This window comes from Bubalus bubalis, chromosome 17 (assembly GCF_019923935.1).
Source record: "Bubalus bubalis isolate 160015118507 breed Murrah chromosome 17, NDDB_SH_1, whole genome shotgun sequence".
Classification (NCBI taxonomy): Eukaryota; Metazoa; Chordata; class Mammalia; order Artiodactyla; family Bovidae; genus Bubalus; species Bubalus bubalis.
The window spans coordinates 63,056,683-63,200,861 of NC_059173.1; the positions used below are offsets into that span (position 1 = coordinate 63,056,683).

Below are 144,179 nucleotides of genomic sequence, written 5' to 3' on the forward strand. Positions count from 1 at the left end.
ACAGGCAGACTTCTTCCAAGTGTGTGTGATATAGCAATGACAGAGATGGTTAATTTTCTTCCAATATCTACTTCTGCATTTCTCCCATTATAATAAGATTGTTTTAGCTAGATACATGACTTTCTAGGGCTTCCCTGGTGGCTCAGATGGTAAAGAATCTGCCAGTAATACGGGAGACTGGGCTTTGATCCCTGGGTGGGAAGATTCCCTGGACAAGGGAATGGCTATCCACTCCAGTATTCTTGCCTGGAGAATTCCACGGACAGAGGAGCGTGGTGGGGTCACAGTCAGACATGACTGAGTGACTAACACTTTCACTTACATTTTCCTAGAATAATAGAATATACTGGCCAGCTTCCTTTGTAGGAAGCATGACATATAACTATGTTCTGGTCGAAGGGGTGTAAAAGGAAATACCTGTGATGGCTTCCGGGACCCTTCCATATGAGACAATTGGCATGGACCCAATGAGCCTTCTTATCTCTTTTCCCGTATGTGCTGCCTGTACTTTATATGGTGGCTGTAATTCCATCTCAGTCCATGAGTGAAGACCATGCCCAAAGGATGACAGAGTGGAAAGGCAGAAGGAATCTGGGTCCCTCTGGGCTTTGTGGAATAAGGCTGCCTCACCATCCCCCTGAATTGTTTACCTCTTTTTCCCTGAGAGACAAATTAACTTCTAGTGTATTTAAACCATTATTACTTTAGGTTTCTGTTATTCACATCTGAACACTATCCAAACTAATCTAGTGAGTAACCATTTAATAAGAGAAATGATGTAGTCAGGGATTTGTTTATAAATATCTGGGATCCATGACATAACATCTAGTCACACTAATTAATGGCTTTTGTCAATCCTTAGAGGTGGGATTGGATAGTAAATAGCATAACCTAAATATATGATATCTGTTTTATGTGGTGTGCTGCAAATCATGGGGTCGCAAAGAGTCAGACACAACTGAGCAACTGAACTGAACTTCATAGCTTTCAATATGTTTCGAGTTCCATTTTTCTATAATGGCTATACCAGGGCTTAGAATTGGTAGGTTTTTCAACTCATTGGAAGATAGACTGAATGGCAAAATTCCTCTTGATTCCAGAAAAAGATAACCTCCAAATGATTCACTTATGGAAACAGAAGCAAAAGAAGTAAGTAAAATAAAAGCAAACTGAAGCAGTCACCATACATCATAACCAAGGTGGTTTATTTCCAGGTTTGCCACTATTTTTCAACATTAGGAAACTTACCAGTGTGATTTATCCTATCAGTAAATTAAAAGTGTGTGTATGAAGGAAATCAATCAGAAGATACTGAAAAATTGTTCCTACTGGTAAAATCTCTTAGCAATATAGAAACAAAATCTTTTAACCATAAATAGTGTATTTCTAGAAGACGTAAAGCATCAGATCAGATCAGATCAGTTGCTCAGTCATGTCCAACTCTTTGCGACCTTGACTAGATGAACCTTTGTTGGTAATGTCTCTGCTTTTGAACATGCTATCTAGGTTGGTCGTAACTTTCCTTCCAAGGAGTAAGCGTCTTTTAATTTCATGGCTGCAGTCACCATCTGCAGTGATTTTGGAGCCCAGAAAAACAAAGTCTGACACTGTTTCCACTGTTTCCCCATCTATTTCCCATGAAGTGGTGGGACTGGATGCCATGATCTTCGTTTTCTGAACGTTGAGCTGACGTAAAGCATAGGCTTTACTTAATGGTAAAATACTCACATCAGAGCCAAGCGTGAGGTAAAATATTCACTAAAACTGGTAGCACTCCACATTAGATGAGAAATCCTGTTCAATTCAATTAATTAAAAATTTTATATTATGTAGAAATCATATACATTTATCTTTTATCATACTATTTATAGTATACAATGGATATATTATTTCATAGTACTTATATAATACATGATTATATAAATAATACACAAATATTTCTCTCTCTATAATATCATATATATATAATAAATATAAATGTAATACTCTTGATGCAAAAGAAATTACTAGACCATGGGGACTCTAATAGAATCTCCAAATAATGCATATAAACATAAGAATTTAATATATATAATAAAGGTGAGTTTGAGGAATGCCTCCTAAATAAGGCAGAAAATCTAGAATCTAAAAAGGAAAAATAGCAGAGATTTGATTTTTATAAGCCCAAAGAAACTGACAAAAAAAAACCTGAGTATGTTAAAGGGTAAACAAATTTAAAAGGCAAGAAGTAGATTAGAATAAAAAATGTATGTAAATGCATATAATAAAAATATTGATTTAGCAAAAACCTGTATATATGTATATATAAAAAAATTTTTAAAAAGCCAATAAAAATTTAAATTGCCCAATAAAAAGACAGGCAAAGCCTATGAAATAAAAATAAGTGAATGAACTTTTGAAATAACACTAACTCTGCTATAAAAATCAAGGAAATGAAATTAGAACTATTGTGATATACATATATTGTCCCTAAATAAGAGAAGAGTAAAAAAAGGCTTGGTGAATTAGTCAGGAAATGCTGACTGAAAACACTCTTTGTGGGGAAATAAATTGGTTAAGCCTCTTTGAAAGTCCTTTGAACATTTTTATCAAAATTAAAAAATAAATTTAACATGAGCCAAATTTTAACCTTTATACATATAGGGACAGACTTATCTACTTAGATAATCACCTAAGCAAAGTTTGTAATTAAGAATAATTGAGATTTTCCTAAATGTAATTTAATAGTGGAATGGTTAATATCCCAGAAAGTCAAAGTTTTCACCTGAGAAACAACACAAACTTAAATTGGGAATTACTAAAATTCAGTGTGACACTGTTGAGACCTTTCTAATTCATGGTGAAAGAGAAGTGAAGAACTTTAAAAAAGGAAAAATTTTTTAGGTTATTTGATCTTAGAGGAAGGCAAAACATTTCTTCTTTTATGAAGAAATAAATTTATTGATGTCCTTTGGGAAGGACATATGATCTATGAGAGGCAGTGAGAGAAGAGCCTAGGGAAAGTGAAAGGGGATATTTACTTGGTAACCTACATATTTTTGTATTATTTGAATTTCCTTAAAAAACTATACCCTTGTGGCAGAAAGTGACGGGAGCTAAAAAGCCTCTTGATGAAAGTGAAAGTGGAGAATGCTCAACATTCAGAAAACGAAGATCATTGCGTCTGGTTTCATCACTTCATGGGAAATAGATGGGGAAACAGTGTCAGACTTTATTTTTTGGGGTTCCAAAATCACTGCAGATGGTGACTGTAGCCAGGAAATTAAAAGACGCTTATTCCTTGGAAGGAAAGTTATGGCCAACCTAGATAGCATATTCAAAAGCAGAGACATTACTTTGCCAACAAAGGTTCATTTAGTCAAGGCTATGGTTTTTCCAGTGCTCATGTATGGATGTGAGAGTTGGACTGTGAAGAAAGCTGAGCACCAAAGAATTGATGCTTTTGAACTGTGGTGTTAGAGAAGACTCTTGAGAGTCCCTTGGACTGCAAGGAGATCCAACCAGTCCATTCTAAAGGAGATCAGTCCTGGGTGTTCATTGGAAGGACTGATGCTAAAGCTGAAACTCCAATACTTTGGCCATCTCATGCAAAGAGTTGACTCATTGGAAAAGACTCTGATGCTGGGAGGGACTGGGGGCCGGAGGAAAAGGTTGGGGGCGGGAGGAGAAGGGGACGACAGAGGATGAGATGGCTGGATGGCATCACCGACTTAATAGACATGAGTTTGAGTGAACTCTGGGAGTTGGTGATGGACAGGGAGGCCTGGCGTGCTGCTATTCATGGGGTCGCAAAGAGTCGGACACGACTAAGTGACTGAACTGAACTGAATGGATTTTAAAACAATTACAAAGACCCAAGATTCTTCTTTCTAGTTGGGGTTACTCCTGTATGAAATGCTCCATTTGCACGTCCTATAACATTCCACGTAGCCATTTTAAGGAAACCCCGATTGATCATTAGGAATTAAGTATACATACAAAATAGTTCTGCAGGAATAAAAATGGTATAAAATTTTAGCTATTGTTACAATACATGTATATTGTATAATAAATGTATATGTGGACAGTGGTTTCACATACGGTAGGTATATATGTTCTAACAATGCCATTTGTTTGGAAGTAAATACAATTTTTAGATAGTGAAGACTTGGGCATAGAGAGTGCATTTCTATTTCTTTTGAGATAATCTTAAAGAGCTTGAAAATTAGAGAAGAAAAAATTCAGTGAAAATTGGGACCAGAGTTGTTTCTAGAGCATTTCATGTTCTGCTAGCTCTAAAAATCCCCCTTCACCTATTACCTGTTCCATGTGTTTTCATGGGTTAGGAAGAGGTGACTTCATCGAGTCCTTCTCAAGGAATCCTGTATCTTACTTGTAGCCGCTGGAATGCCTATCATGCTTTCACTACTTAGTAGAAGCACATATTTGTCACATGAATAGGAATGATGGCAATTTTTTAATTTTGACATCATCAATATCCTAGAAAGTCAAGTTTTTCACTTGAGAAATAATGCAGAATTAAATTGGGAATTGATAATACCCAGTGTGATACTGTTGAGACCTCTCTAATTTATGATGAAAGAGAGGTGAAGAACTTTAAAATAAGGGAAAATGTTCTAGGTTATTTGATGTTAAGTAAATGTGAAAGCGTTAGTCACTCAGTTGTGTTTGACTCTTCACAACCCCAAGGACTACAGCCCACCAGGCTCTTCTGTCCATGGGATTCGCCAGGCAGGAATACTGGAGTGAGTAGCCATTCCCTTCTCCAGGGTATCATCTCAACCCAGGGATCGAACCCTGGTCTCCCTCAATGCAGCCAGATTCTTTATCATCTGAGTCACCAGTGAAGTCCTTCCTATTTGATATCAGAGGAAGGCAAAACGTTTCTCCTTTTATGGTTGGAGAAAACGAATGAAACAAGTGTACCAATTATATTTTCATTAGTTATTGCTGACAGATTCAACTTCATATTGATTCTATTTACGAAACCTGATTTTCTCTTTTGTGACTCAATTAAAAGCTCTGCCAGTGGACCGTGGGTCAAGCAACAGAGTGAGAGACAAGTTAGTGTGCAGAGTGCTTATCAACTGCAGAAGACCTAAATTTTCAAACTACTGTTGAAATGCCAAGATCTATGGAAACTGCAGCCAAAGAGGCCGCACTAAAATGTACTGTAAGGTCCCAAGGTAGGAAGAGGTTCACTGAGGAAAGGCCTCAATAAAGTGGAGGAAACTGAAAGCTTAGCAAGCAAAAATGCACATCTGGGTAATATCACTAATCTGGGATTTCAGAGGACGAGTGTGTGAAAGAATGAAATGGAGCCTTAGAGAAGAAACCAAGAGCAAGGGACATGATGAAGCAAAAGTTCTGCTCTTACTTTGTGTCTTGTTTCATATCTTGGTACATCAAGAGCAACCTTCTGTTCTGGTTCTATCTACAGCTCTTTCTACTACATCCAGTTCCTATTTTTTTCTTGGGAAGAGGAAGCCTTTTCTCGAAAACAGCACTAAAGCAAGTCAACAATATAATCTCTAAGGATGGAAACATGAGGGGTAGTAAGGAGCTTGATAATTAAACATGTTGATCAGACAAGAGTGGTAAGTTGATTAGCCAGAGTATATTTGGAGGTAGAATGTGGTTAAGAAAACTTCTTTTCTGGAATTGGGTGAAATACAACTTTAAAAGCCACATCAACCAATATCAGACTAAAATTGGAATTGTATACTAATTGAAATGCAAATATTTCTGGTGCTGATTCTAAGTATGCAGAAATGATTTTCCTTATTGAGAATAATGGCTGCTTAAATAATCATCCGTGCTTCTGTTTGGATAGTTTGATTGTTAGGAAGCCATTAAAGATATCCCTGGCTATGTTCGATGTAAAGCTTGGGTTCAGATTATATTTGGCATTCTCTTTTGACAATCTTTGTCAAAAGCATTTCTTTTTTTTTTTTTTTTATCCACCTTGATTTCCATTGTGGGTGTTTGAACCTAATTACTTAGTTAATTCATTAACAGGTTCATCGTACATTTACTGAGAGTACATTCTGTACCAGACACTATGCTGTGGCTAGAGTGGTGAATAAGGTAATAATGGTTCCTGTCATTATAGAGTTTTCAACTGAGTGGATTTTAGTAGAACAGGACAATGTCCCCTTATCGGGATTTTTAGATAAATTTTTATACTCTGTATAAAATTAATGCACAGACCTAATGCAAAGTATAGGAAAAGATAAGAATGCACAGGATAGATGAAAAAATGGTATCTCTTATTCCCATATCTTACAGATAACAACCGTTAAAGTTCCGATATAGTGCTTTCATATTATTTTTCTAAGATATGGAGATCTGTGTATCAATGCCTTTATACTTTTACCTATTTGTCATCTATTAATCTTTATATCCCTCAACATGAATATACAGGTGCCTGAGCACACACAGACACATATACAACCATTTTGTTAACTGAATAAAATTAAAAGACTACAAAGAGTATTCTTTGCTTAGTAAACATTTTATATAAATTTAAATTATAAGGGCTGCCCTTGTGGCTTAGCTAGAAAAGAAACTGTCTGCAATGCGAGAGACCTGGGATTGATCCCTGGGTTGGGAAGATCCCCAGAGAAGAGAACGGCTACCCACTCCAGTATTCTGGCCTAGAGAATTCATGGGGTTGCAAAGAGTTGGACACGACTGAGCAACTTTAATTTTCAAACTATAATAATGTATTCCTTTTTGAAAAAAGATTCACATTCAGCTTCTAAAAATGCTTGGGGCTGGTGCACTGGGATGACCCAGAGAGATGGTATGGGGAGGGAGGAGGGAGGAGGGTTCAGGATGGGGAACACATGTATACCTGTGGCGGATTCATTTTGATATATGGCAAAACCAATACAATATTGCAAAGTTAAAAAATAAAATTAAAAAAAATAAAAATGAGTAATCTAAATAAAAACCTCAACTGTCCACTGAAATCAAATCTTTCTACATTCAACCTATTTTTTTCTCTTTATCTTTCTTTGTTGAACTATAATTGACATACATTAGTTTCAGATGTACAACATAATGATTTGACATTTGTATAAGGATATTCATACCTAGTAGTTCTCAACCTGTAAGCTTTAGGCTCTATACAGAGGTTTCTAAGAATAACATATGCATGGGGTTCACCTCAGACATTCTGATTAACCTGGGCTAGAAAGGGGCCCTGGCAACAGTGTTTCTAGAAGTTCCCTACATGATTCCAAGGTGCAGCCAGAGTTTTAAAAAGTCCCACTACCCAGGCTGTACCCTAGATATCCCACACCAGGTAAATTAGAATCTTTGGATGAAGCCCAGACACACTTTTTTTTTGTTTGTTTGTTTGTTTTTAAAGGTGCGCAGGTGATTCCTATGTTCCCAGGTGATTCCTGTGTTACTCAAAATTGAAAACCAATGGTTGAGAAACACCAAGTTGCTTGACTTAAGGCTTACTTAAGACTTAACTGGTCTTTCAAAAAAACATTCTTCCTGAACCAAAATCAGTTCGAGATAATCACTGTAATAAACCAGTAAAGAATTCTAAGCTTTATCCACTCTGATAGTACCTTATTCGAGGAATTTCTCCTCAATTTTTCTATAAATGCAAAAGAAGCAGAAGAAAGATATGGAACTCACAAGAGAAATATTTCAAAATACTTTTAGCACAGTAATCCATACCATGCTGCTGTATCAGGCTCCAATTCACAGTGAAGAACAAAACTGAAAGCAGAATTGACTTTGGTTGAGGCTATAATGTTAAGGGGAGCACAGCTTAGAAGGTAATCATAGCATCTTCCAGTGAATTCTATGGCAACAAATATAATAATTAAAATAATTTGCCCGTGACTCTTTAACAGTTCAAGATGCCAATGTAAACCATATTCTTATATCAGTTTCAAAGAATGCTAGAAAATACATTAAACATAGTGAATTTAAGAGAATTTCTGCTCAGAGACCAACTAAAACATATAAATTGCACATATTTTATGTATAAGATATATATCTTTTGTATTTATTTAAATTTTTTTCAAATATTCTAATGATCACGTGAAAAAGACATCCCCCCTCCCATCTTTTTTTTTTTTTTCATTACTTACCCTAAGGAAAGAAGGCCTCACAGATCACCAGGAATCAAACTCCACACTTTTCACAATTACAAATGGCAACTAATGGGAGAAATCTGGGATACTACACTTCTTTAGGCTTCCACACACATCTGTTTGAAACACTTAAAACAGATACAAAATTTGTATTAACAGCACTGTGGCATTTCTCTGCCACATCACTTTTAGTACCCATATTAAACAAGCACAGCAAAATTCATATTTACCACATAGACAAATGTATATCTATCTTTCAGTTCAACATATATATATCTGACTTTCAGTTCAGTATATATTTGCATTATAGCTCCATTACAGGCTTCAGGGGTGGCTCAGTGGTAAAAGAATCCACCTGCAATGCAGGCAGGCGACAGAGAGGAGACCAGGACTAGATCCTTGGGTGGTGACTATCTCCTGGAGAAGGAAACAGCAACCCAATCCCAGTATTCTTGCCCAGAGAATTCCATGGACAGAGGAAACTGACGGGCTATATATAGTCTATGGGGTGGTAAAAGAGACAGCACTTAGGGACTAAAGAACAACAATAACAAGTTTATTGCTCAAGAAGTTCCATTCAGCAGAAGAAAAATATGGAAGAATTAAATCTATGAGTTTTGCCTTTCACCATATGACTCCTACTCTTCACCGGAAAAAAGTCAGCTGTTCCAAGAGAGTCACTTCACACCTGCACTGGGCCTCCCGGAAGGTGAAAGCGAAGTGGAGGCAGCCAATCAGCGGCCAAAGAGGGCGAGCTCCAGCTCCGCCCCCACCACTCGAGCAGGCGCAGAACTTGGGGTGAGGAGGCTGCAAGTCCTGCCTGGCTGGAGAGCCTTCATATCCGCACAGCCACCCAGACCAGAGGCATCGTCCAGCTTGTAAGGGCTCAGGTCCCTGAAGCTCAGTCTTGTGTCAGCCTCCCGAGGCTCTCCTCCTGCCCTGGTGCTCTCCGACCACCCGTCCAACCTATTTCTGACCCACGTGACCCAAGGGCCCACAGCGAGGAAGGTGAGCTTGATTTTTCTTAACCAAACTTCACTTCTTTGCCTGCTCTTGGATTCCCCATTATTTGAACAAGGGAGGGGCTATTAGAGGGAAAGAGACAAAGTCTTCAGTTCAGTTCAGTTGCTCAGTTGTGTCCAACTCTTTGCGACCCCATGGCCTACAGCACACCAGGCTTCCCTGTCCATCACCAACTCCTGGAGTTTGCACAAACTCATGTCCGTCGAGTAGGTGATGCCATTCAACCATCTCATCCTCTGTCGTCCCCTTCTCTTCTCGCCTTCAATCTTTCCCAGCATCAGAGTCTTTTCAAAAGAGTCTGTTCTTCGCACCAGGTGGCCAAAGTATTGGAGTTTCAGCTTCAACAACAGTCCTTCCAATGAATATTCAGGACTGATTTCCTTTAGGATGGACCTGTTTGATTTCCTTGCAGTCCAAGGGACTCGCAAGAGTCTTCTCCAACACCACAGTTCAAAAGCATCAATTCTTTGGTGATCAACTTTCTTTATAGTCCAACTCTCACATCCATACATGACTATGGGAAAAACCATATCCTTGACTAGACCGACCTTTGTTGGAAGAGTAATATCTCTGCTTTTTTTGTCTGGTGGTTCTATGGTGGGATTAATGGCTACCTCCTCCAAGAGGGCTTATGCCATGCCCAGGTCTGCTGCACCCAGAGCCCCTGCCCCTGCGGCAGGCCACTGCTGAGTCGTCCCTTCCCAGGAGACACTCAAACACAGTTTGGCTCAGTGTCTGTGGGGTCTCTGGGTCCTGGTGTGCATAAGGTTTGTTTGAGCTCTCTGGCAGGTAAGGGTTTGATTCTAAATGCGATTTCACCCCTCCTAGCGTCTTGCTGGGGCTTCTCCTTTGCCCTTGGGATCTTGGTAGGATCCAACATACTCCAGCTGACAGTCGCTCAGCTGTGAATTGTAGTTTTGGAGTTCTTGCAGGAGAAGGGAGTGCATGTCCTACGCCACCGTATTTCTGGGATGGCTTAAGACTAAGACAATGTCTTAGCACTGTTTTCTTTTTTTTTTTAAGAGTCAGTTTGCGTTGTAAGTGGAGAAGGCAATGGTACCCCACTCCAGTACTCTTGCCTGGAAAATCCCATGGACGGAGGAGCCTGGTAGGCTGCAGTCCATGGGGTCCCGACGAGTCGGACATGACTGAGCAACTTTACTTTCACTTTTCACTTTCATGCGTTGGAGAAGGAAATGGCAACCCACGCCAGTGTTCTTGCCTGGAGAATCTCAGGGACGGGGGAGCCTAGTGGGCTGCCATCTGTGGGGTCGCACAGAGTCGGACACAACTGAAGTGACTTAGCAGGGGCGGCGGCAGCGTTGCATGCACACGCACACACACAGAGTTGTGCTCCATCTAGACTGTTTCCTCAAACAGATGTTTCTCTAACTTCTTCACATGTCCTTCCTTACTGCACCAAGAGCTCTCACTGTCTCTTGGATGGGGCACATCCTTCATTCCACCTAGCCCTCTGGAATCTTGAACATGCTGGCCTAGCTATGAAGTTGAAGTACCAGCTGCTCCTTACAACTGTCCTTGATCTTTACCTTACTAACTCAGATGGCTCCAGCCCATTGCCTGCTATCAGACTGAGCAGCAGTTTGCAGTCTCCCCAGATTCCAAGAGCCTCTGTCAGGACTCTCACTTAATTTCAGTTTATTTCGGGGTTGGGGCACATGAGTGATGCCAGTGTCTCTATTTTGTGGCTGTTCTATTCCTCTATGAATGTTTCTTTTTGGAGCCTTTGAGAGAGGGTTTGAAGGGAAGGGAAAATGCCACTACACTCTCTGTGAATTTGCCTAATCCTCTCTCTTAAAGGGGCTCTTTTATCCACTTTTGCACTTCAGACTTCACTTAAGTAGGTTAGAGGTGGTGGTGGTGGGGGTTGATAGTTTCTGGACCTGTTCTTCTCTTTTCACCCAACCTCCATAGATGGGTCTAGCATCTTTCTTTAGAATGTGCAGTTATTTATAACCCATTGTTCTCAGTTTTGGAGCTTCAGCCAAAATTCTAAGACAACAGGAAGAGTCCTATTGAAATTCTTATTTTATGTATGTGTATACGACACTCACACACACACACAACACAGTCGATTTCACATGGCTTGTCCAGTGTTTTCTTACTTTTCTAAACTTACAATTATATCATGTGCATTTTGTCTTGTCATTGCATCTCTTTGGAAGTGTTTCATATTATTTCATCTAATAAAAGCGTCATAATTTATTTCCCTTTTTAATTGTTTAAAATATTGTTTTTTTTCCTATTTGATTATAGCAGTAATACTCATTAAAGATATTTATAAAATACAGAAAAGTACCAAGAAGACAACAATGTCATTTGTAATTACTTGAAAAAGAACTGCCTATATTTTTATATGTTCCCTTCTAGGTTTTCTCCCTCTGCATATATATAGTTAGTTATATCGATACATAGAAGTAGCTGTATCTCTCTGTGTGTGTGTGTGTGTGTGTGTATATATGTATGCATATCTATCTATATGCATTTTTAATCTCAACACATATTATCATACATCTACGTTTAAAAATGAATGAGGTTTCTACTGTATACAGTTTTATATCCTGTTTTCACTTTCAATTATATTTTACTCTTTCTTCATATTTGGAGTATTTTAAAAACCTAACTTTTTATTACCATAAAATCACATGCATCAATTATAGAGAATTTAGAAAATATAGATTAGCCAAAAAGAAAGTAGTCATAAGAATATTAACTTTTGTTATTTAACCATTCTGAATCTGTCAAACAGCTTTTAGATAGGAAAAGGAGCTCATAGTAATATGACTAGTCAGATCTCACTAGTGCTTCTGTGGAGTTTTCTCTCTGGTCCCCACCCTCTCCGGTTATTTGTGGGCACTCCTGGCGTTTCAGTGCTAGCCGTTCTGCTGCTGCTGCTGTGCGCATCTGTGGGTGGGTAGCCACTGTATGTGGATGAGAGCGTCTGGGAGGCTGTGGCCAGAGCACCTGGTGGGTTGGGTGTGCTGGCAGCTAGCATGCTTTAGGCTCTGGAACCATGACTTTCTGCCCGCCTGGGAGCTCAATCCAGGTCGTTTTCAGTGAGTTCCCTCCCTCCCTCGGATTCTCTCCGGGCCCTCATAGCTCTGCCCTAAAATCTGTCCTTGTACTATCGTTCTTCCACCTCCCATGGTCTGAGAGTTTTGTCTGCATATATACGGAATTTAATTGTAGATATAATTCAAAAACGTACTCCTCCCCAGGGACTGCTGCAGCCCTGCTATAATTCATGAGAGTTGTTAGCAGAGAAGTTGACACTGGCAGTGTGTGGTTACACATAACATGCATACACTTTTATAATTATGAGATAATTTTGATAAAATGCATGAAATTGTATACCATGTGCTTTTCTGGGTGTGTTTATCATGAAATCCTTTATGGATTTAAATGTTTTTTGTCTCTATATGTCTGTATACATGGTGGTTTCAAAGATGGGTCTATGGATACTCCAACACTCCTACTTAAGAGGTGCAGCTTAATTACCCAAAACCTTCAATGCTGTTGATCTCAGTGACTTGCTCCTAGTGGTAGGACATCAGTTATAATGTTAGATTATAACAGACTGTGCATCTATTTCAAGCTTATCCCTCCACCAATCTCTTGACTCTGACTTGAAGAAACTGGAGAGAAAAAAAATGATTACTGTTTTAAGCTGCTTGCTACTGCTGCTAAGTTGCCTCAGTCGTGTCCAACTCTGTGCGACCCCATAGATGGCAGCCCACCAGGCTCCCCCGTCCCTGGGATTCTCCAGGCAAGAACACTGGAGTGGGTTGCCATTTCCTTCTCAAATATCAATAACCTCAGATATGCAGATGACACCACCCTTATGGCAGAAAGTGAAGAGGAACTAAAAAGCCTCTTGATGAAAGTGAAAGTGGAGACTGAAAAAGTTGGCTTAAAGCTCAACATTCAGAAAACGAAGATCATGGCATCCGGTTCCATCACTCCATGGGAAATAGATGGGGAAACAATGGAAACAGTGTCAGACTTTCTTTTTTTGGGCTCCAAAATCACTGCAGATGGTGACTGCAGCCATGAAATTAAAAGACGCTTACTCCTTGGAAAGAAAGTTATGACCAACCTAGACAGCATATTCAAAAGCAGAGACATTACTTTGCCAACAAAGGTCTGTCTAGTCAAGGCTATGGTTTTTCCTGTGGTCATGTATGGATGTGAGAGTTGGACCGTGAAGAAAGCTGAGTGCCGAAGAATTGATGCTTTTGAACTGTGGTGTTGGACAAGACTCTCAAGAATCTCTTGGACTGCAAGGAGATCCAACCAGTCCATTCTGAAGGAGATCAGCCCTGGGATTTCTTTGGAAGGAATGATGCTAAAGCTGAAACTCCAGTACTTTGGCCACTTCATGCGAAGAGTTGACTCATTGGAAAAGACTCTGATGCTGGGAGGGATTGGGGGCAAGAGGAGAAGGGGACGACAGAGGATGAGATGGCTGGATGGCATCACTGACTCAATGGACATGAGTCTGAGGTGAACTCCGGGAGTTGGTGATGGACAGGGAGGCCTGGCGTGCTGCGATTTATGGGGTCGCAAAGAGTCGGACACGACTGAACGACTGAACTGAACTGAACTGAAGGGTAGGAAAGAAGAGAGAACTTAAATATACAAACACAGGAGAGGAAACAACACATTGTTGCAGTCCTCTTTGTAACTGGTCATGAGACTGAAAGTTAGCAATTAAAACTTTTCTTTTTCACTGTTCATTTCAGGTGTCTTTTAAAAAATTTAGCCAATATCTTAGATGTTCAAGGTTCTTTACCTGGTGTGGTGTCTCAAATCTTCATTCTTGAGAAATCTGAGCCTTTGTTTGCTTTTCCTACATAGATGCCATGGTCTTCCAATTAATTTCTTCAATGAGCAAATCAGACCAGGAAACACTCCAGGGCATTCTTTGAGTTCCGTCAATATTTCTTACTTTTCCTGTTTGTGCAGCAGCAGTTCTAATCCCGCTTGACAGTCAAGATCAATCTCAAAAGTCAACACCATAATTCCCTTTATTGCCTGTTTACTTAGTGCATGAAGAGCTTGAATTGGTGGGGTGGTATTGTCAGTTTACCAATTAATGACTCCATTGTTGTATCTTCTGAAGCATTCCAACCTTGGTTACTAGGACAACCAAACCAATAGCACCCAGAGTTTCATGGATGGAAAGCTACATTTTGAGAATGACTCTGTTTTGTGCACAGCCTTTTGAAATCTAGGAATTTTTCCCCTTTTTTGATTAATTGATCATAGACACCTCTCCATGATAGCTGAGGCAAAAATAAAAGTGTGTGCATGCTCAGTTGTACCTGTCTCTTTTGTTACGCCTATAGACTGTAGACCTCCAGGCTCCTCTGTCAATGGTATTTTTTTTCAGGCAAGAATACTGGAGTGGGTTGCCATTTCCCCCTCCAGGGGATCTTCCCCACCTAGAGATTGAACCCATGTCTCCTGCATTGGCAGGCAGATTCTTTACCACTGAGCCACCTGGTAAGAGATAAAAATCCAAGTAGAAATTAGTAATGGGGCTCCAAAGCTCATTTGTGCTTTCAGAATCTAATCAAATCTAGTTCTATACATCCATTTCCATTTGTTGATGGAGCACTTTGGAGCACATCTGACTTCATAGTGAAGTGAAATTGTTCAGTTGTGTCCGACTCTTTGTGACCCTATGGACTGTAGCCCTGTAGCCTGCCAGGCTCCTCTGTCCATGGGATTTTCCAGGCAAGAATACTGGAATGGGTTGCCATTTTCTTCTCCAGGGGATCTTCCCAACTCAGGGATTGAACTTGGGTCTTCCACATTGCAGGCAGACTCTTTACCCTCTGAGCCACGAGGGAATAGGTAAATTAATACATAAATTCATAATGTGACATTTCTTGTCCCACGGTCACATGTTTAGTTGTAGACTAGTACCAGAGACAAGCCAGGATCTATCATTCAAAATAAGCACGGACACTTGAAAAAAGGGTAATTGCTTTACCCACAAATCTTAACAATTTCTGCTGTGATTCTCCTATTGGGAGGGCTGCCAACCTAACCATTAGATTTCCTGGGTAAAAAGCAAACTAGTGAAGCTGCTTCCAGAAGTGTCTGGTCAGCTGAAGAGCCTTCTTTTCCTCTGGGATCGTACTTGAAACTGGCACCCTTTAATATGTCTTGTAAATGCTCAGATAGCATACTAAAAAGCAGTTATGTTTTCTCTCCTAAAACAAAAATGGCCCAAGTGCCATGACCTTTTGTAGTGGATAAAAAATATTGTATCTTATCATCTATTTTGGTGGAAGAGCCCATGTTGCCTGGAAACATCTTTTAAAGAAGTTAATATTAGGCTTCTGTAGTTTTGTTTTTAAGCTTCTCTATTTTATCTTTTGTCTTAATCTTTTTGCTTTTATTTTGTTTTTATCTCCTATTTTCTGAAAAATGTATATTTTACTCAGGTATATTTTAGTAAGGCCTAAGGGTCTTACTATTTCCCATGAACTAGAATGTCTGTAAGATAATGAGACAATCCACCTCCCTAAAGGGAGTCCAGCTTATCTCTTACCAAGACTCATAAGATAGGGGATTCCCCATATACTAGAGTCTCAGGAAAATGACAAATGTCCACTGCAATAATGAGTGATCCCCATAAGGTCCAAATTTGCAATCAAGGAAGATTAACAACTCAATTGAATGAGACTGAGCAATACATGAAATTAAAAGACGCTTACTCCTTGGAAGGAAAGTTATGACCAACCTAGACAGCATATTAAAAAGCAGAGACATTACTTTGCCAACAAAGGTCCGTCTAGTCAAGGCTATGGTTTTTCCAGTGGTCATGTATGGATGTTAGTTGGACTATAAAGAAAGCTGAGCGACGAAGAATTGATGCTTTTGAACTGTGGTGTTGGAGAAGACTCTTGAGAGTCCCTTGGACTGCAAGGAGATCCAACCAGTCCATCCTGAAGGAGATCAGCCCTGGGATTTCTTTGGAAGGACTGATGCTGAAGCTGAAACTCCAATACTTTGGCCACCTGATGCGAAGAGCTGACTCATTTGAAAAGACCCTGATGCTGGGAAAGATTGAGGGCAGGAGGAGAAGGGGACGACAGATGATGAGATGGTTGGATGGCATCACCGACTCAATGGACATGGGTTTGGGCGAACTCTGGGAGTTTTTGATGGACAGGGAGGCCTGGTGTGCTGCGGTTCATGGGGTCGCAAAGAGTCGGACATGACTGAGCGACTGAACTGAACTGAGCAATACAAGTATTATACTTGACAACCAGGCTCTTGAAGACCATTAGTTAAGTGCATCTTTCGAACATAAAACTCCGTGGGCTCCTTCTAGTCAGTTTTACCACACCTTGATCCTATGGGCAAAACATCTTTCAAAATTTTTAGTTTGTGTTGCTTAATGTGGAAAATGTGAATTTTTTTCATGGATATATTCAAATTTTCTGAAGAGCACTAAGCTCCTGTGGTTATTTGTCCTGGGGAAAAAATGGATAAATAGGTTTGAACCATAATGGGCAAGAGGCACCCACTATACTGAAGCTATCATGCTTTTCTCCCCTTTTTAATAACAGAAAAGGGGATAGTTCCAAAGTGCAGAGGTGGGGAAATGCTACCAGAATTGTTAGTTTGTCCAGCCTTTGTTAAAAATCACCTGCTTTTTCCTGTTCATTCACCAAATCCTCCATCTTTTTCTAATTTTCCCAACGTAGTCATTTGGAATTTATCTCTCTTTATACATATTTCCCTGAAGACATTCCAAGGATAATTAAATAAGCATAGCTTTTAATTACTAAGAGGTAACACTTAGGGAATGCCATATTTAAAACATTTTTAATTCCAATTAAGTGACAATTTTACTACAGGTCACAGGCATTTCAATTTATTAATAATATCGTATGGGTGAATATTAGATCAGTTCACATTATGCTTATAAGATACATACTGCACTTGTCTATGATTATTTTTGTAAATGAAATTTCTAGATCAGAGGGAGTACATGTTCATAAGTCTGTCTTGAACAGACTTGCCCCCAAGAAAAAGATGAATTAATTTGTAATTCTATCAATAAGTGTACAAAGAACTTATTTCTTTATACCTTTGCTAACCTTAGATATTACAAGTAAACACAGTTTTTGACATTTTGTTAGATAAAAAATATTGTATCCATTAAAAAAATGCACAAATCACGTATTTTTATAGGTTTCTTGTAATAATTTTTGCCATTTTTTAAATTGAAGTTTTTGTTTTATTGATTTCTTTCTTTTTTTTTTCCTCAGTCAGGTTTATTTTCCTCTAATGAGACAGTTTCAGCATTTCAAAGTTAGGCATTCTACACTTTTACAAACTTCAGTTATTAGCATCAGTAACATAAAAACATTGCAAGACCTCAAAGCACAAATAAATACCAAATAAAACCACACACGATATACAGTAAACAAAAATATCAAACATAATAATGCTATCAGGAATTAAGAATATTAAGCATATAATTGCCATTTATACCTAAAATATTTTCTCCAGTTTTTAATGCAGCTTAAGGTAGAAGAAATACAAGTTTTAAGTATTATTGTTGTTCTTCAGTCTCTAATTTGTGTCTGACTCTTTTGCGACTCCATGGACTGTAGCCCACCAAGCTCTTCTGTCCATGAAATGTCCCAGACAAGAATACTGGAGTGGGTTGCCATTTCCTTATCCAGGGCTTCTTCTCATCCTAGGGATAAAAACTTCATCTCCTTCATTGGCAGGTGAATTCTTTACCACTGAGCCACCAGGGAAGCTCAGTTTTAATTATATATGTGATAAATTTTATCCAACTCAAGGCTTGTACCTGGACTTTCTCTCTACTTTACATTTCAGTCATGCTCAATCTTACTTCAGTTTGATGTATGTTATTCGCTTTTCTTATTTAATAGAGGCTGTGCTTTCAGGAAATTTCCAATAACATGATGCTTTGTTATAATTCTTCCACACCTTGAGTGTATCTTTTCCTTTTTTCCCCAAGGAGGGATCTCTTCAAATTTTCCATTATTTAGAGTTTATAATTACCCATTCTTGAATAAAAGAGATTAATTCAAGCTCAATGTTTGTCATTAAGCCACTTAGCTACTTGTGTTTAGATGTCTTTTGTTGGGTCTTCAGCTAGTATTTGGATGATGTACACAGTTATAAATTACAGACTATTGAGCAGAGCTCCTGTTCTATACAGTAGGTCCTTGTTAGTTCTCTCTTTTATATATAGAAGTATGTATATGTCAGTCTCCCAGATTTAAATCTGACAGATGTTACAGATTACTGAAGCTGTTGTTCATTAATAGGAGAAAAGAAGGAGATGAGTGTCAGAGAGGGATGAGCAGAAGTAGGGCATTCTCTTGAGTTGTCGGCAAGGAAATTTGATGTGAACATTTATCAATATTCAGAATATTACTGTTGCAACTTTACATCTCTGTCTGTGGTGTGTGGGCAGGTACACTGTTCTCAGAAGAAAGAACATGTATGATGGGCAATAGATAGGAGAGCCCCAAATTGTAAGCACATTGTATGAATGGACTGCATATAGAAAAGGACTAGAGGAAATGAGGCTGAGGATAAGGCTGAGGGATTCATCATGTATATACCTGCCTGTGGAGTTTAACGTTATCTCAAAGGATATTGAAATGTTTAAAGCACGTGTGGGGACATGCTGGGACAGAAAGGTCACTTTGGCAATAATTTGATTGGAGCAGGAGGAGCTTCCGGATGGAGAGAATGCATAGGAAGTCATTGCAATGGTCCCAGCAGGAGAAAGGTAGCATCCTTTGCCTGTTGTTTCATTTACTATTATTTTCTCCATTCTGAGGGTTTTCTTTTCACCTTGTTTATTGTTTCTGGTGCTATGCAAAAGCATTTAGGTTTAATTAGATCCCACTTGTTTATTTTTGCTTTTATTTCCATTACTCTAGGGGGTGGGTCATAGAGCATCTTGCTGTGATTTATGTCATGGAGTATTCTGCCTGTGTTTTCCTCTAAGAGTTTTATACATCCTTTGAGATAAAGTTAAAATCCATAGACAGTAAGACCCTGGAGAGAAAATGAAAAGACTTTGTGACTGGAATATAAGACAAGGAAAAAAGGGAGGAATTCAGATGATTCTTACACATTTGGTTCAGATTATAGAGTCAGTGAGTGTGACATTCACTAAAATAAACTGGTCTGTTTGTACTGCAGTATGGTGTGATAATGAACTCATTTTTGGAATTTCCTTAATGATTTCAGATAGAAATCACTATCAGAAATTTTCTACATAGGCAATTTTAAGTTTAGTGGAACAAACAAACTTAAAATGTTGCCAAGAATAAAATGAACTAAATTTTTTAACATCTATGTATGTAGCCTATCTCTGGTGGTTCAGCAGTAAAGAATCCGCCTTCAATGCAGGAGATGCAGATTCGATCCTGATTCGATCGGGAAGATCCCCTGGAGTAGGAAATATCAACCCACTCCAGTATTCTTGCGTGGAAAATCTCATGGACAGGAGAGCCTGGCAGACTACAGTCCATGGGGTTGAAAAAGACACGACTTCGTGACTAAAAACAAGCAAACAAACAAAATTGCCTGTTTCAACTATTTGGATTGTGATATGTTGCTGTTAAGGCTAATAAAATGGGAGAAAATAACCAGCAAGATCAGTATTCAAATCAGGTTTGAGTTGGCAGCATGAGGGAGTGAGAAGGAGCTTATACTTTGGAAGACAGGAAATTAATATCCTTGAATGGAGTTTACTCATTAACAGTGGAATTTGGGGCAAGGCACTTAGTCATTTGCTTCCTCAGTTCCCTATTTGTAAAGGATAGATAATATCATCTTTCAAATTTTTTCAGAGTCTTAAGCTTTGAACTAGATAGCTGATATGAAATTGCTTCCATATTGCTGGTTTCATACCTGAAATGTTGAGAAACAAAGTTATTAGGTATTTACTGAAAATCGGCATTAGCACAGACATTTTCTAGTGAATTGCCCTGTGAGGTAAATAAGACAAGGCATGTGTGCATTTTAATGCTACCTTTGACAAAAAATATATATTTAATTCATTTTTTTAAACATAATAGTTTAGAGACTAGGACATTGCAAATGTAAATTATAACACATTAAAAATGAACTCGAGCTACAATGGCAGTAGTTAGCACCAGGGAGGATATTTTGGTGATCAATTTTTTGATTACCATTTTCCTTTATTAAAAATACAAGAAAGAGAAAAGAAAATGATTTTGCATTCAATATTAATATGTTTCAACTCCTGGCTGTGGTTACACCATATATATCACAGCCAAACTTCTTACAGAAGTAAATACAGAGCATTTCATATTCTTTCAAATAAGTTCACATAATTAAGAAAGTATTTTTCAAATGAAATAGAATGATCTCATTTACTCTGCAGTATTTACATACGTCTTTCATGAAGAGCTATTTGGCAGTAAATCTAGTTGTTCTTTAAATAAACATACCAAAATACTTCTTCAGAGTCTAAAGTTCTGCTAAGAGGAAAAAAATCCACACCAGTGTTGCCTCTGTAAAGATATTATCACTGCTCTTTTTTTTGGTCTAGAGACAAAATATTGGAGAAAATGGAATATTACCAAAAGCAAGTTATGAATTCCCCTTCTACAGAATCTTATCCTTCAGTATTTTATAAACCAAAAAAAGTTAATAGATTATTTTTTTAAAGTACTTATTTGCTCAAAGTATGTCAGAATAAAGAAACTGATAATTATTTACCTAGTTTCAATCCTAGGTAAGCTCTCCTTGGGCAGAAGTCCAAATGAAAGGCTTATCCATTGCAGCTTGTGTTTGTCAGATGAAGCCCTACACATTTAAAACTCAAAACTTACAGGCCCCACATCTGATTGATAGACGTTTTTAGCTAGTGTCCATTCAGCACCGTGGCTTTCATTACCAAGTTGACGTTTTGGGGTGTGTTATCTTTCAGAGATTCTATTTTAACTCTGTTGTAAAAAACGAGGGGGGAGATATTTTAACAGTTGAATAATGTTGAGAATCACTTTCCAACTTGTATCTGAGTGTTGAGCACATTCGTGTTGATGCCAGGGACTCAGTCCAGTTCAGAGCTGATCTTTGCAGTCAGGCTACTTGGGTTCAAATCCTGGCTTGGCCTCATAGTAACTGTGACTTGAAACACTTTGCCTTCCTTTGCTGTGCCTTTCAGTTCAGTTCAGTTCAGTCTCTCAGTCGTGTCTGACTCTTTGCGACCCCATGAATCTCAGCACACCAGGCCTCCCTGTCCATCACCAACTCCCGGAGTTCACTCAAACTCACATCCATCAAGTTGGTGATGCCATCCAGCCATCTCATTCTCTGTCGTTCCCTTCTCCTCCTGCCCCCAATCCCTCCCAGCATCAGGGTCTTTTCCAATGAGTCAACTCTTCACATCAGGTGGCCAAAGTATTGGAGTTTCAGCTTCAGCATCAGTCCTTCCAATGAACACTCAGAACTGATCTCCTTTGGGATGGACTGGTTGGATCTCCTTGCAGTCCAAGGGACTCTCAAGAGTCTTCTCCAACACCACAGTTCAAAAGCATCAATTCTTTGGCACTCAGCCTTCTTCACAGTCCAACTCTCACATCCATACATGACCACTGGAAAAACCATAGCCTTGACTAGACATTTGTTGGCAAAGTAATGTTTCTGCTTTTTAATATGCTGTCTAGGTTGGTCATAACTTTCCTTCCAAGGAGTAAGAGTCTTTTAATTTCCTGACTGCAATCACCATCTGCAGTGATTTTGGAGCCCCCCAAAATAAAGTCTGACACTGTTTCCACTGTTTCCCCACCTATTTGCCATGAAGTGATGGGACCAGTGCCTTAGTTTCCCTAATTAAAAAAATGGGAAAAATAATAGGACCTATTTCATCGCTGTTGAGAGCATTACATTGGTAAACACATAAAGTATTCTTTCACCTAGTTCATGCTCAGTAATGAAAAGCTATTGTTGTTATTATGAACTCAGAATTGTTATTATAATATGAAGATAATAAACAATGAGAAGGAAAAGATTAGGCTCTTCAACTGGTACTCTTGACATTGTGGGCTTCCCTTCTGGCTCAGGCAGGCAGCGGGTAAAACATCTGGCTGCAGTGCCAGAGATCTGGGTTCAGTTCTTGGGTTGGGAAGATCCTTTGGAGAAGGGAACAGCAACCCATTCCTGTATTCTTGCCTGGAGAATCCCATGGACAGAGGAGCCTGGTGGGCTACAGTCCATGGGGTCACAAAGAGTTGGACATGACTGAGTGACTTTCACTCTCACTTTTCACTTGACATTGCAGGGATTTGGGGAAGGAGGAATATATCAGAAGGGGGCTCTGCACCCAGAGATGCCCCCTCTTCCTAGTGCCTGTGATCAATCTTGGAATATCAAGAGAAGGGGGAGTGTATCATTACATCCCTAAAATGCTGGTGACCTAATCGGAACCTTAAGTTCTCTTCTTATTGGTAAAATTCATTCCCAAATAAATCCCTTCTCTCCTCCCTGCCCCCGCAAACTTGCAAAACCCACATGCCTCATTTGAGAAATACATGTGCCAAGTTTGAAATTTTAAAATTCAGACTCCTCTAATTTTTTTGCATACACATAAATTCTGGCAAATTTCAGTGCTGGTTAAAAAAACACGTTTTTGCTTGTTGGAATGCTATTATCGCTCCAAACGATTGAACAGATTTCTTCAGCCTTTCTGAATGTAGTTCATTTCTGAGAAGACAATAAGGATGAAGAATTTCTTCCTCAAGGGTCATGCTGGGGGAGGCTTAGAAAGTACTAAGTTGCTGCATATAATACCCAGAAAAAGTTTCCTCTCATCTTTAGCTGGTTATTTCACGTATTTCTCTCTTTTTTTTTTTCAAACTTCCCAGTAAGACAACATAGCCTTGACAAAATGAAAGATGAGTTTCAGTTGCAATCTATAATCCTCACATAACCCATTATGATGGATAGTCTGTTGGCAAGTCTGGTGGGCTGTAGTATCTACTTTTCAATCCCATGCTCATCTAGGTTTTGCTATGAAGTTATTTTGTAGAAGTGCTTATCTGTGATCAGTTGACTTTAAGTAAAAAAGATGATCCTTGATAATGTGGGTGAGGCTTATCAAATTGGTTGAAAGGCCTAAGAGCAAAACTGAGGTGTCCTAAAGAAGAAATTCCATATGAGATCTGCTTTGTCAGCTCCTGCACCAGTTTCCAGCCTATCGGCCTGCTCTACTAATTTTGAACTTTGCTCCCATCTCATAACACAATAACTTGACATTAATAAATCTCTTTATCTACCTACTTACCCACCTACGTTTCTTTATATTTATCTATCTATCACTGGCTCTATCCCTTTCTCTGGTGGAACCCTGACTGATAAAATCTTCATCTCAATTGTGATATAAAATGCAAAGTACCCATTTCACTGACCCAAGACTTTTTATTTCAGTTGCTTAAACAATTTATTTTAAAAAGCATTTAAGCAACTGATATAGCTGTTTTTTAATGTTTTATTGAAATATTTCACACACACATACACACACGGAGAACACAAATCCAACTGAACACATTTGTGTAATCAACTCTCAGATCAAGAAACAACATAATCTGCACACAAGAAGATGCCTTGGTGCTCCTTATCATCACGCCCCACAATCCTCCTTCCACATTAGTTGAAAGGTGGATCCTTAGGAAATGAAGCCACGAGAAGACTCTGAAGTTCCTGTGTATACTCTCTTAAGTCCGGCCTCCTTCCAGCTCCCCTTTACAGCCACCCTTCCCTTAGTCAGTCTGAGGGCTCAGTCCCATTCCTCACTTGGAAGGCATTACTCATATCTAAATATACACATTCTCCAAATCCCTTAGGTTATAAAAATTTTCATGGCAATTGGTTTAGTGATGTGGAAAAAAAGAAGAAATGGATAAGAGAAATGGAAAACCCTTTCAAATAGCTTGACTGCTGTGGTGATGAGAACAAAATTAGATTAACCTGGCTGTTAAGGATTTGCACATTGATAAAATATATGTATTTGTGTCACAGTTATGGGCTTCCCAGGTGGCGCTAGTGGTAAAGAACCCTCCTGGTAATGCAGGAAACATAAAAGATTTGGGTTCAATCCTTGGATTGGGAAGACCCCTGGAGGAGGTCATGGCAACCCAGTCCAGTATGCTTGCCTGGAGGACCCCATGGACAAAGAAACCTGGCAGCTACAGACCATAGGGTTGCAAAGTCTGACATGACTGAATCGACTTAGCATGACTTAGCATGCACGCATATCACAGTTTATACAGGTTGATATCTTATCTTTTCTAATATGTCACAAACTCCTTAAGATATCTTCCCAGTAGAGCTTAGCGATGTCCCCACACTGCCTAGGGCAGATGCTCAGCCAGCACCTGTTACATGGATTAAAAACAATAATCGTTATTCAGTTTTTAGTACAAACCCATTAAAATTAGAGCAGATTATGCATTTTGAGGATGGCCATTGTTTATCCTCCAAAAGAAATTTAGATTTCCTAATGGTTTCTTAATCTACTAAAGCAAGAATACATGGAACAAATCTAAATAAAGCCTTGATAGATCAACACCTGGGATGCTGCAAAATATTCCGATTTTGTCCTCTTGAGAAACAAGATCAACAGAAGTAATCAAGGGGACTGACTGTTTTCCTTATAGTAAATGATTAAGGAAACCATGAAAGACCTATAACAAGGATGTGAACAAATACTATGAAATTCTTAATGTCATTTCTTCTTTTAGTTATCAACCTTTCCTTTCCCTGGTGGCTCAAACTGTAAAGTACGGGCCTGCAGGAGACCTGGGTTTGATCTCTGGATCAGGAAGATCCCCTGGAGGAGGAAATGGCAACCCACTCCAGTATTTCTTGCCTGGAGAATCCCCATGGACAGAGGAGCCTGATGGGCTACCATCCAGGGGGTCACAAAGAGTCGGACATGACTGAGCAACTTCCACTTTCACTTTTCACTGTCTTTTCCAACAGAACTCCTTGAAAAGCGTATCCATTCTGTTTGGATCTAATTTCTCTTCTCCTTACTCCCTCAAGCCCTCCTCAACCTGCTTTTTGCCTGTACCAAACCTACCAAGACTCACCTGGAGGAGCCGCAGAGCTCAGGCCTCCTAGGACTGGACCATTTGACGAAACTGGCCACTCCCTCTTTTGTGAAGTTCTTGGCGTGGCTTCCAGGACACACTCGGGAGAATGCTCTTCTGCCTACTCCTATGGGAGGTTTGTGTTGATCCCCTCTTAGCTCCCAGACACCTTGTGCCCAGAACCAGGTCTTGCCTCTTCTTTCTGTCTGCACCCTCTCTTCAGTCTCATTTCCTGCATCACCTTCTGTATGTTGATGACTCTCAGGTCTAGAGTCTCGGGTTCCCCTCTGGCAAGGCTCCCAGTTCTAGCTACCTGGTCAACATCTTTAATAGATCTCTACAGTACACTGTCAATGGTAACATGTCCAAACTGGCCTCTGTCTTCTCCCAAACTTCCCCTGATCTTTCACCACAAGCTTGTTTCTCATGTGTTTTTTCTAATTTCAGGCCAGAATCTCATCTTTGATTTTGCTCTTTCACACTCTGCTTCCAATCCCTCAACAAATGCTATGGTTCTCTCTTAAAATTGTTTTCAGAACTTAATATGACTTTCTACCACTAACATCACCTCTTACATGCGTGCATGTGCTCAGTGGCCAAGTTGTTTCCAACTCTTTGCAAACCCCATGGACTATAGCCAGGCTCCTCTGTCCATGGAATTCTTCAGGCAAGAATACTGGAGTGGGTTGCTATTCTCTTCTCCAGGGCATCTTCCCAGCCCAGGGATTGAACCCAGGTCTCCTGCATTGGCAGGTATGTTCTTTACTACTGAGCCAAGCCACCAGGGAAGCCCCATATCTCACAGAGATAGTTACAATTGTCTCCTGACATAGCCTATCTGCTATAGTTTTTCCTGCATCTGGTCTTTTTTCAGTAGAGCAGCCAGAGTGATCCTGTTGAAAAGTATGTCAGATCATGTTACTCATCTGCTAAAAACCTTTTGTTGGCTTTCCAACACACTCAGAGCGAAATCTAAAGTCCTTCTTATCTAGGCCTGCAAGAGCTAACGTGATCTGGCAACCTCATTTCTTACCACTCTTTTCTTCTCCTGCTCGCCATACTGGCCTTCCTGCGTATGCTCAAAGTTCCTGCATTTGCTATTTCCTCTGCCTAAAACACCCTTCCACAGATAGCAGGCCCTCGTTTTCATCCAATGAGCTTCTCCTGCGGACTTTCTATCTCTATCATATTTGAAATTGCAGCCACCTCCACACTCTTTGTCTCACTTTCCTGCGTAATTTTTGCCCAAAGTACTTATGAACACGTTGTATATTATATATTTTGCTTATTTAAGATGCAGAATGAACGTTCTAGGAAGGCAAAGGGCTTGTGTGTGTGTGTGTGTGTTTTCTCCAATAAATCCTATCACCTTGAAATTTAAGTACTCAAATTATTTGTTGAACGATTTTGCTTCTTCCCTTCTCTCCTCTCCTCTTCCCCCGTTCCCTTCGCCTCTCTTCCCCTTTTCTCTTGCCATTTCTGCTAGATGTATTCTCTTGATGATCTCCCCAGTTGCACGGCTTTAGTTACCACAAGGAGTATAATCCCAAACTTAAAAAAACTTATTGCAATGTAAAATATATTTAGAGCCATCTGCTCCTATTGAGAAAAAGAGCTAAGCAACATAGAACTAAAATGTTGTTTCAAATAGTTGGTAATTACCATATGGGACTTATTTCTACTACCAACAAGTTTACTTAGTATCTTATCATTTCTGCTTGGATTATTAGAATAGTCTCTTAGTAACTCATGTGTGAACTCATGTGTGAATACTTCTAACTCATGTGTGAACTGTTTGTAACTTCTGTGTGAAAGCCTCTGCTTTTCAGTCATCAGTGTAATCATATCACACATATTTAAACATATTTCATTGGTTTCCTGGGAAATAGGAGGAGGATAAAAGTGATAATGATGATAAAGGTGTAGAATCATGTATTTTGAAAAACCAGATGAATTTGTTCTTTCACTCAAAGTCAAATAAATGTTTCTGTATGAGTTAACTAACCCTAAGGAGACATTTCAAAGAATGCCTGGATTATATGTGTATATAATATTTCCATTTCTTGAATGACTCTGCTTAGTTGAGTCAGAAGACCTATATTGCAACTAGAACTTTTAAACATTTGGTTCTTTTAAAGATAGTAGAGTTAAAGCTAGGGGCTTCCCTGGTGGCTCAGACAGTAAAGAATCTGCCTGCAATGTAGGACACCCCGGTTCTATACCTGGATTGAGAAGATCCCCTGGAGAAGGGAATGGCTGTCCTGAGGAACATGATGTGTTCCTGTAATGCTGTGGATTATTGCTCATCATTGGGCCCCAATTTGGGTTGGGTCGGCATCTTCTTTGCTTAGAAAGTCATCCACAAATCCATTTTAGATAGATCCATTTCTTTGTTAAGTTACATGGTATTTGAGTGGTGCAGAGTGTGGATCAGTTTTCTTGTAGGAAACACAGAAGTAGAAGTGTTTTCCAAATCTTTCTTTACTTAAGTGACATTCTTCACTGGTCCAAACTTCTTTGGCTAATTGATTTTGCAAACAAGACCTTAGCCAACCTTCAGAGCAGCTGTTTCTGGAATAACGGAGACTGGCAAGGGAGGGAATAACTGTGGCTTTAACAGGCATGCATTCGCTTTCCACCACATTCTAAATTGCCGTTTCTGAAAGGATTGCTTTTGATGACCAAATGCATCTTGTTTTCTCTTTGTTAAAAAAAAAGAAAGAACCTACAGCCCTGTTTTTTAGATGATGATAACACAAAGGAGTCATTGGAAAAATTGGCAAGAGTGAATTGGGTTCCTAATAGGCTGGCCACTGTGACCTGGGGTATTTTTATGAGAAACCCAGTAATGCCCATTTCATTTTGGAATAGATTCCTTTTCCCCAGTGGCACCCCAGGAGCCTCACTGTCTGTTTCAATTATAAATCCCCTGTCTTTTCATCACAGGCTCAAGGCTATAACTGACTTCTGGCAATGTATGATCAAGCCTAAAGGCATTTAGGGAGCGAATTGTACCATTTGTTGATCGTGTAAAAGTCTCTGATACTTGGGGATGAAATTAAAATGTCATTTAGTAAATTAATATGTTAATGGCCAGGAAATCACTTAAGAGGGATAAGCAGTGTCTTCCAACCCTGGAATTTTAGAGCTGGGAGGAAACTTCGGGATCATTTAGTTTAACTCTTGATTTTACCTATGAGGCCAAGGGAGATTAAGTAGTTGGTTTAAGGTCATATCTGACTTAAATAGGTCAGTCGCCTAATTTCCTTCAATTGCCTATTTTGTGACCCACAGTTTTGTTCTCACTGTAATAAGGCTTTGGTGAAAGAGCAAAATTGGAAGCCAGACCAAAGATCTTATGTGCTTATTTTCATTTGTTGACAGTCTTCTTTTTACTAGCAGCATAGGGCAACTATAATAGCAGCATACTAGGCTTGGGCTAGGGGACAGCTGTGAAAGTGGAGAGGCATCTTTGCCTGTCATTCAGTTGCTAAGTCTCATCTGACTCTTTGCGACCTGATGGACTGCAACGTGCCAGGCTTTGCCATCCTTCACCATCTCCTGGAGCTTGCTCAAACTCATGTCCACTGAGTCGGTGATGCCATCCAACCATCTCATCCTCTGTCATCGCCTTCTCCTCCTGCCTTCAACTTTCCCAGCATCAGGGTCTTTTCCAATGATTTGGCTCTTCACATTAGGTGGCCAAAGTTTTGGGGCTTCAGGTTCAACATCAGTCCTTCCAATGAACACCCAGGACTGATCTCCTTTAGGATGGACTGGTTGGATCTCCTTGCAGTCCAAGGGACTCTCAAGAGTCTTCTCCAACACCACAGTTCAAAAGCATTAATTCTTTGGTGCTCAGCCTTCTTTATGGTCCAGCTCTCACATCCATACATGACGACTGGAAAAGCCGTAGCTTTCACTATATGGACCTTTGTTGATAGGTAATGTCTCTGCTTTTTAAAATGCTGTTTAGGTTTGTCATAGCTTTTGTTCCAGGGAGCAAGCATCTTTTAATTTCATGGCTGCAGTTACCACCTGCAGTGATTTTGGAGCCCAAGGAAATAAAGTCTGTTACTCTTTCCATTGTTTCCCCATCTATTTGCCATGAAGTGATGGGACTGGATGCCATGATCTTCATTTTTTGAATGTTGAATTTTAAGCCAGCTTTTTCACTCTCCTCTTTCTCTTTCATCAAGGCACTCTTTAGTTCCTATTTGCTTTCTGCCATAAGGGAAGTGTCATCTGCATTTCTGAGGTTATTGATATTTCTCCCAGCAATCTTAATTCCAGCTTGTGTTTCATCTGGCCTGGCATTTCACATGAGGTACTCTCAATAGAAGTTAAATAAGCAGGGTGACAATATACAGCCTTGGCATTCTCCTTTCCCAATTTGGAGCCAGTTTGTTGTTCCATATCCAGTTCTAATTGTTGCTTCTTGACCTGCATACAGATTTCTCAGGAGGCAGGTAAGGTGGTCTCTGGTATTCTCATCTCTTTATAAGAATTTTCCACAGTTTGTTGTGACCCACACAATCAAAGGATTTAGCTAAGTCGATGAAGCAGAAGTAGATGTTTTTCTGGAATTCTCTTGCTTATTCTATGATCCAACATATGTTGGGAATTTGAGAGGCATATGAGTCAATATTATTTCGGGGTGTTATTGTTGACGGCTGAGTGAAACAGGATGGTTATCAAATTATCTTTCATAGAAATAGCTACAAGTAGATAACAGTTTTGGGGTCTAATAGTCGAAGACACAGGGTGTTTTGGATTGTTGTTTTAGTTAGTGTGAACACACTGCATCACTGTCAAGCATTCCTCAGTGTCTCATATTCTGGATTTTCAGTTATTTTTGTTATTGGGCAGCCACTATCCGAAAGCACGAACCTGAAAAACAAACTTAGAAGACCCTTTGGAATGCCCAGAGAGACTGAATTTAACATTTATGGCTGAGACACTGAAGTTTTGTAGAAAGACTTGCTAGGAAGTGAGAGTTTTTGTAGTCTTAGGCCTTCAGAATTGTCTGATGCAGAATCAGTCTATTAAAATGGTCCCTGTGGAGAATGGATGAACCCAGAGATACTGCAATATGCTATTGAAGATCGTGGGGACCCTAGAAATGTTTTAGGATTTGAATTTCCCTTTAGTTGGCAATGAGGCAGGCTCTGTACTATCTTCTAGAATAAACATTTTTTCCCCTAACTAGTCCTGAACTAGTTATGGTTATGTTATTATAATAGTTATTATAATATTATTACTATTATTGATTATGTTATACTCATATCTTAATTATCAGGGTATCAACAGTGTCTGCCACATGGTAGATACTCAAGTACTTTTCAGGTGAATGTAAAAGGATTATGAATTGGATTTAATTCAGAGAAGGACAGGAAGCCAGTGAAGGGTTGCAACTTGGGTGTGGTTGTGTATTCAAGGCTGGACAAAATATGCCAGCTGTCTAGATCCTGTCACCCAGAGGTTCATCGGAGTCACTTGTTCCTTTATTTTTTTCCATCCAGTTTAGGGAGAAAAAGAACAAGTTACCCACCCATCTGTAAAATAATGATCAACAGCCTTCTGTGGTGGCCTATGACTGTTCTGATATATGTAAGGACTATAAAGAAAGTGAAATTGTTAACAGTCAACAAATACCAATTTCTAATAATTTGATATTAGTATTAACATCTAATAAGTTAATAGATTTAATTTTTCTCAGCAAGAATTTGTCTATACCTTGCTATTTGTGAAATGTTTGGCTTCCATAGATATAGAAGACATAGATATTTCATAGATATTCCATGTAAAGAAGTTCAAATTATAGTCTCTATTAAACTTTATTTTAAACTGAAGATTTATTTGAGAAGAGACAAGAAAACCTGACTTCTTAGTACTTTCATCAACTGTATATAAAGTAATAAATTGGCTTATTGTTACTATTGTACTTTGAGCAATTCTTCCTAACTGACTGATTATATTAATATGATATTTGGAAATACCTTGGCTCCAGTATTTTTTTTTTTTTTTTGCATTTCTTTTCCATGGGAATGGTCTTGATCCCTGTCTCCTGTACAATGTCACGAACCTCAGTCCATAGTTCATCAGGCACTCTATCTATCAGATCTAGTCCCTTAAATCTATTTCTCACTTCCACTGTATAATCATAAGGGATTTGATTTAGGTCATACCTGAATGGTCTAGTGGTTTTCCCTACTTTCTTCAATTTAACCCTGAATTTGGCAATAAGGAGTTCATGATCTGAGGCACAGTCAGCTCCTGGTCTTGTTTTTGTTGACTGTATAGAGCTTCTCCATCTTTGGCTGCAAAGAATATAATCAATCTGATTTTGGTGTTGACCATCTGGTGATGTCCATGTATAGAGTCTTCTCTTGTGTTGTTGGAAGAGGGTGTTTGCTAGGACCAGTGCATTTTCTTGGCAAAACTGTATTAATCTTTGCCCTGCTTCATTCTGTATTCCAAGGCCAAATTTGCCTGTTACTCCAGGTATTTCTTGACTTCCTACTTTTGCATTCCAGTCCTCTATAATGAAAAGGGCGTTTTTGGGGGGTGTTAGTTACAAAAGGTCTTGTAGGGGACCCTAGAAATGTTTTAGGATTTGAATTTCCCTTTAGTTGGCAATGAGGCAGGCTCTGTACTATCTTCTGGAATAAACATATCTATGAAGATAGAACTGTTCAACTTCAGCTTCTTCAGCATTACTGGTTGGGGCATAGACTTGGATTACTGTGATATTGAATGGTTTGCCTTGGAAATGAACAGAGATCATTCTGTTGTTTTTGAGATTGCATCCAAGTACTGCATTTCAGACTCTTTTGTTGACCATGATGGCTACTCCATTTCTTTTGAGGGATTCCTGCCCGCAGTAGTAGATATAATGGTTATCTGAGTTAAATTCACCCATTCTAGTCCATTTTAGTTCGCTGATTCCTAGAATGTTGACATTCACTCTTGCCATCTCTTGTTTGACCACTTCCAATTTGCCTTGATTCATGGACCTGACATTCCAGGTTCCTATGCAATATTGCTCTTTACAGCATCGGACCTTGCTTCTATCACTAGTCACATCCACAACTGGGTATTGTTTTTGCTTTGGCTCCATCCCTTCATTCTTTGTGGAGTTATTTCTCCACTGATCTCCAGTAGCATATTGGGCACCTACTGACCTGGGGAGTTCCTCTTTCAGTATCCTATCATTTTGCCTTTTCATACTGTTAATGGGGTTCTCTGGAGAAGGCAATGGCACCCCACTCCATTACTCTAGCCTGGAAAATCCCATGGACGGAGGAGCCTGGTGGGCTGTAGTCCATGGGGTCGCGAAGAGTCGGACACGACTGAGTGACTTCAATTTCACTTTTCACTTTCATGTATTGGAGAAGGAAATGGCAACCCACTCCAGTGTTCTTGCCTGGAGAATCCCAGGGACGGGGGAGCCTGGTGGGCTGCTGTCTATGGGGTCGCACAGAGTCGGACATGACTGGAAGCGACTTAGCACAGCAGCAGCAGCATGGAGTTCTCAAGGCAAGAATACTGAAGTGGCTTGCCATCTTTTACAAATAGCTGTGAAAAGAAGAGAAGCAAAAAGCAAAGGAGAGAAGAAAAGATATAAGCATCTGAATGCAGAGTTCCAAAGAATAACAAGAAGAAATAAGAAAGCCTTCCTCAGCGATCAATGCAAAGAAATAGAGGAAAACAACAGAAAGGGAAGGACTAGAGATCTCTTCAAGAAAATTAGAGATACCAAGGGGACATTTCATGCAAAGATGGGCTCAATAAAGGACAGAAATGGTATGGACCTAACAGAAGCAGAAGATATTAAGAAGAGATGGCAAGAACACACAGAAGAACTGTACAAAAAAGATCTTCATGACCCAGATAATCACGATGGTGTGATCACTCACCTAGAGCCAGACATCCTGGAATGTGCAGTCAAGCGGGCCTTAGAAAGCATCACTATGAACAAAGCTAGTGGAGGTGATGGAACTAAAGTTGAGCTATTTCAAATCCTGATGCTGTGAAGGTGCTGCACTCAATATGCCAGCAAATTTGGAAAACTCAACAGTGGACACAGGACTGGATAAGGTCAGTTTTCATTCCAATCCCAAAGAAAGGCAATGCCAAAGAATGCTCAAACTACCACACAATCATACTCATCTGACACGCTAATAAAGTAATGCTCAAAATTCTCCAAGCCAGGTTTCAGCAATACATGAACCATGAACTTCCAGAAATTCAAGCTGGTTTTAGAAAAGGCAGAGGAACCAGAGATCAAATTGCCAACATCTGCTGGATCATCAGAAAAGCAAGAGAGTTCCAGAAAAACATCTATTTCTGCTTTATTGACTATGCCAAAGCCTTTGACTGTGTGGATCACAATAAACTGTGGAAAATTCTGAAAGAGATGGGAATACCAGACCACCTGACCTGCCTCTTGAGAAATATGTATGCAGGTCAGGAAGCAACAGTTAGAACTGGACATAGAACAACAGACTGGTTCCAAATAGGAAAAGGAGTACGTCAAGGCTGTGTATGGTCATCCTGCTTTTTTAATTTATATGCAGAGTACATCATGAGAAATGCTGGGCTGGAAGAAGCACAAGCTGGAATCAAGATTGCTAGGGGAAATATCAATAACCTCAGATATGCAGATGACACCACCCTTATGGCAGAAAGGGAAGAGGAACTCAAAAGTCTCTTGATGAAAGTGAAAGAGGAGAGAGAAAAAGTTGGCTTACAGCTCAACATTTGGAAAACTAAGATCATGGCATCTGGTCCCATCACTTCATGGGAAGTAGATGGGGAAACAGTGGAATCAGTGTCAGACCTTATTTTTTGGGGCTCCAAAATCACTGCAGATAGTGACTGCAGCCATGAAATTAAAAGACATTTACTTCTTGGAAGAAAAGTTATGACCAACCTAGATAGCATATTGAAGAGCAGAGACATTACTTTGCCAACAAAGGTCCGTCTAGTCAAGGCTATGGTTTTTCCTGTGGTCATGTATGGATGTGACAGTTGGACTGTGAAGAAAGCTGAGTGCCGAAGAATTGATACTTTTGAAGTGTGGTGTTGGAGAAGACTCGAGAGTCCCTTGGACTGCAAGGAGATCCAACCAGTCCATTCTGAAGGAGATCAGCCCTGGGATTTCTTTGGAAGGAATGATGCTAAAGCTGAAACTCGAGTACTTTGGCCACTTCATGTGAAGAGTTGACTCATTGGAAAAGACTCTGATGCTGGGAGGGATTGAGGGCATGAGGAGAAGGGGAAGACAGGGGATGAGATGGCTGGATGGCATCACTGACTCAATGAATGTGAGTCTGAGTGAATTCAGGGAGTTTGTGATGGACAGGGAGGCCTGGTGTGCTGCGATTCATGGGGTCGCAAAGAGTCGGACATGACTGAGCCACTGGACTGAACTGAACTGAACTGGCTCCAGTATGTTAGTTTCAGTGATTGTGAAGGATTTCATGTACCATATAAATGCAGGATTCAATGTATATAATTTATGTCATATAATGGGGCTTTCCTGGTGGCTCAGATGGTGAAGAATCCACCTGAAGTAAAAGAGACCCAGGTTCGATCCCTGGGTTGGGAAGATCTCCTAGAGAAGGAAATGGTTACCCACTCCAGTACTTTTTCCTAGAGAATTCCATCGACATGGGAGCCTAGCGGGCTATGGTCCCAGGGGCCACAAAAATCAGACACCACTGAGTGACTAGCACACACAATGTAAATGAATTCAGCATTTAAAGAGTTGATTTTTTGAAACATCTGATCTCACAAGAAGGAAGTGCTGATAATGTTAAAAGGGTTTTCAAAGTGGAGAGGTATCAAGTTCAGTAACACCTCATTAGCTGCGAGTGCTTTGTCTGCAGAGAAGAGAAATTAATGATATCTCCACATCTTGTAACATTTGTCTTCCTAGTTCAGCAGCACAAAGATCCTATTCCTATAATGAAATTTTCAGTAAATATATCTTTTCCTGGGCTGCAATTTTTAATCTTCTGTTAAAAATCTAATGTTCTGAAAGTGAAAATGTTAGTCTCTCAGTCATGCCTAACTCTTCGCAACCCCACGGACTGCAGTTCACCATGCTCCTCTATCCATAGAATTCTCCAGGCAAGAATACTAGAGTGGTTAGCCATTCCCTTCTCCAGATCTTCCTGACCTAGAGATTGAACTTGGGTCTCTCGGATTGCAGGCAGATTCTTTATTATCTGAGCCACTAGGGAAGCCCAATCTTTTGTTCAGATCAGATCAGATCAGATCATTCGCTCAGTCGTGTCCGACTCTTTGTGACCCCATGAATCGCAGCACACCAGGCCTCCCTGTCCATCACCAACTCCCGGAGTTCACTCAGGCTCATGTCCATCCAGTCAGTGATGCCATCCAGCCATCTCATCCTCTGTCAGCCCCTTCTCCTCCTGCCCCCAATCCCTCCCAGCATCAGAGTCTTTTCCAATGAGTCAACTCTTCACATGAGGTGGCCAAAGTACTGGAGTTTCAGCTTTAGCATCATTCCTTCCAAAGAAATCCGAGGGCTGATCTCCTTCAGAATGGACTGGTTGGATCTCCTTGCAGTCCAAGGGACTCTCAAGAGTCTTCTCCAACACCACAGTTCAAAAGCATCAATTCTTTGGTGCTCAGCCTTCTTCACAGTCCAACTGCCACATCCATACATGACCACAGGAAAAACCATAGCCTTGACTAGATGGACCTTTGTTGGCAAAGTAATGTCTCTGCTTTCGAATATGCTGTCTAGGTTGGTCATAACTTTCCTTCCAAGGAGTAAGCGTCTTTTAATTTCATTACTGCAGTCACCATCTGTAGTGATTTTGGAGCCCAGAAAAAAAAAGTCTGACACTGTTTCCACTGTTTCCCCATCTATTTCCCATGAAGTGGTGGGACCGGATGCCATGATCTTCATTTTCTTAATGTTGAGCTTTAAGCCAACTTTTTCACTCTCCACTTTCACTTTCTTCAAGAGGCTTTTGAGTTCCTCTTCCCTTTCTGCCATAAGGGTGGTGTCATCTGCATATCTGAGGTTATTGATATTTCCCTGTTAGGGGGGTTCATTTCAAAGTTGAAAATTAGTGAGGAGTCACGTTGAAATATTGCCAGGTCTACATGGTTGGTTATTGAAGAGTATAGATGGAGGGTATTGAGTGAGCAGAGTCAACTGGGCTGGGTAAGGAGGTGGGGGGATGAGGGTGGTCACTGGGAATCTAAGGATACAAAGGGTCTTTTTGAAAACAAATCAAAGTATTCTGTCTAGTAAAACTAATGACTTATGTATGGCAAAAACTAAACAGATGCGGTGCTGAACTTTTCAAATCCTTGGAAAACTTCTGAAATAGCTATGGGTATCAAAATTTTTTGAGGAATGTCCTTAAAAAGAAAAAAATAAAACTAGAAAAAAATTTATATGGATAGACAAGAGGGTGAACCAGCACAGTTTCTTGGATCCTCTCCCAAATGAATCCCCAAATTCCAGAAAAGATACAAGGAGATTTATGGAACTGGTAGGTAGCATCAGAGACTAAGCTAAATTCTTCAATAAACCTGTGGGGAGGCAGAAGATAGTCGGGTCTTGGCATGAAGGTGAAAAATGTGAGTCTGGTGGGAGAGACCGTCAGGGCTCTTAAGGGGGAGAGAGAATTTTCTGGCTGTGCCCTTTGCTGTTCTTCATGTTGCCTTGGGCAAGGCACTGTCCTGCCGTGTTCTAACTGTGGGACAGGAGAGCCAGCACGCAAGTCGGGCAGACACAACATCAAGGCCATGGCAGCGCTTGGGCCTGGCTGGGTGCGGTGTGGGCTTCACGGGTTGGTGGCAGAGGCACATTTCCTGTTTGCCGCACCAGCCAACGGCCTGTGACTGTGCAACCGTAAGAAAAGCTGCAGCTGCCACACAGATAGTTTCAAAAATTTGAAGAGAAGAATCATAAAAGTTGACTGGTGTACCTCAAATGTACTATTAATTAAAAATATACACAGGTACATTTATTTACTTATTTATTTTTTAAAATTTTATTTTATTTTTAAACTTTACATAATTGTATTAGTTTTGCCAAATATCAAAATGAATCCGCATCGAATAATACAAGGTGATGGCTTTTCCTTTCAGTATAGGTTTGTAAATTGAAGTTCTATTGTCTTTCGAACATAAACCACATGACTATGAATATCTGTCATTTCAAATTTTGATTCTTTAAATTGGAATTAAAATTGTAAGACATCTGAGAAGCATTCTGAAAGAGACTCCTGGATTTTTGGGATAATCCCCCTTATTAAAAATAGTTATATTCCCTATGTTTACTTTGTGTGAAGTATTTTTCAGTAAAACTCCAAATTATTGATCTGTATTCCCCAATCTTATTTTCATAGGAGTAAGTTTTTCTTTTTTCTGTTGTCATTTGCATTTCATTAACTTACATATTATTTAACTAGGTTGTGATCAGTAATGACAGCAACTAACATAAGTAGGTTGGGCACAAATCAAACTAATCGGAGTCATTGTCCTCAGTGCTGAGAGTAACGGTTCATGGGCATGAGAGTAGCCTACTGGTTTGGAGGATTCATCATGTTGTTGCGTTTTCAGAGGAAATAGATGGAGTTAGTTTTTTCAGGTGTTTGTTTAAGTATTGGCTTTTATATTAGCCAATTTATGTGCTGGTCTCAAGAAAATAAAAGATGAATGCATAGGAAAAAATATTAAGGCTAAAGTGGAGAACAAGTGTTAGTTAAAAACAGGCAACACACAGAAAACCTGTAACAAGAAGTAAAAATAATGGAATATATAAAATAAAAATATAGAATGTAAACTTAATATTGTGAGAGGGGTAAGGAAGAATAGTAAATACAGAAAAAAGAATTGTGTAAAATAAACAAATGGAGATATTAGATATAAAATATTTGTTAATATAAAACAAAAGATGATTAATAGACTGTATACAGATTAATTAATACAGTGTCACTCAGTCGTGTCCGATTCGTAGCGATGCCATGGACTGCAGCCTACCAGGCTCCTACATCCATGGGATTTTCTAGGCAAGAGTACTGGAGTCGCTTGCCATTGCCTTCTCCGAGATACTTAAAGTATTGATAAAGAAAGAAGAGATAGTAGAATAAGAGAAAAGCTAACAAATGAGGAAGATAAAATTTTCCACATATATCAAATGAAAGAAGAATAAATAAAAGGGAGACTAATTGAAAAATAATGACCCTTATTTTCTTAGAAATAAAGCAAGTCATAAAATGTTGGATAGAAAAGGCACTTAGAGTGCTAAGCAGAAAAGATATGGGAAAAAAATCTCTACATATTATAGTAAACTTTTATACCATGAAACAAACAATATTTCCAGAGAAACACAGCAGATCACCTGCTGTTGCTGCTGCTGCTAAGTCGTGTCTAAGTCTACGCGACCCCATAGACGGCAGCCCACAAGGCTCCCACGTCCCTGGGATTCTCCAGGCAAGAACACTGGAGTGGGTTGGCATTTCCTTCTCCAATGCATGAAAGTGAAAAGTGAAAGTGAAATCACTCAGTCGTGTCCGACTCTTCATGACCCCATGGACTGCAGCCCACCAGGATCCTCTGTCCCTGGGATTCTCCAGGCAAGAGTACTGGAGTTGGGTGTCATTTCCTTTTCCAACTCATGCATGCATGCTAAGTCGCTTCAGTCGTGTCCAACTCTCTGTGACCCTATGGACAGCAACCCACAAGGCTCCTCTGGCCACGGGATTCTCTAGGCAAGAATACTGGAGTGGGTTGCCATTTCCTTCTCCAGCAGATCATTTACAAAGTCATAAGAATCACATTGACATCAAGCTTCTCAACAGCATTATTGGAAACAGGAGCAACATCTTGAAGGAGAGGCATTTGGAATATCAAACTTCTACAACCAAATCAACTATTATTTAACTATTAAGCTGAAATTAACATATCCTCAGACATGTATTGTTTTAGGTTGTTTTAGGAGGTGATTCACCTCCTAGAGATACTTAAAGGCTTAGTTCAGTTCAGTCGCTTAGTCATGGCCGACTCTTTGTGACCCCATGGACTGCAGCACGCCAGGCCTCCCTGTCCATCACCAACTCCCAGAGCCCACCCAAACTCATGTCTATCGAGTTGGTGATGCCCTCAAGCTATCTCATCCTCTGTTGTCCCCTTCTCCTCCTGCCCACAATCCCTCCCAGCATCAGGGTCTTTTCAAATGAGTCAACTCTTCGCATGAGGTAGCCAAAGTATTGGAGTTTCAGCTTCAGGATCAGTCCTTCCAGTGAACAACCAAGACTGATCTCCTTTAGAATGGACTGGTTGGATCTCCTTGAAATCCAAGGGACTCTCAAGAGTCTTTTCCAACACTGCAGTTCAAAAGCATCAGTTCTTCAGTACTCAGCTTTCTTCACAGTCCAACTGTCACATCCATACATGACCACAGGAAAAACCATAGCCTTGACTAGACGGACCTTTGTTGGCAAAGTAATGTCTCTGCTTTTGAAGATGCTATCTAGGTTGGTCATGACTTTCCTTCCAAGGAGTAAGCGTCTTTTAATTTCATGGCTGCAGTCACCATCTGTTGTGGTTTTGGAGCCCAGAAAAATAAAGTCTGACACTGTTTCCACTGTTTCCCCATCTATTTCTCATGAAGTGTTGGGACCGGATGCCATGATCTTCGTTTTCTGAATGTTGAGCTCTAAGCCTACTTTTTCACTCTCCACTTTCACTTTCATCAAGAGGCTTTTGAGTTCCTCTTCACTTTCTGCCATAAGGGTGGTGTCATCTGCATATCTGAGGTTATTGATATTTCTCCCGGCGATCTTGATTCCAGCTTGTGTTTCTTCCAGTCCAGCATTTCTCATGATGTACTCTGCATATAAGTTAAATAAACAGGGTGACAATATACAGCCTTGACGAACTCCTTTTCCTATTTGGAACCAGTCTGTTGTTCCATGTCCAGTTCTAACTGTTGCTTCCTGACCTGCATACAAATTTCTCAAGAGGCAGGTCAGGTGGTCTGGTATTCCCATGTCTTTCAGAATTTTCCACAGTTTATTGTGATCCACACAGTCAAAGGCTTTGGCATAGTCAATAAAGCAGAAATAGATGTTTTTCTGGAACTCTCTTGCTTTTTTGATGATTCAGCGGATGTTGGCAATTTGATCTCTGGTTCCTCTGCCTTTTCTAAAACCAGCTTGAACATCAGGAAGTTTTCGGTTCACATATTGCTGAAGCCTGGCTCGGAGAATTTTGAGCATTACTTTACTAGCATGTGAGATGAGTGCAATTGTGTGGTAGTTTGAGCATTCTTTGGCATTGCCTTTCTTTGGGATTGCAATGAAAACTGACCTTTTCCAGTCCTATGGCCACTGCTGAGTTTTCCAAATTTTCTGGCATATTGAGTGCAGCACCTTCACAGCATCATCTTTCAGGATTTGGAGTAGTTCAACTGGAATTCCATCACCTCCACTAGCTTTGTTCATAGTGATGCTTTCTAAGGCCCACTTGACTTCACATTCCAGGATGTCTGGCTCTAGGTGAGTGATCACACCATCGTGATTATCTGGGTCGTGAAGATCTTTTTTGTACAGTTCTTCTGTGTATTCTTGCCATCTCTTCTTAGTATCTTCTGCTTCTGTTAGGTCCATACCATTTCTGTCCTTTATCGAGCTCATCTTTGCATGAAATATTCCTTTGGTATCTCTGATTTTCTTGAAGAGATCCCTAGTCTTTCCCATTCTGTTGTTTTCCTCTATTTCTTTGCATTGATCGCTGAAGAAGGCTTTCTTATCTCTTCTTGCTATTCTTTGGAACTCTGCATTCAGATGTTTATATCTTTCCTTTTCTTCTTTGTAGGGAAATGAGTATGTTATTGGGAATAGGTCAGAAGCAGGTCTGAGGTTGTAGAAGTTTTTCTCTTGTTTGTGGCTAAGACATTTATTTATAAACATCAGCAAAACTGAGGAGAAAAAATGAGTTTTATATAATGAGTGCCCTTTAGAAGAATAAAAATAGGATAGGATATATAACTATTAACACAGCAGAAGAAAATTTGATTTACCCATTGGAAAGTAATAAATAGAAAAATAAATGAAGTAAAATTATTGTGAAATAAAAAAATAATGGTATAAATAAAACCTAATTTATTAGTAATTACAGTAAATACACATGGGTTAAAATCACAATTCACCATTCAAAAACAAAGATTCAGATTAATTTATCAAAATATACCAAAATCTAGCAATACATTGCCTAAAAAGAAAAAAAAATTAAAACAATAGGGTGCATAAAAAGGTGAATATGAATAAAAAGAAAGTTGGGTAGCAGCTTTAGAAATGATAAATATAATTTCAAGATTAAAATGTAAAAGGAAATAAAAGGAATGTTATATGCAGAAGATATAATAATTAAGATGTATACATCTGTTAATATAGCCTCAAAATACAAAAAGCAAGAAAGTGAAAAATAAAGATATGGTTACAATAATAATTATATTTGGGTAGTTAACTGATCCAGAATTGGAAAAAATAGCATAGAAGATTGCAATAATAATATCATATTCTATGTGAATTTACACATATACATATAATTTTCACCTCCCCAAAAGAGAATACTTTGTTTCTGAGCACACATGACTCATTCACAAATATCAACTGAGTGCTGATCCAAAAATTAAGCTTAATGCATTCCTGAAAGTTAATCCTAAGGAACAAAGTTTAAAATTTATAGCAAAAAGATAGCTAAAATGTTTAGTGTATTTTAAATGATAAACATACTTTATATGTTATGTTATGTTAGCTCTTGATGCAAGAAGAAAATCATTTGGAGAATTATTAATTTAGCTGTGAAAAAAGCACATATCAAAATTTGTGGGATGGAGTTAGATCATTCTCAAAAGTTATTTCTGACAGTAGATCTATTTATCAAAAAGCAAACAGCAATGACAGCAAAGAAACAAAAGCAAAGGAGCTAAATATTCAACTCAAACAGCTTGATAATGAGCACCAAAGTAAATTCAAAGAAACAAAGAAACAATAGACAAGGGAAGAAATCAATAAAATGGGAATAGCAAAAACAGTACCACCATAAAAGTTATAAAAAGGAAACAAGGTTTTTAAAAAAAGCTTGATAAAATATATTGTGAAAACCAGTCAGGAGAAAGATAAATTGCAAATTTATAATGTGGAAAATAATTAGTTATAATTTATATTTAGAAAATATATAATTATTTTCTAATTTATAATTAGAAAATAATTTTAAAACAGGAATTTTAAAGATTGGGAATCAGTGTGTAGAACACTGAACTATGAATTATGAAAACTGTGTGTAATTCAGAAATCCTAAAGTATATAAAATATATGAATTTATGATTTTCATATGCAATTTAAGAATTTTAGGCCTTTTTAAAAAACTTAGAGGGATGTTTGCCTTGGTTGGACATGCCAAAGAATTTTTTCACTTTGATCAAAGACCATGGTAATTTGCCAAGCCTGCTTTGAGGAGTAATGTAGTTCAGCCTTAGGGTCATATCCTTAATTTCTCAGGGTTTACAAGAGAAGACAGATGGCTTTACTATGTTAAAGCAGCTCCTAGTTAAATACTGTCTCCAGAGGATACTAAGCAATGATGATAAATAAATGAGAAAGTGAATTATATTATTATGGAACAAATCACAAACAAAAGCTCCAATGTCCTTGATGGGCAAAAACTCATCATCAAGGAAGCTATGTTAATTCAGAGTAACCCGATCATGTATGGTTATCTCATGCTTAGTGGGCTGTGTTGTTTTGTTAATTTTTAAGTAGACTCAGGAAAATGTGTGTGGGCACTCAACTTGAGAGCAGTGTTGATTTTCTGTGGGACCCTGTGAACCACGCTTTCCTGAATCCATCTCATCCTTTAGTCACATGATTTACTCTGTTGTTTCAAGCCCTCTAGCTTTGATACTCAGAGTTCTGAGTGACTTTCTCCAGGTAGCAGTAGCTTGGCTTGACTACCAAGGATTTCTCTGTGGAAGTGGTAAAATGTATAATTTTCTCAGTACTTTTTTATGCTCTAGAGAATTGAAGGGGATATTTTATACCAGCGTAAAATGGTAACATTTCTGAAAAAGATTGGCGTTTAGTACTTCTTTCTAGATAGCATATTCAAAAGCAGAGACATTACTTTGCCAACAAAGGTTCGTCTAGTCAAGGCTATGGTTTTTCCTGTGGTCATGTATGGATGTGAGAGTTGGACTGTGAAGAAGGCTGAGTGCCGAAGAATTGATGCTTTTGAACTGTGGTGTTGGAGAAGACTCTTGAGAGTCCCTTGGACTGCAAGGAGATCCAACCAGTCCATTCTGAAGGAGATCAGCCCTGGGATTTCTTTGGAAGGAATGATGCTAAAGCTGAAACTCGAGCAATTTGGCCACCTCATGCGAAGAGTTGACTCATTGGAAAAGACTCTGATGCTGGGAGGGATTGGGGGCAGGAGGAGAAAGGGACGACAGAGGATGAGATGGCTGGATGGCATCACTGACTCGATGGACGTGAGTCTGAGTGAACTCCCGGAGTTGGTGATGGACAGGGAGGCCTGGCGCGATTCATGGGGTCGCAGAGTCAGACACGACTGAGCGACTTAACTGAACTGAACTTCTTTCTGTCCTTATTATTCAGAAGCAAAGGAAAGCTTTAGTCTTGGATCGGAGAATGGAGGGTTTCGAGCTTGTGCCCTAGAGGACATTATTTCCCGCTAAAATCCGTCACTGGGGCTGCTTTATAGGGCTCTTTCCAGCAGGGAGGGGCGGAGGCGGGGTTCTTGCATGTGAGGTGGGGCAGCTCTGTTCCTGCTACAGCTCCCAGTGCAGACACAGAGTCTCTAAACACCGGCCCGCTACTGCTGTCTTGGGTTGCAGAACTTCTGCACACAGCCCCAGAGCCAAGGTGTCAGCACCCTCAGGTGGGACTCGGGTAGAGGCAGAGCACAGCGGCCAGGTAGAGGAAGACCTCTTAAAAGGAACAATTCCTCTCCCTCCCCGCAAAAGCTCACTGTGATAGTTTCATAAGCACTTCTCACCTTGAGAGTACAGCTGAAGTACCATTTCCACCTTCCTAAGACTGGGACAAGAAAAGATCTAAAATGATGTAACTATTTGTACTCTCCCCTTTCCTGTTCAGTTAGATCAGTGCAATTGCAAGGGCAAGAAAAGATACATACTATAGCTAAATGCAATCTGCTTCCACAGAAATGCCTCAAATCTTACATGAACCACAGACTTTGCGTTAATGCCCTGGCTAAGGTTGCAGACTTGTAATATAAAGAGTGGGTCAGTTGTGAGTATTGTCAACATTGTGCCGGTGACAGAATTTGTTAGGCATAAAAAGAAAAATCAGCTTTAGAACGTTTCAAGTGTTTTGGTTGAACAGACATAAACAAAAAGATTGGCATTCTTATAGTTGTATCTTATGTTTTCAGAAGTCCCTTCCTATCCCTGGGGAAAAAAAGAGTTCATAATGTATTTATGAAAAACAAAATTAGCTATTCATAAAAATCAAAGGCAATATGTTTTGCTTATATCAACTGGTAAAATTAATACATTTTTTCCTATAATAGTTCATTTGGTCTGACATGATTTTGAATATCGGAACAAAATGTCAAGAAGAGTTATAAATTGAAATAAGAGAGAAAATTCTTCAAGTGAATTATTTTCTCTGTAGAGTCATAGGAATCAATTATTTATTATTCAGAAGAAATGTTACACTTTTAACTTATACAGGGGCTTTCCATCTTTACTTATTGATTCACCTATAGGGCATGCCCCTATTGTAAACATCAAGGTACATTGTTATTATTGCTGGCACTACCTATTAATAACTGGATATTGGAGCTGTGCTTCCAGCGACATGCTTAATCTGCTTTTGATTAAACCGAGCCTTCAAATCTTCTTAGATAGTATTGCCTTGAATCATACTTTTGAATATTAGGAGCAACAAACTTTCTCTTCTTCCTCTCATGTTCTTTTAAATGTGTCCCTGTTTTGTAAAAATGACTGGCGATGTATTAAAACTGCCTTGTGGTCAATCTTGCAGACATCAGTGTTCTCCTCTCCGAACAGGTAGCGATGGAACAGGCAGCTTCCTACATACAAGACACTTGGTAGGATTATTCAATTTTCAAACTTGCTGCTGCTACCAAGGCTGTTAATTGGTGCCAGCTATGACAGCTTGTAGCACGATTGGACTCTTGTTCAACACAAATAATCATTAGCTGCTAATGATTTTAAATCACTGTGAACAAGGCAGAAATTGACCCTATGACCTAAATGTTCCAGGGGATACTCAGGAGTTATGTGGTCTCCTGAAATGCATAAAGTTAGGTGTCTGGATTGAGAGCTGATTTTTTTTTTTTTTTTTTTTAGAAATTCAGGCAAGGCTTTATTGGGACCCCTGCCGCAGCAGGGAGAAGCTAGAACAAACAACAGGTTCCCTTGCTTGCTCACTCCCCATGGGGTGCGGTGAGCTGTTTCCTTGAACAGGGCGAGGGTAGGGGTGTGTCCAGGGTCAGGCTGGAGGGGCCTTAGGTGTTTTGCCCACCCCCGTGGAGGTGATGAGTGAGAGGAGCATGTTCAGTACCTTGCTTTTGCTCCTGACACTATGTTTTTGCTCCAAGTTCTTCAGAAGTGGCTGTTGGGTTTTTGGACTCTTGGTATCTTTTGTTTCTAATTTTCCCCAACTGCACATGCACGCAGTTATTTTTAGTTCCATACAGTTTCTTTGTATTTTGTTGCTAGAAGAGAGGTGTGTTCAGGTGCAAGCATTATGGCTCTGCAGTCAAGGGTCCCATATCCCTGCCTGTTTCATTCCACCCTGTTTTTATTTTTTTGTTAGGCACGGAAGTAGTTTCCTTAAATAAGTAATGTATGATATTGAGGTCTCAATTTACTTAATTAAAAAAATAAATGTTTAATCTGATGTTTTATATTATGTGTGTAAAATTAGTTGCATACAAAAATGGCACATAGGAAATGAAGTAATTCTTGCAGGTTTTGTTTGCATGTTTTTAAGCTTTAGGAATGTCACTTTTATTTTTCTTTCCATCATGATTACCATCGTTAGTTCTCCCATAATCTCTAGATAATGGGTCACTTAAGATTTGCTTGGCTGAAAAAGGAATGAATCAATGGAAAAAGAAAGATGACTCCATCAAGACATTTTGAAAGAGTAACAAAAGGATGAATTGGTGGTGTAGTTTTTCAAATATATTTTAGATATATTTACTGTTTTGTAAACAGATACTGGGGTTACACATGCTAACAGAAGCAGAAGACATTAAGAAGAGGTGGCAAGAGTACACAGAAGAACTATGCAAAAAAGATCTTCATGACCCAAATAATCACGACGGTGTGATCACTCACCTAGAGCCAGATATCCTGGAATGGGAAGTCAAGGGGGCCTTAGGAAGCATCACTATGAACAAAGCTAGTGGAGGTGATGGAATTCCAGTTGAGCTATTTCAAATCCTGAAAGATGATGCTGTGAAAGTGCTGCACTCAACATGCCAGCAAATTTGGAAAACTCAGCAGTGGCCACAGGACTGGAAAAGGTCAGTTTTCATTGCAATCCCAAAGAAAGGCAATGCCAAAGAATGCTCAAACTACCGCACAATTGCACTCATCTCACATGCTAGCAAAGTGATGCTCAGTGTGAACCATGAACTTCCAGATGTCCAAGCTGGATTTAGAAAAGGCAGAGGAACCAGAGATCAAATTGCCAACAACTGTTGGATCATCAAAAAAGCAAGAGAGTTCCAGAAAACATATATTTCTGCTTTATTGACTATGCCAAAGCCTTTGACTGTGTGGATCACAACAAACTGGAAAATTCTGAAAGAGATGGGAATACCACACCACCTGACCTGCCTCCTGAGAAATCTGTATGCGGGTCAGGAAGCAACAGAACTAGATATGAAACAACAGACTGGCTCCAAATCAGGAAAGATGTACATCAAGCTTCTATATTGTCACCCTGCTTATTTAACTTGTATGCAGAGTACATCATGAGAAATGCTAGACTGGATGAAGCACAAACTGGAATCAACATTGCTGGGAGAAATATCAATAACCTCAGATATGCAGATGTCACCACCCTTATGGCAGAAAGCGAAGAACTAAAGAGCCTCTTGATGAAAGTGAAAGAGGAGGGTGAAAAAGTTGGCTTAAAACTCAACATTCAGAAAATGAAGATCATGGCATCCGGTCCCACCACTTCATGGGAAATAGATGGGGAAACAGTGGAAACAGTGTCAGACTTTATTTTTTTGGGCTCCAAAATCACTGCAGATGGTGACTGCAGCCATGTAATTAAAAGATGCTTGCTCCTTGGAAGAAAAGCTATGACCAACCTAGACAGCATATTAAAAAGCAGAGACATTACTTTACTGACAAAGGTTTGTCTAGTCAAAGCTATGGTTTTACCAGTAGTCATGTATGGATGGGAGAGTTGGACTATAAAGAAATCTGAGCGGTGAAGAATTGATGCTTTTGAACTGTGGTATTGGATAAGACTCTTGAGAGTCCCTTGGTCTGGAAGGAGATCCAACCAGTCCATCCTAAAGGAAATCAGTCCTGAATATTCATTGGAAGGACTGATGCTGAAGCTGAAACTTCAATACTTTGGCCACCTAATGTGAAGAATTGACTCATTTGAAAAGACCCTGATGCTGGGAAAGATTGAGGGCAGGAGGAGAAGGGTACAACAGAGGATGAGATGGTTGGATGGCATCACCGACTCTATGAACATGAGTTTGAGTAAACTCCAGGAATTGGTAATGGACAGGGAAGCCTGGAGTGCTGCAGGCCATGGGTCGCAAAGAGTCAGACAGGACTGAGAGGCTGAACTGAACTGAAACAGTTACTGAATTTATATGTATTACTATATCTAGAGACAGACCTAAGAATGATCTTAAACCATACTAGAATTAAATAAAAATTTAACAAAAAATTTTAATGTAGCATAGGGAATATGAGAAATAAGAATGTAAGAAATATAAAAGTGTAATAATGAATAAAGTATTTGAGACCTCCCAATGGTATTGCTAAATAACTTATTATAGCATTACTCTATGCTTTAACTTCTAAACAGAGTGTTAGAGCATGTGAATTGATATGGGTTGGGAGTAGAGTTTTGGGTTGTTTTGGGTTTTTATTTTATTTGCTACTTGCTTATTGCATGAAAAGTGAAAGTGTTAGTGGCTCAGTTGTGTACGACTCTTTGTGACCCTGTGGACTGTAGCCCACCAGGCTCCTCTCTCTACGGAATCCTCCAGGCAAGAATATTGGACTAGGTAGCCGTTTGCTTTTCCAGGGGGTCTTCTTGACCCATGGATTGAACCCTGGTCTCCTGCATTGCAGGCAGATTCTTTACCATCTGAGCCATCAGGGAAGGCCCACGTGTTGCATAACAGCATCTAAAACAGTCGGTGCACAGAACCCCTCAAAGATGGGCGGTTATTGCCGCTCTCCCAGTGGACACTGAAGACACGGAGTTGTCACTACTCTTGTCAATAGCCAGTGAGTGGTGTTCACAGACACCAAACATGACATATTTTCCAAAATAGAGTTTTACTTCTAAACAAGCACAATTGCTACTTTAAGATTCCCTATAAATTTGTATGCATTTCCTAAGAGATTATTATATATGGGATTGATTAAACAATTATTAGTCTCATCTGGCAGATCATGTGGAACAAATAAAAATGGAATGACTTGGAAATCTGCCTGGTTTCTTTTGGAATGACAGTGTAGGGAGAGTTACAGATGGGAAGTAGGAATTCTTAAGTTTTTCAGAGTTGAATTCAATGACGTTGATATTCTTAGATGAAGGTGAGGTTTAGAATTTTTATGGTAACATTGTGTGTTGTCAGTGTGTGTTTTATTCTAACTGGCTCAACCAACTTGTAACTTTTCCATACCAACTGGGTAAATTTTATGACAAGAAGATGCTTAGTATAGCAGTAAAAACTTTTATTTATTGGTTGTCTGCCATGTCCCAAGAATTCGGCTAGGTACTTTCACATATATTATCTCATTTTCACAAAACATGTTCCAAATTGATGGAGAAATTAAAAGCCAAATGTAAATGTATCTCAACTCTCAAGAAGCATGGGGTTGGTTCTTGGCAAAGTTGTCTCTATTTATCTCTGGTCCTTCCAGTCTCCCTTTTTTTGCATCCTTTCCTAAATCCTTGCCCCATGAATACCTGCTCTAAAGAAAGAATATGATATTGGCCATTTGCATCTTATGAATATTTAAGAAACATCGATGACAAAAACCCAAGAAGTTTTAATGTTAATGTATAAATAAGAACAATAGCTTATTTTAGGATAAAGCCCTGGGTGCTCCTGAGGGCATTAGAATCTGGAATTCTGAGATCCTGAGACCGACAGTCACAGATCTTAAGACTGCTGTTGGGTCTGGGGAAAGAAATCAGAGTTTCCTCGGTTGAGGGTAAAATCATAGAACCATGATCCCAGAAAGGTTCTGCAGAGGGACTTTATTATTATTTATCACAAGCCCCAGGACCCAAAGTATCAATGTCTAAATTAGGGGGACAATCAAAGAGCAAAAGCACGTTCAGATTTTTTTTTATTTTATCATTAAGAAACTCTAAATATGTGTATTCTTGAGTGTGTGTACACGTGCGTGTGTGTGTGTGTGTTCTAATGTCTGTGTGCCCACATCTTTGAGCTTGTGTTTGTGCAGTGCTGTGTACACACATGATTTCTCAGAAAGAAACATCACGCACAACACAGAACACCATGCTGGTTTGTCACTGAGTGATCATACCCCAGCAAAACAGAAAGAAATTTTATTAAACTTTATCCCTTTTGCAGATAAATCTACATCAGGTTAGATTCATAGGAGAAAAATGAAGCAACAGATGAAGTTACGGTTGTGAAAGACAGAGGATGGAAAACAAAGGAAAGAATCATTCTAAAATTGTCAGCTTCAAGCCAGGGAAATTTAATCAGAGCCATAAAAAAGTCTAAGATGTGACAAAGCCAGGCGTCTAACTGGATAACCAGGCGCTTGAAAAATCTAGCTGGACCAGCTTTCTATCTGTAAATTGAGGATAATCTTTGGAGAGAAACGTGGGCCTCTGGCTGCTTAGATTCTTCTTCTAGGATCAGCACTATAATCCAGGTCAATTAAAGGAAATTGGCAGAGGTTCTGTGGTGAAAACAAAAGCAGGTTTTTAATGCAACATGTGCTGTAGGTTAAATAATGAGCCCCTGGCTTCTTGGGACAGGATGTACCACTGGATGTGTACTGGGTTCATTACAAAGAGAGCTTGAAGCGTCCACCAGGGTTACAATCAACAGTTATTAAATCCATTTCCGACTGAGACTACAGCTTGCTCAGGTTCTTCACAGGCCTCCTTCCTGAACTGACCTGATTCTCCTGCCATGAAGGTATGGTGTGACTTGCAAAGCTTCGCTCAGGATAGTAACAGTACCTTCTTTTCATGATAGTCTTTTCCTCTAGGGCTGGGCATTTTTCCCATCTGGCTCTTATGTGACTCTTGAGAAATCGAATCCTGTCCTGGCTCTGTGTAAATCACCCTAATGTTTTTGTGTTTCATTATTATTCTTTAATATTTATGGATGTGACATCATAATCATTGTGTGCCCTCTGCCAACTTCTGTAACCTCATTTTGACAGTCTGTGCCCACAGGGCTGTAGATGCTCTGTGAAAAAAAAGGTGCAGCTTTGAGTGCACACTTCAGTGAGGTATCTTAGTGATAGCTTGCAAATTATAATTAGTGTGTTTTCTCTGCATTTTGTTGGGTGGCTTCAATCTTTATTTCAGCTTTTCTGCATATTATTTATTTATTCATATATTTGCCTCTTCGGACCACACCATCAAATTTTACTTTGTGTAACTACCTCTGAAAAGAAAATATCCGTCGTTTTCCCCAGTAATTAAATAGGGCTATTTCATTGCTAATTTACTATCTGGTAAAATCTCAGAGTTTTCTTGAGCATTATTCTCAAATCTAGCCCATACGACATGTTATCACAGATATTTAAAGTTTTGTGATGAACCTAATGAGATCTCATGATAGTTTTGGTGATACCATATTAAAAATCCCTGCAGTATAATTAAGCCCCACCATCCTGCTTTTAAATGAGGGGAGGAAATTCTGAACTGTAAAGTCAACAGCTGCAACCACTTTACAAAAATGTTAAGACAGTTAGCAAAGCCAAAACAGATACAGATTACTATTATGTAAATTTTAAATTTACACACACATTCACATATGCACACATGCACAATAATATACACATCTGCAGGAGATGAGACTTTGCCTTGAAATGAAGATATAAGTTACTGAATTTTACATCGATGTTAACATCAAGTCATGTATAAATTAGCACCTTCTGCTTGGCCCTCTCCCCTTTCCTCTGCTACACAGGTCCATGGGAACTCACCCTTCATTAGTATTCTCACTTCTGATTGACATTGGAAGTCTTGCCCTGCCCGTCGCAATTCCTGGAACTTCTTTCCCCTATATTTGAAGTCACAAGGCTATAAAACCTGGTCTAGAGTGTGGTAGGGCAGCAGTAGCCCACCTACCCTTAAGTCCAAACCACTAGATATGGAACCAGCTTCTGAAACCTGGTTCTCTCTCTACTCGTGCACCAGAAACATGCTCCATAACAGCCAGGGATGTATTCTGCCTTAGATCCTCTAGGTCTCCAGAGGTTTTCATCTGTTAGTGAAATAAAATAATAATAAAGTAAAATAATAAGTAATGAAGTCTCTGGATATAATTTTTAATTGAAATTTTTGAAATGAATGTAGATTCACATGCAGTTAAAAGTTAGGGCTTCCCAGGTGGCTCAGTGAAAAAGAATCCGCCTGCCAATGCGGGAGATGCAGGTTCGATCCCTGGCTCAGGAAGATACCCTGGAGGAGGAAATGGCAACCCACTCTAGTATTCTTGCCTGGAGAATTCCATAGACAAAGGAGCCTGGTGGACTATAGTCCATGGGGTTGCAAAGAGTCGGATACGACTCTAAATGTAGATTCACATACAGTTATAAGTTATAAATAATACAGAGAGACCCTTGTACACTTTGCCCAGTTTCCCCCATAGTAGCATTTGTAAAACTACAGTATAAAATTACAATCAGGGTATTGATATTGTAATAAGCCACCAATCTTAGATTTCCTTAGTTTTTTTTTTTTACTCATAGGTGTGCATTAAGTTCTATAAATTGATCACCTGTACAGGTGTGTGTATCCATCCATGGTTAAGAGATCGACTCTTCTTGTCCTTTTACGATCATCTCCACCACCTTCCTTCTTCATCATACCTCATTTCCTATCTCCTGGCAACCACTAAACTATCCTCCATTTCTAAAATTTTGTTCTTTCAAAACTGTTATATACATTGAATGATACAATATGAAACCTTTGAGGACTGGAAATTTTTATTCTATTCATAATATTCCCTGGAGATTCATCTTTATGGTACTGTAGCAAGAATGTGTTCCTTTTTGTTTCTGAGTAGTATTCCATTGTATGTATTTACAGTAGTTTGTTTAACTCTTCATTTGTTGAGAAGCATCTCGGCTGTCTTTAGTTTTGACTATTACAAATAAAGCTGCTATAAACATTTATGTAAAAGTTTTTGTTAACATATGTTTACATTTCTCTGGGATAGAAGTTCAGTAATGCAATTACTGCGTTATATAGTAAATGCATCTTGATTTTTAAAGAAACTGTCAATTTGTGTTCTAAGGGGCCAGACCATCTTACCAGCCACATATGAGTCATCCCATTTCTCCAATATCATCATATCCTTGCCAGCAATTGGTTTTGTCAACTATTTTGTTTTAGCCTTTCTTATAGGTATATATAGATATTTCACTGTGGCATTAATTTACATTTCCCTAGAGGCTATGGATATTAAATATCTTTTCTTGTGTTTATTTACCACCTGTGTACCTTCAGTGAAATGTCTGTTCATGTATTTTGCCCACTTTTTAATTGAATTTTTTGTTTCTTTACTGTGGAGTTTTGGGACTTCTTTAGATACTAGTTCTTTGTCAGATTACGTTGTTTTCAAATAATTCCTCCCAGTCTATAGCTCGTCTTTTCTACCTCTTCATGTTTACTTTCACAGAGAAAAAGTATTAAATTTCTGGACATCATTGTAACAGTGCTGTGAACAAGGCCAGAGGGAAAACATTGTTGTCTATTATTTAAAGACCATCATTAAGATGTAAATGAAACCACAAAGTCTATAATAGTCCCATATCGAGTTCAGTATAAAGATAATAACAGCCAGTGGCAAAATACAATATTTGAGGGCCTGTTGTGATAAATAACTCTCTATGAATTCATGTATTCATTCACTGAATAAATATTAAGTGAGGCTTATGTGTTAGGCCCTATGCTGGTGATGCGGTAGTAACATACTGCAAGGATGGAAAACCAGAGCTGAGGTGAGAAGTCCACAGTAATGGGATATTGTATAATGAGAGTGTTTAACAGAGGAACTGAAATGCATTTTCAGAAGTAATGCCTGGGTTGAGAGTTGTAGGATGAGTAAGAGTTAACTGGGTGAGGAGCAGAGGAGCAAGATCCTCAGTGGGGCTGAGATGGAGAGCTGGGCTGTACTCAGAGGGGCACCTCAAGTGCAGAGACCCTCCAGTGGGAGGGGCACTGAGAGCTGAGGAGTGAACAGGGCAGCTGTCGGGTATGGGGAGTGAGAGGACAAGATGGGGCTGGCCTTGGTCTCCATTCCAAGGGTAGTTCAAAGGCTTGATGACATTTACAAGGTAGAGGTGAGCAACGAGATCAAACCTGCATTCTGAAAATAATACCTCCACCTTGTATATAATGGAGGGCACAGACATTGACTCTCGTCACAAAGTTAAGAGGCTTCTGTGGTTGTCCCCATGGATTCCAGTGGTGGTTTGAACTGAGATGCTTCCAATGTGCTCTTGTTAAAATTTTCTAAGATTTCATAACCAGCCTCGGACAGAGGAATTTCAGACAAGATTTGGACTGCATTTGTTCTGAGGATTTGGTGGACTGTTTTCGAACACACAGTGAGTGGACGGCTGCAGGGGCAGTTGCTTCTTTAAGAAAAGACAAAGACTATTTACTCACCCTTGAGGGCTGAATCTAGAGCTCTGAATGCTTTGTCTGGTGGCTGAGGGCTAGGTGACACTATTCTAACCAATTCTGTGATAGTTTGGTTCAACCAATCCTAAACCATTCTGTAGATCTAGGACCCCAAATACAAATGTACCGAATAGCTCTCCTAAGACCTAGTGGTAAGAAGAGCAGTATGCTAAAAAAAAGGGGGCGGGGGGCGGCAGGGGAGAAAGGATAAGAAAACGTAAGATAATAAGAGAAAAAAAAAGGAAGTGAGTCAGGGAAATACAGAGTCTGTGACAAATAAGAATGAGGAAAGAAAGGCGTACATGTAGGGAGTGCCGTTCCATGATTAGTTGGCATATTCTCACCAGCAGAGGTTCCTACGTGTGTTGCTCCCTTTTTCCAGGCATGATTGGTGGTGGGGTTGCTATTTTGTGGAAGAAGAGTGTAGCAACCCTAAGAGCTAAATTGGAGCCATCTCTGGGGTAGTCTTAGTTGCTGGAAAGGGTCCATGATAAAAAGCAGCAATTTTGTTATAGAAGCTGTGAGAGGGATGGGGCAGGAGTGGGTGTAGGTACATCTGTAATATAAACCAAGGACAAAATTTTACTCTAAATTCAGAGTCAGGTTTCCAAGTCTACTTGAAACATTTGGTGTCTGTGCTTGTTTATACTTGGCAAATCGTAGTTTCCTCTGCGTGTATGTTTTAATAAAGAGCTTGAAGAGAAAAGGAATACTTCTGAAGCTTTTGGATGATAAATACAGCTTCCAAACCTTTTTTTTTTTTTTAATAATCTAAGTGTAAGTGATTCAAAAGCATGTAGATGGAATCTCTCAAAATATTAAGCAAAAAAAAAAAATATGTACCTAGCACAAATGTATTTTTCTTACCAAACATTTCAGAATTTCTCATTAATATGCAGAAGGTCTGTGCCCCAGTCATATTTATCTGTCTCAAGGTTAAAAGGGAAAGGAAGGACATCTCTATGAACTAAGAGGCAAATGAAATCTAATTTACTTTGGATATAGGTTAATAAATATGTATCCTGGATGTCAAATTAGTTCTAGTAATTTAATCACTGCTAAGTGTAGTTGCTCACAGAGAAACTAGTTACTACTCAGTGAGTTCAGATAAACTCATTTTGATATTGTTGGCCTTTAGAAAAACTACTTTTTTCCCCCGTTATTCTTTCAGCAACCATATTCACATTCTAATTCTAGCATATGGGAAAGGGGGGCCATGCTGGTGGTTTGGGCCTTGGGGCAGTAGAGGCAGCTGGCATCATGAGAAGAGAAGTCCAGAAATGCTCAGGACAGCCCTGAAGAAGTAAGCGCAGTTGTTGATGGCTGTCTCGGGCAGCATCACCGCAGCTTTGCCTCCGTGAAAATGACCCCTCCTTTTTTGTGCTTGGAAAACTCAGGAAGAATTGCTTATGTTCCACCTCACATAACCGCATTTTGCACACTTCCTTTTGATATTCTACTGAGGCAGATCCAGTTGCAAACTGTGCCTTGAAAGACATCCACAGACTAGTACTGGCCAAGTGGTCACACACATTAGCTATTCCATCTGTAGGCTGTTGTCAGATCATACTCCCTCTTTTGTCCCTTTGAATGAAAGAAACAGAAAAATATCAGAAAGATCAGAAAATCTCAGGAAAGAAAAGGATGAACCAGTTATATTTTCTATGTCATTTCACCTATCTCTCTGAGACAATGTTAGATTAGAAATTTTATTGTTTGAACTCAGATTGCTTTTTTTTTTTTATAATACTGTTTCACCTTGGGAGTTCTTGTCTATTTTGTGAAGAGCCATCTCTATTGGGGGAATTTTCTGAAAGCACAGAATCCTCTCTTTCTCAGTTGCTGCCAAATTTTCAAAAAAGATGATTGTGTTGTGGTGCCCGAAGAGTCAGGTGAATACATTTACCTCACAGATACTTTATCCATATGGGGGAACTTCACGGATAAAGGATCCTGAGAGCTGATGCTCTAAACAGTTGGAAATCACTCAGATGAGCTTGAGGAAAACGAGAGCCAACTGGGTGGGCCAGACAATGAGAAAGGGATGGAGAGACTCAAGGAAGTAACTGTACTAGATAAGGCTGAAGAACCTGTCCGATGTCTGTGTTGTGAAGGAAGTCCCAAAGGACTCTACATTTATCAAAGCGGTAAGGAATGTGTGGTTGCTAGGCACCAGCATCATGGAGAAGCTCCACTGTGGCTCTGCTCCATAGGCCAGAGTTGGACGGTAGGAGTTGCAGTAACAGAACTGGACTCTCTGACAACAAGGAAGAAAGACAGGATCCTAAAATAATGACTACAATGTCCTACACCTGCTTTCCATTGCTGGGGAGTTCAGATCTGCCCTGAGCTGCCACCATGGAGTAGAAAGGAATCTCTCTATTCTGTTGGATTATTACATGCAAAATGGTGAGAACCTTTGTTGATACCCTCCAAACCTGAAGTGAATGCTGCTTTCCTCCCTTCTGTGCAGTGATTAAATTACTGTTTTTGTAGTAGTAAATCAAGGACAATTTTACCTCTCATTTGGATTTTTGAAGTTAGCTTCTGTTTTGAATTTTAAGATCTAGATTTTGTTTTATCCATTACTTTTAGAAGGCTTCCCAGAAGCTATAACCTGAAGTGTGTACCTATATTCTGCTGCTGCTGCTGCTGCTAAGTCGCTTCACTCGTGTCCGACTCTGTGTGACCCCATAGACGGCAGCCCACCAGGCTCTCCCGTCCCTGGGATTCTCCAGGCAAGAACACTGGAGTGGGTTGCCATTGCCTTTTCCAATGCATGAAAGTGAAAAGTGAAAGTGAAGTCGCTCAGTCATGTCTGACTCCTAGCGACCCCATGGACTGCAGCCCACCAGGCTCCTCCATCCATGGGATTTTCCAGGCAAGAGTACTGGAGTGGGGTGCCATTGCCTTCTCTGACCTATATTCTAAAGGTTGCTAAACCCCAGATAAATGGGGAAAGGCATTAGTATTTACCAAATATCTATAATATGTCTGCCATTATGGTTGACCTGTCCTTATGCATTTACTTTTCACACCCATCATGTATTTTAATTATTATTTTTATGTAATTATTCCCATTATATAAAAAATGTGAAAGATAAAGTGACCTGACCAAAGTCAGCTCATGAACTGCCAGTAATCAAGGATAGAATCCAATCAAGGATAGAATACATGTTTTAAATCTAAGTTTAAAGCTCTTTCCACAGCTAATTTGACTGCACTTTATGACTAAAGCCCAATTTCTCTTCTTGACATGTTTTTAAGGTCTTAAAATTATATCATGCTTACCTGTAATATTGTGATTTTACAGAGAATTAGACATTGTTAAAATATTATTTCATTTTCCAAAAATCACAGAGAAATTTCTGAGATAATTTCAGAAAAATTATCTCACTTTTTTGCCTCTGAAAGCCATAGACTATATCATTATTCTTTTTAATTCTCTGGTCTCAATTTGGATAATATTTCACTTGTAAGAATGATAATTTTATAAAATACAATTGTGGTTTGTATATGTAAACATGTGTAAGTTTGTGCTTGTGTGTGTATTTAATTTGTGTGACATATATCATTGCCTCCTGGAAGTGAATTAATGACTGTTAGAGTGGTTTGGAAATATTTCCTGTGTTTTGGGGATGATTCTCTGTCTACCTCACCAGTGGTTTTAAAGGGTGCTAGGGTGATTGGCTTCCCTGGTAGCTCAGAGGTTAAAGCATCTGCCTGCAATGCAGGAGAGCTGGGTTCGATCCCTGGATTGGGAAGATCTCTGGGATGAAGGAAATGGCAACCCAGTCCAGTATTCTTGCCTGGAAAATCCCATGGACAGAGGAGCCTGGTGGGCTATACTCCACAGAGTAGCAAAGAGTCGGACACAACTGAGTGACTTCACTTTCTTGGAGAAGGATATGCCAACCCACTCCAATATTCTTGCCTGGAGAATCCTAGGGATGGGGGAGCCTGGTGGGCTGCCGTCTATGGGGTTGCACAGAGTTGGACACGACTGAAGTGACTTAGCAGCAGCAGCAGCAGGGTGATGGGATAAAGTGGTAGTTTCCCTAAATAGATAAGAAACCAGTGACCCTGAATGTCCCAGATAGTGACTATAAAGGATGGTATATTCTCTGTGCGTTAGATATAGTTGTGTAGTGCATGTGTGTGTACTCAGTCATGTCTGACCCTTTGTGACTCCATGGACTGTAGACCACCAGGCTCCTCTCTTCGTGGGATTCTCCAGGCAAGAATACTCAAATGGGTTGCCGTTTCCTCCTCCAGGGGATCTTCCTGACCCAGGGATCAAACCCATGTCCCTTGTGTCTCCTGCATTGGCAGACAGGTTCTTTACCACTGAGGCACCTGGGAAGCCCTAGCTATAGTTGACCCTGCTAATATGTATAATTATCAAAGGAACGACTTTAGGAAGTAAGTCCTTCTGCTTTATCATTTTAGTTAGAAGAAACCCTTTGAAAGAACTAGCAGACTATAATAGCCTAGCATAGCATGGAGAGAGAAATAAATGATGCCAGACAGCATTGAAAAATACTTGAATGCATCTCCTTAAATCAACAGCAGAATTTGTAACGCATATCTCAATTTTCTCCCTACTCTGGAGAGGAAAACCAGGGAGTGCAATATATCACTTATGTCAGTACAACAACAGCAGTTCTTATTGGTTTATGGGACTGCTGTTCATCTCTGAGCATATTCTTATTGTTTCTAATGCTTCATTTTAGAATCTTTGGGTCAGTGTGTTTTCATGTGGAAAACCCTAGACTGCCCAATAGAGTCTGTTTTGACACTGACTCAAGAGAGTTCCCTGGTGGCTCAGACGGTAAAGCATCTGCCTACAAAGCCGGAGACCCGGGTTCAATCCCTGAGTTGGGAAGATCTCCTGGAGAAGGAAATGACAACCCACTCCAGTATTCTTGCCTGGAAAATCCCATGGACTGGAGCCTTCCAGGCTCCTCTGTCCATGGGGTCGCAAAGAGTTGGACACAACTGAGCGACTTCACTTCACTTCAAGAGAGTTACAAAAGAATCCAATTCAGTGCTTGCACAAATGGTTAATCTTACTTAACACTGCAGTAGTTCTATAAGCACAAACCCTTTGTGCTTTAGTTACGAAATTACACCCAATGACTATTACACCCAATGAAATTTCTGATGACCTGCAGTTAAACTACTGGAGTGATAATAATTCATCCTTATGTGTTTATTTTATAATTTCTAAGGTGTTCCGTTTCATTTGAGGTCTTGAATGTTTAATATGACTAATTGCTTCTTGCTCTGGAAATGAGCTTGTTCTTTGATAAATTGTGTGAGTGTTCAGGCATATAAATTGAAAAGATTTAGATTTCTTGACACTGCATAGAGCATGTAAGTTGATGAAGGGAACCTCATGATTACATGCCAAACAGGTTCTTCAACATTATATATTTCCAGAAAGACTGCTGAAAATTAACATAGAGTTAGGAAAGGTAACTTCCTTTCATTGCAAGGTTTTTGTTTTAAGCTAGAAACTGTTGAACCATCATTGAACAGGCGAAAAAGTCATAAAGGTTTACCTAACATATAATGCAGACACATACACGTACAACCAGCCATTAAATGTTATGTGTTTTCTGAAGCATGTGAGAAGGCCAAGAGTAGACCTTGGAATAACTATAGATGGTGGTGGGTGGGGGAATACAAAAACAGTGCTACCAATTACCTTCATCAGCCATGTCATCTTATTATGTAACTCATAGAGATAATGTGGATGTAATTTGATAGATTGGCTTTGGTTTATCTCTCGAGACAGATGTTATCATCTGAACTGAACCCAGTACATCATACATTCATAAAAGCCAGATGGGTGACATGCCTGCAGTGAGTTTAGTGCCTGCCTATAAAGACCAGATGGATGCCGCTTCACAGAAAGGTTTATGTCGATCAGCTGTGGCTGCCTTCCAGAGAGTGAGGAAATGCTCTCCATTCTCCAGAGAGTTTCTCCATTCTTTGTCCTCTGTTGTAATTGTCTGCAGAACCTTTCAGGACCAAGACTTATCATTGATAGAATCATATGCATCCTGTGTTGAAAGACAGTTGTGCTTTTGGTACATAAAAAAGATAAGGCCCTTGGTAAACACCTTAGCCAGAGAAAATAAACCAGTCCTTGCAAGATGATTTTATGCTGGTCTTTTCTCTCACTTATAAATGGCTTTGAGTCCTATAGATGTAGCTGAAAATATGCAAATGTACAAGAGACTTCTTGGATGGAAAACACCCCAAATCTAGTCTCTTCACTTGTATTAACACACAGGATTCCAAGACCTTGTGGTAAGTAAAAATCAAGCCAATGCTAAATGGAGACTGAATTGATATTCCATCTCTATGTGGTTTCCTCATAAAACATTTATTTTTTGTGACTTGTTCTCTTTGTGACTGGTGCTGACTTGGTGACTAAATTGTTCATGCTTGGTTTCTTCAATTTTCAGTCTTATAAATAGTTTGCTCATGGTATAATATTATGATTTTTAAATCTTGGATATATAACCAACTCTTGAAATTCAAGAGAAAGCCATCGCAAGGCTTCATAAATATTCAGATGTATAAATATCACAAGAACAAATTATTTTCCCCATGAAACTTTTTATATTCTAAGACCCATGACTTTCTTAGATCATTTTGCATTCTCTTTCATTTCTGCTACTAGCAATATCAATTCTTTCTCATGTGAGGATGTTTTTCTTCACAGGATGGATTTGTATCATCTTCTGATTTTTACTGTGTAATAGCAACAAGTAAAGATAACAGATCTTCCAGCTTGCAGCACGTTCAACCCAAATTCTTCAGGGTTACTCACTATTGGTAAAACGATGGATATTGTATCTGTGAATGCTATGCCAACTGTGTTACCTAACCCAGGGTACCTGTGCATGACAAAACCCTTAAGGATTTGGAGATACATGAGATACATGACTATTTATTGTGCCTAGCAGAGTAAAGAAGCATTTGATACAGGAGACGGAAAGTATGGATTTCTTGCCAGCATTGGGGTCTTTGTTGTTCAGATTTCTCCAAGTATTTCTGTGTAGCTTCTCTTCACACAAAGCTTGAAAAACACTTAACTAGACAATGAGTTGAAGGTTCCCTCAACTTTCAGGTGTCTGGAGCCAAGGATTCAGAGGATTTAAATTGTCTGGTGAGAAAGCTAAGAGAAAAGAGAGCCATAATGCACAATCAGTTCACACTGCTCACGGGCCAACAAGCCAAAGAGATGGTTCATCAAATATCCCCCACACTTGGCTCTTCCAGCTTTCAAAGCAGTAGGGTTTCTTCACAGGTATTATGGGGTTGTTGAAAAGTGAACATGGCTCTATTGCTGTTCCCCATCAGAAAGTAGAACTGACAGCCTGAATAGTGAATTACTATTCCTCGGGAGTCTTGGACTCCTGAGTCTGCTGTGGTCTAAAGAGTGACAGGCTGGAGCCCCAGCGCCGCCATGTTGGCAGGACCCTGTTTATCCGTAGTGCTCAGGGTGAAGCAGAAGAGCTGAATGAGATCTCTGGGAATACGGGAATCTGATCTCCTTAAAGATCATTTACAGTTAGAAATAAAGTACTGTGAAAATTAGAAATTGCCATGTCCACTGTTACAGACTTTTTTTTTCAATTAAAAGGAATCAGCATTATAAATAAAATAATAGAGCTTTTAAGATTGTTTATAAAGTGTTGTTACTAATTGCACTAATACCTGTTGCTATTATAATCCAGTTGCTTTGGGAAATTTTATAATTAATAGTAAGTTCTTAATTGGAGTGATAACATTTTCTCTGTTACATTTAATGTTACTTTTAATGAGACTACTGCTTCTAAAATTTATAACAGATTTGGTTACACTGGAAAGAACTCAGAGTTATATAATAAGAGGGTTTAAAATGAAGTTCGGGAGGAATTGAAACTAGGGTTTTATGTTTGTTTTTTGTTTTGTTTTAGTTCGAGGAAGATAAACTGTGATTATATTAATATTTATTATTCAAATATCTGGATTAAAGTGATACTATTTGGAAAGCATCATATTTTGTCTGTAATAATCTGAATATTTACATCCCAAAGTAGACTCTGAAAGATGTTCTAAAGTACCAGAACTATAGAGATAATTCTTATAATAGCAAAATTAAAATAGGCACTTGCTTTTTCTTGCTTGATTTGCATCAGTTTTTATTTCTCTAGACTGTGTATAAACTTAAGGAAAGCAAATACTCATTTTTGGGGGCCAGTTCGTATTCGATCTTACTGGATTTTAACCACACAGTCAGAACAAAACCAAATTTTAAGGACTTGTTTACATTTGGTTTACACATTTCTAGACTTTTCCAAATGATCTAAATAATTTTGGTAGTTTACTTTTGTAACTGAAGCAGATGTATGACATTGACAGAAACACTAAAGAAAGGTTTCAGTTTATTAATTAGAATGTTTATGACTTCTTCAAGGCTGGTATCTAAATGCAAGTTAAGGCATTGGTCTGTGAATTCATTTCTGTTTTCAAGATAGAGCTGCTATGGACATTTAAGCAAGATTTAACTGAAAGAGAAAGTTATCTGGCTAAATTAAAGCATTATAACATTTTAGTGAGGTTTACATTTTGTTTCACTTTCCAAACTTGCAAATGAGTTCCCCCAAGCATGAAAGGCAGAAATAAGAAGGTTGGGAAGAATTCAGTCCCTGTATTACGAAGCTCAGTCCCTGATTTCTGTATAACACCCCATTCCATTTTAATTTATTTCCAAAGTTTGACTGGGATTTCTTTTGTGGTCATCTGCAACTAAAAATGTTGAACTGATAACAAACAACTGTTAAGTTTTCCTTCCAATAGTTAGGCGACAGATAACCCTTCTGACTTAATCGAATGCAGGGAACTTGAGGATGGAACCAAGGCAATTCCTTTTCCATAGTTTTGTTCCAAGAAGATCAGTCAAGATTGAACTTGAAATAGATCACTGGCACTTTCCAAAGTGGTCTCAGAAAATGGTCCCAGATAGGGTCAGTCACTCACTCTCTGACCAGATCTGGTCTAGATCACTTCCATCAGAGATGTAGAGAGAGAATGAAAGATGATCTAGGCTAGATCTCCCGTGTAGTTGTGGCAGTTTTCTCTTTCATCTTTGGTAGTGTGACAGCCGTGGTTAAAGTCAAGTTGGTGTTACCATTTGTACTACTCCTTCCTCAAGGAAAGCTCCCTGGTAAGCAGGGAGCCCTGAAAGACAGTGCAAGATGCAGTAGGCACTTTTGAAGGTCCCTGGCCACCCAACACTTTTCTATAGTATGTGCTCCATTTCTTGCCAATCCTAGTATTTAACACTTTGCTCAGCCTGAAAATGAATGCTTTGTCAGTTTAATAAAACTTTAAGTTAAATCTTTAAAACTGATAGGAAATATATAGCAGATAAGAACTTAGTTACTGGAGAATAAAAATATAAAGAGAGAGAGATGATCTTGAGCCATAACAGATGCTAGTTTCCATCTATAATACTCATTGAATATGACCTTGGAAAACATTAGTGATTTCTAATTTTGTGCTCCCAGGTGAAATGATACTAGATTTGAGAGGAATCCTGCAGCAAAACCACCCTCAAAGATACACAATGTGAGGAAAATTGGTCTGAGTTTTCAGTACATCCTCATTAGAGATCTTACAGTGATGGCTTTATAAAAGTATTTAAAATTAACATGGAAGAATTAGAAAATGTTTATATTCTTTTTGATGGATTAATGCAACTTCTGAGAAAACTAATACATCTAAAAAAATTCATGAATATGGGTCTTAGATCTATAACTCTGTTTATTTCAGGTTCTAGAGGATCAAGTCTGTGATAAAACTGGGGTGCTCAGGTATTATGGATAGGCATAACCCCAGAGCAGGTCCAAGGCAAAAAGGCAAGTGAGATGAAAAGAAGGAATGTAAACATGAAAAGATACATAACCAGGCTGGCCACAGCTTTGTAAGAAACCTAACTGATGAACTTGGTTCACAGAGCTTTCCAAGCAGGTCCTGCCTCAGAGCAAACCTTTGTGGCAGGGGTCCACATACTTTCTCTATAAAGGGTTGGATAGTAAACAGTATTTCAGATTTTGCAGGGCACATATCTCTGTGACAATTATTCTACTCTGTTTTGTTGCGAAGATTGCCATGGACAATAAGTAAATGAATGGGCATGGCTATGAATGGGCAGGTTCCAATAAAGCTTTATTTACAAAAAGAGGAGGCAGGCCAGATTGGCTGTTTAACTATAGTTTGACAGCCTCTGTCTTGGAAAAGGGAGAGGAATTTACTTGACCTTTCTTTCTCTTTTAAAAAACGTGCTTATTTGGCTGTGGGCACTCTGGTTTTGGTAGTTGCAGCATATGGGCTTTGTTGCTCCGAGGCACATGGGATCTTAGTTCCCCGACAAGGGATTGAACCTGCATCCCTCTCATTGCAAGGCAGATTCTTAACCACTGGACCAGCAGTCTCTGACCTTTCTTGTTTCTTCTTTCTCATTGGTCAAAGTTTACTTCAGTTCAGTTGCTCAGTCATGTCTGACTCTTTGCGACCCAAGGCACTGCAGCACACCAGGCCTCCCTGTCTATCATCAACTCCCGGAGCCCACCCAAACCCATGTCCATTGAGTTGGTGATGCCATCCAACCATCTCGTCCTCTGTCGTCCCCTTCTCCTTCTGCTCTCAATCTTTCCCAGCATCAGGGTCTTTTCAAATGAGTCAGCTCTTTGCATCAGGTGGCCAAAGTATCACTTCATGGGGTGGTAATACTTCTGGACTTTGTTACCTGCCTCACCAGGTGGTCACTGAGGAAACAGATATCAGACATCACATTGTGGTGCATCATTTGACCTTGGAAATGTTGGAGGAGGAGTTACAGCCTTTGTGAGTCCATTCAGACTGCACTGCTTCCACCAGTCACTGTGGCTGCCTCCCCAGTAGCAGAGGCTCAGATACTGATGCTGAGGGGATAAGGGCCCATGGTGGAAGCTCAGGCTGCCCTCTTGAACACCCAGCCATGGCCTGGGGGCTGGGACCCTGGTGGGGCTGATCCAAGCTGAGGAACCACTGAAACCAAGCCTGGCAATGTATCCTAGTCGAAGAAGAATGAAAGGTCTCCATTAAGGAAACAGAAGTGAGAAGAGATGATTGAAGTGTATCCGACCTATGCGTTTTGCTTTAGTTTGTTAAAGTACCACCACTATAAAACTGATGGTGCTTCCCTCCTTTTTAAATATTTGATCATCTTTTTAAAAACTTCATTTTTAATTGAAGGATAGTTGCTTTATACTATTGTGTTGGTTTCTGCCATACAACAACATGAATCAGCTATAACTGTACATACACCCCCTCCCTCTTGACCGAGCCTTAGATGGTTACTGAGAAAATTGGGATATAGCCAACATTTGAAGATAATATCCACGAAGACTTTAGTTGTCCTCCCATATGCCCTAGGAGGCTCCTGTAGTCAGCAGAATAGGTAGCTGAGGAGGTGGCTACGGGAGGTCTGGCCCTATATGTCAGAGCAGTGGGCGTGACCCAGTTATTGTGTCAGATAGTCTGGGTTCAAATCCTGGTTTTGTCTCATGGAGGAAGGTGACTCAGGGAAAGTTACCTAATCCCTCTCTGACCCCATTTCCTTGTTTATAAAATAGGAAAATAATACCTAATGCCGTGAGGATCACGAACGTAGTAAGTTAACTGACAACCATAATGCTTGGCACACAAAGGCATTCAGTGAATGGAAAGGATCGGCTGCTTTGTGTGCAGACTTCATAAAGCTACTGTTATATTCAGTGTGAGCCTCTTGAGAGGAAGCTTCCTGTGGATGACGTATTTGGTTTACTGTTCCCTTATTTATCATGCATTTTTCTTGTAAACATTCATCATGAGTGACTGCAACTCTGAGATTCAGTTTTTCTGTTCATCAAAGGAGTTTTTTTTATACCTAACTTTATACTTTTATTGGGAGCATAAGTGATTTAATATGCATGTGTATGAAGTACCTAGCACAGTGTTTGACATATAGTAGGAGTCAGCTCAATGATAGTTACTATTGTTACAATTATTATAATTCAGAATTCCTCTCATACAATAAATAAATCATTCACTGTTTAGGGTCTGTTGTTTCTCCGTAGCCTCTTCCTATAAAGAAGCATAGTGGGTCGTGAACAAATTAGCTGTATCTGTGAAGCATAATAAATATGCTTCTATTTTAATCATTATTAGAGTTGTTTGATAACATCAGTCCTGCCAGGAGCATTGTGCTCTGTGGTGGGCTAAGCACCAGTTGGAAATGGTGCCACTGTGACCTGTAGATGCTGGGATTGTGGGAAAGGAGAGTAGAAGCTCCCTTGTTTTGAACACCAGCTTCTTCCCAGTCACTCCGCTGGTTTGCTTTACATATAGTTAATCACCAGCACAGTCCTATGGGTGTGTGTGCGCACACTAAGCCGCTTCAGTCATGTCTGACTCTTTGCAACTCTGTAGTCTGTAGCCCGCCAGGCTCTTCTGTCCATGGGGTTCTCCGGAAAAGAATACTGGAGTGAGTTGCCATGCCCTTCCCCAGGGGCTGTTCCCATCTCAGGGATTGAACCTGTATCTCTTATGTCTCCTACATTGGCAGGCAAGTTCCTTACCACTAGTGCCACCTGGGAATCACCAACACAGCCCTATGGGTGGGTGTTCTTATTATCATTCCCAGTTTCCTGATGCCTGGAGAGTCCATGGAGCTTCCCCAAAGCTATAGGGCTATGCCGAGACCCAGCCAAGACCCCAGATTGTCTGGTGCCAAAGCCCTTGTCTTTCAGCTATTCTCCTGCTAAATTTCTGTGTGAGAATAGAAATGACATCTCCAGTTCTTCCTGGGCTATAAACTCAGCTTGTGACTTTGAACAAATCATATCCATTTCTAGGCCTCAGTTTCCTAATCTTTAAAATGAGGTGGTTGTATAAAATGAAGTGGTTGTATTCAAATTCCCTTCAGATCTACAATTCTGTGCATAGTGATTAGAAGAAATGTACATAATAATGATAAGTGTGTCTGTGGTGGATGGGGGTCAGATATTGCTGGAGACGGGACAGGCAAGGTATGAGTCCCTCCCTTTCATCCTTGCCCCTGTAGCTAAAGGTGCAAATGCCCTCAGCCAAGCTGTTGCCTTTCAAACGTGAGCTGGATCCGTCACTCCAGTATCTGTCTGTCTCTCCAAGTGAGAGACCCTGTAGTGGCCTATGAGTCTCCCGCTGCTCTTCCTGTCACCCCTTTGTCTCTCTGACCCCATCCCTTACTCTGGCCCTTGCTCACTCCTCTCCACCGGGTTGGCCTCCTTGCTGTTCCTGAAACACACCATGCATGCTCCTGGCGCAGACCATCTCACCTGCTGCTTCTTCTGCCTGGATACCCTCAAGACTTGGCCCCAGGACTTGCCTGGTGGTCCAGTGGTTAAGAATCCACCTTCCAGTGCAGGGGATGTGGGTTAGATCTCTGGGCCAAAAACTAAGATCCCACATGCCGCAGGAAAACTAAGCCTACGCAGCACAACTACTCAGCCTGCACACTGCAACAAAAGGTCCCATGTGCTGCACTTAAGACCCAACACAGCCAAACAAACAAATAAAACTAAAGCTGGGACAGTGTTGTTTAAAAAAATGTACTGGACCCCCACCTCCTCGGGGTCATTGATGTTATGGCGCTTGTCCCATGAGGGCTTCCTAGACCACTTGTTTAAAATCACAGACCCCTTCTCTTCCAGCACTCCAGCTACCAACCCCTTGTTTCATTGTCTGCATAGCACTTATGTTATTCATTTAATGAATGACACTTTGATTTCGTTATTTGTATCAGTTGCCTGTCTTTCCTCCTGTAGAGTAGGCAAAGATGTCTCTCTTGGTTGCTGTTGGATCCCCTATGCCTTGAACAATCCTAGCACATCTTTACATGAGGGAAATCAGAAATAAGGTCATATAGCATTATATATATTTTATTTCAAGTATATATATATATATATATATATATATATATATAAAATTATGCATATGACTCGGAGAAGGCAATGGCAACCCACTCCAGTACTCTTGTGTGGCAAATCCCATGAACAGAGGAGCCTGGTAGGCTGCAGTCCATGGGGTCGCTAGGAGTCGGACATGACTGACTTCACTTTCACTTTTCACTTTCATGCATTGGAGAAGGAAATGGCAACTGACTCCAGTATTCTTGCCTGGAGAATCACAGGGATGGGGAGCCTGGTGGGCTGCTGCCTATGGGGTCGCACAGAGTTGGACACGACTGAAATGACTTAGCAGCAGCAGCAGCATACATATGACTTAGTGACTGAATAACTGAACAACAACAATACATGTGACTTGTAGACATCATTTAAAAATTCATTGTTGCTGTTATTCAGTTGCTAAATCGGGTCTGACACTTTGCAACCCCATGGACTGCAGCAGGCCAGGTATCCCTGTCCTTCACTACCTCCTGGAGTTTGCTGAAATGCATATCCATTGAATCAGTGTTAAAAATTCATATTCATTGAGAAGGAGTTAGTTAACTTTTAATTTTATATAATATCTACCTTAATTTACTACCAATCTGTAATGTGTATCCAAAATTTGAGGGAAGGATAAAAGGCTTTAAAAATTAAGAATTCCCTGCAGATTTCAATTTTTCTAGCAACAATGCTCAAGACTAATAATTTATGTACAAATAAGTGATTAAAATTTTGAGTTTACATATTCAGTGGAAGTTGTATATCATGGCTATCAAAATCATTAAAACATCTTTAAATGAATTAACATATATTATAAATTAACTTCATATTACAAAAAGAAAAAATCATCAAAAATTTTGGAGGTTAAAGTGCATTGAAATGATGCTGATTTGTTGCCAGGACCAGGACTCAGAAGCTACCTTGTTATGATTTCAAGTAGAATTATTGACTATTTTAAAAATTACTGCGTCTCAAACTTTAATATGTAGATTAATCACCCCAGATCTTATTAAAATGCAGATTCTAATTCAAAAGGTCTGGGGCAGGACCTGAGATTTTTTTCATACCTAGAGAGCAGAAAGGTGATACTGATGCTGGTCCTTAGACCATCTGAAGTGGAGCCAAATTCCTAGTGAATCTGCCTCCTCCTTATAATATCATTATGAGGTCAGGTGAACTTGAAGTAGAAGAGACATTTTCTCTAGAAGGAGCTTCATTGAGCCATTGACCAACTGGTGTCAGTTAGTGCTGGAACTTAAGGCTTTCCTGGTGGCTCAGATGGTAAAGAATCCACCTGCGGTGAGGGAGACCTGGGTTCGAACCCTGGGTTTTATCCCTGGGCTGGGAAGATTCCCCTGGAGAAGGGCATGGCAACGCACTTCAGTATTCTTACCTGGAGAATCCCATGGACAGAGGTGCCTGGCAGGCTACAGTCCATGGAATCACAAAAAGCTGGACATGACTGAGCGACTAAGCACAGTGCTGGAATGAAATAGACACTTGCTGTTACAGACATCACATCAGCTGGGAGAGGACCGGATCCCAGGCTTAAGGTGTATCTGACGCCTAAAGGGATGCGGTGAGGCATCCTGACCCTTCTCTATGAGTAGAACTGATTTCATTCCCATATCCCAGCCTCAAACTGGGTTTTCAAAACTCTAATATTTAAAAATGCATTCTCTTATTTTCTAATAACACAGCAGAGATGGGAAGAGAACTGAACACTTTAATCCCTAAAATATGCAGTGAAATTGAATAAGGGGTTGCGGAGGGGAAGAACAACCACAAATTTAATATTTAACCGCAGCAAACTTAGAAATTGCACAGAAAATAACAGGCTTGCCTCTTTTTGCCCCTGCTCTCATTTGGCATGGCTCAGGGAACCTTGGGGAAGAGGGTGTATTCAAGTGACTTGATGCATGTGAGGCTTAGTTTTGCAGGTGGAGTGCAGCACAAGGGTGGAGCGACCTATCTTACTACAGTAATTCTGCTGGATAAACACTGGCCCCTGGGCCCCTCCCTGGAAGCAGTTCTGTTTGTTTGAAGTGGTCATACCAGAGCTTCTTTGGTAGTGATTATTGACAGTACCCAGAAACCTTTTCTCAGCTTGACTCTGGATTGGCTGGAAATATATATTCAGGAAACTCCATTGCTGACATTCTGAAGGGGGTCGCTATTTCAAATACATCTCCATACTACTCTTAAGCTTGTTGAAAAAGAAGAAAGCTGAAAAATCCTTGAAGAGTTTCTTGTTTGTTTGAATTCAGCTAGAAATTCTTTTTGAAAATGTTTTAATTTATTTAAAAAATGGAAGTGTAACTGCTTCACTGTATTATCCTAGTTCCTGCTGTACAACATGAATCAGCCATATGTGTACATACATCCCCTCTCTCTAGAGCCTCCCTCCTACCCCTCATCCCACCGCTCTAGGTCACCACAGAGCACTGAGCTGAGCTCCTTGTGTTACACATCAGCTTCCCACGAGCTCTGTTTTACATATGGTAGTGTGTATATGACAGTCCTACTCTCCCAATTATTCCACCCTCTCCTTCCTCCTCTGTGCCCACAAGTCCATTCTCTATGTCTGTGTCTCTATTCCTGCCCTGCCAAAAGGTTCATTTGTACCATTTTTTCTAGATTCTGTATAAATGCTTTGCTGCTGCTGCTAAGTCACGTCAGTTGTGTCCGACTCTGTGCGACCCCATAGATGGCAGCCCACCAGGCTCCCCCTTCCTTGGAATTCTCCAGGCAAGAACACTGGAGTGGGCTGCCATTTCCTTCTCCAATGCAAGAAAGTGAAAAGTGAAAGTGAAGTTGCTCAGTTGTGTCCGACTCTTCGTGACCCATGGACTACAGCCTACCAGGCTCCTCCGTCCATGAGATTTCCCAGGCAAGAGCACTGGAGTGGGTTGCCATTGCCTTCTCCGATATATGTGTTAATATACGATATTTGTTTTTTGGTTTTCTCTATTTAACTTACTTCAGCTGGGATCTTTAATCAAGTTACTCTCTATCTGGACTTCCTCCTGATTTCTAGGACATGCTTTTGACCCAGTCAAAAGCAATTAACCAAGCTATTATGGTCACGAGAGGTAAGATGTGATGTCCCTATCTGCTTCTGGGTTGGGTGGCAGAAATGTCATCCTGAATTACTCTCTTCACTGTCTCAAATCCCTCCCTTCTCTCTGCCCAGTGAATAGAGGGAAATGGTCTCTACTTGCTAGAGTAGCCAGAATGACATTCAACAGCTTGGGGCTTTCTGTGAGAATACAGGAATCTCAGACTTCCCCACCTCTGCAGTCAGGAAGCCAGCTCCTCATTCAGAAGATCCCTGAGATCTAACTTTGATTTGCTCTCTTAAACAACCTCAGAGCTGAGACAAGTTAGTTCCTCTGTATTTTCACATGCAACACTCACCAAGTGATGAATGTGACATTATAGTTTTTCCTCAGTAGAGCCAGTTCTGGGTCAGTGTTAAACATTGCACAGTTTGGTATATTTCTTCAAGTAGTTTTATTTTTCCAGGGTCATAACAAGTAAGCCAACAGTGTCTTGTTCTCATCCATATTCTCCTGAGTACATAGGTTTTCTAGTTGTTTTCCGTGAAGAACCAGGACTGCAGGAGGATTTATGATTTTGATACCCTAAACAATGTCACTGTCTTCCTGTAGAATTTTTCTTCTGAGTTTGGTCAAATAGTAATAATAATAATAATTAATACTTATTGGGTTTTCCTGGTGGTTCAGACAGTAAATAATCCACCTGAAATGTGGGAGATCTGGGTTTGATCTCTGGGTCAGGGAGATCCCCTGGAGGAGGGCATGGTAACCCACTCCAGCATTCTTGCCTAGAGAATTTTATGGATGGTGGAACCCCATGTGGTCACAAAGAGTCAGACATGACTAAGCACACAACACTAATGCAACATTGGATGGATTTTAAGTTTATTAACTCATTTAAACATTAAAGCCTCTCTATAATGCAGATTCTATTTTAAATCCACTTTCTAGATGAGAAAGCTGAGTCACAGAGAGATTGAGTAACTAGTCCAAGGTCACGCAGCTAGTACTAGTCCTAGAGCTAGGATCTGAACCAGGCAATCTAGCACCTTAGTACATGCTCTTACCCTCTGAGTTATAACATTTTATTACCAACTAAAACAGACTCATGTATTATAACTATTGCTACTTTCTATTAATTACTTTATTCTTTCTTGAATCCTATTTGGTTATATAAGTTCTGTGATTAAGTGATCTAATTGAGTGAGTTTTCAGATATACCAACTGCCTTTTTAAAAAATTTTATTTATATTTTATTGAAGAATAATTGCTTTACAGACTTTTGCTGTTTTCTGTCAAACCTCAACATAATCAGCCATCAGTTCAGTTCAGTTCAGTCACTCAGTCGTGTCCAACTCTTTGCGACCCCATGAATTGCAGCACGCCAGGCCTCCCTATCCATCACCAACTCCCGGAGTTCACTCAGACTCATGTCCATTGAGTCAGTGATGCCATCCAGCCATCTCATCCTCTGTCTTCCCCTTCTCCTCCTGTCCCCAATCCTTCCCAGCATCAGAGTCTTTTCCAATGAGTCAACTCTTCGCATGAGGTGGCCAAAGTACTGGAGTTTCAGCTTCAGCATCATTCCCTCCAAAGAAATCCCAGGGCTGATCTCCTTCAGAATGGACTGGTTGGATCTCCTTGCAGTCCAAGGGACTCTCAAGAGTCTTCTCCAACACCACAGTTCAAAGGCATCAATTCTATACATATATCCCTCCCTTTTGAAACTCCCTCCCATCTCCCTCCCCATCCCACCCCTCTAGGTTGATAAAGAGCCCCTGTTTGAGTTTCCTGAGTCATACAGCAAATTCCTGATGGCTATCTGTTTTACTTATGGTAATGTAAGTTTCCATATTACTCTTTCCATATGTCTCACCCTCTCCTCCCCTCTCCCCATGTCCATAAGTCTCTTCTCTATGTCTATTTCTCCACTGCTGCCCTGTAAATAAATTCTTCAGTACCATTTTTCTAGATTCCATATATATGAATTAGAATATGGTATTTATTGTTCTCTTTCTGACTCAATTCACTCTGTATAGTAGGTTCTATGTTCATTCACCTCATTAGAACTGACTCAAATGCATTCCTTTTTATGGCTGTGTAATACTCCGTTCTGTATATGTACCACAGCTTCTTTATCCATTCATCTGTCGATGGGCATCTAGGTGCTTCCATGTTCTAGCTATTGTAAATAGAGCTGAAATGAACAATGGGATACATGTGTCTCTTTCAATTTTGGTTTCCTCAGGGTATATGCCTAGGAGTGGGATGCCAGGTCATATGGTGGCTTTATTCCTAGTTTTTAAAGGAATCTCCATACTATCTTCCTTAGTGGCTGTATCAATTTACATTCCCACCAACAGTCCAAGAGCATTCCCTTTTTTCCACACCCTCTCCAGCATTTATTGTTTGTATACTTTTTGATGAGGGCCATTCTGACTGGTGTGAGGTGATATCTCATTGTATCTTTGATTTGTATTTCTCTAATAATGAGTGACGTTGAGCATCTTTTCATGTGTTTGTTAGCCATCTGTATGTCTTCTTTGGAGAAAGGTCTGTTTAGGTCTTTTTCCCACTTTTTGATTGGGTTGTTTGTTTTTCTGGTATTGAGTTGTATGAGCTGCTTGTATATTTTGGAAATTAATCCTTTGTCAGTTATTTCATTTGCTATTATTTTCTCCCATTCTGAGGGTTGTCTTTTCATCTTGCTTATAGTTTCCTTTGCTGTGCAAAGGCTTTTAAGTTTAATCAGGTCCCACTTGTTTACTTTTGTATTTATTTCCATTACTCTAGGAGGTGGGTCATAGGGGATCTTGATTTGATTTATGTTATCGAATGTTCTGCCTATGTTTTCCTCTAAGGGTTTTATAGTTTCTGGTGTTACATTTAGGTCTTTTAATCCATTTTGAGTTTATCTTTGTGTGTGGTGTTAGGAAGTGTTCTAATTTCATTCTTTTACATGTAGCTGTCCAGTTTTCCCAGCAGCATTTATTGAAGAGGCTGTCTTTGCCCCATTGTATATTCTTGCCTCCTTCATAAAAAATAAGGTGCCCATAGGTGCATGGGTTTATTTCTGAGCTTTCTATCTTGTTCCATTGGTCTGTATTTCTGTTTTTGTGCCAGTACCATACTGTCTTGATGATTGTGGTTTTGTAGTATAATCTCAAGTCAGGAAGGTTGATTCCTCCAGCTCCATTCCTCTTTCTCAAGACTGCTTTGGCTATTCTGGGTCTTTTGTGTTTCCATATGAATTGTGAAGTTTTTTCTTCTAGTTCTGTGAAAAATGCCATTGGTAATTTGATAGGGATCACATTAAATCTGTATATTGAATTTGGTAGTATAGTCATTTTCACAATATTGATTCTTCCTACTCAGGAACATGGAATATCTCTTCATCTGTTTATGTCATCTTTGATTATTTTTATTACTGTCTTATAATTTTCTGTGTACAGATCTTTTGTCTCCTTAGATAAGTTTTTTCCTACATATTTAATTCTTTTTGTTCCAATGGTGAATGGGATTGACTCATTAATTTCTCTTTTTGATTTTTAATTGTTAGTATATAGAAATGTAAGTGATTTCTGTGTATTGATTTTGTATCCTACAACCTTGGTAAATTCACTGATTAGCTCTAGTAATTTTCTGATACCATCTTTAGGATTTTCTATGTTCAGTATCATGTCATCTGCAAACAGTGAGAGCTTTACTTTTTTTTTTTTTTTTTTAATCTAGATTCCTTTTATTTCTTTTTCTTCTCTGATTGCTGTATCTAGGACTTCCAGAACTATGTTGACTAGTAGTGGTGAAAGTGGACACCCTTGTCCTGATCTTAAGGGGAATGCTTTCAGTTTTTCACCATTGAGAATAATGTTTGCTGTAGGCTTATCATATATGGCCTTTACTATGTTGAGGTTGGTTCCTTGAATGCCCATTTTTTGAAGAGTTTTAATCATAAATGGGTGCTGAATTTTGTCAAAGGCTTTTTCTGCATCTATTGAGATTATCATATGGTTTTTGTCTTTTAATTTGTTAATGTGGTGTATCACATTGATTGATTTGCATATATTGAAGAATCTTTGCATCCCTGGAATAAACCCAACTTGATCATGGTGTATGAGATTTTTGATGTGTTGCTGAATTCTGTTTGCTAAAATTTTGTTGAGGATTTTTGCATCTATTTCATCAGTGATATTGGCTTATAGTTTTCTTTTTTGTGTTGTCTATGTCTGGTTTTGGTATCAGGGTGACGGTGGCCTTGTAGAATGAATTTGGACATGTTCCTTCCTCTGCAATTTTTTTGGAAAGAGTTTTAGAAAGATAGACATTAGCTCTTCTCTAAATGTTTGACAGAATTTTCCTGTGAAACCATCTTGTCCTGGGCTTTTGTTTTTTGGGAGATTTTTTTATCACTGCTTCAATTTCAGTGCTTGTAATTGTGTTGCTCATAATTTCTATTTCTTCCTGGTTCAGTCTTGGAAGATTGAACTTTTCTAAGAATTCTATTTCTTCCAGGTTATCTATTTTATTGTCATATAGTTGTTCATAATAGTCTCATATAATCCTTTGTATATCTGCTTTTATTCTTGATGAGTCTGGCTAAAGGTTTGTCAATTTTGTTTATCTTCTCAAAGAACCAGCTTTTAGTTTTATTAATCTTTACTAATGTTTCTTTCATTTCTTTTTCATTTACTTCTGCTCAGATCTTCATGATTTCTTTCCTTCTACTAATTTTGGGGGTTTTTGGTTCTTCTTTCTCCAGTTGTTTTAGGTGTAAAGTTAGGTTGTCCATTCAGTGTTTTTCTTGTTTCTTGAGGTAGGATTGTATTGCTATAAACCTCCCTCTTAGAACTGCTTTTGCTGCATCCCATAGGTTTTGAGTTGTCCTGTTTTCACTGTCATTTGTTTCTAAAAATTTTTTGATTGCCCTTTTGATTTCTTCAGTAACGTGTTGGTTATTTAGAAATGTGTTGTTTAATCTCCATATGTTTGTGTTTCTTACCGTTTTTTTCTTGTAATTGACATCTACTCTCATAGCGTTGTGGTCAGAGAAGATGCTTGATATGATTTCAGTTTTCTTACATTTACTGAGGTTTGATTTGTCACCCAAGATGTGGTCTATCATGGGAATGTTCCATATGCATTTGAGAAGATGGTGTATTTTTCTGCATTTGGATGGAATGTCCTGAAGATATCAATGAGATCTGTCTCATCTAATGCATCATTTAAGACTTCTGTTTCCTTATTGTCTGTTTTGAGGATCTGTCCATTGGTGTGAGTGGGGTGTTTAAGTCTCCTACTACTATTGTGTTACTGTCAATTTCTCCTTTTATGTCTGTTAGTGTTTGTCTTATGTATTGAGGTACTCCTGTGTTGGGTGCATAGATATTTACAATTGTTATGTCTTCCTCTTGGATTGATCCCTTGATCATTATGTAGTGTCCGTCCTTATCTCTTGTAATCTTCTTTAAGGTCTATTTTGCCTGATATGAGGATTGCTACTCCAACTTTCTTTTGCTTCCCATTTGCATGGAATATATTTTTCCATCCTCTCACTTTCAGTCTATGTGTCTTTAGCTCTGAAGTGAGTTTCTTATAAACAACACATATATGGGTCTTGTTTTTGTATCCATTCAGCCAGTTTGTGTCTTTTGGTTGGAGCATTTAATCCATCTACATTTAAACTAATTATTGATATATATGTGCCTATTGCCATTTTCTTAATTGTTTGTGGTTGATTTTGTAGATCTTTCTTCTTATGTTGTATTTTTTGACTATGTAAGTCCCTTTAATATTTGTTGTAAAGCTGGTTTGGTGGTATCGAATTTTCTTAGTTTTGTTTGTCTGAAAAGCTGTTTATTTCTCCATCAATTTTGAATGAGATCCTTGCTGGGTATAGTAATCTTGGTTGTAGATTTTTCCCTTTCAGTACTTAGAATGTATCCTGCCATTCCCTTCTGGCCTGCAGAGTTTCTGCTGACAAATCAGCTGTTAAGCTTATGGGGTTTCCCTTGTATGTTACTTGTTTCTTCTCCCTTGCTGCTTTTAATATTCTTTCTTTTATTTAGTCTTTGTTAGTTTGATTAGTATGTGTCTTGGCATGTTTCTCCTTAGGTTTATATTATATGGGACTCTTTGTGCCTCTTGAACTTAATTGACTATTTCTTTTCCATGTTGAGGAAATTTTCAACTATAATCTCTTCAAAAATTTTCTCATACCTTTTCTTTTTCTCTTCTTCTTTTGGGACCCCTCTAATTCGAATGTTGGTGCATTTGATATGGTCCCAGAGGTCTCTGAGACTGTCCTCAGCTCTTTCATTCTTTTTACTTTATTCTACTCTTCAGAAGTTATTTCCATCATTTGATCTTCCAGCTCATTGATTCGTTCTTCTGTTTCAGATATTCTGCTATTGATTCTTTCTAGAGTATTTTTAATTTCAGTAATTGTGTTGTTTGTATGTTTATTCTTTAGTTCTTCTAGGTCTGTGTTAATTGATTCTTGTATTTTCTCCATTTTGTTTTCAAGGTTTTTGGTCATCTTTACTATCATTATTCTGGATTTTTTTTTCAGGTAGTTTACCTATTTTCTCTTCATTTATTTTGACTTCTGTGTTTCTAGTTTCTTCTTTCATTTGTGCAGTATTTCTCTGCCTTTTCATTATTTTTTTTTAAATTACTGTGTTTGAGGTCTCCTTTTCCCAGGCTTCAAGGAAAGTTGAATTCTTTCCTTGAAGAAGGTTGAATTCTTTCTTTCTTTTGGTTTCTGCCTTCCTAAGGTTGGGCCAGTGGTTTGTGTGAGATTTGTGCTGAGTTTTTGTTTGTTTGTTTTTCCTCTGATGGGCAAGAGAAGGAAATGGCAACCCACTCTAGTATTCTTGCCTGGAGAATCCCATAAACAGAGGACCCTGGCAGGCTACAGTCCATGGGGTCACAAAAGTTGGACAGGACTTAGTGCACTGTCTGTCTCTGATGGGCAAAGCTGTGTGAGGTAGTAATCCTATCTGCTGATGATTGGGTTTGTATTTTTGTTTTATTTTTTGTTTAGGGGAAGTGTCCTGCACAGAGTGCTACTGGTGGTTGGGTGATGCTGGGTCTTGTATTCAAGTGGTTTCCTTTGTGTGAATCCTCACTATCTGACACTCCCTAGGGTTAGCTCTCTGGTAGTCTAGGGTCTTGGAGTCAGTGCTCCTACTCCAAAGGCTCAGGGCCTGATTTCTGATCAGGAACAAAGATTCCACAAGTGGTTTGTTATGGCATTAAGAGAGATTAAAACAAATATCCAAAAACAAGAAACCAAAGATGAACCCCAGATAAATGGCAGCTACAAAATCAGGCAAATAATAATTAAAATAATGGAATATATATATACACCCATGAGCATAGTCAAAATAGTCCAACAAAAATAAACAGCAGATTGACTTGGCAAACAAAGGAAATCAAAACTTATATTTACCAGTTAAGAAGAAAACTAAGTTAAGTACAAACTGGAAAATAAAACTAAAGCAAAGTGCCAAGTGGGTAATAAAGCAATGAAAACAAATCTCACAAATATATTGAGAGGAAAGGAAAGAAAGAAAAGAAAGAATAGACATGCAAAGTTACATAGAGGTAGATGAAGAAGATTTATATACATTAAAGATTAACTGCAAGGGGAAAAGAACAGTAGGAAAGACAAAGGAAATGTATAAAATATATAATAGGTTTAAAAAATTAAAAATTAAAATTATAAAGGAGAGAAAAGAAAAAAGAAAAACAGAAGAAGAGAGAAAAAGGGGGGGCAAAAAAAGGAAAGTTCCACAGAACTCCTAAGGCCCAACGTAGAGGCAGAGGTTTATAACAACAATAAAAAGTGTGACTGAATATACACGTATATGTATACACCCATAAGCAAAATTGAAACAGCCTGACAAAAGTAAAGTACGATAGATTGACTGGATGAACAAAGGAAACCAAGAATTATATCTACCAGAACAAAGCTGACTAAAGCAGAAACTGGAAAACAAAATTAAAGCAAAGTGCCAACTGGGGAATAAAGCAATGAAAATAAAACTAACAAATATGTTGAGAGGAAAGGACAGAATTAAAAGAAAGAAAGAATAGATACGCAAAGTTAAACAGAGGTAGATAAAGAAGATTTATATACATTAAAGATTAACTGAAAGGGGAAAAGAGCAGTAGGAAAAGCAAACAAAGGATAAATGTAGAAAAAATAATAATAGGTTTAAAAAGTTAAAGTTAAAAAAAGAGGAAAAATCCACAGAACTGCAAAAGCCCAATGTAGAGGCAGAGGTTTATGTGACTGAGGAAAAAAAAGCTCAAAAGCTAAATTGGATTTCTTAGTGCCAATAAAATCAACAACTACAACAGAGGTGGAAAGAAAGGAAAAGAAAAAAAGAAAAGAAAAATCCAAAAGAATCTATAGAACAAGTCAAAAAATAAGAATAATAAGTGTTTTTCTTGAGTCACTGCCATCAGAGTCCTTTCCCTCCCTGGGAGTCAGTCCACCTTACCTCCCTAGGATGCCCTCCAACACTGTGCTGATCTCTGGACCTGTTGTGGGGGCAGCTCAGGTTCTAATCTGGTCCTACTCCTGTGTGTTCTTGCCTCCCATGCCCACAGCTATCAGAACTAGTGCATTTTCTTTTGTAGGAGCTCTCAATGGCCTTTTATAGATTCCATAGACACAGAGTCTGCTTAGTTGATTTAATCTGCAGCTGTACAGCTGATGGGAAGGTTTTGGGTCTTCTTCCTTAGCCACACTGCCCCTGGGTTTCAATTGTGGTTTTACTTCCACCTCTACCTGTGGGTTGTCCACTGGGATTTAGTTCCTGAGGCTGCCCTGGAGGACTTGGGTTTGCCCCTGTGAGGGCCAGGTGGAGGTGGTGCAGCTGCTTGGGGTCACAGGAGTTCTGGCAGCACCAGGTACTCAGGGGAGCTGGCGGCTAGGGGAGCAGGAAAAACAGTGCTCTAGAAGGGGATGGCAACCTGTATTGGCCAATATACTCCAGTATTCTTGCCTGGAGAACCCCCTTTCTGACAGAGAAGTCTGGCAGGCCCCAGTCTACAGGGTCACAAAGTCGGACACGACCGAAGCAACCCTACGTGCATAGATGCGAGACTTTTTTTGCCTATGGCAGCTCTGCCCCAGTGAGACTCGAGCGTGAAGGTGTTGCAGCTGCTTGGCTTTTGGGGGCCCTGGTGGCGACAAGTGTGCAGGGACACGCACTGCCTCTGCCTCAGGAGTTATGGCCCTAGCAGAGTCTTTTTTCCAGTGTCTTGTAGCTGGCGACCAGAAGGCCTCTTTGGCCAGTCTTTCTCCGTAGCTCTTCTGGTTCAGGCACTTAGAGGGCTCCCTTGCCTGGGGTCCTTCTCTGTTGTTCAGAACATCAGGCACATAGAGGGGCCCCCCTGGCTGGGGTCCTACTCTGTAGTTTGGTGCGTCAGTCACTGAAAGGGGCACCCTGGGTGGGGTCCTGCTCTGTAGCTCAGCGCCTCAGGCATTTGATGGACCGGCCTCTCTGCTGCTCAGCTGCGCGAGCTGGCGTGTGGGGGGAGAGAGGCTATGGTGGTGGCTCCACCCCCTAGCGTGACTCAGCAGTGTGGCCTTGCTTCCATGGCTGCCTGGTTTTCCCCCACCAGTATTTCCCACCACAATCTCCTCCCTCACATCCCCTCAATCCATCTCTCTGCAGTCAACAGCAGCCCTTGCCCTAGGATTGCTCCGCAATCTCTAAACTCCAGCTCCCAGCCACTGAGCCTTCCCAGAGACTAGCTTTTCTTTCCTTGGTATGTATGGCTGCAAGGACTGTCTGATTCTCATTCCATTTACTCTGCCACAGGTCAGCTGTTTCCCTCTCAGCCTTAAATGTTTCTCCTCTGACTCAGACAGTTGCCCCGCTGTAGGGATTGGACCCCTGCTTCAGTTTCCCCACCCACTGAGGGCAGGTCCAATCATAATAACACTCCTGTTTTTCCTCCTAGTTCCTTCATCCTACCGAGTTTTGCGTGGTTCTATATGTTCTTTTCCTCTGGTCAGGTCCTCCTGTCTGCTCTCAGCTGGTGTTCTGCACGCACTTCTGTGTCTGAAGGTGTATTCCTGATGTATCCGTGGAGAGAGAGGCACTCCACATCCACCTCCTCCTGCGCCATCTTGTTCTCTCTTTGCCTTATCTTTTTGATACATTTAGATTTTGGTATTGATGTTGTCTCAGATTTTCCCATAATTCTTAATTTAAAAAATGTCTCAGTGAAAATACTTTTATTTCTTACTTGCTAACAGATTTCATGACCACACAATGACAAATATAGTAATCTTAAAGACGACCATAAAAAACTTATCCAGGTGTGTTTTAGCTTTTGAAAGTAGTCAAATCATGCAAAATGGGCAAGATGTGAATTGAAGACTACCACTTTACAAGTCTTAAAAGCAATCTGTGTATTAGAAATCCCATTTTCCTTTTATAGGTAGACAGTGGGCATACAAGCCTCATATGACTTAGGAATATATTTGCTTAATGACTTACCAGATCAAGCACCAGTTCTGGTTTATGAGCATGGCCCTGTCTATTGCTATGTAGATGATGGATTGTAATAAGTGTGTTCAAGGACATGAGATCACATCTGCAGAGAAATTCAGAGAATATCTTCTATAGAGTGTGGAAGAAAGAGAAAGCTAAGAGAAAGCTTTCTGGCTAAAAGAAAGCTAATTTTTTGTGAAGGTATTACTTCATCTTTCTATATATTAATCTATGTAAAATTATACAATCAATTCTTTTATCATATTTCTTTCAAACCTACTACATGAATCTTGGAATATAAGTGGATATCATTGGATGATAGCTGTTTGATTTCACTTCATAGCCTTGAGTTTCTTTCATTTTCATCAAGGCAACATATTGAATGAATGTATTTTACAAACAGGACTTTTTGAATTCTGGTGTGTGTGTGTGTGTGTAGTACATCTAGGAACAAACATGTTTCAGGGTAGACCCTCGACATTGCAAGTTTCAGTCAGAATTATTTTTTTAAGACTTTGGTTATCAACCCAAGAAACATGGCCTTATAATGTAAATGCTGACATAACCTTTAGATATACCTGGCTATAAATCAAGGTACTGTAAAGCACCATATTTGAAAAGTCAAGCAAGATAAAGTACTGAGTTAATGTTCATTGGGAGAAAGAGAACACTCAACTAGTTAAATACTTCCAGTTTCAGTTTTGAATGAAATATAGGCCCTTTTGCATCTTTAGTAACAAAATCAAATGTATTAAAATGATTCTCATATACAAGTGAAATGAATGTCAAAAAAGATTCTCTATGGGGAAAAGAAAGATACATCAATTAGGGCTTTACTGTTTTCCAGTCCATAACCAAATCTATAAATGCATTCAGTTACTTCCCTAAGGAGTTAAATATCTATCCTGCAGGTTTTGCTGAAGGTTGAAAAGGGATTCAGTCCTTCCTGAGTGCTGAGGAAGACCAAAGAACATGAGCTGTCAAACGGGATATCGTGCCAGCAGAATTCTCATTGAACACTTGATGTCATATGTCATCTGACACTGGCTTTTCAGTCAGGTCATTTCAGGATAAGGTAGGACTGCAAACACAGAACCAACTTAGTGGGTGTATTGCTACCAAGTTTCAGGGGTTTGGCTGGCATTCCAGAGTTTATTTGAATTAATCTTCATTCTCACTGGCCTGCGGAGCTCAGGGAAAACTGGCTTTTCAGCCAACACTTTCATTGCTTCCTGATTGTGCTGATATCAGAAACACCACAAGAAAAGCACTTGAGAGATTTTTATAGGAATAGTTTGCTTCAGGGAAGGATGAACTTTCTGCCAGAAGGTACAAAGACTATCTGTTTATTGTTTATTTGGGACACATGGCAACTAGCCTCCTGTTTACTAAAGCCAGTCTTGTGGGTGTGCTGACAATGTATTTCTGGGGATTATTTAGAATTTACACTTTCTCCAGTAGGTTGCAAAGAATTTTCATTGATTGATTCAACAGGTAGAATTTACCAAAAGATACAATCAATTCTATCTGTGAATCTATAGAAATTCTAGTTGTATTTTTGAACCTAATAGATGATGATTGAACTGAGAAAGTATTAAGCTAGATAAAAAGCACCATATTTTTCTGAATTTTAAGGTCTTAGGGTTAAAAGACATTATGAATTACATGATGATCCTTACACTGCCATATATTCTCACAGTTTCCAGTGAAGACACTTGGAGTCTTTCCTGAAAATAATTTCTACACACTTATAAAATCCCATTTATGCTTTAGTAAATGTTATGGAAAACCTGTGTTCTGTTCAAACCTCTCTGAGTAAGTGTGCCACTTTTGATTGGGTTTTGTTTGAGGTTTTGAGTGTACATATAAATAAAACTAAGTGGGTGGGAGGGAGGTTCAGGATGGGGAACACACATACACCCATGTGAACAGGTACATTCATGTGAATGTATGGCAAAACCCACCACAATATTGTAAAGTAATTAGCCTCCAGTTAAAAAACAACAACAACAACAACAAAAAACCTAAGTAGGAAAGGAAGAACCAGCTTGATTAATGGCAGGGTGAATAGGAACACTCATATTGTTGGGCTTTCTTCAAAGATACATTTGGTCCAGTGGTTGAGACTTCACCTTCCAATGCAGGTGATGCAAATTCAATCCCTGGTCAGAGAGCTAAGGTCCCACATGCCTTGCTGCCAGAAAACCAAAACATAAAACAAGCAATACTGTAACAAATTCAATATTTTAAAAATAAGCCCAAATTAAAAAAAAAAAAATCTTAACAAAAGAAAAAGGTGTGAGAACACAGTTTAATACTGGAAGTCTAGATGAGGCCTCTGGCTTCCTCTGAAGGAAGTCTCAGTCCCTATGGCTGTCACCTGTGCAGTGTGACAAAGGCTGGCCGGCCGACCGTGCCTACCTGAGCCCGGGAGAAGGGTGGGGAGCAGCAAGGGCAGCCCCCTCTCCACTCTGGCTCCTTTCCTGCCAGCCTGGGCTATTTATCCACTGCCAGGCTTGACTGACTTCCTGTGGGTTAAGAAGGGGAGCAAGGCCTTCTGAAGCCAAAATTTAAAGAGATAGTGGGAGTGATGTGCTCTGAGTAGATACAGAAAGTGAGAGAGGGAAGCAGGACACGCCAGGTCTTTCTCAAAACACAGTAACACTACCCTCTGTTAAAATAGGCACTAGAGATGCAGGCTTCCGTCCAATCAGATGAGAATGTTCTCCGTCAGTGGGGCGGTGGGAGGGGCTAAAGCAGGGGCTGCTGTCTTCTTCTCTAGGAGCAGAGATTGGGGTGCGGGGCAGTGGGGGGTGGGGGTGGGTGTTCTTCTTCCCCAACACCACACATCCCTGCTGACAGTGATTCCCACCCCCGATGACTCCCCAAACTTGCTTGAATACCCTCAGAAGCTGAACGTTGCCCCTAGCAGCCCATTGTGATTGACAAACATGGTAGGGTTCTCATACGGAGCCCAACACGCCTGGTGTCTTCCATTAGATCCTTTATTGACTTTTTGGAGCAGCAAGGAGTAGGTCTAATCGTGCAACTGATTTTCAGTTATTTGAGTCTGTTGTCTCTCTGCACACCCCTGTCCTTCAAACACCACATCTACCCATGATATCCAAATGCATTCTTTTTTTTTTTTTTAATTGGAGGCTAGTTACTTTACAATGTTGTAGTGGTTTTTGCCATACATTGACATGAATCAGCCATGGGTGTGCATGTGTTCCCCATCCCGAACCCCCCTCCCACCTCCCTCCCCATCCCATTCCTCAGAAAGAGAGAACCAGGAAGTCTTTTCTAAAAGTGTAAGGATGCTTAGCATCAGTTTGCTTCCCCCTCCTCCTCCTCAGGACTGGGAAGTTCAGGTGAGAGCCTGCCGGACAGGTGGCATTGACTGGCAGGACACCTGGCACATGAGCGGAGCAGGGGCAGTGGCTCTTCTCTCCTCTCCCTGAGCAGTTGTGAGGGCTCCTGCCCGCCTCTGCCTGTCTCCCTTTGCCTCTGCTCTTAAAAGTGAAACGCTGCACAGTCGGGAGGACTGGTGCAAAGAGTTAAGACACGTAGAGCCAAGAAAATAAAGAGTCAGATGTCCCGGCAGCTTTCAGTGCGTCCTGATTCTCACCACCCCCAGAGCAACCATGAAAGTAGGAGGGACCAGATGAAGACATTTAGAAATTGGTTCCGCTCCACAGTGATCCGGAGCAGGCTGGGACTCGGCTGCTTTGAGGTGGCTTGAGAGCCTCCTCTCTGGTGTCTGAACATTCACGTGGCAGCGCCGCTCCCTTTTGAAACCTCTCTGACTCACCCTAACCTTCAGGTAGGGAGACCGAAACTTTTCTTAAACACACACACACACACACACACACACACACACACTTTGAACCCACAATCGAATGAAACCAAATTCCACGGAAATCCAACAGAAGTGTGTAATCAGCATAGCCATGGCCAACTTCTGTCTTGAGTACGGATCCCTGTCGGAGGGAAGTGTGTGGGTGTTTATGTCGGATCTTTGCCATTCTTTGGGTCTACAGTGAGACCTGCGCTAGTGAGCTGAGAATTCCATTTTACTTAAAAGTTGCAAGGGGAAAAAGGAAGTGCACTTAGGGTGCAGTGTTCAAACCAAACAAAAGGAAACAAAACAAGATCCCATACAATGAGGAGGCCCACACTTTTCAAACTGTACCAGCTGTTGGAGAGTTGATTACATGAACTTAGACCTTTCTCTGAGATGGGTCTAAGGTAACATGAATGTATGTTATTGCATGGTTGCAAATGTAGCGAGTATTTTGGTGCAGAGTGACCCCCTGAATACCTGCATGATGACTTAAAAACATTCATAGAAAAGCATGAGTGTGACATGAAATGTGGGCTTCCCAGGTGGTGCTATTGGTAAAGAACCCATCTTTCAATGCAGGAGGCATGAGAGAGGCAGGCATGATTCTGGGTTGGGAAGATCTTTTGAAGGAGGGCATAGCAACTCACTCCAGTATTCTTGCCTGGAGAATCCCATGAATAGAGAAGTCTGGTGGGCTACAGTCCATAGGGTTGCAAAGAGCCAGACATGACTGAAGCGACTTAGCACGCACAATGTGAAAAGTGTAGGAAGCAAACTTACTATGCCTGCTTGCCTGCTAAGTCACTTCAGTTTTGTCCAACTCTCTGAGACCCTGTGGACTGTAGCCTGCCAGGCTCGTCTGTCCATGGGGATTCTCCAGGCAAGAATACTGGAGTGGGTTGCCTTGCGCTCCTCCAGTGAATTTTCCTGACCCAGAGATCTAACCCATGTCTCAGGCATCTCTTACGTCTCCTGCATTGGCAGGTGGGTTTTTTGTTGTTTTTTTTAATACCACTAGCGCCACCTGGGGAAACTTACTCTAGCCACCTGCATATGACTTGGCAAAGAGTGAGCCCCTGGAATCACCTTGTAGAAATCTAAAATCTTCCAAGTTGTTTAGTGACCTTGGGAATTCATTAAGAGCATCAGGGTCTCTCATGAGGTAAGTGTTGAGTGGCTAAGGTTGAAGGAGCAGTAGATTAAACTTTCTTTATTTCCTTCTCATTACATCACACAAACATCTGTGTTCCTAGCCAAATACATTATGGCAAAAAAATAAAAGGAAACTCTAAATAATGATTGATAACATGCCAAGCAACTTCAGAACTTTGTTGACATTTGCTCTCTTGAATTGTATCTTAATGACTATATAGCATGTAACTCTAAAGAAATGTAACCTAAAAAAAAAAAAAAACACCTCATCACATACTAGAATAAATAAATATTTATTATTTCCTTTGGAGCAGTCATTCTGGAATGCTAGCTCTTAACCCAATAATTCTGAAGTTATTCAAAACTATTTTTCTACTGTCTTTCTGCAAGCATCTTCAGTTCTGTGTACTTTATTTTGAATGGCTTACGGTGGGCCTTACAGTCTGGCACATACATCTTGTCTAGCATCCTTGTTTTATGGAGAGAGTTGATCTGGAAATTTCAAGTGATTTGTCCCAAGTCACATAAAGCTGGGACCAGAACCAAGATCTGTTTTCCAGGAGAGCATTTTTGCCACAGCATCCTTCTGCCTTTTTCCTTCGTGGGTGGACTTAATTTTTTGGAAAAAAAAAATTTAAGTTATTCACAGCCAAATCTAGTGAATAAGATGGATGATCAACTCAGTGCAATGTGGTAAACCTTCATTGGGTACCCACTATATACAAGGTATCCTAACAAGTGCTGCAAAAGAGACAAAAGACTTTAAGGCATAGGACTTGATCTTAAATTAACTATAATAAGAGAATTAAAAAATGAGCTGTTATTACAGTAGAATTGAGAGGAGAGTTGTTTCCTTGAGTTCCTGATTTTGTATTATATGCCTTCAATCAATAGGCAAAGCCCCTACTTTTGTTAAGTACCTGTTTGTCGTGACCTTCTTTCAAATTCACAATGACAGGATTGGAGTGAACAAAATTGTTAGCTTATGAAAAGGATTATGAGTCTTTAAAATGAAAACGGGACCTAACATTTTAGGGAAGGGTGCAATTCTTATTTTCTGTAAAAAAATAAAACTGTTAGAATTTTCAGAATATTTGTGTACTGCCAAGTTGCTATGTGGATACTTTTGGGGAAATGAAATCAACACATCCAATCTGTGGTGACAGACCTTTAATCAATCCTGTGCTATTCTGGAGTCTTTCAAAATATGGTCAGCACTTAATTCTGCTGCCTTTTAAAATACTGAAGTAAAGATAATAAATACCTTGCTAATCTACTCTCTCAATTAATTTATATGATGGTAACATGCCTAGAAACATAGGATCAACTGCATCTTTTCTTAATGTTTATGTAATAAAAACAAATACTTTTTTATAAGAATATCTTGCTGCTGTTGCTAAGTCGCTTCAGTCATGTCTGACTCTTTGCAACCCTATGGACTCTAGCCCACCAGGCTCCTGTGTCCAAGGGATTCTCCAGGCAAGAATATCTTACTATTGATTTATCATAGATAAGAGTTTTGAGTTAGTGTTCTAGTAATAATTTTCACTTGGGAGGTTAACACTTGCTCCTGCTGCTGCTAAATCACTTCAGTCATGTCCGGCTGAACATACATTAAATGTCTGGCACATTTCATAAAGCTTTTTTTGTTACTTTTTATTAGAGTGTAGTTGCTTTACAATGTTGTGTTAGTTTCTACTGTACCACAAAGTGTATCAGTTATATGTACACATATATCCTCTCTTTTTTGGATTTCCTTCCCATTTAGGTCACCACAGAGCACTGAGTAGAGTTCCCTGTGCTATCCAGCAGGTTCTCACTGGTTATCTATTTTATACACAGTATCAGTAGTGTACTTTGCACTTTTCACACAAAGATGGCACAATAAAGGACAGAAATGGTATGGACCTAACAGAAGCAGAAGATATTAAGAAGAGGTGGTAAGACTACAAAGACAAACTATATGAAAAAGATCTTCACAACCCAGATAATCACAATGGTGTGATCACTCACCTAGAGCCAGACATCCTGGAATGTGAAGTCAAGTGGGCCTTAGAAAGCATCACTATGAACAAAGCTAGTGGAAGTGATGGCATTCCAGTGGAGCTATTTCAAATCCTGAAAGATGATGCTGTGAAAGTGCTGCACTCAATATGCCAGCAAATTTGGAAAACTCAGCAGTGGCCACAGGACTGGAAAAGGTCAGTTTTCATTCCAATCCCAAAGAAAGGCAATGCCAAAGAACGCTCAAACTACCGCACAATTGCACTCATCTCACACGCTAGTAAAGTGATGCTCAAAATTCTCCCAGCCAGGCTTCAGCAGTACCTGAACTATGAACTTCCAGATGTCCAAGCTGGATTTAGAAAAGGCAGAGGAACCAGAGATCAAATTGCCAACATCCGCTGGATCATGGAAAAAGCAAGAGAGTTCCCAAAAAGCATATATTTCTGCTTTATTGACTATGCCAAAGCCTTTGACTGTGTGGATCACAACAAACTCTGGAAAATTCTGAAAGAGATGGGAATACCAGACCACCTGCCCTGCCTCCTGAGAAATCTGTATGCAGGTCAAGAAGCAACAGTTAGAACTAGACATGGAACAACAGACTGGTTCCAAAACAGGAAAGGAGTACGTCAAGGCCGTATATTGTCACCCTGCTTATTTAACTTATGTGCAGAGTACATCATGAGAAACCCTGGACTGGAAGAAGCACAAGCTGGAATCAAGATTGCTGGAAGAAATATCAATAACCTCAGATATGCAGATGTCACCACCCTTAAGGCAGAAAGTGAAGAAGAACTAAAAAGCCTCTTGATGAAAGTGAAAGAGGAGAGTGAAAAAGTTGGCTTAAAGCTCAACATTCAGAAAAGTAAGATCATGGCATCTGGTCCCATCACTTCATCAGAAATAGATGGGGAAACAGTGGAAACAGTGACAGGCTTTACTTTTTTGGGCTCCAAAGTCACTTCAGGTGGTGACTGCAGCCATGAAATTAAAATATGATTGCTCCTTGGAAAAAAAGTTATGACCAACCTAGACAGCTTTTTTCAAAAGCAGAGACATTACTTTGCCAACAAAGGTCCTTCTCGTCAAGGCTATGATTTTTCCATTAGTCATGTATGCATGTGTGACTTGGACTATAAAGAAAGCTGAGCACTGAAGAAATGATGCTTTTGAACTGTGGTGTTGGAGAAGACTCTTGAGAGTCCCTTGGACTGCAAGGAGATCCAAACAGTCTATCCTAAAGGAAATCAGTCCTGAATATTCATTGGAAGGACCTGATGCTGAAGCTGAAAGTCCCATACTTTGGCCACCTGATGTGAAGAACTGACTCATTTGAAAAGACCCTGATGCTGGGAAAGATTGAAGGCGGGAGGAGAAGAGGACGACAGAGGATGAGATGGTTGGATGACATCACTGACTCAATGCACATGAGTTTGAGTAAACTCTGGGAATTGGTGATGGACAGGGAGGCCTAGCGTGCTTCAGTCAATGGGGTCGCAAATCACTGGACACAACTGAGCGACTGAACTGAACTGACTGATCAGTAGAGTGTATGCGTAATCACAGTCTCCTAATTCTTCCCACTCTGTTCCCCCCACTGCCTTACCCCTTGTCATCCATATGTTTGTTCTCTACATCTGTGTCTCTATTCCTGCTTTGCATATAAGGTCATCTATACCATTTTTTATAAACTGTTAATTGTTTCATTTATACATTTAATCCTATTAATAAATTTCTGAGTTAATTGTTACAAATTCAATAAGGAAACCAACACTCAGTCTCACTGAATACGTTACCAAAATTCGTAGATTGAGGAAGTAACTGTCCTAAGATTCAAACTCAGATCTGTGGATTGCTAAACTGCATTCTTTTTATTGCATTATCTGTACATGGTTCTTTAAGTCAGAGTGCTGTGTGACTTTCCCCTATTATAATCAGGACATATACTACGAGATGTCTGGCCTTTAGGGAGGACAGAGTTTGGCATAAGTGGTTGAGAAACAATAATTGGTTAGATGATATATGAATTCCCAAACCTAGTCCTTGCCCTGCCACACTGGCCTGAACAAATTCTGGTGGATATATATGCATAGAAGATCAGGTCTGGCACTTTATCAGTATCTGTACTTTTTTTGCACGTCATGTTGTTCATTTTGTTGGAGACCAAGCAAGACCTTGTGGAGAACCTCTGACCTCTTGCATAGGCCAGGTGCTGCCCAATTTGCCTTTTTCCTCTGCCTTTCTCTGGTTCCCCCTTGTCTTCTAAGGGAAAATGGAGTAGAGAGGAAGGTACTTTTTCTTAAATGAGGACAAGACCTGGTTCTATTTCACCAGGCCCTGCCGTCCCTGGGATTCTCCAGGCAAGAACACTGGAGTGGGTTACCATTTCCTTTTCCAATGCATGAAAGTGAAAAGTGAAAGTAAAGTTGCTCAGTAGTGTCTGACTCTTAGTGACCCCATGGACTGCAGCCTACTAGGCTCCTCCGCCCATGGGATTTTCCAGGCAAGAGTACTAGAGTGGGGTGCCATTGCCTTCTCCGATGTAGGGAAGAAGCAAATCCAAAGACACACTTGTTTTTGTTTTTTCTATAAAAGTAAGTCCTGGAGCTCTGTGTCCCTTAATCCTTACCTTCTAGCACACTAAAGGTTTTACTCATATGCAAACTTGAGACAGGGAGGCCTGGTGTGCTGCGATTCATGGGGTTGCAAAGAGTCGGACACGACTGAGCAACTGAACTGAACTGAACTGAACCTTGAGATAATTATTAGCCCAGGGGCCAATGAATGTTCTTGTCTTTTGAAACAGCCACAATGGATAGATTAAGGAGAGTGGAAAGGGAAGTAGGGTGGTACAGAGGTGGGAGGGGAAGCTGTTATTCTCCCTTGCATCAGGGAGCAGTTTGCATTGACACATGGACAGACCCAATTCATGACGCTGTCTCTCCTCATCCAGGGCGCTCATCTGAGTTAACTCGCCTCCATCTACTTTAGCATTGAATGAAATCATTTCAGTAGAAACAGGATAAAAAAAATGTACCATTATCACTTCTGACCATACCCTTTATGCATTGCTGTGGAAATGGCTTGATGTGCAATTGGAGATTGAATATCTTCAGAGACATCACTCATAAAACACCTGCAACAAATCTTTTCTAAATATGTGGCTAATGGAAACAATAATTATTGTAATTCCAACTTTCTTCCTCCCAAACCTGTCACTAAGGCTATGTCAAACTTCTAAACACATACATCAAAACTAACTGATTAGCCCATAAGGATAGTTTCTGATCTGTATGGTATAATCAGGGCTTTAAATGCATGTGGTTCTATGAAGTTAGGTCCTTGTGTTGTTTTCTGTATATTGTTCTCATCATAAGTATGTGTAAACAGTCCTAAACATATCTTGATAATTTGAGATATTATGGAATACAACACCCATCTGAGCCCCAAGAAATAAATATAACATTTTATTACCACAGGTATGATTTTACTCGCTTCTTATATTTTACTTCCTGTTGGTATAATATTCAAGAGTGTGCTTAATATTTTTATTTTGTGAAATTTAAGTGTGGCATATGCTATGACTTGAGGGTTCAAAAGCTACGGTCTCTCTCTGGCTAACAAAATCCCAAGTTTTTTAGGTAGGCCATGTACCATCTCCAGGAAATGAATCATAATTGGACCAGTTATTAAAATCCTTTCTGGTTTATCACATTCTTGCTTTCTCAAACTTCCTTGTGAGGGAAGCCATAGGACAAGTGTTGGCCCATGAGGCACATGAAGAATTCTGAGGGGCTATCTTTCCCCTTTTCAATTAAAACGTAGTAACCCTTCTCCACCTGCTGCCTTCTTCCTTTTCATTTGAGACACTGAAATGAGTATGTGGTTCCTTCTGAAGATGAAAATCTACCCACTGTGGATGGCAGAGCAGGAGGGCTGAGCTGGTGCATTTAACGTGGAACTACAATCCTCCAGAAAAAGAGATCCATCCCTGTTAGTGAGACTGGGGGTACAGACAATGGCGATATGCTTACGTATACCATATAGAGGATGCCTGAGGGACTAAGAACATGAAAAGGGATACCCGTCTCAGAATTCCAACAGATGGAGCAGGTAGCTCAGGAGTTATTCAGATCAAGGTAGGTAGGGAAAAAAAAAACACCCTGTAAGGAAGAATCCAAGAGAATAGCAGCATGTGCAAAGGCGGAGCAATGGCAGAGAACATGATGCGGTTGCTGAATTCTGGTCGGTAGTTTAGGAAAGATGCAACAAGTGCCAAAGGGTCAGTGGTATGGTTAGAGAGGGGATATCATCCTGATCCTAAGAAGACTTGTATGCTAGACTGAGGATTTTGCACTCTATTCTGATGATAGAGTACTATGACAGATATTATATATTATTACATATTATGCATTATATTCTAGAAGTTCCAGAACTTGGAAACAAAAGAGATAAGATGGGATGAAGGAGAACACAAAGAATGTTATGAGTTTTAAATTTTCTAATAAAAATGTCCAGACTTCATTGACTATGTCTTAGGGCTAGTGATGTTTTAGGAGAAAGTCCTACTGGTATCCATGGGAAATTTTCATACAGACAGATTAGAGGGTCATGTCTCTAGGTATGAAACCCATGAAGTGGGATCTTAAGCCAAAGTGTCCATATAAGCCAAGAGCAGGGCCTTTTCTGAGAAACAGCAGCTTCCTGCTAGATCCAGGCAAATTTCACAGTGCATGTCAGGCATCTAACAAGGAGGCCCTTCTGGCTCCTCTCAGTTGCTGACTCTGTTTTCAAGGGCCATTGATAAGCAGGAATAGCGTAACCACAGGAATGCCTTCTGATAACAGTAGAGTAGGCTGCTGCATTCCTGAGCCATAGCTGATGTCTCTCCATCTACTGCCAAGCTGTAGAAAAAGAGTCAAATGCGTCAAATCTAAAGACTGACCTATTTGGGTTGGCCACTCTTAGGGAAAGAGTTGTGGTGCATGCATATGAATGTGTATATGAAATGGCCAGGATAGGAGAGAGAGAGAGAGAGAGAGAGAGAAAGAGAAAGAGGAGACAGATCAGGAGCCAGACAGGCAGAGGCACAGATCCTTCCCTTAGGTAGAGGTGTGGCACTGCAGTGAATGCCCTGTCTCCCACCCTCCAGAAAATATCATTTGACTGGTTGGTCACCCCTGCATCAGAAGTGGAGTCTGTCGATGCTTGCCTTCTAGAACTTTGCCTCCAGCATTTGGAAAGAGTCATGGTAAAGCTGCTCACTAAGCACCTGGGCTCCTCCAAACTCTTTCCCACTGTTCCATCCTCCTCCTTGCCACTTCTCTGGAACCAAACTACCTATGGTTCCATGAGCATAGGCCTGCTTTGCACATGCCCTCCCCTATTCCTGGGGACTCCTTCCTTTTCTGCTTGGCAGAATTCTATTTATCTTTCAAACCAGCTCATCAGTCACTCTGTCCAAGAAAGAGATTCCCTCTTCCCCCAAAACAACATGTATATGATTGCATTTCCCTGATAGATATGCTGAACATTTTTTCATAGCTTGTTGGTAGTTTTTATATCATCTTTGGAGCAATGTCTATTCAAGTCCTTAGCCCTTTTTTGAATTGAACGGTTTCCTTTTTTTGTTGAGATGAAGAAGTTCTTTGTATATTCTGGATGTTAACTCATCATCAGATATACAACTTGCACATATTTTCTCCCATTCCATAGTCTGTGTATTCTGTGGGTTGATTGTGTCCTTTAATGCACAGAAGTCTTAATCTTGATATAGTCCCACTTGTCTGTTTTTGATTTTGTTGTCTGTGCTTTTAGAGACACATCCAAGAAAACATTGCCAAATGCGATATCACAAAACCCTTCTTGTGTGTTTTCTTGTAGAACTTTTACTGTTTCAGGTCTTACATTCAGGTATTCTATTCATTTTGAGTTAATTTTTATATATGGAATAAAGTAAGGATCCACATTCATTCTTTGATATGTGGATATCCAGTTTTCCTACCAACATTTGTTAAGGATACTGTTCTTTCCCACTGAGTGGGCTTGTCATATTCTTGTCATATATTATTTGACAATATACATGAGTGTTTATTTCTGGTGTTTATTCTATTCCATTGGTCTATATGTCTGTCTTTATGCCAGTACCATACTATTCTGATTACTATAGTTTGTAATATATTTTAAAACACAGTAAATTTGAGACTTCAAACTTTGTTCTTTTTCAACATTTTTTTTTTGACTATTTAGGGCCCCTTTGAGATTCCATATGGATTTTAAGATGGGTTTCTCTGTTTCTACCAAAAAAACAAATGTCATTGAATTAGGGATTGCATTTAATATATAGATCACCTTGGGAACTGTAAGACTGAAATGTGTCTTCCCCAAATTTGTGTATTATAGCCCTAACTCCCATTGTAACTGAACTTGGAGTTAAGGCCTTTAAAGAGGTCAAATCAGATCAGATCAGATCAGTCACTCAGTCGTGTCTGACTCTTTGTGACCCCATGAATTGCAGCATGCCAGGCCTCCCTGTCCATCACCAACTCCCGGAGTTCACTCACACTCACGACCATCGAGTCGGTGATGCAATCCAGCCATCTCATTCTCTGTCATCCCCTTCTCCTCTTGCCCCTAATCCCTCCCAGCATCAGAGTCTTTTCCAATGAGTCAACTCTTCACATGAGGTGGCCAAAGTACTGGAGTTTCAGCTTTAGCATTATTCCTTCCAAAGAAATCCCAGGGCTGATCTCCTTCAGAATGGACTGGTTGGATCTCCTTGCAGTCCAAGGGACTCTCAAGAGTCTTCTCCAACACCACAGTTCAAAAGCATCAATTCTTCGGTGCTCAGACTTCTTCACGGTCCAACTCTCACATCCATACATGACCACAGGAAAAACCATAGCCTTGACTAGACGAACCTTTGTTGGCAAAGTAATGTCTCTGCTTTTGAATATACTATCTAGGTTGGTCATAACTTTCCTTCCAAGGAGTAAGCATCTTTTAATTTCATGGCTGCAGTCACCATCTGTAGTGATTTTGGAGTCCAGAAAAATAATGTCTGACACTGTTTCCACTGTTTCCCCATCTATTTCCCATGAAGTGATGGGACCAGATGCCATGATCTTCATTTTCTGAATGTTGAGCTTTAAGCCCATTTTTTCACTCTCCACTTTCACTTTCTTCAAGAGGCTTTTGAGTTCCTCTTCACTTTCTGCCATAAGGGTGGTGTCATCTGCATATATGAGGTTATTGATATTTCTCCCGGCAATCTAGATTCTAGCTTGTGCTTTTCCAATCCAGCATTTCTCATGATGTACCCTCCATATAAGTTAAATAAACAGGGTGACAATATACAGCCTTGACAAACTCCTTTTCCTATTTGGAACCAGTCTGTTGTTCCATGTCCAGTTCTAACTGTTGCTTCCTGACCTGCATACAAATTTCTCAAGAGGCAGATCAGGTGGTCTGGTATTCCCATCTCTTTCAGAATTTTCCACAGTTTATTGTGATCCACACAGTCAAAGGATGGCATAGTCAATAAAGCAGAAATAGATGTTTTTCTGGAACTCTCTTGCTTTTTTGACGATTCAGTGGATGTTGGCAATTTGATCTCTGGTTCCTCTGCCTTTTCTAAAACCAGCTTGAACATCAGGAAGTTCATGGTTCACATATTGCTGAAGCCTGGCTTGGAGAATTTTGAGCATTACTTTACTAGCATGTGAGATGAGTGCAATTGTGCGGTAGTTTGAGCATTCTTTGGCATTGCCTTTCTTTGGGATTGGAATGAAAACTGACCTTTTCCAGTCCTGTGGCCACTGCTGAGTTTTTCCAAATTTGCTGGCATATTGAGTGCAGCACTTTCACAGCATCATCTTTCAGGATTTGGAATAGCTCAACTGGAATTCCATCACCTCCACTAGCTTTGTTCGTAGTGATGCTTTCTAAGGCCTGCTTGACTTCACATTCCAGGATGTCTGGCTCTAGGTCAGTGATCACACTATCGTGATTATCTGGGTCGTGAAGATCTTTTTTGTACAGTTCTTTGTGTATTTTTGCCATCTCTTCTTAATATCTTCTGCTTCTGTTAGGTCCATACCATTTCTGTCCTTTATCGAGACCATCTTTGCATGAAATGTTCCTTTGGTATCTCTAATTTTCTTGAAGAGATCTCTAGTCTTTCCCATTCTGTTGTTTTCCTCTATTTCTTTGCATTGATTGCTGAAGAAGGCTTTCTTATCTCTTCTTGCTATTCTTTGGAACTCTGCATTCAGATGCTTCTATCTTTCTTTTCTCCTTTGCTTTTCGGTTCTCTTCTTTTCACAGCTATTTGTAAGGCCTCCCCAGACAGCCATTTTGCTTTTTTGCATTTCTTTTCCATGGGAATGGTCTTGATCCCTGTCTCCTGTACATTGTCACGAACCTCAGTCCATAGTTCATCAGGCACTCTATCAGATCTAGTCCCTTAAATCTATTTCTCACTTCCACTGTATAGTCATAAGGGATTTGATTTAGGTCATACCTGAATGATCTAGTGGTTTCCCCTACTTTCTTCAATTTAAGTCTGAATTTGGCAATAAGGAGTTCATGATCTGAGCCATAGTCAGCTCCTGGTCTTGTTTTTGCTGGTTGTATAGAGCTTCTCCATCTTTGGCTGCAAAGAATATAATCAGTCTGATTTTGGTTTTGACCATCTGGTGATGTCCATGTGTAGAGTCTTCTCTTGTGTTGTTGGAAGAGGGTGTTTGCTATGACCAGTGCATTTTCTTGGCAAAACTCTATTAGTCTTTGCCCAGCTTCATTCCGTATTCCAAGGCCAAATTTGGCTGTTACTCCAGGTGTTTCTTGATTTCCTACTTTTGCATTCCAGTCCCCTATAATGAAAAGGACATCTTTTTTGGGTGTTAGTTCTAAAAGGTCTTGTAGGTCTTCATAGAACCATTCAACTTCAGCTTCTTCAGCATTACTGGTTGGGGCACAGACTTGGATTACTGTGGTATTGAATGGTTTGCCTTGGAAACGAACAGAGATCATTCTGTTGTTTTTGAGATTGCATCCAAGTACTGCATTTTGAACTCTTTTGTTGACCATGATGGCCACTCCATTTCTTCTGAGGGATTCCTGCCCGCAGTTGTAGATATAATGGTCACCTGAGTTAAATTCACCCCTTCCACTCCATTTCAGTTCGCTGATTCCTAGAATGTCGACATTCACTCTTGCCATCTCTTGTTTGACCACTTCCAGTTTGCCTTGATTCAGGGACCTGACATTCCAGGTTCCTATGCAATATTGCTGTTTACAGCATCGGACCTTGCTTCTATCACCAGTCCCATCCACAGCTGGGTATTCTTTTTGCTTTGGCTCCATCCCTTCATTCTTTCTGGAGTTATTTCTCCACTGATCTCCGGTAGCATATTGGGCACCTACTGACCTGGGGAGTTTCTCTTTCAGTATCCTATCTTTTGCCTTTTCATACTGTTCATGGGGTTCTCAAGGCAAGAATACTGAAGTGGTTTGCCATTCCCTTCTCCAGTGGACCACATTCTGTCAGATCTCCCACCATGACCTGCCCATCCTGGGTTGCCCCATGGGCATGGCTTAGTTTCATTGAGTTAGACAAGGCTGTGGTCCTATTGTGATTAGATTGACTAGTTTTCTGTGGGTATGGTTTCAGTGTGTTTGCCCTCTGATGCCCTCTTGCAACACCTACCATCTTACTTGGGTTTCTCTTACCTTGGGCGTAGGGTATCTCTTCATGGCAGCTCCAGCAAAGCGCAGCCATTGCTCCTTACCTTGGATGAGGGGTATCTCCTCACCACCACCCTTCCTGACCTTCAATGTGGGATAGCTCCTCTAGTCCCTCCTGCGCCCGTGCAGCAAAGGTTAAATGAGATGACAGTGGTGAAGTCCTACTCAGATATGACTAATGTCCTTTAAAGAAAGGATGTACACTCTAGGAAAAAGGCCATTTGAGGACACAGCAAGACGGTGGCCATCTGCAAGCCAAGGAGAGAGGCCTTGAGAAACCAAACCTGCTGACTTCCATCATCTTGGACTTCCAGCCTCCAAAACTGGGGGAAAATAAATTTTTGTTGTTTAAGTCGTATAGTCTGTTTTACTTTGTTATGGCAGCCCCACCAAACTGATACAAGTAGTATTGACATCTTGACAATGTTAAGTATTCTAGCCTGTAAACAAAGACTGTCTTTCTATTTGTTTGTGTCTTTATTTCTTTCAGCAATGCTTTGTAGTTTTTAGTGTACAGATCTTTTGTCTCTTTAGTTAAGTTTATTGCACAGTATTTTATTCTTTTTGATGCTATTATAAAAGATCTCATTTTATTAGTTTCCTTTTAGGGATTATTCATTGTTAGTATAAAGAAACACAATTGATTTGTGAGTGTTGATTTTGTATTCTGCAACTTTGCTGAATTTGTTTATTATTTCTAACAGGTTTTTAAAATAGAATCTTCAAGATTTTCTGTGTCTTAAATCTTGCCATCTGTGAAGAGATAATTTCATTTATTTCTTTCCAATATGGATACCTTTTGTTTCTTTTTTTCCCCATAAAAATTGCTCTGGAAAGGGCTTCCAGTACTGTGTTGAGTAGAAGTGGTGAGAGCAGACCTTATTTATGTTTTCACAAGTTTCTCTCTTGCTAGGCTGGATCAAGGGCTCTTAAGAGTAGGAATGAATCTTTTTTTATGCCTGTAGCTTCAGTGTCTGGCATTGACTAGTATATATTCCATGGATTTTCCTAGTGAAAATTAAAGAATGCATGGATTTTGGGAGAAAATAAGTTATTTTGAGACTGCCTCAGAAATGTCTTTATAGTGATTTTATGAATATAAATGTAGCAATTGGTTTAAAAAAATTCCATAAAATAAAGAGCTCTTAGTTCAAGTCACACAGGTGATCTAGGTTAACATCAATGGTGATGTCGTATTGACAGTAAGTATTCATCATATATTGTGATGAAAATGATGCATCACCTCCGTGATCTTTGGTCTTCCTCCTCCAAACCCCAGGCTAATCATGAGAAAAACCTTAGACAAATTCCAATTGAGGAACATTCTATAGAAGATCTGACTATTGCTCCTCAAAACTCTAAGTAATCATCAAAATCAAGGAAATTCTGAGAACCTATCACAGCCAAGAAATAAGGAGACATAGCAAAATATCATGACAACAACAACAGAAAGGATCCTGGAACAGAGAAAGGTGTTTGGGAAAACTGGGTAAATCTGCACAAAGTATAAGCTTTATACATAAATGTTGGTTCATTAGTTGTAAAAATTGTGTCATGCAAATGTAAGGTATTGATAATATGGGAAACTGACTGGAAGATCTATGGGTACTCTACTTTTTTTTACAACTTTCCTGTAATTCCTAAATTACTCTTAAAAAATCCATTAAAAGGGTACATCTCAGGTTAAGTGCTCTTACCTCAATAATAGTAAAAAAGAGGAGTTCAAGTAAGCTGTTGGAACACAAGAAGATCAGAAGGCTTGAAAAGAGAAGATTCTGAATGTAAAAAATTTGAATAATTAGCTGTAAGTTTATGTTTCTTCAAAGAAATATAGATTACTCTCATCATTCTCATAGGCTCTCTCCCATTCTCCTCCCCACCCCCCCCCACACACACACAACCATAGTTTGTCTACACAGAAGTGTGTGCAAGGAGCAAATGCTGTTGACATGCATGGATAGAAGCAACCGATTGAGGGAGAGAGCAGGGAGCAGAACAAAGGGTGACGTGAGATAAATATCATTAAGGTGCCAAAGCATCTTGCCTCCAACTGGAGTGAATAGTGACCTAGGTTAGGATACTGGCCTGATTTATTCTATTTCTTTTTATTAAATGAAAAATATATAAATTAATATTTGCATAAGATCTTTTGAAGTGGCACAGGGCAGGGAGACCTTTCCTTTGGCCTGGTTGATTGCACTATCATATAAGCTTGATTAAATCAGAGAGCTTCTTTCTAGTGTACTGCTATAATCCTAATACTTGGGACAATGTCTGGCATACAGCAGGCACTCAATAAAGGCTTACTCACAAGTGAATAGATAACAGGCATCTGTGTGACGCTGTGCTGATGACAAGAAGCTCCATGGTCATACTTGTGTCTCTTGAGAACTCTTGAACCCAGCTCTTTTTGAGTGCAGATGTCATGTTCTTTCAGGCCTGTCCTGTAGCTTTAATCCCTTTTCTTCCACATTTTTAAAATTTTTAAAATATTTTTAATTTGAGAATTATTGCTTTACAGTGTTGCATTGATTTCTGCCATACAACAATGTGAATCAGCCATAAGAATCCCTTTTGTGTCCTTAATGCTTTGTAAGTAACAGATAGCCTATAAGCTTTTGTTCAGTGAATGGCTTCTTTTCAAAATGTTATTTCTGAGCATTTAGTAGGTAATTTGTTTCAGCCTTTTTTCCTCACCCCCACAGCAAGTGTTTGTAGCTATAGTATTCTGAAATATTTCCTCATAATGATTGATGAACAAATGGTTTTGGTTAAAAGTGATGTGCTATGCTTAAGTCACTCAGTTGTGTCTGACTCTTTGTGACCCCATGGACTGTAGCTGGCCAGGCTCCTCTGTCCATGGGCATTCTCCAGGCAGGAACACTGGAGTGGGTTGCCATGCCTTCCTCCAGGAGACCTTCCCAAACAGGGATCAAACCTAGGTCTCCCACATTGCAGGCAGATTCTTTACTGTCTTAAGTGACCAAGGAAGCTCAAATGGTTGGTCAGTATAAATCAATTAGGCCAACCGAGTCTGCTTGAAGTGAAGTGTTAGTTGCTTAGTCATATCCAACTCTTTGTGACCCCGTGGACTGTAGCCTGCCGGATTCCCCTGTCCATGTATGATAGTTCAAATAAATGAATAGCTGCAGATGGAAATACACTCACATAGCTAAGAGCAGTAGTGAGCCTAGTTAACAATTTTGGCTACATGAGTATATTTCCATCTGAAGCTATTCATTACTTTGAACTGTCCTACTCACTCCACGCTTTATTATATATGAGTAAGTGAGTGAGTGAAGTCGCCCAGTCGTGTCTGACTCTTTGCGACCCCATGGACTGTAGCCTAACCAGGTTCTTCCGTCCATGGGATTTTCCAGATGAGAATACTGGAGTGGGTTGCCATTTCCTGGGACTTAGCATATTTATAAGTCCCTGGTGGCTTAGTTGGCAAAGAATCTACCTGTAATGCAAGAGATTGAGGTTAAGTCCCTGGGTTGGGAAGATTCCCTGGAGAAGGGAATAACAACCCACTCTGGTATTCTTGCCTGGAGAATTCCATGGACATAGGAGCCTGATGGGCTACAGTCCATGAGGTTACAAAGAGTTGGACATGACTAAGCGACTTTCACTTGTATATGAGCCTGTATATAATAGGTGCTTCCCTATGGCTCAGATGGTAAAGAATGTGCTCACAATGCAAGAGATCTGGGTTTGATCCTTGGGTCAGGAAGATGCCCTGGAGAAGGGAATAGCAAACCACTCCAATATTCTTGCCTGGGAAATCCTATGGCAGAAGAGCTTGGAAGGCCACAGTCCATGAAGTCACAAAGAGTCAGACATGACTGAGTAACTGACACTTTCTTTCACTTTGTATATAATATGTATGTCTAAAATATACATATGTGTGTGCTTATACATATATACATACATACATATATATACACACATGCATATATATACATACACACATACATGTGTGTATATACATGTATATGCACACACACACACGGGCTTCCCTGGTGGCTCAGATGGTAAAGAATCACATGCATATCTATGTGTATATACATAAATTTATTTATATATATATATATGATATATAAATAAACTAGGTTTTAATCCCTGGAAAGAAGATCCTCTGGAGGAGGGCAGAGCAACGCACTCCATTATTCTTGCCTGCAGAATTCCATGGACAGAGGAGCCTTTCATGCTACAGTCCATAGGGTCGCAGAGAGTCGGACATGACTGAGCTACTAACACTTGCATGTCTCACTTTATTGGACCAGTGGGCTGTCATTCCTTCAGGAGATTATAAGATTGTAAATTGATTTTGTTTTGGTTTTGTGTGGATGTGTGCTAAAGCTCAAGGAATGAGCTTTAGCACGTATAAAGACAATAGACAGAGCTGCTGTAAAGTCTACATTCTTGGTCTGAAAGATGGGCCTGGGGCCACTTTGAGAAAGGGAAAGAGCTAGTAGGGGGCAGAACAGATTTTAGCAGGGACTCCAGTCTCCTGAGACAGAACACTTGCCAGTGGCTCTGGTTCCCCAGATACTGTGGCTCTGGAAACAAGGCATGCCGTTGCCTGGGACTTGGCTGTTTCCATAGAGGGCGTCAGGAACCGGTTGTGTCAGGGTGCCTGAGGCGGGGGTGGGAACACAGGAACATGAGCAGACATGTTCCAAGTACTCAGAAGAAACCATCATGAGATACTTAGGAATAACTGGAGGTAGGGTGAGGGCGTGCTAAGTCCCACAGTTATGAAGATGGGGGCATAGAGCTGCTGTGATTTGGATGGTAATGTGACTAAGACTTCATATAGGAAGGATGCCCGGAAGTATTCAGTTTACAGGGATAGCAACCAAACCGTGGTTAGTATATACAAAATTGAATATGGAAATAAATAAGGAAATGGCTAAGTAGGAAAGCAACAAACAGCAGGCTCCTTTGACACAAGGAGAAGAAATTCTTGTGGAGTAAGAAGTTAGGCATTGCCGTGGCTGGTTTCGGCTTACTGAAATTTAAAGGGATGGGTGTGAAGCTTGTCCCTTCATTTTCTTGTTTCGTAGCTGATAACCAGCATTAGCAAGACTGTTTTGTCATAGATTTCAGTTCTAAGGAAACAGCAACCACCATTATTTTAAAATAGTGATGGTTTCTTGTGGTTAGGAGTACAAGCAAATTGTGGATGGCTCTGTTACCCTTCTTTTTCAAGTGGACATGGAGAAAAGTTGTCTTGAATTTGTTTTCTTCCAAGACCTTACAAACCAAGCACCGGGACTGGCTGGTGGTCACTTACAGCCCAGGCCACGAAGTTTGAGAAAAGAAGCTTTAGTGAGAGGCATAGGACCGCAAGGAAAAACAAAACAGACATTTAGTACATTTCAAGAATTATTTCTCATTATTTTGAAATCCTCTTTGAATGCAAAGTATGATAGATGAACTGAGCTTTAGGGAAGTGAAGTAGTCTTCAACTTAGAGCTTTATAAAGCCTCAATTTTTGCAGTGAAAATTTTAGACACTTTAAGCAAACTGACTCACTTATCACTAAGCTAAAAGTAACAAGTTTAATAATTTTCTGATTATTTCTGAAGTCTTTGTTCTGATAAAATATTTCATTCGTGGCTTCCAATGACTTTTTCCCTTCTCCGCTGAAGTGTTTCAAAATAAAGATCTTTGTCACATCTTTATGTAGTTCCCATCGCTTTACACGTAGAGTAGGAGCTTGGGGTATGCGTCTGCCCATCATCATAGGTCTGTTTGCATGTGGTAGGAACTCTGTAACTGAGGAAGTAGCAGTGCTTGCCTCATAGACGGCAAAATTCTGTTGCAGTTTTCTCTTTTCTTTTCAATGTTTGATGTCTATGTACCTTTGAAATACAGTAATTGAATTTTATTAGTGGAAATACTAGGATACAGACAACAAACTTTGGAATCGCTTAAATTTAGCTAACTAAGTCACAAGTAATTGCCTTGAAAATCAAGAATACTTTTTCTGTCACTCAACTTCTAGAATAGGTAAAGCAGCCTCCATAAGATTTTGTATTTTTAATTCCAGGAATGTAAAGAGACTAAAATAGAAGCAGCAGTAACCATGGAGCACATCTTTTAGTACTTAACTAAGGGAAGTTGGATACTATTTTGAAGAAAAAAAAAAAACTGCATCAAAAGTGTTTAAAAAAAAAAGTGCCCATTGGCATTGTTGTATGGTCCTTGACTTGTTATCTCAGCTCTCCTGCTCACAGTGCATTGACAAGGAAATGTTTTTCCAGATTTCTATATCACTCTCAAAATAGTCCTGGAAACAAGTTAATCATGATTTTGGGATAAAACTGAAATTCGTTTTACTCTTGAGGACCAGGAGAGAACAGATGAAACCCAGAAAGTGTAATGTGCTTCCTTTATGGCTGGGAGTCCAATACCGAGCCAATCGTGTTTTGGCATCTGATATTAAACTCTATTGTTCCTATTTGTAATACTGTTTTCTCTCCTATACTGCCTCTGTGCCTTGAATAAATGAGGGCTCTCACAGCTGAACTGATTACTATGGTTACAGGCAATCTGTGTTACATCTCCTGGAAGTGAAAAAAAAGAGGGTAGTTTAAGGTAAACATTACCCTTCTTTTATGGAGAACAGTTCTTTTGGGACTGCACCCCCGACTCAGGCTCCCACTGAAAACTCCAGAGGGATGTTTGAAGGTCCAGGCTTTAGTCTACCCTCATGCCCCACTCACAGATGCACACCCCTGATGCCCCCTGTTATTTTTGCCAGACGACCGGTAGCTTGATTTCTGGTGTTTGGACGTTGGGAGCAGGTTTAGAGTTACTGATAGAAAGAAATCTGTGCGTCCCATAAAGTTATATTTATTATTATAACATGTTTGGTAAGCACTGGTATTGTCATTGGCGCCAGACAAGTGAGCCCTAAGACTTCGATGTTGCAATAGCTTGCAGTAACGGCAGCGGTGCTGACAGAAGGCATGCCTTTCTCCCCAGACCCAAGGGGCGATGGGTCTTCAGGCTTTACTGGGTGAAGGGCTGGTCTGCAGTCAGGTTTATTTAGTTGAGTCCATCTCCCTAGCATCGATTGAGCCCACTGTTTGCCAAGCGCTCTCCTAGGTTCTGGAAATACAAAGATGAATTGGTCTCTGCCCTCTTGGGGAGTTGAATCAGATAATCAGTATCTTTCCAAGGATGAGAGACTTAACCTATGAAATAAGACTCCTTTAGACATTTTATTTAGATTTTCCAAAGAATTTGACTGTGGCTGAGATTTTATTTTTTGTTAAGAGAAAGGATTCAGGTGTGAGAAATGATGACTGTTTCTAGATGTTTCAGTGATTTAGAGGCTGGAACTAGAATCTTATTTCTTTCTCTATATGTTTTTCTATATATTTTAAACTGTACCTCATGTGTCCTTGTGTCTTCTTTTAGTTCGTTTTTCCCTTATGTTCTTCTTTTATCCTCATGACAATGTATTTGTAGATGATTTTTTAACCACCTATTTCTCTGCCCCTTATTTTAAGATAATTCCCTTGGTAATTACAACTCTGTTGAACCTGGAATTGAAACAGGGAAGTTAATGTTGTAATTCATTACTAGTGTGTTCATGCTTTTCTTTGCATAAGAAAGATATTCACAGCATGAACTAAGCTGACTGGTTCACTCTCTGAAGAGGTTTTTTTTTTCTTGGTTACAAATCCAGCTTTTGAACAAAGGTTGCTATTTTGTACAAAGCACATTTTAAACCTGATTTTGTTGTTGTGCAGGAAGCGATCCAAAGAAAGCTCAGGGTTTTAGGTAAACTGGTCAGTACCAGATCTTGACGGAGATGTATTCGTTCTCTTTCTGTTGTTTTAGAGTGGTTTGGTCAGACCTGCAGCAATATGTCAATCTCCAGGCTGGAACATGGGCAGGAAACCTTGCTGTCCTGACAGTAAAGGAAGAGAAGCCATTGAGAACTGTACACATATTCCAACAATTCAGCTTCCATTTCAGAACTCAGAGATTAAAAAAAAAAAAGAACTAGGAGAATTTTAATACGATGTAGTGTTCTCAACATTCATGCCAGTTGCTTTCCTTTGCCCTGGTGGGATAGTTTTTATTTTGTCCAAAATAACACATTGTTCAATATTGAGACTGCTCAGATAGGTTTGCCTCTTTGGTGTCAGAAGGGTCCTTCTGCCTTTCTGCCTTTTCAGTTCATCCTGATATTATACAGGTTACTTTACTTTCTGGAAGGATGTAAAAAGTGTAAGTGCTGTGCAAAATTGGCCTGCTCTTTTTCATTCTTTCTTTCTTTTTTTTGCCATTTTAGGTTGCGGTGACTGGGCTCCTCTGTTTGCTTGTGACAGTAATACACCTACTAACTTAGAAATGGACATGAGCCAGAGTATGAAGGGGGTGGACCCATTCATGGAAGGGAGAAAAATCTGAATTGTGAGAGTTTTGGCTGAATTATTAAAAGTGCATTCTTTTTGCAAAACCACTTTGGATTGCAATATTTATAGCTGTAACATGTTACTATGTTAGTCTCCTTACTCACTGAGGATAATTATTGTGAAAGGTGTTAATCAACTTCAGAAAGGGAAATACTAGAAGCCTAGTAGGCCTCTCAGGGTTTTATGAAGCAGGTAGTTGTGCCTTTGAGACCCCACCTTCACACACACACACATACACATACACACATACTGTTCTATCAAGCCTCTCTGAAGCAACCCTGTATGAAATTTATTCCTGGCAGGCCACAGGAACAGGAAATAACTGTCAGGGTTTCACCTCCAAGGAAGCTTTAAAGAGATGTTCAGCTTCCTTGGAAAACATTCTCAGAGAGTTTAATGGAAATGATAGAAGATTAGGCATGATGACTTTGTTGGTATTGAGACATTTCATGTAGAATGAATAATAATGTAGCATTTAACAAGCACCAAACAAAGAAGACTCTTGAGAGTCCCTTGGACTGCAAGGAGCCATTCTGAAGGGGATCAGCCCTGGGATTTCTTTGGAAGGAATGATGCTAAAGCTTAAACTCCAGTACTCTGGCCACCTCATGCGAAGAGTTGACTCATTGGAAAAGACTCAGATGCTGGGAGGGATTGTGGACAGGAGGAGAAGGGGACGACAGAGGATGAGATGGCTGATGGCATCACTGACTCGATGGACATGAGTCTGAGTGAACTCCGGGAGTTGGTGATGGATGGGGAGGCCTGGCATACTGCGATTCATGGGGTCGCAGAGAGTCGGACATGACTGAGCGACTGAACTGAACTGAAACAACAATACAAGAGTAATATATATTTAGTTGTTACCCATAGTACAGCTTCCAAAATGGACTCTTGAGCTGTGTCCTACATATTTTTTAAAATTAAAATAGAAATAGTGCATCTCTTCATCCTTATTTCATTGCTCAGGCCAAGAGGACTTAGATGCCTTTTCCGAATATGGAGTTCTTTCCAACACTCTGACGAACAATTTGAGGGAGATTATGGGTTTGGTGTGCTGGCTGGGCAACCAGCTGCATCCTCTACGGGTTCTCTTAAATAGTTTGTTTTTCTTCAGAGTTTTTATTTCTGACTCTCAATTTGTAATGTGGACATTGGCTAGGTACCCCAAGATTCAGAGTAGGTAGCTGAAATACTCCCAAACAGGTAAACATGAAAAGAAGTCTGAGTTGTTTTGTTTATTGGTTGGAAAGGGAATTGTTTTATGTTTTCCACCAAACATCTCTCCACCCTCATTCACCTGCCTCAGAGTAACTGTGAAGAGTGACATGTAATAGAGTGACATGCTCCCCATGCATTGAAATTTTTGTCTTTAAACTTAACAAAATGTTACTGCAAACTAGGCTTTTTCTTCCTCATCCTGTATATTTACTCTTTCTTTATTCTTTGCTTTCTGGCCTCCCTTACCTCTGTAATCCTTTACCTCTGTAAGAGGATGACATGGTTGGATGGTATCACCAACTCAATGGACGTAACTTGAGCAAACTCCAGGAGACAGTGAGGGACAGGGAAGCCTGGCATGCTGCAGTCCGCAGGGTCTCAAAGAGTCAGACACCACTTAGCGACTGAACAACAATAACAGCCTCTGCAGTCATTTATAAAACCAGAATCCCATTTAATTATTAACAGTGTCATTTTGACAAAAGTACAGAGCCCTATATTTTAGGCAGCTATTCTTAAGCTATTTTTAAGAGCTGAGTCTCCAAGAAATTACATTCATAGAAGAAACATGGTGCTGTTAAATGATACTTAGACTCCAGTCCATAGGTATAAATTCTAGAATTACTTCCAATGGGTGTCTGACAAGATGGTAAACTTTCCCAGGCCTCCATTTTCTCATTGTGACAGATAAGAATGTTATAATAGATGTTTATCCATTTTTAAGACCCTAATATTCTATGGTTTGGGAATTTATCATCCATCAGTTCAGTTCAGTCGCTCAGTCATGTCCGACTCTTTGCGACCCCATGAATCGCAGCACACCAGGCCTCCCTGTCCATCACCAACTCCCGGAGTTCACTCAAACTCATGTCCATCGAGTCGGTGATGCCGTCAGCCATCTCATCCTCTGTCGTCCCCTTCTCCTCCTGCCCTCAATACCTCCCAGCATCAGAGTCTTTTTCCAATGAGTCAACTCTTCACATAAGGTGGCCAAAGTACTGGAGTTTCAGCTTTAGCATCAGTCCTTCCAATGAACACCCAGGACTGATCTCCTTTAGAATGGACTGGTTGGATCTCTTTGCAGTCCAAGGGACTCTCAAGAGTCTTCTCCAACACCACAGTTCAAAAGCATCAATTCTTAGGCGCTCAGCTTTCTTTACAGCCCAACTCTCACATCCATACATGACCACAGGAAAAACCATAGCCTTGACTAGACGGACCTTTGTTGGCAAAGTAGTGTCTCTGCTTTTGAATATGCTATCTAGGTTGGTCATAACTTTCCTTCCAAGGAGTAAGCGTCTTTTAATTTCATGGCTGCAATCGCCATCTGCAGTGATTTTGGAGCCCAAAAAAATAAAGTCTGACACTGTTTCCACAGTTTCCCCATCTATTTCCCATGAAGTGATGGGACCAGATGCCATGATCTTACTTTTCTGAATGTTGAGCTTTAAGGCAACCTTTCACTCTCCTCTTTCACTTTCATCAAGAGGCTTTTGAGTTCCTCTTCACTTTCTGCCATAAGGGTGGTGTCATCTGCATATCTCAGGTTATTGGTATTTCTCCTGGCAATCTTGATTCCAGCTTGTGCTTCTTCCAGCCCAGTGTTTCTCATGATGTGCTTTGCATATAAGTTAAATAAGCAGGGTGACAATATACAGCCTTGATGTACTCCTTTTCCTATTTGGAACCAGTCTGTTGTTCCATGTCCAGTTCTAACTGTTGCTTCCTGACCTGCATATAGATTTTTCAAGAGGCAGGTCAGGTGGTCTGGTATGCCCATTTCTTGAAGAATTTTCCACAGTTTATTGTGATCCACACAGTCAAAGGCTTTGGCATAGTCAATAAAGCAGAAATAGATGCTTTTTGGGAACTCGCTTGCTTTTTCCATGATCCATCAGATGTTGGCAATTTGATCTCTGGCTCCTCTGCCTTTTCTGAAACCATCTTGAACATCTGGAATTTCACAGTTCACATATTGCTGAAGTGCTAACTTTATATTAACTAAGATATTAGAGGGGCTTCCCTGGTAGCTCAGCTGGTAAGAATCTACCTGAAATGCAGGAGACCCTGGTTTGATTCCTGGGTTGTGAAGATACCCTGGAGAAGGAAATGGCTACCCACTCCAATATTCTTGGGCTTCCCTGGTAGCTCAGATGGTAAAGAATCTGCCTGCAATGCAGGAGACCTGGGTTTGATCCCTGGGTTGGGAAGATCCCCTGGAGGAGCGCATGGCAACCCACTGTAGTATTCCTGCCTGGAGAATCCACATGGACAGAGGAGCCTGGTGGGCTACCGTCCATGAGATTGCAGAGAGTCAGACACGACTGAGAGATGGAACTGAACTCTTAGGCTTAGTGCAGGTGCAGGAATCTTTAGCTGTGGCCCGTGGGATCTAGTTCCCTGACCAAGGACCAGACTCTGGCCTGTTGGATTGGAAGCATGGAGTCTTAACCGCTGGGCCACTAGCAAAGTCCCATTATAAACTTTTTTAAAAGAAAAAAATAAGAGGTATAATTATTAAAAGAGGATATTACTAAAAGAACTCTCAAAGGATGATAGTAAGATAAATTTTCTGTATTTTCTAGAATAAAATCCCGTGAGTGATTACAATATTGGGGGAAAAGTCTGATTTAGTTAAAAGTTCATAGTCCTATTCAAAAGTGTTGATTTAGAACCTACTGTATTCCAGAAACTCTGGCAGTTGCTTTATTTTTCATCTAGTTTAATCCCCACAGTGATACCATAAAAAATATTATTTTCTTTTCAGATGATGAAAGCAAGCCTCAGTAAGCTAGAGCTTCCTTGCCCAAGAATTTAAGTCTCCTGGCTCCACATTTCAAGGAAAAAAGCATCATCTGAATCCTGTTTTCCCCTAGTAATTAAATTATTCAGTTCTCACAGTCACTAATAGTATGCTAACCAAGTGTTGTCTATGGGAACATTTACATTAAAAAGACAAATGATTTGGAAGTAATGTATCAAAACAGCCAGCTCATGCATTGCAATTACATAATTTGTATATAAATGGATTTGCTTAGGTAAGCATTCTCCTTATGGGTTTGCCCTGCCATAGTAATTTGCTTAGCTAGCCCTTTTTTCAGGAGATAGCTCAAAGGTAAACATCAACCCATGTCTCAGCAATTATCTAATTAATGAAGTCCCTATCAATTTAGATTTATCTTCTTGCCATTATGTGAATATACTATAATTATTATAGTTTGATGTAGTTATACTAGAAGAGATCAGTTTGTCTTGGGTTTTGAAGGTTGTGTAACACTACGTCTGTGTCTTGGAAAGTGGTAAACATTATGGAAAACACATTTGCTCATTTTTCGTGGTTCAAAATAAGATAGCACTTTTGGTGTTAAACTGTTTACATCAAAAAGTTAATAAAGCTTTACAATTTTTAATATCCTTTAACACTCAGAGAAAAGAATTAAGCAATCAATGCTGAAGTTCCTGTTTTAATATCCGAAAGAACGGACCTCAGATTGGTTGAAAAGCAAGCCACACTTTTTGCCTCGCTTTAAACCTGTTTGATTGATTAATGAAATCTTTTCAAAGAGAGGAAGGTCTTGCTGTGTAGTTCCTCTGGACCATGCCTGGAGGAAGTAAAGCTTAGAGGGAGTGGTTTCTTTGGAAGAAAGATGAGGCTTTTATTAGCACTGTGTCTACAGTTCAACATCTTCTTGCTTGCAGGAACCCACGTGCTGGGAAGGCGTGGATGGGGACATGCAGTGTCATAGGCTCAGTGTCCAGTGAGACGGGAATGGTCCTTTCCCCTTCATCCTCATGCAGAGAGGCATGGACCAAAACCATGATGCATAGATCAAGCTGCAATTTAAAAAGCTAAACAGATACCCAATTAAGCATGAGTTAATGGGACCAAATTCATGTTCATTGACACACTGTAATTGTAGCTAATTTCTATGCCAGTGAGAACACTGATCTCAAGCAAATTCTAGCCACTGAAGAAGATCAGGTCTGCTCTTATTCTGGATTGAAATGAAACATATCCATCTAAAAACCCAGCTAAGGGGCTTACCTTTCCATGTTCTCAAATCTCTCTCTGATACCTCACGGAGTGTCTTCTTCATAAAAGTTTGATGTTCTACACATACATTTCTCTATCCCCAAAGACTGCAGGAAAGAAAAAAGAACCAAGACATAGGTTACTTTCATTGAAACCTTGACGGGAAAGATGAGAAGGTATACTACTCTTTCAGGTTATTTCAAAGGAATAAAAAGAAAGGAAGAAAACAAAAATACATACCTTTAGGTCAAGTCATTCTCCATTATCCTGTATAAATCTCTGATTATGACCTTGCTGATCTATCCTATTCACCAGGAAACACCTGCCTCTCCAGTTGGCCCTTTGTTGGTTAATGAGTGCGTCAAGGGGAAATCGCATTTCCTCAGTGTTAGATGTTTCTTTGTTAAGAGCTGTATCACATTCAGGCATTTTTCTTTCCTTTCTTTGATGGATGAAAAATGCAGGATGATGAGAAAGCCCTGATTGACATCACCAGATTACCTTTGAATTATAATGCATTCCATTCAGATCACTAAGGCTTGAATATGCCTTAGGCTCAGAGACCTAATTGGAGTTTTCTTTTGCAGTTCCATTTTCCTCTGAAGGGTTACAGAATTACAGCTAATAGGTGTAGAAAGGGTATTCCAGAACATTATATTTAATTTGGTGGGATTGTCCATTTTGTAATATCCGTGTCTCTCAGTCCCTTTATGCACTTCCTGTGTTGATGCTTCAATTGCCTTCCTTTTTTAAGGTGCATAATTCCATTATCAAATATGCTTTCTTTCCCCTGTAATGTCTTTTCCATTGGAATTGTAGGAAATTGTTCTCATTTTGGTTTTTAAAATAAATAATCAGTGACTTTTTGGTAATAATACTTACGATTACCTTTTGAAATGTAGTAAAATTTTGAAAGTGGTTCCCCGCCAAAATTCTTAAGACCATGGGAATAAAGGTTTATAACCAGTAGGTTCCTTTTCATGCCTTTATTTCCCCAACTTTCAGTTAACATTTGAAGTTTCCCTGCTTATATTTGGTAAACAGGTTGCTCATAGCTTGACCCTTCCTGTTCTCCCTCTACTCTAGGTTCTGTTATCATGTTTCCACACCCAGAAATCAGAAATTGTTCTGATGTGAAGCAGTAACTTGCAGAAATTCCAAGGGGATGAAAAGCCCAAGTGAGAATTAGTGTATCTAGGTCAATACAATGTAACAAATAGTTTTTAAAAATGAGGCAAAAATATTTTCCACAAAAACAAATTGAGGCAAAATGTCAGAGGGGTCAAAATAGAACATTCATGACTTGGCCTGGAAAACACAAAGAAGACCTAAGGAGTGAATCTTGGACCTAAACTCCTTTGACCAAGATTTAAGCAGTCAGGAGACCTAAACTGCTTGAACCCTGGTTAACTGATTAATTCTTAACCCTGCTGAGTACTGGTGAAAGCAGTCAAAATGATGGACCTGAGCCCTGAACTCATGGAACTTACAGTCTACTGGGGGAACATAGTATTATTCAATAATTACAGTTACTTACATTCAAGTGCAAACAGGGCCACAAAGGAAATGAGTGGCTTTTACATTTTTCAATCATTGAAAAAGTTAAGAAGAATGTTCTGTGACATGTAAAAATTATATAAAATTCCAAGTTTCATTTAAAAACTTCATTTAAGTGTAGTTACTTTACAGCGTCGTGTTAGTTTCTACTGTGCAGCAAAGTGAATCAGCTGTACCTATACATATATCCCCTCTTTTTTGGATTTCCTTCCCATTTAGGTCACCGCAGAGCATTGAGTTGAGTTCCCTGTGCTATACAGTAGCTTCTCGTTAGTTTTCTATTTTATACATTTATCAATAGTGTACATGTCAATCCCAATATCCCAACTCATCTCACCCTCCCCTTACCCCCTTAGTATCCATATGTTTGTTCTCTGTATCTTTGTCTCTATTTCAGTGTCCATAATTATAGTTTTATTGGCACACAGTCACGCTAACTTGCTTGTGTATTGTCTAGGGCTACTTTTTCACTACAATCACAGAGTTGAATAGTTGTGACTGAGCCCATACTGAACACAAAGCCTAAGATATTTACTATCTGACCTTTTACAGAAAAGCTTTATAGACCCTTGTTCTGAGGGAATGAGTTTTAAAGTTTATTTTGTTCCCTTGGTAAAGGAAAGTATTGGTTGTAGCACTTATAAAAAGAGTACTTAGAAGTTGTAGACCTTCTTTCTGTAGAAATTGCAATTATTTCTGGGACTGAATAAATGGAAATACAAGAAAATCAAGGGAGTTTTACAGAGAAAACTTTTTTTTTTTTTTCAGAAGAGAAGCCAAGACTGTGTGTGTATTATTTTAATGAATTTTCTGTTTTTCTCCTAAACTATTCCTTTCTAGCTCATAATATATTTATATATATTTGATTGAGAATAATTTTGACTTTTTTTCTCACTTACCAGGTTCAAATTACAGGAAATGAAATTGGTTGGCAGCTGGTGTATATTACAGTTTCACTGAATCATTATTTTATTTAAATAAGAACCTGTTTATGCTGTGTGTTGATTTTAATTTAATGAAGGGAAACTATGAGAAACTGGAGAAAATGATGGAAAAGTGAAGAGTAAGATGATGAAGACATGGGTTTTGGAGTCGTGGGATTAAGGAACTACAAGCACGTTGTTTAACCTCTTTTAACTTTAGTTCCATTACTCTACAACCAGTATATCAGTACCTCTTTTATACTGTTATGAGGATTAGGTTAGATTATACATCCAAAATGTTTGACATAGTGCCTAATCAGATCAGATCAGATCAGTCGCTCAGTCGTGTCCGACTCTTTGCGGCCCCATGAATCGCAGCATGCCAGGCCTCCCTGTCCATCACCAACTCTTAAATGTGTAATTTTTTATTACTATTATTATTATTTTTAAGCTTCTTGAAGTAAGGAACGCGTTCTATTTGTCTTTAAGTTACTATGGGCTGTCATATAGTAGGGGCTCACATTTATTTGGTAAATATATAAGATGTAGATATCCTCACATTTCAAAACTTCTATAAAACAATTTTTTTTTCTTTTAAAAATACTAGTATTTGAATTCTAAGAAACAGGAGTAATATTACTTTAGTTCATGGCAATATTTGTGGAGAAATAATATATTAGAGGGGTCATATGTTAAAATAATACATTAAAGAGGTTAGAGAAAATGTAAAAAGTGAGTTAAAATCCACATTACAGTCAAATAAATACAGAATTAATGCTTAGACAAGTCAAATCAGTGATGCAGAGAAAAATTGTGAGAGGCCCCCTGGTGCATGTTTTTATGCAAAGAAATGAGAATGGTGAGGTCAAGATAATAAACATAAAAGCACATCTGCAAATGGATAATCCCTGAAGTAGAGAACAAAACAAATGGAAATGAAACACTAATCAAAGATGTACTGGAAGAAAATTTTTCTGAACTGAAGAAATACTGTTTAGCTTGCTTTTTTCTGTTTCTCGATTCTTTATATAGCAATCATATCTTTGCATACCTTTGTACAATTAAACAAAATTCCTGGGGCTTCATGTGGATTATTAGTAATGCAGGAAGAGGAGAACATTTATAATTTTGGAATAGTCAAGATGTTTTTAAATCTTATTTGTGTAAAAGCCAAGCAACGTTTAAACACAGATGTCTAAAACCTCATCTAGGTTGATTTACAAATTTGAACTAAAGTACTAGATAATGCATTGATTTATTAAACATTGTGATAAAAGTTTGTGTCCCATAAAGGAACCTAAAATATTAGCCATGGAGGTGATCAGTTGTTTAGGCTTAGTGAAGTGAAAGAAGCTTAGTCGTGTCTGACTCTTTGTGACCCTATGGACTGTCCATGGAATTCTCCAGGCCAGAATACTGGAGTGGGCAGCCTCTCCCTTCTCCAGGGGATCTTCCCAACCCAGGGATCGAACCCAGGTCTCCCACATTGCAGGCAGATTCTTTACCAACTGAGCTATGAGGGAAGCCCTATTTAGACTTAATAACATATATAAGTTCAATAATGTATATATTTATTAGCACTCTTTCTGGCTTGGGAAAGAGTAGACTATAAGTGTAAATAACATCAAATTCTTGTTACCAAAGAAACTGGTAACCTGGTTGAAGGGGAAAAATATATGCAGAAAAAATAAAGAAATGGACAAAGAAAAGATCATTAAAAGTATAAAACATGGTTTGACTAAGGAATCAAGAAGCTTCAAGTTTTCATATTAGACCATTGGTTATATAAAAGGGGCAATTTCAAAGCATGTGTCAGAATTATGATTGATTTGAAATCAGGTTCTGAATGTTGGAAATCACTTTCCTAGAGCTGTTTTAAGCATCATCACGGTGGCACAAGTTGTTTTTGGATCTTTTTACCTCTTTCGAAATGGAGCCATTTGATCTGCTTCTCCTCTCACATTCTACCTCTCTGGGCCTGCTCTTCCTCCTCTTCCTTCTTATCATAATAAGAGCTGTCATTTGTTAGACATTTTAAAAGTAACAGTTAATATTTGCACATGATGTAGTCTGTGCCAGATACTGTCTCAGTGTATTACTTAGTAATCAACATGCATTATTCAGCAAACTTCCTAACGCATTTATGAGGTAGATACTATCTTTATTCCCATTTTACAGATAGGGGGCCTGAAGCAAAGGGAATTTGAGTAGTTTGTCCAAGGTTACAACTTTTAAATGTCAGGGCTGGGATTTGAATCCGTGATCTATCCTCAACTCTGGGTGCTCTTAATTGCTATGCTACAACCGATTGTGACAAAACCCTACAGTTGGTGTTATAATTATTTTCAAAAGGTCTGCAAGAACCTTCCAGGACATTATTATCTTCATTTTCATATGATACAACTGAAGATTAATTAACTCTTCCAAAGTCACAGATAGGGCTCAAACCCAGGTTTGAATGAAAACAGATACCTGTTTTCATTACACAGTACTATCTCTTATGGGCTTTCCAGGTGGCACTAGCGGTTAAGAACCTCACCTGCCATTGCGGGAGACTCAGGAGTCTTGGGTTCAATCCCTGGGTCAGGAAGATCCTCTGAAGGAGGGCATGGCAACCCACTCCAGTCTTCTTGCCTAGAGAGTCCCTTGGACAGAGGAGCCTGATGGGCTACAGTCCTTAGGGTTGCAAAGAGTCGGACATGACTGAAGACACTTAGCACGCACATACTGTCTCTTATGGAATTTTAGATAAGATATCCTCTAAGAAAAATTTTCAGTCTGAACCAAAAAAAATTCATATACTATGAATATGTAATACATTTTAGATAGATGATTTTACTTTTAGAAGGTCTGTTTTTAAACAGATTTCAAAAGTAGATTTTTAGGGGGATAGGAATACATCTAAATGCTTAGTCACAAAGCCTTTTATTTATAAATACAGGAATGGAAAAGTTACATATTGCTTAGTTTTCTCTCAGAGATATTGAGGACAATAAAAAAGTCATCTCAATAAAAGCATGCTAAACTTATAATCTATAGCAATTTTAGAGCAAATTAACTTAGATTTCTTATGATTATACTCTGTTACCAGGTATTAGAATGACATACACAAATATAGGAAATTAGCATTTACATCACTATATCAAGTCTAACAAATTCATTTATTGCTAAATGTGTTTTCCAGGAAGAATACAGAGTTGGATCAAAAAGATTATTGGACCACTGTTCTTGAATGTGGTTTAGATGGTATGTAGAAAAAGCCTTCATGTAGACTTAAAGCTAATGACCTAGTAAGGTATGTGCTTTGAGTTTTCCCAGAGACATGAAATATTTTTAAGCTGTCTCTATTCTCATTTGGATGCTTCTTATATCACAGACTACCAGTTTGTCTGAGAGCTGCAGCAGCTGCTGCTAAGTCACTTCAGGCATGTCCGACTCTGTGCAACCCCATAGATGGAAGCCCACCAGGCTCCTCTGTCCCTGGGGTTCTCCAGGCAAGAACACTGGAGTGGGTTGCCATTTCCTTCTCTAATGCATAGAAGTGAAAAGTGAAAATGAAGTCGCTCAGTCATGTCAGACTCTTCGCGACCCCATGGACTGCAGCCTACCAGGCTCCTCCGTCCATGGGATTTTCCAGGCAAGAGTACTGGAGTGGGGTGCCATTGCCTTCTCTGGTATGAGAACTAGCTGGCACTAAAATATCTGTGGCAAGCTGGGTGAAGCCAACTGGTCTACCATATATAATCATCTTCTAGCTTCACATTTCTTGTCATCATTTTTATGACTGATCTATCTTATAAAAATTATCTTCCCATTTGGTTTATTCATCTTGGCTATTTGTGTGATTCTGAATAAATTTTTCAGTTTCAGCCCTTTGTATGCATAAACTTAAGAAAGCAACATACTGCCTTCACTTATTTTGTATCTTTGAATAGTAATTTGAATTAACATACTATTTTGGTGAATTGTCAGGTAAAAATTTTAACAAAAAGATATTTTTAAGAAACCATACAAGTTTGAGTCAACTGAAGTTCGCTTTGGGTAAAAGCTGACTCAAAATGTTTAAAGTTCCTATCTTGAAAGAAGCATATAAGGCAGGAAATTTAAGGCCACCTAGTGATTTTTAATATCACAGGGAAAAGTTTTATTTACTTTTGGTATCTTTTTCCCTTTAGAAAAGTAGATTTAAAATGCTAATAAAGACCACTCCAACTTCCTTTGAAAATGAAAAAGGAGCTCAGTTGAGTTCAGTTCAGTCGCTCAGTCATGTCCGACTCTTTGCGACCCCATGAATCTCAGCACGCCAAGACTCCCTGTCCATCACCAACTCCCAGAGTTCACTCAGACTCACGTCCATCGAGTCAGTGATGCCATCCAGCCACCTCATCCTCTGTCGTCCCCTTCTCCTCCTGCCCCCAATCTCTCCCAGCATCAGAGTCTTTTCCAACGAGTCAATTCTTCGCATGAGGTGGCCAAAGTACTGGAGTTTCAGCTTTGGCATCATTCCTTCCAAAGAAATCCCAGGGCTGATCTCCTTCACAATGGGCTGGTTGGATCTCCTTGCAATCCAAGGGACTCTCAAGAGTCTTCTCCAACACCACAGTTCAAAAGCATCAATTCTTCGGCGCTCATTCTTCTTCACAGTCCAACTCTCACATCCATACATGAACACAGGAAAAACCATAGCCTTGACTAGATGGACCTTTGTTGGCAAAGTAATGTCTCTGCTTTTGAATATGCTATCTAGGTTGGTCATAACTTTCCTTCCAAGGAGTAAGCGTCTTTTAATTTCATGGCTGCAGTCACCATCTGCAGTGATTTTGGAGCCCAAAAAGATAAAGTCTGTCACTGTTTCCACTGTTTCTCTATCTATTTCCCATGAAGTGATGGGACCAGATGCCATGATCTTCGTTTTCTGAATGTTGAGCTTTAAGCCAGCTTTTTCACTCTCCTCTTTCACTTTCATCAAGAGGCTTTTGAGTTCCTCTTCCCTTTCTGCCATAAGGGTGGTGTCATTGGCATATCTGAGGCGATTGATATTTTTCCTGGCAATCTTCATTCCAGCTTGTGCTTCTTCCAGCCCACCATTTCTCATGATGTACTCTGCATATAAGTTAAATAAGCAGGGTGACAATATACAGCCTTGACGAACTCCTTTTCCTATTTGGAACCAGTCTGTTGTTCCAAGTCCAGTTCTAACTGTTGCTTCCTGACCTGCATATAGGTTTCTCAAGAGGCAGGTCAGGTGGTCTGGTATTCCCATCTCTTTCAGAACTTTCCACAGTTTGTTGTGATCCACACAGTCAAAGGCTTTGGCATAGTCAAAAAGCAGAAAATAGATGTTTTTCTGGAACTCTCTTGCTTTTTCGATGATCCAGCAGACGTTGGCAATTTGATCTCTGGTTCCTCTGCCTTTTCTAAAACCAGTTTGAACATCTGGAAGTTCACGGTTCATGTATTGCTGAAGCGGGCAGGAATCCCTTAGAAGAAATGGAGTAGCCATCATGGTCAACAAAAGAGTCTGAAATGCAGCACTTGGATGCAATCTCAAAACGACAGAATGATCTCTGTTTGTTTCCAAGGCAAACCATTCAATAACACAGTAATCCACCTCTAGCCCCAACCAGTAACGCTGAAGCAGCTGAAGTTGAATGGTTCTATGAAGACCTAAAAGACCTTTTAGAACTAACACCCAAAAGAGATGTCCTTTTCATTATAGGGGACTGGAATGCAAAAGTAGGAAGTCAAGAAACACCTGGAGTAACAGCCAAATTTGGCCTTGGAATATGGAATGAAGCAGGGCAAAGACTAATAGAGTTTTGCCAAGAAAATGCACTGGTCATAGCAAACACCCTCTTCCAACAACACAGGAGAAGACTCTACACATGGACATCACCAGATGGTCAACACCGAAATCAGATTGATTATATTCTTTGCAGCCAAAGATGGAGAAGCTCTATACATTCAGCAAAAACAAGACCAGGAGCTCACTGTGGCTCAGATCATGAACTCCTTATTGCCAAATTCAGGCTGAAATTGAAGAAAGTAGGGAAAACCACTAGACCATTCAGGTTTGACCTAAATCAAATCCCTTATGATTATACAGTGGAAGTGAGAAATAGATTTAAGGGCCTAGATCTGATAGATAGAGTGCCTGATGAACTATGGACAGAGGTTCGTGACACTGTACAGGAGACAGGGGTCAAGACCCTCCCCATGGAAAAGGAAAAGGAGCTAGGGGTGCAGTATTCACTTAGTGATAGGTTATGAAAATGGCAGCATCCTAGGGAGGGAGTGCAATGGTGTACATATTTTTAAATGAGGATATTAAAGGTTTTTTCTTGACATACTCAAGACAACATATATAGAGAAGAGTTATAACAGTTGCAATTGGGTAAAAAGATAGAACTGGTCTGTTGGAGTATTATTTTCACATATTTTGATATTTTTCTCTGAGAGGGCTCAAATAAATGATCAATTAAATATATGTCAAATCTTGGTTTTTGAAAAAAGCTGTGCATATTTTTATTTATCAGATAGTAATATTCAAAGGTTTTTTTTGTTTGTTTTTTAATGTGCTTGAAAGTGAAAGTGAAGTCACTTAGTCGTGTCCGACTCTTTGCGTCCCCATGGACTGTAGCCTACCAGGTTCCACCATCCATGGGATTTTCCAGGCAAGAGTACTGGAGTGGGGTGCCATTTCCTTCTCCAGGAGATCTTCCTGACCCAGGGGTTGAACCCGGGTCTCCCACATGGTAGGCATTGTAGGCAGACGCTTTACCGTCTGAGCCACCAGGGAAGATCTTATGTGCTTACTCTTCTCTGAAAACTCGACTTTATCTTCTTTCTTCCTTTCCTAGTATCCCAACTCTACCATTGGCCTTATTTTCTCAGTCTTCAGTCATCTCAGTTGTTTGTGGTACACAGAACACCGTGTTGCCCCCCGACCCCTCCATACAACACAACACATGTGTCCAGACTGGAGCTTTAGTTACTCAGAGTTCCTTCCCTAGAGCTCTACAGAGTTGCTCACAGCCGTTCGGGTAAAGTCTCTTGAGATCTATGTTATCTGAGCTGACCATCTCTTGTAATGTTTAAGAGTTTAAAACAAGACGAGAAAAATTGAATTAAGTTTCCTCTCTATACTAAGAAGTAAAAAGTAAAATGCCTTCCATATTCTTAAATTCTGTCTGAAAGCTTTTCTTTGCGAACTTAATTTCACTATACCTAAAAATTCCCTTAAGTCCAACTGGTAGTTGTAAAGTTTAAATTTAAAAAAGATGATGACATAGTCACCTTTAAAAAAAAATCAGGATATACTAAAAACAAAGTATTTGGGGGACTTCCCTAGTGGTCCAGTGCTTAAGACTCCTCACTTCCAATGCAGGGGGCACAGGCTTGATCCCTGTTCGGGGAACGAAGATCCCACACGCTCGTGCTGGGGCCAAAAAAAATTTTTTTAAGTAAAATTTAAAAATGTAACAAAACAAAACATATCTCTGCACAAAATTGTAGTCTCACTTTGTCCTGTAATATGTGCCACATCCATTCTTGAGATGGTTTATTCAGTTTTAGATAGTGCCTAAAACTAATACATGAGATACTAACATTGATGGATGAGGGGCTCACAGAAACCTACTTACGCTGGAGGAAACAGGAAATGGGGAAGAACTCCACCAGCAGGACAGTGCCCTGCGTATTCTTATAAACATTCACAATTTGTGATTGGTGGAGTGGCCAGATCCAGAGAGAGCTGTCACCTGTTGTCCCATCCCTTCCTTTTACAGCAGATTATTTTAAAGGCTTAAACTTGCATTGTGGCAAAGTTCATTAATTGTTAATTCTAGCTGAATAGTTTTCTGCTTGACCCAGGGGTAAGCACATTAGAAGGGAAATGTGGCAGGGCATTAAAAGAAGAGCATCACCATTCTTTTAATTTACGTGGGTGTAATGATTATACACCTTGAGGGGAGAATTGGGCAGAATATTAATATATCCCTTTGTGAGTTCAATTTTCTTACTTCTGTACGAGGTATACTCTTTCACCTTTGCAAAATTCAGTGTGGCATCACCTTCCATCCTTAGCTTTCCTTTGGGATGTAATCATTAGCAGTTGAGAAAACTTTCACACAGTTTGCAAGTGGAAGAAAATCATTTAAGTAAGTTTAACCCATGTAAGTACTCATTTTCACTACATATTAAGAAAAAATGTCATCTCAGTACAAAGGGCTGTGTTTAAAATATTATCAATGAATGTTCATCTGTTGGCTAGAGAGATTCTTCCTGGCATGAGTCCATGCTTGTCTTCATGAGTGAAAAGAGAACATTTTGTATTCTACCTGCCAGGTGAGAATCTGAGTCATACCTTCCAAACTGCTGTTTTTGGAGGCAGGGAGCCAAAGAGAAATTTAAACTGTAGCAGTCTTCCTTCTTAATATAATGCATAAAATATTGACAGAGCATGTAATACGGATGGTTTTTAATTTCCAGATCTGGTTATAATGTTCTAATGAACAATCTAGGAGAACACAAGTTAATTTAGAACATAACTCTTAGAGGAGTGTGCTATGCCCCAGGGCTTTGGCTTGGGAGAGACCTTTGATAATATTTAGCATTTCTCCATTAAGACTTTTAAGTAGCACAATCTAGGTAGCTTTAGGTTAGGATGTTTCATTTCCTTAGAATAGTTTTTCTCTTATTAGCATTCCCAGTTTTTTGAATATTTATAGAATATGATTGGATTAATAAAAGGTTTTCTAGGAGACAGCTCAACTCATTAATAGGATTTTTAGTATCAGAATTAGCATTTATAATATTATATTTTGAAACAATTGATGAATGAGTTGAATAGAGTGTGCATTTTTAAACTAATGTTTTGATTATGGTTCTGAAATTGAAAACTTCACATTTTTTGAAGTAATAATGGGTTTGGTGATTCTGTTGTTTGAATTATTTCCTACTCTTACCCATGCTATGATCAAATTTTAACAGTTAAAAATATTCATATTGTTGTTCACCATTGGCGGTCTTAGATTCAGTAAACTGTTTAAATATTCACCTTTCTTGTGTTCCAATGTGGGGGTTTTCTAATACCACCAAGCAATTCACTGAATTCTGACACTGTCTCCCCAGAGATGGGGTCAGAGTCCACAGGTAAGAGCTCAGTCCTACAGCACTGAGCCCCTGCCCCATCCCCCTGCCCCAATTTCAGCCACTGTTTTAAGTCCAGGTTGTTACCCCTGCTTCTGACTGACCAGTTACAGACTGGAGCTTCCAAGGACTCTGGCTCCTTGGGTTGGTTAATTTGCTAGAGTGGCTCACAGAACTTAGAGCAGTGGTCCTCAACCATTTTGACATCAGGGTCCAGTTTTGTGGAAGACAGTTTTTCCATGGACTGGTGAGAGGGATGATTTCAGGATGATTCAGTCTCCTTCCATTTATTGTGCACTTTCTTTCTATTATTATTACATTGTGATATGTAATGAAATAATGATACAGTTCACCCTAATGCAGAATTGGATCATCAGGCATTAGCTTTTCATAAGGAGCATACAACCTAGATCCTTCACTTGTGTAGTTTATAGCGGGGTTCCCTCTCCTATGAGAATCTAATGCCTCAGCTGATCTGATAGGAGGCAGAGCTTAGGTGGTGATGCATGATGGGGAGTGATGGGGAGTGGCTGTAAATACAGATTCACTAGCTTGCCGCTAGCTTCACTAGCTCGCCACTCACCTCTTGGTGTGTGGCCTTGTTCGTAAAATGCCAGGGACCATTACCAGAGTTAGGGACCCCTGACTAGAGACACATTTTACAACTAGATTACTGATAAAACTCAGAAACAGCTGGAAGGCAGATATGCCTTAGGCAAGGTCAGAGGAAAGGTCACAGAGCTTCCCTGCCCCCAGCCCCTCCACATGTCACCAACCTGGAAGCTCTCTGAACCCCCATCCTTTTGGATTTTGATGGAGGCTTCATAAACATGATTGATTAAATCATTGGCCATTGGTGACTGAACTCCATCTCTAGCCCCTTCTCTACTACCCAGAGTTGGGGGTGGGGTCATGGGAGTGGTTCTGACCCTCTAATAGCAGGGTTGGCTCCCTTGACAACCAGCCTCTATCCTTAGGAAGTCTCCAAAAGCTGCCTCATTAACATAACAGAGACACCTTTGTCCTCATTTCAAGATCAGGATGAAGACCTAATATACAGTATTTTTTTAATGGTCTGAAAATGGCTTTATGGTATTTTACATATTAAAAATAAGCTCCTGATTTTTGTCCTTAAAAAATAATATTCTGGTTAATCCCTTTTGAATTCATAGCATGGATCCTAACAGCACAAAATTATTTTAGAAATTTGATATTAAATGACCTCCTTTGGTTTTTTGTTTCTTTTTTCTTTAATTTTTATTTTATATTGCATTATAGTTGATTAAAAATATTTGAGTTTCAGGTTTACAGCAAAGATATTCAGTTATACATATACATGTATCAGTTCTTTTTAAAATTCTTTTTCTCTTTGGGTTATTACAGAGTATTGAGTGGAGTTCCCTATGGATACATATTAATATATAAATCACAGTGTCCCAGGTACTCTGGCCCACAATTGTTTAATCCTTTTTAGAAATCTTATTTCAACTCAAACATTACAGTCCAGTAATGATAGAAGTAATGTTTTCCATTGCCTATATCAATGATAGACAGTTTTTATTAAGTTCTGTATTTCTTGCCTTACTTAAATAAGCTTCTCATTGCCAGTAGCTGCAGACCAGATATTAGCTTGTCCTTCAAAGACTTCTATTACATGACTTCACACTGCCCTTATGAACTTAACTCTCCTAATTATTCTATGGGAAACGTACTTTCCACCAAGCAAGCTAATCACTTCCCCTACAATACCCTCTGTACATCTGTACAGGAGAGCCTTTTTTACATTTTTTCTAGCCTCATCATCTTTTCTTTCCCTTTACATATACTCATTACCTTATTGTTGTTCAGTCATTAAGTTGTATCCCACTCTTTGTGACCCCATGAACTGCAGCATGCCTGGCTTCCCTGTCCTTTACCATCTCCCTGAGTTTGCCCACGTTCATGTCCAATGAGATGGTAATACTGTCCAACTATCGCATCCTCTGCCACCATCTTATCATTTTGCCTTCTGTATTTCCCAGCATAAGGGTCTTTTCCAGTGAGTCAGCTGTTCAAATCAGGTGGCTAAAATTTTGGAGCTTTAGCTTTAGCATCAATCCTTCCAATGAATATTCAGGGTTGATTTCCTTTAGGATTGACTGGTTTGATCTCCTTGATGTCCAAGGGACTGAAAAGAGTCTTCTTCAGCACCTCAGTTTGAAAGCATGGATTGTTCAGTGCTCAGCCTTCTTTATGGTCAACTCTCATGTCCATACATGACTACTGGAAAGACCATAGCTTTGACTATTTGGACTTTTGTCAGCAAAGTGATGTTTTTACTTTTTAATAGGCTGTCTAGGTTTTGTCACTGCTTTTCTTCCAAGAAGCAAGTGTCTCCTAATTTCATGGCTGCAGTCTTTATCCACAGTGATTTTGGAGCCCAAGAAGAGAAAATCTATCACTGCTTCCACTTTTTTCACTTCTATTTGCTGTGAAGTGATGGGACTGGATGCCATGATCTTAGTTTTTTGAATGTTGAGTCTTAACACGTTTTCATTCTCCATTTTCACCCTCATCAAGAGGCTCCTTAGGTTCCTCTTTGCTTTCTGCCCTTGGAATGCTATCATCTGCATATCTGAGGTTGTTGCTATTTCTCCCAGCAGCCTTGATTCCAGCTTGTAACTCATCCATGCTGGCATTTTTCATGGCGTTCTCTACATATAAGTTAAATAAACAGGGTGACAATATACAGCCTTGACGTACTCCTTTCCCGATTTTAAGCCAGTCAGTTGTTCCATGTAAGGTTCTAACTGTTGCTTCTTGCCCTGCATACAGGTTTCTCCGGAGATAGGTAATATGATTGGGTATTCTCATCTCTTTAAGAGTTTTCTAGTTTGTTGTGATCCACACAGTTAAAGGCTTTAGCATAGTCAATAGAATAGAAGTAGGTGTTTTTCTGGAATTCCCTTGCTTTCTCTATAATCCAGTGAATGTTGGCAATTTGATCTCTGGTTCCTCTGCCTTTTCTAAAACCAGCTTGTACATCTGGAAGTTCTTGATTTGAGTACTGCTGAAGCCTAGCTTGAAGGATTTTGAGTATTGACCTTACTAGTATGTGAAATGAGCACAATTATCCAGTTGTTTGAACATTCTTTAACCCTGCCCTTCTTTGAAATTGGAATGGAAACTGACCTTTTCCAGACCTGTGGCCACTGCTGGATTTTCCAAATTTGTTGGCATATTGAGTGCAGCACTTTCACAGCATCATCTTTTAGGATTTGAAATAGCTCAACTGGAATTCCATCACCTCCACTAGCTTTGTTCATAGTGATGCTTCTTAAGGCCCACTTGACTTCCCATTCCAGGATGTCTGGCTCTAGGTGAGTGACCTTACCATCATGGTTATTCAGGTCATTAAGACATTTTTAATATAGTTCTTCTATGTATTCTTGCCACCTCTTAATTTCTTCTGCCTCTGTTAGATCCTTACCATTTCTGTCCTTTCTCATGCCCATCCTTGTATAAAATGTTCCTTTGATATCCCCAATTTTATGGAAGAGATCTCTAGTCTTTCCCATTTTGTTATTTTCATCTATTTCTTTGCATTTTTCATTGAAGAAGTCCTTCTTCCCCTAATTTAAGAATCTCCACATAAATTCTCATAGCTCTTACACTCTCCTAAATTTGGATTTCAGTAGCATTCACTGTTTATTAGATACTGGTGGCTCAGAGGTTAAAGTGTCTACCTCCAATGTGGGAGACCCGGGTTCAGTCCCTGGGTTGGGAAGATCCCCTGGAGAAGGAAATGGTAACCCACTCCAGTATTCTTGCCTGGTGAATCCCATGGACGGAGAAGCCTGGTAGGCTACGGTCCACGGGTTTGCAAAGAGTCGGACACGACTAAGCGGCTTCACTGTTCACCAGGCAAATGCATGAAAACTTTAAATGTGTTTATTTTATTTTATTGGAGTGTAATAAGCTTAAGGGCAAAAATGGTCTTATCTGTCTTATTCATATACTGCATGTAATACCTACTCCATAGATGGTACTCAATGTTTATTGAAAAATAGTGAAGGAAGAATGGAAAGAAAGTAGGGAGGAAATGAAAGAAGAAGGAAGGGAGAGATAAAGAGGTTGATTTATCTCCTGTACCAACAGAAATGTAAGTTTTTGAAAGACAATAGATATGTCTTTGGGTGAAAAAGAAACCATAAATTGGAGAATTGGAAATGCTTACATATTCATTCATTCAGTGAGTATCTGTTAAGTGACTTCTTTTCTGTGTCCATGAGGGACTTTTGCTCTCTTTGATCACAGAAAGCATATGACAGCTCTTAGTCTCATCATCCTCAGCATTTGGAAAAATAGCAGTCTTCTCTCACCAAGTTTTTTGGGAATATCTGCTTTCTATGTTTCCATCTCTATATATGCATAAAAACAAATATGTTCTTTCATCTAATAAATAGATAATGATTATGGATGGGTCATTGTTAAAATAAGAACACAGATAAATAAAGCTTCAGAATAACTTTAATCTTTCTGATGATAAATACCTACTCTTTTAGTGCCAGAAAACAGCAATCTAAACCTCTTCCAAAGTATATTTATAAAGAATGTGTACTCTTATTTTTTGGCTGTGTTTTGTGGCATGTGGGATCTTAGTTCCCAGACCAGGGACCAAACCCACGCCCCCTGCAATAGAAACGTGGCATCTTAACCACCGAACCCCAGGGAAATCCCAAGGATGTATATGTACTTTTATGTTAACGGGCTGGTTGTCTCTGTGCCTTCATTCCATATATTTTCTTCCTCCGTGGCCAGTGCACAAGGAAACAGGGCATGTATTCCGTTTTTGGTTTAATGTCATCTATTGCCAAGGTAGTGATGGATGTCCTAGTCAACTCTGCCTGTAAAAAAAGAGAATGGGTAGGTTGCTCTGGAATCTTTTCTACCAACACTGTATACCATATCCTATCAGTTAATATATACTTCATAGATTGTAATTAGACCCTTAGGCATTATGGTGACCAGCTTAGCAGCTGTGTGGTGGGTCCTTCCCTCTTTCTGCGCTGCTGGCCTGGCCAGGTGGACCAGCTCCTCTCCCTGCTGCTGAAGCCCCAGGCATCACATTCTACACATCAGTGGCAGAGAATTAAGAACAGTTTCTTCCTTGACATTAAAAAATATTAAAAATGAAGTCCTTCCCCCAAAGTCCTTTAATATTCTTCATGTTTTCTATTAATTTTATTCCCTCTACAAATACAATCTAGGACTTTTGTGGACAGAGACATTCTGTTTTGTTCACTACGATTACCTTTCGTGTCTGCCATGTAGGTGCTCAGTAAATGTTCATGGAATGAATGGCTGAATATATGTATGCATGTCTTACTGGCCAAACTAGATTGCATGCTATTCCCAAATCTAGTCATAGACAAGGACAATGAGACCCTATGATTGACTGTGATCCTTCAGAGTTTATCTGAGTTAAATGGGGAAGGGTAAACTCCAGGAAAAATGGGGACCCTGGCAGCATGAAAAGGAGGCAAGTGGGTTGATAATTCACATGGTCTTCCCTAAATGTCAGAGCTGGAGATTGGGCGGGGCAGGGGAGGGCAAGGGGAAGAAGTCAAAGTCAGCATTTGCAGTAGATTTTCAGTAAAGTAGGGTTACTAGAGAAATAAGCAAAATATAAGCTAAAAAGTAATAAAAACATAGAAGAAATGAAGCAACATTGGATGCAGTAAGGTGACTGAGTCATGCAACTTGAGATTGCCCAACTGCTTTTATATCTTTATGTATTATGTCTCCTTAAGGCCCAGTGTAGTGTTACATGCATACATATATTTAATTATACTTTATGGTAGAACTTTGTTTTGCTTGTCCCATTTTTCAGATATCAGGATTGCTAAATCATGTCATTTGGGAATAGTATCCAAAGTTGTTGAAGACATAAGTATCTCAGATATTTTAGTTTTATTTCTCTACATTAAATGTTATCTTTCTAGATTTAGGCCTGAATATCCTGTAGAAAAATTTAAATTTGGATTCTGCTACCTACTGGATATGCTGCAGTTTGCTGATAGAGATTCTTTTTGGAAATATTTGGACAGTTAATCAACAGTCTTAGGTTGGATGGTGAGTCCTTCCCCAAACTCCATGTCACTGACCTTGTATTCTGTCTTGTGTACCTCCCTCATGAGAATACTAAATGCTTTAAAATTGCTAAGTAATTTTCTAGAAAATGGTAGTCAGAGACTTTAGCAACATCCAGATACATCAATCCACCAAAAAGAAGGAGGAGGAGGAGGAAAAGGAAGTGGAGAAGGAGGAGGAGGAGTACAAAGTTTCTCATCTTGAAATCTGTAGTTGTGTCTAGAGATCATTTTTTTTTTTCAAATAAGAAATGCTTTCAATAATCAGTCCTAGAATCTTTTTCATGTTTGATAAATACACCTAGATAACGAATTTTCAAAATTTGCTTTCTCCTCTTTGAATTTCAAATCTGTATTTGTCTGTTTCCTATTACCATGCATTCGTTTCATTCTCCATGATTTCTCAAAGGTTTCAAATTTCAATTCTTTGAGAACTTGTTGGTACTCTTTTAGAATATTTGGAAAGATGTCAAAAACATTTCAAGGGACTAATTTTTCTTCCTTATTTTGGGCTTTTGGGCCTTTGCACCAATATTCTGCTTCCAATAATTTGAGAATTATGTTCCCTGGCAACTAAGCTAGAACCCAATGTGGACCAAGCAGTCCCACCCTCACTACCATGCATTACTAGGGCTCTGTCACTTCCGTCTGAAGATTTCTTCCTTGAACAGAATAAAATAGATGATATCCTGTGTGATGAGACATACGGGCTTCAGAGTGTGCTTGCCTGGATCTGAGACCTGGGACTGCCACTTACTGGCCCTGTGATCTCTCTGAGTCTGTGTAATGGAGTAATGGGCTTCCCTGGTGGCTCAGGTGGTAAAGAATCTGCCTGCAATGTGGGAGACCTGGGTTCAATCCCTGGGTCAGAAAGATAGGGAATGGCTACCCACTCCAATATTCTTGCCTGAAGAATTTCCACGGACAGAGGATCAATCCTGGTGAGCTACCGTCTATGAAGTCACAAAAAGTCAGACACGACTGAGCAACTAAAATTTGGGGGAAAGTTTTCAACATATTTTAGGGATGCAGTGGTGCCAGAGATTAAATATTCTGCCAAGGATCAAGGACTTACTTGCATGTGACATTGCATATTTGTTATATTTTGCGTATGGAACTTGCTATTAGATTCTACCACAGTCCTTTTAACACTCATGACAAAGGATGAATATAGCAATTTAGAGGGTGTGTAACCCCTAAAGAGCCAGTAAACTTATCTGAGCTTTGACCTTTGATTCCTGTAAGCACTTGGAAAATGTCAGTGTTTTTTTTTTTTTCTGTGAATTTTACCTCAGACGCCCTTTGGTGTGTCTAATATTTCAGGCACTACCCTTTGAGACATGCATTTTTCTCCTCCCATTCATCCCCTCCCTTTATAAACATGGAGTGTGGATCCTAGCCTGTGTCTAAATGGGCTCGCTCCTTGTTGAGAGGTGTTAAGATCCACTGATCTCCTGGATCTTGAAATCATCTGTGGCCCACTGTGTTCAAGTCCATGCTGCGTGTTGATTTGCCCAGCTGTGAACTCTGCCTCCTAACCTTGGAGATAGTGAAATCTTTGTATCGTATTAGATGATGTGTTTATCAGTCTTTTTAGGGTAAGTGGTAAAAATAAGCATGTCAGAATAATTTATGTACAAGGAGGATTATTGCAGGTTTATTTGTGATGGTGAGAAATTGAAAACACACTATCAACCAGAGAATGGCTGACTCAATTATGGTACATTCATAAGATGGAATACGAGGTAGACATTAAAATAAATGAGGTATTAATATATTTGTATATATTTGTGTAAAAATGTTCTATTGAGTTGGCCAAAAAGACTATCATATGGAAAAATCTAAATGAGCTTTTTTGTTCAATCCAATATAATGTTAAGAGAAAATCAAAGGATATTTTATATAATATGACTTGTTCTTTTGTATACAAACATATGTGCATGTGTGCAAAATCAAAAAGGTCTACAAATTTTTTATTCTGGAGCAGTGGAGGCTGGGAGCATGTGAGGAATAAAACTATCACTTTTTAAAATAGACTTCTTTGATGTTTGAGTGATTCACAATAAGCATGAAATTTTATAATTAAAATATATAAAACTTATCAAGTAAAAACTGAGTTTTTACTTTATCTGCATTATGTCATTTATTGATTTTTTTAAAAAAGTAAAAAAAAATGAGAAATATTTCACATCTAGCCCTCCTCCCATCCATAATCCTGGATCAGATGATAAAAATTAATGCAATGACCCTGGAATCATCAACTCAATTTGATACCAATTTATACTTTAATATGCAAGATTTAAATAGTAACTAAATAATTTAATAACTGATGTTATCAATTTGTGTGAAATTAAGCTTTTTAAAAGAAAAATAAGGGGAAAATATTTTCTTATACTATAGTTAATGTTTAAAGGGATATTTGTTTGAAGGAAAATAGCTGAGAGCCCAGTTGAATAACAAAAGACTCCATGGACAAGGTATAAATTAAATATTGGAAAAGGGTATGGAAAAACCTGGTGCCTGGTATATCACTGCTGGGCTTACAAATGATTTTTTTGTTGTTATTTTAATAAAGGTAATCCTGTGTTGCCTAAGGACAAAGACAGAATATTTTAACTGTGTGTGTGTGTGTGTGTTAGGGGAAAGAAAGGAGGAGAGGGAGGGAAGGAAGGAGAGAGAGGAGAGAGAGTGAGAATAAACTAGAGAGACAGACTGAGAAGGAATTGTCCTTGCCTCTCTAAGTTCAGTTCTCCTTGCTTATGGCCCTGTAGCCCTGTATTCTGGTATAAGGTTAGAAAAAGTAAGCTCTTACAAAACCTAGAATATGGAAAACGGTAAAATATGTCAAAAAGTAAAAACATGAGGCTTCCAGTTTCTCATCTAGCATGTAAGAAGCTTGGAAGTTGTTACTCTGCCCTCACAATAAGCAAAAACTGACAACTTTCCTTAGATCCATAAGAGAAATGAGGTCACAGGAGAGACTGACAGGTGAACACACAGAATTACAGCTTACGAAAGCAGAAACCCATGAACTGAAGCCCCCTTGGACACCAGTGACTGGTTAGGAAAATCACACTGTAATTGGCATCTCAGTGTGGACAATTTGAGAGTCAAATGCTCCAGGGAACCCAGCCATGGAGGTAGGAAGGCACTCATGCTCTTGAGAGTTCTGCTTCCTGGAGGTCTCCCAGGTTCTCAGAGTAAATATTTTTTAAGAGAAATCCCCTTGTGATTCTGGCAGAGAGGAGAGAAGAGGAACCATTTTGAAATATGCCAGAAAATTCTTGTCCTCTTGAATAAGGGCTACTATTTAGAGAAACTAATTCACAAGAGATTAACCTACTGGGATTTAATCAGCACCTAACTGATATGGGGGAATGAAAATATCAACTCCAGCGCCCTCTAGTCTTCCATGAGCAAGAAGGGAAATATCCAATGTCACCCAAATCTAGCCATTCTTTCTCATCTAAAGGGGATCGGATGGGGACAACTGAAAAGTGCTTATGAACTTCAGAGTCTAGAGGCACAGGCTTACTGAGACTGGAGCCCAATCATAGGAGTACAGAACACTTCCTCTTGGCCTGAAACTGCAGTCAGTCGATTCAGTCACTCAGGCAGGTCTGACTGCAGCCATGTAGTCTTTTAATAAAGACGCCTGTTCCTTGGAATAAAATCTATGACCCACCTAGATAGCATAATAAAAAGCAGAGACATTAGTTTGCCAACAAAGGTCTGTCTAGTCAAAGCTGTGGTTTTTCCAGTAGTCAAGTATGAATGTGAGAGATGGACTGTTAAAGAAGCTGAGCCCTGAAGAATTGATGCTTTTGACCTGTGGTGTTGGAGAAGACTCTTGAGAGTCTTTTGGACTGCAAGGATATCCAACCAGTCAATCCTAAAGGAACTCAGTCTTGAAAATTCATCAGAAGAACTGATGCTGAAGCTGAAACTCCAATACTTTGGCCACTTGATGAAAAGAATGGACTCATTTGAAAAGACCCTGATGCTGGGAAAGATTGAAGGTGGGCGGAGAAGGGGACGACAGAGGATGAGATGGTTGGATTTGCATCACCAACTCCATGGACATGCATTTGAGTAAGCTCCAGGAGTTGGTGATGGACAGGGAAGCCTGGCGTTTTGCAGTCCATGGGATCACAAAGAGTTGGACATGACTGAGTAACTGAACAGAACTGAACTGATCTGAAGGGGATTGATTCTAGTGGTGGTGGTTTAGTCGCTAAGGCATATCCGACTCTTGTGACCTCATGGGCTGTAGTCCCCAGGATCCTCTCTCTCTGCTACTTTCCAGGCAAGAATACTGGGGTGCTGTTGCCATTTCCTTCTCCAGGGGATATTTCTGACCCAGGAATTGAACCCAGGTCTTCTGCACTGCAGTCAGATTCTTTACTGACTGAGCTATGAGGGAATCCCTTTGATTCTAGGACCCTCCACAAATACCAAAATTCTCAGATACTCAGGTCCCTTATGAAAAATGATATAGTATTTGCATATAACATATACACACCTGCAGTCCTCCCATATACTTTAAATCATCTCTAGATTACTTATAAAATTAAATACAATGTAATGCATAGATAATTGCCCATGCACAGCAAATTCAAGTTTTGCTTTTTAGAACTTCCTGGAATTATAAAAAACACAATTCAACCCAAGTTGATTGCATTTTGGATGTGAAACCTGTGGATGCAGAGGGCTGGTTTTATGAAAGACCTTTTTGTAGCAGTTGTTTTTACCCAACACATAATGCCTGATTTCAGGAAAAAATTACAAGATATACTAAAAGGCAAAATGACGCAGTTGAAAGAGAAAGAGCAAACATTGAAATCAGACACATTATGACAGCTGGAATTATCAGGAAATGAATTTAAAATATTTATGATAAGTATCCTAAAGATCCTAATGAATAAATTAAACCGCCTTCAGGAACAGATGGGCAGTGTAAGCAGAAAGATGGAAATGCTAAGAAAAAAACAAAAACGAAAATGCTAGAGATCAAAACCACTATTACAGAAATGAAGAACGCCTTTGATAGGCTTGTTAGTAGACTTGACACAGCTGAACAAACACTCTCTTATCATGAGACTATCTCAATGAAAGCCTTTAAAATATATAAGCCATAGAAAAGAGAATAACCACTGAAAAAAACACCCAGAATATCCAAAGACTGCAAGACATTTACAAAAAGTGTGATATATTTGTAAGGGGATTACCATAAGGAGAAGAAAGAGAGAAAAAACATAAGTATTTGAAGCAATAATGAATGATGATTTCCCCCAAATTAGAGTCAGACATCAACCCACAGACTCAGGAAGTCAGATAATCACAAGCAAGACAAATGCAAAGAAAACTATAATTAGGCATATATTTTCAAACTATGGAAAAGGCAAAGTTAAAGGAAAAAAATACTGAAAGTATCCAGAGTGAGGGAAACACCTAACTTATAGAGGAACAAAGATAAGAATTACATCTTTGACTCTTCTTAAAAACCTCATGAGCAAGAAAGTGGAATCAAATATCTGATGCTGAGAGAGAAAACAAAACCAGCAAACATAAGCAACCTAGGTTTCTATACCCTGTGAAAATCTCCTTTTAAAAAAGGAGAAATACTTTGCCAGACAAACCAAAACTGAAATAATTTGTTGCCTGTAGGCCCAATTTGTGAGAAACATTAAAAGAGGTTCTTTAGAGAGAAGAAAAATGATACGGGTCAGAGACTCAGATTTACATAAAGAAAAAAAAAATCAGGAATTTGTATCCATCTGGTACTTTATGTTGGAAACCATGGGTTGGAAATATTTTTCTGTAAAGGGCCAAAGAGTAAATATGTTAGGTTTTGTGGACCAAATGATCTCCATTTCAACTTTTCAGTTGTGCCATTATAGCATGAAAGTAGCCACAAACAATACACAAATGAATGAGCATGGCTCTGTTCCAGTGAAATGTATTTAGAAAAACAGACTGTGACCATATTTAGCATGTGGACCATAGTCTATCAACCCTTGCTGTAGACACATCATTCTCTATATTCTCTGTTAATAATTCTATTAAGCCATTTTCTTTCCACATCTGTAAGTTTCATGTTTCTCATTTTAATACTAGATTTATTTAATAAGTCTAACACTTTTGGCACTAATAGAATCCTAGAGTTTAGCTTTGGAAACCAAACATGCCCATAACTGCTGTCAAGGGGAAAAGAGAGAATGTTCACAGAACTAGTGATCTCCCTGTATCTCTCTACTGACCAGAGACCATCCTGAAGCATGAAATTCTGTTTGTATTTCTTTTATTAAAACTGTCTTTGAAAGTTTTGGTTAAACAAAGGAGGCTTTGAACACTGAGACATCAGAATGACTACTCTCTCTTGTAAAAGATAACCTATGATCCCTAAGAAATAAAGATCATTGGAGAAGGACTAAGTGAGGGTTAGATAAAAACTTCTACTTTTCTTGATTGATCTAACAGATAACAGTTTGTTCAAAAATAATACCACAGTTGACTGTGTATGCTTATGTATATATGTGTATGCTTGTATGTAAGTGAAATGAATGAATGATGATAATAATATGAGACAGGAGGAATTATTTTGTTATTATAAGGCACTTGCATTGCCTGTGAAGTGGTATAGTGTTATTTGTTAGTGATCTGGATTCATTGTAAATGTATATTACAAACTCTAGGGAAAGCATTATAAAAGAAATGTAATTAAGATGCTAAAAAGAAGAGAAAATGAAGTCATATAATGTGATCATTCAAAACCACAAAGAGCAAATAAGAATGGGAGACAAAACAGAAACAAAAGAACAAAGGCATCAAATAGAAAACAGCTGCAAATATGGTAGCTACCCTTCCAGCTCTATCAGTGATCACTTAGAACATCAGTGGTCTCACTGCACCAATTAAAAGATGGATCCAAAAGTGGATCCAAAAATAAGGCCCAACTCTATCTTGTCTACAAGAAATTCACTTTAAATATAAACATGTATATATTGAAAGTAAATGGGTAGATAAAGACATATCATGCTACCACTAACTACAGGAAAGAAGGAATAGCTATACTAATTTTAGACTGAACAGACTTCAGAGTAAGGAAAGGTTCCTGGAATAAAAAGGGGTATTACATAATGCTAAAGGGGTCAATTCTCCAAGAAGACAAAATGATCCTTAATGTGTATGTTTCTAACAACACAGCCTCAAACAATAGGGGGCAAAAACTAATAGGTGTACCAGTTGAAATAGATGAGTCCACTATTATAGCTGGAGATTTCAGTATCCCTCTAAATCAGTAAACACATAGTTGAACTCAGAACACTATCAGTCAACTGACTATAATTGACATCTGTAGACTAATTCATCCATCAGTAGCAGAATACGCATTTTTTTTCCAACTCACTTGGAACATTCATCACAATAACCCACATTTGGGGCCATAAAAAACACCTTAACAAGTTTAAGAGAATAGCAATCATAGAATATACACTCATGCCACAGTGAAATTAAACTAGAAATCAATAACAGGAAGATAACAGGAAACCTCCCAAATATGTGGAGATTAAACAACACACTTCTAAATAGAATCTACCATGCTACTGGGCATATACCCTGAGAAAACCACAATTCTAAATGACAAATGTATCCCAGTGTTTATTGTAACACTACTGACAATAGCCAGGACGTGGAGGCAACCTAGATGTCCACTGACAGATGAATGGATAAAGAAGATGTGGTACATATATACCATGGAATATTACTCAATATTACAAAAGAATGAATATGAATCAGTTCGAGTGAGGTGGATGAACCTTGAGCTGATTATACAGAGTGAAGTAAGTCAGAAAAACAAATATCGTATTTTAACACATCTATATAGAATCTAGAAAAATGGTATTGATGAACCTATTTGCAGGGAAGGAATGGAGATGCAGATATAGAGTATGGACTTGTGGACACAGTAGGGGAAGGAGAGCATGGGATGAATGGAGAAGTAAAATTGACATATATATATATATATACACACACACCACAAACACACACACACACACACACACATATATATATATACATATCATGTGTAAAATAGATAACTGGTGAGAAGTTCCTATGTAACACAGGGGGACCTACTTGGTGCTCTGTGATTACCTAGAGGAGTGTGATGGGAGGAAGGGAAGGAGGCTCAAGTGGAGAGGGTATATGTTTCGTTATGGTTGATTCACATTATTGTACAGCAGAAACCAATAGAACATTGTAAAGAAATTTTCCTCCAATTAAAAATAAATTTAAAAATAGCATAAGAGGAAATCTCAAGATAGAATAAATTTTAAATGAAAACACAACATCAAAATTTGTAGGATACAGCAAAACAACACTTAGAGGGAGAATTTATAACAGTGAATGCTTATATTAGAAAAGAAGAAAAAACTAAAATTGATAATCATAGTTTGGCCTTAAAAGCTGGAAAAAGGAAAGTTAAATCCAAAGCAAGCTGAGGAGAAACTATTAATATTAGTGCAGAGATTGATGAAAACTTAATAGGAAATCAGTATAGAAAAGCAACAAAACCAAAGGTTTTGAAAAGACCAGCAAAATGGGTAAGCCTCCTTATCCAAGCTAAGAAAAAAGGAGAGGACAAAAATTGTGTCAGAAATGAAAGAGGGATGTCATTACAGAGCCCATGGACATTAAAAGAATCATAAAGGAATAATATGAAAAGCTGTATGCCCACAAATTTGGTAACTTAGGTGAAATGGGCTAATGCCTGAAAAGACACAATCTGCTGAATCTCACACAGAAAAAATAAGCAATCTGAATAGACCTGTCCCTATTAAAGAATCTCGTCAATAATTAATAACCTTGTGTAACAGAAAGCACCAGACCCAGCTGGAATCACTGATGAATTCTATCAAACATTTAAGGAAAAAAAATTTTATCATGTGTCTGCATTTTCTTTCAGAAGATAGAAGCTGAGGGGAATATTTCCTAACTAATTTTATGAGGTCACTGTTGCCTTAATACCAAAAACCAGGCAGAAACATAAGAAAACCAGAGACCTATCTCTTTCTTAAACGTAGATGCAAAAAATCCTTGGCTAAATATTAGCAAATTCAAAGCAGAACTATGTAAAAGAATTATACTCCAAGTTGGATATAATCAAGGTATTCTAGGCTCTTTCAACATTTGATAATCCAATTAATGTTGATTTTAATTTCAATAGGCTAAAGAAAAAAGTTACATGACTATTTAAAAAATGCAGAAAAGTCACATGATAAAATCATTCTTGATTAAACCTCCTAATAAACTAGAAACATAAGGGAACTTCTTCAACTTGATAAAGATATCTGCATAAAAACTAATAGCTAAACATGATACTTAATGGGAGAAGCTTGAAGCTTTTCTAAGATCAAGAACAAAGCAAGGATGTCCTTTCTCACCATCACTTTTCAGTATCATAATGGTAGTCCTATCTAAAGCAACAAGAACTTTTTAGAAAATAAAATGTATACAGACTGGGAAGGAAGAAATGATACTTTGTTCACAGATAACATTATCTTCTACATAGGAAATCTGAATCAATAAAAAATTTCTGGAACTAAAATATGCCTTTGGCCACCTCATGCAAAGAGATGACTCATTGGAAAAGACTCTGATACTGGGAGGGATTGGGGACAGGAGGAGAAGGGGACGACAGAGGATGAGATGGCTGGATGGCATCACTGACTTGATGGACGTGAGTCTGAGTGATCTCCAGGAGTTGGTGATGGACAGGGAGGCCTGGCGTGCTGCAATTCATGGGGTCGCAGAGTTGGACACGACTGAGTAACTGAACTGAACTGAAAAAATGATTATAGCAAGATTGTAGAGTACAAGGTTAATATATACAAGTCAGTCACTTTTGTATACAATAGCAATGAACAAGGGACATCAGAAAACAAAAACTCAATAATACTTAAATTAGCACTCCCAAATGTAATCAGATCAGATCAGTCGCTCAGTCGTGTCTGACTCTTTGTGACCCCATGAATCACAGCATGCCAGGCCTCCCTGTCCATCACCAACTCCCAGAGTTCACTCAGACTCACGTCCATCAAGTCAGTGATACCATCCAGCCATCTCATCCTCTGTCATCCCCTTCTCCTCCTGCCCCCAATCCCTCCCAGCATCAGAGTCTTTTCCAATGACTCAACTCTTTGCATGAGGTGGCCAAAGTCCTGGAGTTTCAGCTTTAGCATCATTTCTTCCAAAGAAATCCCAGGGCTGATCTCCTTCAGAATGGACTGGTTGGATCTCCTTGCAGTCCAAATGTAATACTTAGTTATAAATATTAAAATAAAAAAAGAAAGGATACATGATCTATATAAGGAAAACCAAAAACTCTGAAGAAAATTATCTAAGAGGAACTGAAAAATGGAGAACTATCCTATGTTCATGGATAGGAAGACTCAATATTGTTATATATTAGATTTTCCCAATTTGACCTACAGATTTAATGCAATCCCAATCAAAAACCCAGCCAGTTATCTATGAATATCATAAATGGATTCTAAAGTATATATGGAGAGTCAGAAGTCCCAGAATAGGCAGCACATTATTGGAGAAGAACAGAATTGTTGGACTGATGAAACCAGATTTCAGACTTGCTATAAGGTAAAATAATCAAAACAGTGTGTTATTGTCAAGAGAGACCAGAAATAGAGCTTTTAATATAGTTCTCTGGTTTTTTACAAAGGAGTAAACAATACAAAAGAGCCAAAATACTGTTTTCAACAAATGGTGCTGGAACATCTGAACATTCACATGCAAATAAATGAATTTTAACCTGGACCATACATCCTTCAAAAAAATTAACTCAAAGTAGTCCACAGATCTAAATGTAAAGCACCAACCTATATAACTTCGAGAAGATAATCTTGAGGAAACCTAGATGACCCTGAGTGTATTGATGACATTTTAGATCCAACATCAACAGCATGATTTCATGAAAAAATCATTGGTAAGCTGAATTTTGTTAAAACTTTAAAAATCTGTTCTATGAAAGACAGTGTCAAGAGAATAAAACAAGCCACAAACTAGGAGCAAATATTTGCAAAAGACATATAAAGGACTGCTATCCAAAATATATGAAAGAATATTAAAACAACTGGCTCAGACGGTAAAGTGTCTGCCTGCAATGCAGGAGACTGGGTTTGATTCCTGGGTCGGGAAGATCCCCTGGAGAAGGAAATGGAAATCCACTCCAGCACTCTTGCCTGGAAAATCCCATGGACACAGGAGGCTGATAGGCTACAATCCATGGGGTCGCAAAGAGTCGGACATGACTGAGCAACTAGTATTTATATTTATTTATAAGGAAACAACACAGTTTATAAATGGGCCAAAGACCTTAACAGATATCTCACCAAAGAAGATATATAGATGGCAAATAAGCACATGAAAAGATGCTCCACGTTGAATGTTATCAGGGAAATAAAAACAATGAGATACCATTACATACCTACTGTGCTGTGCTTAGTCGCTCAGTCATGTCCGACTCTTTGTGGCTCCATGGACTGTTCCAGAGAACCAGACTCCTCTGTCCATGGGGATCCTCCAGGCAAGAATACTGGAGTGGGTTGCCATGTTCTCCTCCAAGGGATCTTCCCAACCCTGGGATCGAACCTGGGTCTCCCGCATTGCAAGAGGATTCTGTACCATCTGAGCCACCAGAGAAGCCCACATACCTACTAAAACAGTGAAAATCCAGAACACTGACATCAAGTGCTGGGAAGGTTGTAGAGCAACAGAAACTCTTGCTCATTACTGATGAGAATACAGAATGCTATAGCCAATTTTAGAAGATAGTTTGGCAGTTTCTTACAAACGAAACATACTCTTACCATGTCATTCATTCATTGCACTCCTTGGTATTTACTCAAAGGATTTTAAAACTTTTTTAGGTCTGCACAAAAACATGCATGCAGATGTTTATAGCAGCTTTATTTTTATGTGTCAAAGCTTGGAAGCAACCAAGATACCCTTCAGTAGGTGAATGTATTAATAAATTGTGGTACATCCAGACAACAGAATAGTATTCAGCACTAAAAAGAAATGAGCTATCAAATCATGAAAAGATATGGTGTGTGTTAGTCACTCAGTCATGTCTGACTCTTTGTGACCCCATAGACTGTAGCCTGCAAGGCTCCTCTCTCCATGGAATCCTCCAGCCAAGAATACTGGAGTGGGTTGCCATTCTCTTCTCCAGGGGATCTTCCTGATCCAGGGATCAAACCCTGGTCTCCGGCATTACCAATAGATTCTTTACCGTCTGAGCTACCAGGGAAGCCCCTGCAAAGATATGGAGAGAACATAAATGCATATTACTAAGTGAAAGAAGTCAATCTGAAAAGGCTATATATACAGAAAGATTCCATATGTATGACATTCTGGACAAGGGAAAACTATGAAGACAGTAGAAAAGAGTAGTACTTGCCAAAAGCTGAGAGTAAAGAAGAGATAAAGTGGAACACAGAAGATTTTTAGGGCAGTGAAACTCATGTGTATGATGCTATTAGATTCAGGTTATTATACCCTTCTCAAAACTGACAGCCTGCACAACACCAAGGGGGAACTGTAATAAGCTGTGGGCTTTGAGTAATAGTGGTGTGTCATGTAGGTTCATCAGTTGTAACCAATGTAGCACTTCAGTGGAGACTGATGATAGTGAGGAGGTTGTGTATATGGGAAATCTCTGTACCTACTGCTCAGATTTGCTATGAATCTAAACCTGCTATATAAAATAAAGCCTATTTTAAAAGTATAAACCTTGAGGAGAATTGGAAAATTATTTGGTTATTTATTTTTCATTGAAGAAAAGATACTGGTAAAGTATCTTTAATTATACAGCCTCAATGAATGGGAGAGACACAAAGGAACTTTTAGGTCTTCCAATCCAAATTTGTATCCATTAAAAATTGTTTCTATAATGTTTTTGATCATCACATTTCTATTTAAGCATTTCTTGAAGCAGGCAGTTCATTATTTCATTTTCAGGCAGAATGTTCCCTAGCATGGACTAGTCCATGGGAAAAATAATGCCTATTCCAATCTCTGACATCAACTAGTAGGGTGAATTCTGGAAAGTCATTTAAGCTCTCCATGCTTCATATTCTTCATCTGTATGGTGAGGCAATTAGTTCAGAGGCCAACAGTATCCTACAATATCTTTAAAGGGCTATTTGAACTCCCATTCTGTGGATTTTATTTGGGGTAGGGATGTGGTGCGGGGCTTTCCAGGTGGAGCTAGTGGTAAAGAACCTGCCTGTCAATGCAGGCGATGTAAGAAATACGGGTTCAGTTCCTGGGTTGGGAAGATCCCCTGCCGGTGGGCATGGTAACCCACTCCAGTATTCTTGTCCATGGGATTCTTGGCGAACCCCATGGACAGAGGAGCCTGGTGGGCTACCATCCATAGGGTGGCAAAGAGTTGCATGCATGCAGGGATATAGTGTAGCAGAGTAAACATGAGTTTTGGAGTGAGTAAACCTGGATGTGAATATTGACTAATATTTTCTGGATGGGTTATCTTGGACAGATTACTCGATCTCTCAGTGTAACCTCTCATATTTTTAAATTAGAGATAACAATACCTACCTTGGAGAATTATTCTTATTGAAACATTATACTTATTGAAACATTGCTCTTAAAACACTTAGCGTTATAGTTAGCAGATGATAGGTGTTCAACAAATGTTAATTCCTTCTTCCCTTCTCTTTATTTAAAACAGAAAATATTTGGATTAACATGAAGCAAAAGTAAATGCTTACTAAACATTAAAAATATGGATTTGATGATTGGTGTTAAATGGGTAAAATTTGATCAAAGTTGTTTGGATAATTGTGCTTG

The 144,179-nt window shown here is 39.5% G+C and overlaps 1 long non-coding RNA gene across 3 annotated transcripts; it reads left to right on the forward strand.

The window, feature by feature from the left end:
- The first annotated feature begins 8,444 nt into the window (after positions 1 to 8,444).
- Positions 8,445 to 107,321, forward strand: LOC123330009. Of its 3 annotated transcripts, XR_006545688.1 has the most exons (5): positions 8,445 to 9,128; positions 25,257 to 25,439; positions 60,299 to 60,816; positions 82,995 to 83,158; positions 107,151 to 107,321. It is a non-coding gene; the product is annotated as an uncharacterized LOC123330009 (long non-coding RNA). The 3 variants fall into 3 exon arrangements; XR_006545689.1 differs by lacking the exon at positions 60,299 to 60,816; XR_006545687.1 differs by lacking the exons at positions 25,257 to 25,439; positions 60,299 to 60,816 and having other exon boundaries at positions 8,447 to 9,128.
- The last annotated feature ends 36,858 nt before the right edge of the window (positions 107,322 to 144,179 follow it).